Source organism: Patella vulgata, chromosome 4 (assembly GCF_932274485.2).
Source record: "Patella vulgata chromosome 4, xgPatVulg1.2, whole genome shotgun sequence".
Lineage (NCBI taxonomy): Eukaryota > Metazoa > Mollusca > Gastropoda > Patellidae > Patella > Patella vulgata.
This window is the reverse complement of record NC_065882.2, coordinates 1755349-1896433: the sequence shown is the minus strand read 5'-3', so window position 1 is coordinate 1896433 and position 141085 is coordinate 1755349. Positions and strand designations below refer to the sequence as shown.

Genomic DNA, 141085 nt, shown 5'->3' with positions numbered 1-141085 from the left:
AGTAAATATCGCAGGCTAGCGATGCCATCAAGAGTTGATTATGGTCTGGATAGGTTAATTAATGTCTAATTAATAATTTAGAAAACATTTCAGACCTAAAGAAAGACCTGTAATAGGCAGATTTAGCTCTTGCATAATGTATGTTTAATATGATTATTACAATGACATCATTATTAATGTGACGTCATAATGTATATTTAAATCAATATGTCCATAATATATATATTGGACGTTAAATTTGTATTAAACAACAACATCAACAACAGTTGAAGAGACGCAGGCGACATACGAGCGGTACAAAACACGTACGGTTTTATCATTCTACGTTCATAAAACTACCAGTTACATCTCCCTGTAGTGCGATATATTTTTATACTTGTATATCGTTAAAATTGGTTGCCTAGTTTCAAAAGGTTTTCATTGATTTCGAGTTTCGTTTCGTTTTATTTTTTTGGGTATATTTTGAGTTTATTCTTGATCATGCTGGAAAATCATCATGAATTGTCCTGTACTCATTGATTAATTGTTCGGGATCACAAATTTTGATTTACCGGCCAAGAAAAACAATGATTTATGTTTTAAATTAAATCATGACGGATGAGATGTTTTTTACAGATGTCAAATATTTCTAAGGTAGGGATCTGATATTTATCTCCCATTCATTTAAAGCGAATAAAATATCTTAAAAAAAAGAAAAAATCAAAAATATGATCAATTGTGATGGATCTAATTTTTGAAACAGTTCTAGAGCCACAATATATCTGTTAACATTGCGGCACAAAGATTCTGTCATGCGGTAGCATCATGTCGCAGGGGTGGGGGTGGGGGGCGTCCGCGCCCATCGGTTTAGAGTTTTTGGACCCCCTTTGCTATGTTTTCATTGCGGTTGGCAAGTGTATTTTGATTCTAGTCACCGATCGGATTCAAATCTGTTTAAAATCGAGAGTTGACTATGGTCTTGTCATGTTAATAAATGTCTAATTAATAGTTTATATAACATTTCAGGCCTAAAGAAAGACCTGCAATAGGCAGATTTAGCTCTTGCATAATGCCTTTTAATACACCGTAAGTGTGTTCCATAGAATTAATTGTGTATTAATTGTTGAAACTGTTTTTTGATGACGGTACAGTAGGTCTATATATCCATTAGTATTCGCCGCTGAAAACTCCAACAATATCTACCTGGTTTTGATATATTTTGTGATAGGTATCTTTATTTGTTAAAATCCACCTGATGAAGTATTTAAAGCCAGACACCTTAGATACCATTAAGATTACAGGGTTAATAAAACTTGTTTAAAGTAACGAAGTTCTTCTGGCATTTGTTGCTAAAATATCAAACTACTCACGGCTTAATCCATGCTAATTGATTTAATATTAGGAAAGCGAAATAAAAATACCAACGCCAGAATTGTGAATTCACTCTGATTTATTTTAAAAATAAGCCTGTCATTTCGTTTTTGTTCGCCTACAACAAAATGAAATGAAATGGTGTTTAACGTCCTACTGTTCTGCTCCAACTGGCCTGTGTTGCACCACTGACGAAGGGCAATACAACAACAACAAAATAGGGAGGAGCAGGGTGGGGGGGGGGTACTCGGTGAAATGAATTAAAGTTTAACTGGACTAATGAAGGCGGTCATATGCCAAACAGTGTGCTATGAGGGAAATTTTGCCCGGACAGCAGCGCTACTGCCTACTCTTATCTTGAATTCAAACTGTCAAAGATTCTATAACCTGCTCGTCAACGCGAACTTTGCTGGTCCCATCCGAAAAGCTATACCACGCAGTGTGGTATGGGAAGAATTTGGTCAGGACAGTGGCATTCTATACGGCAGATTCTTAGGGTGAATTCCAACTGTCAATGATTTTTATTACCTGCACACCAACATATACAAGATGCCACGGTTACCATGACCACGATTTCCCATTTTCTCCACGCAAACGTATACACGGTGCCCGGTTTATCTGCACGCAAACGTATACGAGGGTACTGGTTTACCTGCACACCGACGTACACACGGGTACTCGTTTACCTGCACGCAAACGTACACACGGGATCTTATTATTGTCCCATTCGAATGGCTAGGTTTTAAATCATCGAGTCGACATCACGGTTACGTTGAACGATTTGACACACAGTAATATTTTGAAGGTCGTAAGTTGCATGTTTTGAGTTAATATCTAAAATAGTAATCAAAACTAGGGTTTAAATGTGATTGCTTTTTAGAGATGGTCGAAGATATTGTCAATTTCAACTGCAGTAAAGCTGTCAAAATTGACCTTATCGTTGTATGAAAACTGTTGGAATTCTAACTTCCAGTAATTCTGTGAATATTTACACACGGAAATAATGTTTTACTCGAAAACAATTTGAGCTTAGCATTTGATCCATTGATACCACAATCGGAGATCAGGTCACAACAATCGGGGCATGCAGGGCTCAATATATTTGTTCAGGCCAGCTCAATTTTTGTCAAGGTCGCTGAGCTGTAAATGATTTTAGGGCACGTGATTGTTGGCCAGATTGTAGGTGAGGGTTAGGGTAAGCATTGGGGCTAGGTCAAGGGTTAGGGTTAGGGTTGGAATTAGCGCTAGCCCTATTTACATCTCGTGAACTGTGAGACGAAAAATTGAGCTAGCCTTATCATTTAACTCATTTATGATCTTACTTGCGAAGGAGTAGGGTCGCCTGTCCAACTTCGTGGGTTTTCTCCGGGTACCCCGGTTTCCTCCCACTGCTAAAGATCCCTACGCGCAAGCGAATTAAGGAAATAAAATTGAACCATGTGTTAGTCCCGAAATGACCTGGTTTGTGTCGAGTGGACGTTAAACCCCATTTCTCTCTATTACTTGCGCGTTTCTATTCTCACCCCTTTGATGGGCGGGGCGATTTCATGGTTAAGAGCGGTATAAAGAGATGTTAATTTACATGAATTTTAGGAGGAAAGATAACAGAGTTAAGAGGTTGGTAACATTGAAAAGTAGGGCGGATGTGGTACATATTCAGTAGTAGTGCACAAGGCACGGCAAGCTTACTACTACAAGACGACTTCCTACCACTTCCCATACCATAGTTAAACATATTATAGATCACATGGTACCACTTCACAATGTTAACAGTCTCATAGACCACCTGATACCACTTCCTCTAGCTAACAGTCTTATAGACCACCTGATATCACTTCCTGTAGCTAACAGTCTTATAGACCACCTGATACCACTTCTAAATTGTCTTAATTTCTGCATTTATTATGTTCGTTTTCAAAGTAGGTTTTCATGTATTATGTTCGGTTTCAAAGTTCCAGAGTGAAGTAGGTTTAAAGTTATTATGTTCGGTTTCAAAGTTCCAAAATCGAGTAGGTTAGCCTTTATTATGTTCGGTTTCAATGTTCTAGGATGAAGTTTGTTTGAAGTTATTATGTTCGGTTTCCAGAATGAAGTAGGTTTGCATTTATTATGTTCCGTTTTAACGTTTCAAAATAAAGTAGGTTTGAAATTTACTATCTTCCAAAATAGAGCACGTTTGGCTTTACAATTATAGTTGTAATGTGTTCCGATGCAAAGTATATTTGCATTTATCATCAGTTCGGTTTGACCTAACTCTTGTTTGAAATGTTTCTTGGTTTTATAAAACAAACTACATCTACTAGGTCTAGATACAACATACAAACATTTCTTTACCTGGTAAATGGGATAACTTGTAAAAATCCACTGCACTTAGCGATGCATTGTCTTGTGCACATCAATTCGTTTGATCATCTGTTGACCTTTGTTTTATATTGGCTTGTATTAATGGAACATTTTCCTTGAATAAACAGCCATGGCGGTGTTATTCTTATAATAACCATAAAGATGATGGAACATATTGTTTATACGTCAATAATCAGCTTTAGTAACAATGTTTTATTTAAGGTCTAACGCGTATGGTATAGGTCGTTTGGTCTGTCATAGAGTTAAGTCGGCCGCTTGTAGGTGACAAGATCGCAGAACACGAGTTAAATAACAACTCTTCCAGATCCAAGTGTAGTAAAGACAAGTAAAATGAACTATAAAAACGAAAGTGTAGATAGTGTATTAGATATGGCGATTAGTGTCAAGTAGGACCTTTACTCTAGTTTGTAGTTGACGGTCTTAAGAGGAAATGTGTTTTTATAGCTAGGGTGTAGATAGTGGATTATATCAGAGATGGTGATTAGTGTCAAGTAGAACCTTTACTCTAGTTTGTAGTTGACGGTCTTAAGAGGAAATGTGTTTTTATAGCTAGGGTGTAGATAGTGGATTATATTAGAGATGGCGATTAGTGTACGTGTTAGTTGTTCCAACACGTATTTTAAGTTCCCTCAACCCTATTATTTTCAGTGATTAGATCTGCGTTTACAGATTATAAAGGGCCAATTATCCAGAATTCTCAGACATCGCCGGCGCTGAAATTATATAAGACAGGCAATTATACTTGTCGGGGAAATTGGAAATGAAAATAAAAATTGTAATCTGTGAGATTTATGTTGTAATATAGCGAATAAAAGACCAACTTTCGCCATTTCTCATTTCATAGAAATAGAAAATCGAGTCAATAAAATATAATTATAGTTTCTGAATTTTATGATTTTATGAAAAATGACAACGATTAGTCGAATGTAATTCGTCCAGTGCCGGATTATGGTTATACGAGGCTCTTGATTGTAAATAAAACACAAGCCCTACCATTACAATGATTACCAACAATATGGCGTCTTGTAATTTTACCGATACATATGAAGAGTCCAGGGGAAGAACGATCTAAGTCACATTTGGACGAGAATGCTTGACGCGAACAGAACAACGAGTGGGTTTTTAATTACAACTTCAAAATGATGTTTAATACGAATCATAATTACCAGTACAACAACTTAAGGTCAAATAAAGGGTGCGATGGACGTATGTGTCCGGGAGGCCATTTCAGAAGGGCCTTGGTTCGATGTGACTCCGATCGTTTTTACTTGAAATTGACTGTTCCACAGAAAGCTTATACAATTTGCTACCAGATGGCGCTATTAACTGGGGTTAGTTGAAAAAGTGACTTAGATCGTTCTTTCCCGGGGCTCTTCATATTATACTGTGATATTATCCGCTCAGCGTCAAACTCCATTCCATTTCAGGAGAAAGAGAGAAATGGGGTTTAACGTCCACTGGACACAAACTAGGTCATTTCGGGACTAAAATAAGGTTCAATTTTATTTTAATAATTCGCTTGCGCGTAGGGGCCTTTAGCTGTGGGAGGAGACCGGAGGACCCCAAGAAAACCCAAAAAGTTGGACAGGTGTCCCTACTCCTTGTCATATACAAGTGGGGAATCAAAACTACGCCAGTTGACTCAATGACAGACCTTAAGATACAACACGCACGCACTAACCATTCGGCGCCCCCACCCCCCGCCCCCTCATTCCTTTTAATAGAAAAAAATATATTTTCCTTAAATACTGAATCATGGCACGTGTTCCTGTTCTATATAATACTATATCATGGTACGTGTTCCTTTTCTATATAATACTATATCATATTACTTGTTCTAGGAAGGTGGGGGCAGTTATACCACTGGATATGGGCAAAATCAGTACAAATATATAATGTACACATATATACATGTATAAGATTATAGATTGGATGTGACCCAAGACGTTTAAGATTCCACGGGATGACATCTCCAGTCATCTTTGATAGATGACGATATCAGATCGTTTATATTAAATGTGGAAAAGAAGACAAGGTATTTTCTATAAATATTTAAACCGTCATTTATCAAATTATTCATTTGGTGGAAATTATTGTCTGATTGTGGGTTCAGTTTCGACCACTATCGGAATAATATAGAACATGTTTCATTATAAAACTGGAAGAAGCTACGCACTATGATGATTAAGGCGAATATTTATCATCGGATTTGTTTATAGTATCAGATGTTAAATATATCAGAATTGTATATAAATTTCCAATTGTCAACAATTAATAATTTTGTAATGAATCGCACCTTTTAAAATATAATTGTATATTATATCATGTTTTAGCGTTTGCTCTTTGACCTATCTTACTAATAAAGTTATTCTATTCCATTCCATTCAATTCTCTATTGTATTCTATTGTATTCTATTCTGTCCTTTCGTTCCGTTCCGTTCCGTTCCGTTCCGATCCAATCCATTTCATTCTATTTTATATATCATATGTTTAATCACGAAACTGGAAGATACAATGACGATTTATAGCCCTGTCATCCTTACCTAATTGCTACGGCGACGGAAAATGGTGTCAGAGCGCGTGAAGTTTTCCAAGAGAGTGGTAAAAGCGCCAGATATTGTGCTGTGGTCTCTATGGTCGACAATGATCTCCAAATCATGGCGCTTGGTTTGAGCATGTTCAAAACAAATACCAAGGTTCTGCGATCTGATCTGGGAATCTGTGAGAAGGTCGCGAGATAAGCTTGGTAACATCTCTATGAACATAGTACACGTGCGGTACAAACGTGGCAAGCAGGCTGCGAAAATTGTAACATTTGCAAGGGCGACTTCATGGCGTCTTCACCGCGACGCTCGCGTATCTGACACTACACCACCAAGCATTCAGAGTCCTTATGGCCTTGTCATAGCGACGTTACGATGATTTCACCACTGATGCACGATTGCACCACACCCTGGTGAGGCTCTCAGTACGCCTATGGCGATCTTATGTATGGAAGACCAAATAGTTCTTTTTTCAGCGTTCTTAGTCTTTATTTCTTAATTCATCGTCCTAAAATTCTTATTTCTTCATTTTGTTGTCGTATTTCGACATTTGTACACTAAAAGTAATATTTGTATCTTAAAATCAATATTTGTTTTACAAATCAGACATTTGTCATATCAGATTTGTAAAATGTATTTTAAATGTATTTTAATATAAAGATACAATTTATTTTAGAAAATCAAAAATTAGCCTACACTTACATTTCATCAGAGAAATACAACGAAAAAACAAATCTGGAAAAACATATTTCAAAATACAAATCTCGAAATACAAATCTTGCAAAACATTTCTGCAAAAACATTTTGTCAATAGCATTGCTCAAAAATATTTTTTCGAAATCCATCAAGCCGGATTATTATGACGACATGAGCGGAAGTGCGACAACAAATGACGAAATACGATTTAAGGACTATGAATTATGAACTAAGAATTATGAACACTGAATAAAGAGCTGTTTGGTCTTCCATCTTTATGGGGTTCCCACTGCGTTTATGGAGTTCTTAATACGACCATGGCGCGGTTACCAAGCTTGCGTTAAGCTCCTTTGGCGACCATGCTTTTTATGTGCGACTTGCTATAAAAATAGTTCATACATCAGTATCTATGTCGTGTTCATCATCCTCGCAGAATATATCCAGAACTTGCTAATACTATAACAGCTGATTATTGTGTAGCAACAGCAGACAATGATCATCAATAGTAGAGGACCGATGGTTTGGCTACTCGTTCGGGTGGGACGCGAACAGACGCCCCGTTGGCGATCACATAAAGGAACTCTTGACAGTTGGAATTTATGATTAGTAGGCGGAAACATCACAATGCAATTAATGTTCCACATAGCGCATGGCGTGGCGCATGCTAATCTTCGTCAGCTTTAAGAGATACATATTTTATTCACTAAAAATGAATAAAAGATCGGAGAACAGGCTGAGTTGGTACAGGAAAGTTTGGATGTAAATCAACATTGTCAGCATGTTCCTGAAGCAAAGACTGAGTTTTACAACGTCTGGACGTTGCTAGATTGTGCTTTACAATTCCCGAACTTATAGTTACGTTATCTACAGACACATGAACAGTAGCGTCCAATCAGAGATTGTGACACGGATACGCCCAAATCCAATATAGCAACCTCCATGGAAACATTGACATTGAACAAGCCTTGACCTTTGAAACTCAATTATCACAGACAGACAATTTGGCTGGAAAGCGCGAGACTTTGTATTCGCGATGACCAAGGAATCTGATAGGCTGTCAAGCTGGGTGAATACCCAATCGAAATTAGTGCCGAAATATCCAGCGTATAAAGTGAAGGCCTTGATAAGATGTACGGAGTTAACGCGAGATCAAGCCTTCTATTGAAGATGCATTGTCAGCTGCTATTCGTAAGAGGGGAGTTGGGTGGCTGAATGGTTAGCAGGTGCGCGCTGTACCATAAAGTCTGTCATTGAGTCAACTGGCGTGGTTTCGAATCCCCGGTTGTACGTGGCAAGGAGTAGGGTCGGCTGTCCAACCTCGTGGGTTTTCTCCGGGTCCTCCGGTTTCCTCCCACTGCTAAAGACCCCTACGCGCAAGCGAATTATTGAAATAAAATTAAACCATGTGTTAGTCCCGAAATGACCTAGATTTTGTCGAGTGGACGTTAAACCCCATTTCTCTCTCTCTCTCTCTCTCTCTCTCTCACTATTCGTAAGATCAAGACTCCTTTCACATGACTCGAGTAAGTGGATGCCTACTTGACCAGTGAGAGAGAGAGAGGGGCTGTGTTGGGATGTTATACGTCATTTATCTCCACTGGTAATCAACGTTGACAGATGTCATTCATTAGATCAAGATTCATTTCACAAGACCCGAGTAGGTGGATGTCAATCAGTCTTGTAATTACAGATAACTCTTCCCAAGATTTGGTCCCGAGGAATTAATTGGCGAATAGGAATAACATTTACTATGGCGTAAATAGATGATAATAGAACGCTACTATACGGAAACGACAATAAGCGTGTCCCACAGGGTCCACTTACCGTCTCTTGATTGATGATACTTACTCAGTTTACATTTGGGGGGTTGAATGAACGATTGGTAAGCACGTGCGCGCTGTATCATAAGACCTGTCATTGAGTCAACTGGCGTGGTTTCGAATCCCCGGTTGTACGTGACAAGGAGGAGGGTCGCCTGTCCAACCTAGTGGGTTTTCTCCGGGTCCCCCGGTTTCCCCCCACTGCTGAATACCCCTACACGCAAGCGAATTATTGAAATAAAATTAAACCATATGTTAGTCCCGAAATGACCTAGTTTGTGTCGAGTGGACGTTACCCCCCCCCCTCTCTCTCTCTCTCTCTTTCTCATTTTACTTTTAGAAGGTTCTTAAAACAATTGTTGAGTTGCCTAACATGCGTGTTTCTAAATTCAATTTCTGTTATGTTTCGTACAAAAAGTAGTCTTGATTTTCCCGGCCTGTCATTCAGACGTCGAATAGTCGGTAGACTGGTTAAGCGAGTTCCATGGTTCTATCATGTCAGTGATGCCGGGGATATATGTAGAATATTGTGTTTGATGCGACATCCGGAGATATGTGTAATTTTTAACGATATTTATGTTGATATCACCTTAATGGGAGATGAAGTGATTCCGTCACAGACTAGACGTTTGACCTAGAACTGTAATTATGGTGAATAAAAGAAGTAAATTAAGCGTATATTGTGCCTGACTTTGATCTATTTTATTAAGATGACTTTTAGATCGTTCAATTAACAACCTTTATCACATTTAATATAAACAGACCATTACCGTTGAGATCAATGGCTTTTATTATAACCACGACTTAAAAACCCATGAGAGAGAGGGGGGAGAGAGGGAAAGAGAGGGGAGAGAGAGATGGAGGGAGAGAAGAGGGAGAGCGCGAGAGAGAGGGAGAGAGAGGGGAGAGAGGGGGGAGGAGAGACGCAGAGGCACACAGAGAGAAAGACAGAGGGAGAGGGGAGAGATAGATGGAGGGGAGAGGGAAAGAGAGGGGAGAGAGAGATGGAGGGAGAGAAGAGGGAGAGCGCGAGAGAGAGAGGGAGAGAGGGGGGAGGAGAGACGCAGAGGCACACAGAGAGAAAGACAGAGGGAGAGGGGAGAGATAGATGGAGGGGAGAGGGAGAGAGAGGGGGAGAGGGAGAGAGAGGGGAGAGAGAGATGGAGGGAGAAAGAAAAGAGCGAGGGAGAGAGAGGGGGCAGAGAGAGAGAGAAGAGAGAGGGAGAGAGAGAGAGAGAGAGGGGAGAGAGAGGGCAGAGAGAGAGAGAGAGAGAGAGAGGCGGGGTAACGATGTGTGATTTGCATTTTTAGGAATATATTAGATTATTATTACATTTTAATATATATGATAAACACGCTTGTTGTTTATTACTTCCAATGTCCGTGTAATTATATAATATGTATGTCTTGCCCGCATGGTTGTCATTTTGGGACTAACATATAGTTCCATTATATTTAAATAATTTGCTTGCGCGTAGGGGTCTTTAGCAGTGGGGGGAAACCGGAGGACCTGGAGAAACCCACGAGGTTGGACAGGCGATGCTACTCCTTGTCACGTACAACCAGGGAATCGAAACCACGCCAGTCGACTCAATGAGAGACCTTATGATACGCGCTAACCATTCGCCCCCTCCCCCCGCACTCGATCTTGTGTGAAAGCGAATCTCTGTAAGGAACATGAGAAGGGAACAACAAACTCTTATCAATTGAACATGTTGACCCGTTTGACATGCTCTGTAGACAGAGGGACAATCTCAGTTGAGAGGGCTGGGAGGGGGGTGAAACTATTTGCCCGAGTTTACACAATTATTTTTCTATGATAATATATGGTTTCATTCTCTGATGTTTGTACCCGACAAATGGACGGTTCTGCACTTACCGGGCTCATACAGACGGGCATGCACCATGCGCTGGGTTATGAGAGACTTCATGTCCGATCACCAAATTGAATTTCACCTGTCATGGTTTTTTTTTACTTGGAAGACAACAAGTACAAGGGACCTCGGTGTTTCTTCTTATTCAAACGACTAGCCGCTGTGTCTTTGCCAGGCCATCCGTCCTGTGTCGCTGACAATGGGAACCACGCTGAAAAATACCAAGAAGCCGGGATCGAAACCATGGACAGCGTCCTACTCACAGGGGATATGGTTCTCTGTTGTCGGAAGACCAATCAGATTCAAATACAGGGTCCGTATTCAAAGAATATCTTAAATCTAAGATAGTCACTTAACTACTAGATTTTACTTAAAGATACATTATGGGAGATAAGATAAAGAGATGGCAGTCCTCGCTATAATAGTTAAAAACTAGATAGTGTAAAGGTAATTTGCTGAAAATTTCAGTCAAATTGATCCACTATGAGCCGAGAAAGAAGCGGGTGAAATTTTTGCATACTCTCGGTCATCATTACTAAAATAATGAATATAAACAGCATAGTCTCGATTATCCACTTTTTTCTGATTTAATTATCAACGGTCGTTAGCGGCATATAGGAATCTAATCCAGCCAACATCGAAGGCTAGCCTTGACATCGAGACTTTATTATGGTCTGAATAAGTTAATTAATGCCTAATTGATAATTTAGATAACATTTCAGGCCTAAAGAAAGACTTGTAATAGGCAGATTTTGCTCTTGCATAATGCATGTTTAAATATACGCAACTTTCTGTAAGTTAAGAGTAAGTGGTATTCAAAGGCAATGTTAAGTATCAAATTTTCCCTTATAAGGGTTTAGTCTTTTAGTGGTATTCAAATGCCAGTTTAAGTGAGAAAAATCTAGTTAACTTTAATTACCCTAGGAAGGTACCTTAAATTTAAATGAGATTAGTAGCAGGCCCGTAATGGCGATTTTAAGAGTTAGGGAATTGAGATTGAAACAAAGACAGTGTCGTTGAGCGTAGCTGGCATCAGCTTTGATTTTGTAGAGCCATAATAGTGTATAAGGTTACTACTACCGAAATGGTCAAGGTTTTTTTTCGATCATCATTCATGTTCGTATTGCTTAATCAATCATATTTGCCTCGACTGTATAATAAAGTTTGATGTTTTAACATTGCGAGAAGCAAGGCATTGTTTAATTTTTTTTTACAATTCATTCCCATATACATATTTGAAGTTTTGTTTGCTATACGTTCTTGTCTTCGTTTGTATAAATTTATGATGATGACTGCTGACCGAAGCGTGCCACCAATGATTTACAAGAACTGACACAATTTCTATGCATTTTCCAAATTATAGATTGATAAACAACACCGAAGAATTGTTCAGTTTGCTAATATGTTGTTTTCTATTCGTTATACATTGTTAAAATAATAAAGTTTACAATATCCATCATTATACTACCACTATTCGATAACTGCTATTGAAATCTATTGTTTTTGAAAAATATTTATACGAAAACAGCTGTTCCGGTAACGGATGCGTACCATCATAATTTATCATAAATTATAGTCATACTATAATATTCTTGCGTTATAATATAATATTTTGAGAAACATTTGTCTAGTAATGACAACTAAGATTTTAATAGAGTATAGTGGTGCTCTTAAGGAGGCATAACTTGCGTCCGACGTGAGTAATTCGTGATTTTTGGCAGTAGAGTGTATTCCATAGTAACAAATTCATGCTTTTTGGCTAATGTGGATATTCCATATTTTAAGTGGGCAGTTAAGTTTTTTGCATAGCCAAGAATATGTAAAATAGAGCCTTTGAATATCGATTTAAAGGCTCAATACCACTCTTGTTGTAACTGAATAATATGTCCCAATCTTTATTCTAGTCAACAAATTGCACTATTTTACAATATTCCAATTAATTGATGATACAAATTTCATCTTAACACACCTAATTTAAAAGATTGGAAAAATTCAACTAAATGATTTGAAAAGCCTGACGTAAAGCTTTTCAAATGTGACATGGATTTAAAAATATTTTTGAACCCTTTGTACAAGTAAAATATGATTTAATGGATAATTTACACAACAGGTAGGACACTAACACATCTAGTGCTTAGAATAAGGCTATTTTTTATTTTCTGGGACTATGAAGCCAGCAAGGGTGTTATTGTCCCTTTAAGGTAAGGCACTTGGTTAAGTGGAAAAATTAAATATTTTTACTTAACTTTAAGACCACCTTTAAATACGGACCCAGATCTAGTGTAGTAAAGACAAGCAAAACGAAATTTTGAATTATAAAAAACGAAACGAAGTAGGATCTGTGTTATAATCTTATTGTTATAAAGACTAGAATAGCAGCTAAAGTCTGCAAATGTATCTGAAATCCCCACGATCCTCATCGGCTTTGTAACGCCATATTTATATCAATATAGCTAGATGAAAGCTTACACGGCAATGTTTCTACTAACATTGTTGAATGGCGTGTATATATTTACTCACGGAGTTATGTCATTTACCCATCAGCTTACTGCATGAGCTTATATCTAAATGTGTAACGATGGAATTAATTTTTTGATTCAATGAAATATTAATAGTCCCTAACGTCCCACGTTCCTGCATCTACCCGGCTAATGAGAGAGAGAAAGGGGGTTTAACGTCCACTCGACACAAATTAGGTCATTTCGGGACTAACATATGGTTTAATTTTATTTCAATAATCCGCTTGCGCGTAGGGGTCTTTAGCAGTGGGAGGAAACGAGGTTGGACAGGCGACCCTACGCCTTGGGATTCGACAACACGCCAGTTGACTCAATGACAGGCCTTACAATACAGCGCGCATGTGCTAACCATTCGGCTATTCACCCCCCCCCCCCCGGCTAATGAAGAGTGATATAGGTGGGCGAGGGAGAGATTTACACTCACAGCGACATCTACTCATATTTCAATTTACGACGGGCATCTGAAAAAGTAAATGCCTTTTACTGCCAGCCCCAGGAATTGGCGACACCACGGTAGAAAATCCCGGACATAACCTTGATCGAAACTACCTGCAGAGGTAGTGGAGTATAGGGGATGTGTAGTTACGATAAAGCCGCCCTGGCACCTAACCACTAAACCCACAAAGATGACATCTACCAATCCAAAGAAGAGACGCATATATTTCCGCATACATACTATCTCGATAGATCATTCACCAAACGTTGTTTTAATATTACCTACCCAACCACTCCATGTCCCAAGCCAAGGCCGTAAATAGAAAGATTGAAAAATCCTATTCTAAATAAACAGGAAGAACCTTCGACTCTCCTATGTCTTGTGTGCGATATCACTTTAGTTGAAGCAGACGTTAATAAACCAGGCTCGTGTTGGTAGTTGATCGAACCTAGACCACCTGGTCACACTGATCCGCACTGATACGGATGACATCGATGCGACTTAATGAGCCCTAAATATTAACTTTTTTCCTCCGACAAATTAAATTATAAAACATTTCTTTTAATGTATTAGAAAAATTAATAATAACGTTTGAAGTATTTGTACGTGCAAATGGGTATTAAAATGAGTAAAAGGCACCATTCCGCCCGGACCAGTAGCGTCTTATGTAAACAATGCACGCGCCATTGAGTCAATGATTGACGCCGCGTGATGTGACGTACGTGTTGAAGGTAGTCATCTTTTACAGAGATATTAGACGACTTTCGTAATACTCTGTAAAACAGATTGCCTCCTGGTTAGTACAGTGTTGAGATATCTCTGGTGTGTTTCTTCCTAGCTACGATTAGTTTCATCTTGTAAACCTTTCCAATAACATTTTGTAACATAAAATCAAAGGATCTAATGATAATGGCGGGGTTGGATGACCGAATGGTTAGCGTGTATGTAGAAACACAATTCTTCTACATAACTTCATATTTATTTCTTTTCTTTCCTATCTTTGTGGTGGTGTGTGTGAATGGCCGAATGTTTGCTTTCCTATCAGTTCTTGTATAAGATTTACTGTTTAGCGTATCTTTGCTTTAGTGTGTTACGTTTAATTTGATCGGGAGACGTGTTCGTCGACGTCAACGTCAATCGACAACACTTCAAGAATTGGCCGTGACACTGCAAGATGAGTGGGTTAGATTGCCCCAAATCGTGATTGGACGGTTGATCAGGAGCATGCCACGAAGAATTGCTGAATGTCTGAGGATTGGTGGAGCAATTACTCATTATTAAGACAAAAATCAAAAACGTCTATTTTCACTTTTGACAGTGTGTCTCTTTCCGGGTGAAATGGGGCCGCCAGATAAGCCGCCAATATGAACTGTTTACGTTCATGTGTAGGCAATTGATCTGTTATTAACATACACTGGTTACCTCTAACAAAAACAGAAGTGCATTTCCGCAGTTTTGTATTGTTTCTGAATATCCCCTACTTTTTTTGAAGAGTATATATTAATAGCCTTCAATTAACAGAAAATCATATAATATTATGTAATTATATTGACGTGGTCTCTTACTAATTAACGTAATTAATAGATGTGTGATACACCTGCCATTACCACTGTCTTACCATCTTTACAATAAGATAATGTTATACTATTACCACTACTTTAACATACTCAGCTAACAATAGAGACACAGCTTTAGCTTTACTGCACTAAATATAGGGGAATCACGGTGGCGAAGTGGGCAAGACGCTGGATCGCTAGCCTGGAGGTCGGGTGTTCGGGTGTTCGATCCCTGCATTGGCTGAGAAAGTTCATTCAGATTTTCCGACGTGGTTCTCCCTTGTATGTGATGCAGGATGGAGGGACTGACAAGGACAGCTGTCTAGTCGTTCGGATGGGACGAAAAACCGAGGTCCCGTGTACAAATTGGCGTGCACGTAAAAGATCCCTTGACAGGCCGTAATGCTGCTGTCCGGGCAACATTGCAGGCATAGTACACTGTATGGCGTATGCCCGCCTCCTTAGCCCAGTTCGGAGCAAAACCCTAGGGCGTTAAACCCCATTTCATTTCATTATCATTTCACAAATTATGGGTTACATTAACCAAGCTGCGTTTTTCGCTGACTTTTAACATTTCATTAATACTAATTTCAATGAAAATAAAATTAAATGGGGTTTAACGTCCTACTGTTCTGCTCCGATTGGGTCCATGAAGACGGGCATACGTCATACAGTGTGCTATGAAGGAATTTGTGCAAGGATAGTATCGGTATGTCTTACTCTTATTTCGAATTCCAACTGTCAAGGGTTATTTTACGTGCATGGAACCTCGTTTTTGGTCCCACCCGAACGACTGACTATACGTTCTCCCTTTGGTGTAGAACGGAGGGCTGACAAGGACAGCTGTCTAATCCTTCGGATGAGAGGAAAAACCGAGGTCCCGTTTATACATTGGAATGCACGTAAAAGATCCCTTGGCAGTTGGAATTCGATATAAGAGTAGGCGATAGTGCCGCTGCCCGGGCAAGATTCCCCTCATAGCACACTGTATGGCGTATGCCCGTCTTCATTAGCCCAGTATAGGAGCAGAACAGTAGGACGTTAAACTCCATTTCATTTCATTTCATTTACGTTCTCCCTTGGCAGGCCCTCCGTTCTGCACCGTTGACAAGGGAGAACCACGCCGGAAAGTCCCGATGGTCTTTCTCGGCCAATGCTGGGATCTAACATGGCACCTCCAGGTCATACCCACTGGGTCACCGTGGTTCCCTAGTTAGAATGTATTGCGCATGCGCGCAGCTGTGATTCATAGTGGGGAGCTATTAGGTTGAACTCTTCTTCATTTGGAGACACGTTTATATCTACCGTGTCCCGGATCCATTTGGAGACATGTTTATATCTACCGTGTCCCGGATCCATTTGGAGACATGTTTATATCTACCGTGTCCCGGATCCATTTGGAGACATGTTTATATCTACCGTGTCCCGGATCCATTTGGAGACACGTGTATATCTACGATGTCTCGGATCCATTTGGAGACACGTTTACATCTACCGTGTCCCGGATCCATTTGGAGACACGTTTATATCTACCGTGTCCCGGATCCATTTGATATGTTGTTTATCAGTCTCATTAAAATACAGATCAATATTTCGTTTCGTTTTTTTTTTATATTTCGATGGCCTCTACTACATTAAGATCTGACCGGTTGTAGCGGATATTTGGTTAACCATTCAGCGTTGATGTTTCTAGTGGGTTACCAACAGTTCCGTGCCCCTCACGCCAAAACTCCCCGTAACAGACTGTTTCATTGGCTAATCCCTCACATCATTGCGGGTTATATAACAACTTTTCCAGATCCTAGTGTAGTAAAGACTTAAGTAAAATGAAATTTTGAACTATAAAAAAGAGAAACGAAATAGGATCTGTGTTTCAATCAGACTAGTTGTGTAGTTTGTCTTTGTCCGCATGTTTTTTTTAGGCTGTTTGCGTGTAGTGGGTCCCCATGCACTTAGTATAAGATAAATGCACAAACCATACGATGTGACACTATCCATTTATTGAAGCTCTTTCGCCGTGTTAAAAAAAAAATATCAAAACATTTCTGCCGACAGAATCAATTTAACTGAAAAATGAACGCAAATTGCACTTCGCCGTTTCTGCACGAAACCTTACTTGTTTTTTGTTTATTTTCAGTATGTAAATATAATGTTACGGTGATATGACACAGCACGCAATTTTCATACTTTAAATTAGAGGACTATAGCTGTTCTTTGTGCTTGCTGTCAGATAATTGGCTTTCAACGTCTGACAGGCCTCCATTTTCATAATATCCCCATGACTCTAGAAGTTTACTAAGCTAATATTAAACTCTTACCAAGCTTTGTTTGCATTAACAAAAAGCTAAAAGAAAAACCTGGACATGAAATTGTGTTCATCTTTAACTCCAGTAGAGTCTGTAAGTTTAAAGCGACAAAACGTCGATACAAGCCACAGAGAGAGAGAGAGAGAGAGAAAGAGAGAGAGAGAGATTGGGTTTAACGTCCACTCGACACAAACTAGGTAATTTCTGGACTAACATATGGATCAGTTTTATTTCAATAATTCGCATGGGCGTAGGGGTCTTTAGCAATGGGAGGAAACCAGAGGACCCGGAAAACCCGGAGAAAACCCATGAGGCTGAACGTACAACCGGGGAATCGAAACCACGCCAGCTGACTCAATGACATCTTATGACGCAACGCGCATGCGCTAACCATTCGGCTATCCCCATCCCGCATACAAGCCAAAGCAATTGTTAAATATGAATATTGATTTAGAAATCCTCAAAGTTTCAGCTTCGCCACTTGATAATATTATTCTAGAACCAGAATAGCTCAAGTGGCACCGAATGAGAGTACCTGTTATTAATTTTCTGGTTGTTTTTGTTAAAGATTTCCATTTTATGTGAATAAACATTAAATTGGACTTGACCTTTATGATTATATGGTCGACAATATATTCTCCTGTGAGTTTATTGTTAATATGCAGACCACGATATTTGACATTGCTTCTTTCTAGTATGACATGCTGATTATAAGATACATCCACTGGTAATCTCATACCGCTGACTTACCATCCTGGATCTTTTAGTGATGACATTTTTTGTCATTAAATCATATAAGTGGTCATTATTCTAAACTAATGGGCGAGTGGGGGTGGATGGCCGTATGGTTAGCACGTGCGCGCTGTATCATAAGGCCTGTCATTGAGTCAACTGGCGTGGTTTCGAATCCCCGGTTGTACGTGACAACATCCACCCGACACAAATCAGATCATTTAGGGCATAACATATGGTTCAGTTTTATTTCAATAATTTTCTTGCGCGTAGGGGTCTTTATCAGTGGGAGGAAACCGGAGGACCCGGAGAATACCCACGAGGTTGGACAGGTGACCCTACTCCTTGTCAAATTGACTAATAAACATTCAGTATATAAAATGACGACCTTGGTCTGTCTCTGGCAAATATGTGCGGTTTATTAAGTACGAGGGACAATAAGTAATATATTGAAACCACACGAGGGACCTTAGTCCCGAGTTGTTGTTTCAAGATGTTACGCAAGGTCTTAAACGCGAGACCATTAAACAACTTAAAATGCAGACACTCGCACGTGCTTTGCAATGACGTACGTTACGCGAGTCCAATATTAAATAATGAACGTTTGGCACATTGTCCGTACGATCATTTGAATTAATGGTACACCAACATCAACGGATGACGTCACATCTGTATTTTAATTTCATTTATAAAAGTGTTAAATGTTAAAGACATGATGTAGTAGATCCAACCACCAGTCTGTGTACAAGACTTTACAGCTTTAGTGAGATTTGAGAATATCATGATTCGTTATGTGAATGGTAAATGTCACTGTCATCAGCATAGAATACATAACAAAGGAGCACCAACAATCTAGAATACTAACCCGAGGGACACCGCAAGTTACTATTCGATCCTTAAGCTTCACATTGCCTCCACTTCCGTGACTAAAACTATAATTACACTTCAGGTTTGTTTCTATCTTGTATTGTTTAAAACTCGTAGAATTAGTCACACATCTTCCTCGTTCTCAAATAAGTAAATGGCTGATATGACAGGCCGTTTGAGTTCTGCCGAATGTTTGGTGTTGTTCTTAGTGTTTAACGTCCGCTTCCACCGAAGGTGATATCGCAGACAAGTTTTCTTATTTTCATTAACTTAGCGCACGCGCAGGTGTCTTTCCTGTGGGAGGAAACCGGGGTACCCGGAGTAAACCCAAGAGGTTGAGAAGGCGCCCCTATCTCCAAGTCACATACGCTCACAACAGGGATCGAATCCCAGCCACAAGCCAGAGGTGACCTGCCAGCTAGAGGTCGAAGCGCGACACTCTAGACCACTAGGCCATCTCAACCCCCCTTTGCCGAATGCTGTCCCCCCACTCGCTTTTATCGTGCCCACACCCTAATTGGTTTGCGTCATAGACTGACCACAGACCTAGATTCGAAATATGGAATAGACATACCCCATACCTTGCACTCTGTTAGAGACGTTTTACTAAATTTGGTCAAGACACATTCTATGAAGATGGCACATGACAATTGTATTCATTAACCTTTAGTTCAATTCATGTATCATAAAAACCCAGATTTTTCTTGTTTCAGGCGACATTTTGCTTGTTTATAAATCTACAAATAAAAATTGCTCACGACAAGTTACATTTAACGAATAGGAAAGTGTTTGGCCTACCTTTTCAATTTGAGCCTAGTCCGATAGGTCTGACCTGTAAAAATTCCTTTAACATTTTAATCCTTTACGTGGTCTAATGATTTTTTTTTTAAAAAAAAAAACGTTTCTGTTGGGTACAGCATCCAAGACCCCTGATTGATGTCCATAGAGCCAATTATTTTTTTTAAACATATTTTTAATCTGTATTTATATCTTTACAGTGTTATTGAACTCAGGGCGTTGTTGGCTCAGTAAAACGTTGGCTCGTTAATCTGGAGGTCCCGTGTTTGTTTCTGATGTTGGCCAATCTGTATTGATATCTTTACAGTGTTATTGAACTCAGGGCGTTGTTGGATCAGTAAGACGCTGGCTCGCTAATCTGGAGGTCCCGTGTTTGTTTCTGATGTTGGCCAACAACGTCCCCGAGATTTTCCCACGTGGTTTCCCTTGTCAGTAGAGCATGTCGGAGGGCGTGGCAAGCACAGGAGTCTGGTCGTTCGGGTGGGTAGAAAAGCCAAGGTCCCACGTAAACGTAAACTAACCCATGGAAGTTAGAATTCAAAATTCCCCCATGGCACACTGTATGGCGTTTACCTCTCTTCATTATCGCAGTCGGTGTACAGCAGTAGGACGCTAAACCCCATTTCATTTCATGTTTTAACTCCGTACCAGGACAGGGCGTTGTTGTTGTCTTTAACTATCGGCTTCAATAGAGTTGTTGAATGGGATCACATTCAGTGCGATAAATCTCTGATTATCGGATTTAAATAAAAAAAGTCGATCCATGCATTGGCCGAGATAGTTCATCCAGATTTTCCGGCGTGGTTCCTCTTTGTCAGTGATACAAGACGTAGGGTCTGACATGAAAAAGCTGTCTAGTCGTTCGGATGGGACGAAAAACCGAGGTCCCGTGTACACATTGGCGTGCACGTAAAAGATCCCTTGACAGTTGGAATTCGATATGAGAGTAGGACGTAGTACCGCTGTCCTCATAGCACACTGTATGGCGCATGTCCGTCTTCATTAACCTAGTAGGAGCAGAACAGTAGGGCGTTAAACCTCATTTAATTTCATTTAATTTAAATCAAAAATTTATTATCGGTAAACCAATACACCCCCCCCCCCCCCAAAAAAAAAAATAAATAAATAAAATAAAATATCTAGCTGCATTCGATTGTCCCAGGTCGAGCCACAAAATCAACACATTCAGGTTGAATTATTTCAATGGCATTTAGTAATTGAACTGGAATATGCAGGTCACAATTCTATAAATATAATTACTGCTTATTACTGAGCGACGTTTCTACTAGGCTTCTCTAGTCATTATCAAATTACTGATTATTATTGAGCGACGTTTCCACTAGGCTTCTCTAGTCATTATCAAATTACTGCTTATTACTGAGCGACGTTTCCACTAGGATTCTCTAGTCATTATCAAATTACTGCTTATTACTGAGCGACGTTTCCACTAGGATTCTCTAGTCATTATCAAATTACTGCTTATTACTGAGCGACGTTTCGACTAGGCTTCTCTAGTCATTATCAAATTACTGCTAATTACTAAGTGACGTTTCATCTAGGCTTCTCCAGTCATTATTAAATTACTGCTTATTATTGAGCGACGTTTCCACTAGGCTTCTCCAGTCATTATCAAATTACTGCTTATTACTGAGCGACGCTTCGCCTAGGCTTCTCTAGTCATTATCAAATTACTGCTTATTACTGAGCGACGTTGCGACTAGGCCTTTCTAGAGAAACCTATTCGAAACGTCGCTCAGTAATATACAGTAACTGTATTCCATAGAATTGTGACTTGTTTACATTCAGGTTCGTTGATAGGAGATTCACGCATTTTGAGACCTTATATTTTATTTTATTTCTTTGTGTTATTCTGTTTATAGGTGGATTCACAGTTTTCGAACTATGTGAATGGTTCAACTTTCCAACCGTATAATGTAATTATATAATACTATAGGGGTTATTTTAGTTCTAGGAAAGGTGCTCTGTTTAATCTATTGAAGTGGTTAAACAAATGGGTGACAACAGGAAATAGGCTAAGAAGGTATTTTGCAAGATTCAAGTTTCTTAAACTAACTCACAGACATTTTCTGCCACCATCAATTGCTGAAATTAGATTATCTATCGCCCAGGCATCTGGTGTACAGATTAGGACAATTAAATAGAATAATGTTGATGTAAAACGGTGCCCATACGAAATTGTCCCGCCCTAATAGCTGACGCGTCTATATTTCTATATAAGAAAGAGCGAGGTTAAATTTCCCTTATTTATACATCATCGGGCGTTCCTAGCCGTACGACTAGCCGCCTCGGCTTAGAGGCCAGGGTACCGACATCATGTAGTGTTCGTAGAAGAAATAGAGACAATACATAGTGTTTCAGCCGTTAGGTCGGAGTTCTAGGCTTCTTAAACACAGACTGGAGATATTATAATTACTCCTAATGTTGTAGTTTCCTGTATTTGATATAAAAACATAGTTAATCTACAAAGTGTTTCAGAGCCAATTGATCATTGGAAATAGTTTATACACAACGTGAAGTCCAGAATCAATTCATCTATAAAAAACACCATAGCGCCACAATTAAATGAAGTTGTCGATCATGGAGCTGTGCCGTTGCTGCTAATGACGGTAATAACCAGTTGCTGACAGTCATAATGGCTCTTAACATGAGCGTCGCATTATCGCCAAGTATGAATTTATTGATTAAAGTAAATAAGATATAAGTTTGGTATAGTATTTTACACAAGCGGTGATCTTAAGTGAAATGAAATGGGGTTTAACGTCCAACTATTCTGGTCCAACTGGGCGAATGAAGACGGTGGGGGGGGGGATCTTAAAGGTGGACGTGATAATCAGCTGGGTATAGCGACAGATGGACGATGTCACGATATGGTTGGGCGCTCTAAAGTTACGTATCCCATTTGAGCAGTGTTGGCCATTATTTCCAACGACTCAATATTTTGAACTGAACTTTTCAGACAGACAAGATGACAATGTTGCTGTCCACCATTATTACATGATAGAGCTGGTTAAACACATTCTAAATGTAAGTTTAACACCGAGATTTTTGCGTAACGAAGGTTTGAAGAAACGGGAAGTGACGCAAAAAAGAAAAAAACCCGAGTTATTCGGTTAGATCTATTTCTTAAGGCTACCCTAAACCTAACCCTGGACCTAGCCCTAACCCTTACGTAAACCCTAATCCACAATCTCGTCAACAATCACATGTCCTAACCTTATTTACATCTCAACGACCTTGACAAAACCTGGAGTTGACCTTAAGGAATATATCTAGCCCGAGTTATCCTTAAAGGCTAAAGTAGAGAGCGATAACAGATACAAAGTCGAGTTTCAGCTCACTGATAATTCTTCTGAAGACAAAATGTTGTTATGTGAGACCGTGAGATGATATCTGTCATAAAAAGAATTAGTCAGAAGATAACGGAAACAAGTCCGTACATTCTCTGTTCTATCCCATATGCAATATTGGTGCACACAAAATCTGTCTTTTTATCAGGTGATGTCTTAATAATTTAGCATTTCGTTTGCGTATCTACACGAACTTTATTTCTGATACCCAGTGAAACTGGCACTGTTCCTTTAAAAATAGGGTCTGCTGCTTCTTGACAGACCTGGCGTTTCAAGGCGGATTGTACGCTTACCTAATAAAACTGATTAGTAACCAGTTAAAGATACCTTCCCATGAATACCTTTCCATGCGATGGACTTAAACATATTCAAACGAATTTACATATCACAAGTATGCTTTGAATGTCTCCCAAACAGGGGAGCCGCTGGGGCTAAGCGAGAAAGACGCTGGGCAGAGCTGGTGCCATTACATTGGAAATGTAATTAATTACATTACCATTACTTTTTGAAAGTAATCATTAGAATTACTTTCTCATTTTTAGCAATGTAATTAATTACCATTACCCATTACATTGAAAGTAATTTATTACCATTAACCATTACTTTACCCCCCCCCCCCCCATCCATCTAGAGGTGCCTGGTTCGCTGAGACAGATCCTCGGATTTTTCCGGCGTGGTGTACCATTGTCATTGGTTCAGAACGGAGGATGGGACGAAAAGCCAAGATCTCGCATACCCATTGATGTCTGCGAAAACGAGCCCTTGACAATTCGAATTCGAAATTAGAGTAGGCCTACACTGTGGGCCTATGGCGCATACCAGTCTCATTAGATCAGTAGGCACAAAACAGCAGGATGTTAAACCCCATTTGACTTTATTTAGCCCTCAAGCATGTTATCCGGAAGATAATTAACTCCAATCTGTTTCACAGAGATTTTTTAATATCTCTGTTACAGATGACTGTTTCGACACGTGACGTCACATCACGCGGCGTCCATCATTGGCTCAATAGCGCGTGCATTGTTTACATAAGACGTCACGGATTCGGGCTAAATAGTGAATTTTACTTATTTTAATACCCATTTACACTAAATAGGAAATGATTTTTACCTACAAACAATTCAAACGACTTTATTTATTTTTCTAATAAATGAAAAAAATGTTTCAGAATTTAGTTTGTCGAAAGAAAAAAGTTAATATTTTGTAGTCATTAAGTCATCCTTATCAGTGATTGTAGTGGCCAATCGAATATTCACTGCGGATCAGTGTGAATTAACTCATGTCGCAAGAATCTAATTTAAGTCGGCCTAGTTAGTCCCGAAATGACCTAGTTTGTGTCGAGTTGACGTTAACACCCCCTTTCTCTCTCTCTCTCCCTCTCCACATATACCCGATTTGCATAACTAATCCGATAAGTGGGAAATTTTTTTTAAAGGAGCTAAGTCTCTAACTCAATATCATCCAAAATCTTCAACATTTAAACACGAATTATTTGTCAATTTAAATCAACATTGATGCTGTGATCTTACCGGAAAAGGGTGGGCTTCTGATATCCAATATTTAAGACAAAATACATATTTTACCATTGGTACACGAATCGTGTACCATTATGCGTTTCAGCCCCAGTTCTAGCAAGAGACTAGAGGAACAAGGCTAGACATATTGCACCAAACCAAACGGCTTATGTAGACTGGAATAACCAGACGCTAGGAATTTGCACTCGATTGAGACTGCTGGCTTATTTCACGGAACATAACTGATTTGAAATTAGAGTAAAAACGGGAACGATTGAATGTAAATCAGTTTATATACATTCATATTACGGTATTATATGAGTTGCGACCCACTTGTGTCAATTTCTAGGTCCCAAATATTAGCGATTTAGCTCCTTTAAGTGTCAAACTGTAATTATATAATATCATCCTTCCAAATAGAAATCACCAAAAAATCGCGTAAAATGGTTGATTTTAACTCTAATAATTTTCGCCTGACAAGTAACCCCTAATGTATAAAACTTTAATTGGACGATATCAGCTGTATTTTACAGAGCTCATCCCTTCAGACCGAATACAACAAAAAACACATTGCCTTCATTATTGAAATTCAAAGATTGCTATACACAAAGGTATTGAAACAACTGACTGATATATTTGTAAGGAATACTAATAAGAATGCGACATCCCTGTCCGTTCGCTCTATATTGTTTTTATACACTAAACAATTTATGCAGTTTGTGGAAGCAATTTGTATTCTCTATCACCCTTATTTAGCTTGAATATGCCTGGGGGGATTTGGATGGCCGAATGGTTAGCGCGTGCGAGATGTATCATAAGGTCCGACATTGAGTTAACTGGCGTGGTTTCGATTCCCGGGTTGTACGTGACAAGGAGTAGGTTCGCCTATCCATCCCAGTAGGTTTTCTCCGGGTTCTCCGGTTTCCTCCCACTGCTAGAGACCTCTAAGCGAATTATTGATATAAAAATGAACCTAGTTTGTGTCGAGTGGACGTTAAACCCCACTTCTCTCTCTATCTCCCTTATTTACCTTAAATATGACGTCATTTCAAGTATGGACATTTATATAACGAGGGTGAGCGCTCTCTGTGTGAATCAAGAATCGAGAATGAAGTCATCTCCGCCATTTTGGAAATATGACGGTTTTCTCCGGGTCCTCTGTTTCCTCCCACTGCTTAAGACCCCTAAGCGCTAGCAAATTGTAACATATGTTGGTCCCGAAATGACATAGATTGTGTCTAGTTAAACCCCCCTCTCTCTCTCTCACTCGCTCTCTCTCTCTCTCTCTCTCTTCGGTTCCACTCTTGCTCACCAAGATAAAAGGTACTAGGTGCGATCACGTTGTTGGTCGAGAACGTTCCTAGGGAATTTCAAGCCCGACTCTCCTTGTTAGTGGTGCAGGAAACCGCGTCAGATGGAATGAAAAAAAAACGAGTTCGCGCACATATATGTTTGTGTGCGCGTAAAAGAGTTCCTGAGAGTTGACATGCTGCACAATCTGGCTAATGAAGAAGGACCTCTCTCTCTCTCCCTCTTGCTCTCTCTCTCCCCCTCTCTCCCTTTCTCTCTCTCCCTCTTTCTTTCTCCCTCTTTCTCTCTCTCTTGCTCTCTCTCTCCCCCTCTCTCTCTCTCTCCCCCTCTCTCTCTCTCTCTCTCTCTTCCTTTCTCTCTCTATCTTCCTCTCTCTCTTTCTTTCTCTCTCTATCTTCCTCTCTCTCTCCCCCCTCTCCAACTCTCTCTCTCCCTTTCTCTCTCTTCTCTTCTCTCTCTCTCTCGCTCTCTCTCTCTCTCCCTTTCTCTGAGAGTTGACATGCTGCATAATCTGGCTAAAGAGGAATGACACGCGCCTCTCTCTCTCTCCCCCCCCTCTCTCTCCCTCTCCACCCATGGCTCCCACTCACCGTCTGATATTTCTGCATTTAACAGTTGGCGCAAAGAACTCCCAGAAACACTTTTTAATCATCAACATAGAAAATGAAAATCTAATGAGTAATAACATTTATCAACATGAATGAATATATATATATATATATATATATATCATGGTTAACAATAAATATAAAGACATCATCTCTTTTATTAATTCATAAATAGACAGAATATGTGAGGTGCTCCCACAAAACCGGGCTCTTGGTCATTTTTATAAAAATAGAGCTGGCAGCATATTTGAATAGTCGACAGCCTAAGATTTCCAAATATGCAATTCTTTTTAAATTTGTCGTATCATCTGGAGTTGAGTTTGGCTCATTCACAGCAACAAGAAGGCATACAGTTTATGCTTTTCTGCCCGTAGTACAAAATGAAGTTGTGCGACTGGTTTTGTGGGAGTGGGTCACATATAACCATAAACAACAGAAAAATAAAACGTCTATAGGCTATCTTACAGTCATATTATAAACATAGTGTAATAGCTTCGTCGTATCTGGGGGGTTTGGGTAGGAGAATGGTTAGCACGTACGCGTTAAATCATAAGGTCTATCATTGAGTCAGCAAGTGTGGTTTCGATTCCCCGGTTGTACGTGACAAGGAGTAGAGTCGCCTGTCCAACCTCGTGGATTTTCTCCGGGTCCTCCGGTTTCCTGCCACTGCTAAAGACCCCAAACGCGCAAGCGAATTATTGAAATAAAATTGAACCATGTATTTGTCCCGCAATAACCTAGTTTGTGTCGAGTGGACGTTAAACCCCATTTCAGGCGTACACAAAAATATTCTAAAAACGTTTCCACGAAAATGTCAGATTTCTAGCTTGAAATATTTACACACAAAAATAATTTACTAGAAATTACAAATTATATACATACATGTACATAGATGTTTGTTGTACCGCAAAATAAACAACACGATAAGTCGCATGCCTTTCCAAATAAGGTCTGTCTCCAGTAAGAGCCGGGATAAAACTACAAGGTTCGGGTCAACACCTATAAAACAGTAATAACCAAAACGGCCCCTAATTATATGGTGGAAATGTTTAATGTTTACACTAATCTTCGTCCCTCACTTTCAGCGCCAGGTAGGCGAGTTTTCATTTTCCATAAGGGGTGCCAAACTTTGGAATGAATTACCCAGAGACATCAGAGAGTGTACTCAACTACCTCTGTTTAAATCTGAACTAAAGACTCGTCTGTTTAGAGAATCATATAAATAGAATTATACGTGTAACATTGTGTAAATATGGCTGTACTACGCTTAGACATAACAATTGTTATAATTAATGTAGCGCTTTAAAAATGAAATTATAATATTAGTAATAATAATACATGCAAATGGGAAAATTAATTTAAAATCGTGTTTTAAATCCAAAAATCTACACTAGTCGGCTTCTATTGATGAGCATCAGAATAAAACTAGACCTATTTTACAGCTATGACGGGTTTCAAATTATAGTATCAGTTAAAACCTAGGCCTGTGTTGCAGATATGACGGGTTTCAAATCACAATATCAGTTTAAAACTAGGTCTGTGATGCAACTATCGCGGGTTTCACATCACATTACCAATTTATAATGAATGAAGTCCATTATATTCAACAGGCCAGGCAAATTTAATTCCACGTTTACCTTTACATAAGATCATCTTAAGTCAAACACGACAAAAAATATCGTAATTGCGAGTTCATTTTAAAGATAATGTCCAAATGGCGCAATTCCTTTAGCAAATTCTGTTATCTACACATATATCCCAGCACAGCGATCAGCTATAGTGTCAATGACGTAATTCAAGCTATAGAGTCAATGACGTAATGCAAGCACTGTTCATGGCGTAATTCAAACACTGTCCATCTGGTCTAATGATTGGTTATTTATAGTTTCTTCCATCTCCGCGGTAACGCCGTGGTATTTACTAGTAACAAACGTACCGCCAGTATAATATCGCGAACGACTGGCTGACTTGCAGGAAAAGACACATTTGAACTCTGCTCGGAACTTCACTGAAAATATAAATATATAATTACATACTATAACTACTACCATTAAATTTGGCGGGCTGTTGAGTTTTCTTTGTATAGGCCTACCGTGATATATAGCTCAGTAATCCCTGCGTCAAACAGAATCTCCCCATTATCCCATTATACACTGTAACCCGGGTATCATTTAATCTTGTGGATCTAGCACTAATTTCTTTTACATTCGCTTAATATCAAATCTTAGTTTAAAAATTCACAAAATTTATTTAATATCACCAAAATCATCTAATTTGTATTTGTGTCTAGTTTAAAACTTACAAATATTTTATTTCCTGACTATACTGTTCAAAAATTAATCATTTTATATCAATAATCAATTGGGTTGTTTATTTTTTAACAGTGATCGAGAAATTAAACTCTTGTAAATTGGACACCCATTATTAAAACTGAATGGTCAGCTTTAAACTGGACACAAGTACAAATCAGATGATTTTAAATGATTTTTATGAATTTTTAAACAAAGATTTGATATTGAATGGATGTTAAAGAAATTAGTGCTAGATCCACAATGATACCTGGATTACAGTAATATAGGATTAATTGTAATAATACTCCACTTCCTGTAAATGTTCCAATTCATGGCACAACTGTTGTTAATCAAGGCAATCTCCTCCGAACATGGTCACCAATTATTATGCGCAGCGAAAATCCGGATTGTGATATTAGGCTTGAATAAAAATAAAGAGCTAGCCATTCTTTATTTTATGACAAAACGGCGAAAATATCCACCGAGAACTGGTTTTCCCCTTTCCTGTTAGCCAGACAAGGAAAATCGTTTAGCCGTACGGAAACGCCGCGGGCCGGACAATGGTTTCATCGTACCACACTGCATGACGTATCTTCATCTTCGTTATACGGGTGGGTGCTTTTACCGTAAGACGTTTAACACCTATTTCATTTCATTTACGCCAAGAACTGTCATCACCATGGGAATTACATTTAATACACGTATATGTTATTTACATGCAATACAACAATAGAATGCATGTCGTCTTTCCATCACATCCGTATAATTCTGAGAATTCACTCGGTTTTTGTCATGCAAACAATCATCTTGCCATCAACATCTGCATTATAGACAACTATCTGCATCAGGGATCGAAAAACGCCATTATGGCACCAAAATCACAATTTGAAATAAATAAAAAAGGATTGACTTCTTTTATGATGATTTTATCCCCTAAAGCGATACTAAAATGAAGTTATAAAGTAATGGATTTCTAAAGGATAAAAGATAAAGTTGGCAATGCGGGTTGTTTGTAGATAAACCCATCTAATAAAGATGATAGGTTGTATGGCCCCATGACAATAACCATTCACCTAGAGCAATAATGTAAAGGGGTTCCGCATTAATACAAGTGATATATGGCGATAGTACTTTTAATATGACAATAAAGAATACTCACTACTCATGAAATTATAGATAACGGGATTAATAGCACTGTTGAAATAACACAGCCAGTGAGCTATTAGGTACATCATGGGTATTATAGGAGAGTTGTTGCCCATTAGACTCAGCCATCCAGTTGACCTGAAATAGAGAAGTATATTAATGATGCCCATAACTCATACAAACAACATGTCGGATCGTTACGTGCTACGTATCTCAAGAATTTCCATGGTGAACCCCATGCCTTCTTTTGAGCAAGAGGTTGCCACATGTTGTTTCATCTACGGTTGAAAGCGTTCAATCCACTGAACTTTTGGAAAAATGCTATAACCGGTTAAACCGACGAGAGAGAGAGAGAGAGAGAGAGAGAGAGAGAGCGAGTGTTTAACGTCCACTCAACACAAACTAGGTCATTTCGGGACTAACATATGCTCAATTTTAGTTCAACAATTCGCTTGCGCGTAGAGGGTCTTTAGCAGTTGGAGGAAACCGGAGAAAACACACAAAGTTGGACAGGCAACCCTACTTCTTGTCACGTACAACCGGGGAATCGAAACCACGCCAGTTGACTCAATGACAGACCTTATGACACAGCGCGCACATGCTAACCATTCGGTCATCCACCTCAGCTAAACCGACAAGAATTAACATTAGAGTGATTGGTGAAATCAATAGCGTACTTTGGTCAGATCAAGCCATTACACATTAAAGCAGGGGCTCATTTATCCAGCTCATCTCTAAATTGCGTATTAAAGGACAATATTGGTGTCAGTCATTATCACATATGTGATAGAATTGGTCAAACACGTTCCAAATATAATTTTAACACAGAGATCATTGCTACGATAGATGCGTAACTGACTGAAGTGACGAGTGATAAGTGAAGGAATTATTAGTGAGCAGAAATTCGCCCGTGTATCTGATATCACTCTCCACTTCAGTCAGTAATATAGAGGGATAACTCGTGTTTTCATTTTCTTTTACGTTCGTCACTTCCGATTGTTGAAATTATATTTGGAACGTGTTTAACGAGTTCTATCACACATGTGATAATGACTGACACCAATATTGTCCTTTAAATGATACAATAAATCATACAGACATAGAAATGAACTTGTTTATAATGTAGCCATTCACACATGAGTATTGATATGAAATATTATAAGAGGTTTTATCTGATTTGTTATTATCCCATTTATTACAACTATTGACTTATTCACCGATTTCTGTTCTCCCAAATTATCTGATGCCTCGTTTACTTATATGGGTAGCTAACAGACAGCAATCTTTATAAATAATCCATTTGTCTATACCGAGTGCCCGAATCCCCTGTCTAATTGCTTCATTTTCAAGAGTATTACCTCTATGGGTCACGCCAGATAGCAATCTTAATAAATTTGCAAGAGAATTAGTTCTGTTTTACAGATAACAGGTCAATTATGTATTCTTTATACAATACTCCGTGAACCTAACCCAGTTTATTTTCCCTCTTGTCATTGTTGCAATCTGGCACGGAATACAGTTTATCACCCAATAATACATTCTACAGTAGATATCTATTGAGATACATAAACTTAATTGGTCAATCAAAAAGGAACTACTTTTTTTGTTTTCAAAGAACAGTTCATTTTTTTTTAATTAAAAGTAACTTCTTTCTTATTTAATTGGCATTGATGGAAACACACGGTCAGTATAAAAGACTTTGCAATGGTTGAGTTGCTGTCAACTTTTACTTTATCGACTTGTGTCAATATTTTTTGATATCAAAAAAGATTCGTAGGAGATTCTCTATGTAGTCGTTGGGCTGGTACGGAAAACTAAGGGCTCGGTACACGTTGTCGTACACGTAAAAGATCCCTTAGCATTTGGAATTCTATGAATAGTAGAAGGGAATGCTGCTCTCCGGGGTATACATTTCGTGATCAGCCCTGTACAGGATTTCAACTCGCATGTGTTACGAAATGTCGTTATTTAATAACAGTGCAGTAGTTATATTGTGTTTTGATATTCTTATATTTCAACTGTCAAGGCCTCTTTTACACGTTAGCCTACATGTATACGGTGGTCCTCCTCCGCTACAGGAGTGTTGGATGTCCAAATGGTTATCGCGTGCTAATACCATAATACCAAACCCCACGATAAATAAATAATAAAAATAAAATAAATAGATATTCCGACCGACCCGCCGACATGAATTATTTATCTAGGTCTAATAGCAATTATAAGCATCTTAATAATTGATCATTTTAATTGCGGGTCGGGGTGGCTAATTGGGTAAGACGCTGGCTCTCTGGCCGGGAGGTCGTGTGTTCGATCCCTGCATTGGCCGAGAAAGTTCATTGGGATTTTCCCACGTAGTTTTTTCTTGTCAGTGGTACAGGACAGATGGTCTGACAAGGACAGTTGTCTAGTCGTTCGGGTGGGACGAAAAACCGAGGTCCCGTGTATACATCGGCATGCACGTAAAAGATCCCTTGGCAGCTTAAATTCGTTATAAGAGTAGGCGATAGTGCCGCTGCCCGGGCAAAAATTCACCCATAGCACACTGAATGACGTATGCCCGTCTACATTAGCCCAGTCGGAGCAGAACAGTAGTACGTTAAACCCCATTTCATTTCATTTTCAGTGTGGTTACAAATCGTCATTGCTTTGCTTCTCACAGAAAAATAAATAATACAATTATCGAGGAGAAGAAGTCTTGAGGTGTTCGAGATTTCGCTATAATTGATACAATTTATTCCCCGTTTAAGTGGAACCGCTTCCTGTTTTTGCCAATTTGTAATACAGGCGATGTTACTAGAGTGATGTCATTTAAAAAAAAACCCAGCTAGCTATAGAAAAAATAAAATGACATATCCGTCTTGATTTATACAATCGGTAGAACTTAATGTAATGGAAAGGAATTTAATGTCTCGTCATTATGTATAACATAATTAAGGTTTGCGGCCATATAGGAGTCTAAAATAACATGAATATTATGATATCTGCCGGACCTTAAAAGCTGTCTGTTAGGATACAATGGGTTTTTTTTTTTTTGGGGGGGGGGTGCAAATTTGATTTGAAATTGCGATTTATATTTCACAATCAGGATGTTTTTCAGATGCATCGTAAATAAAATATCATCTAGATTCAAGGTCGGTTGCGGGGTTGGATGGCCGAATAGTTAGCACGTGCGCATTGCATCATAATAAGGTGGTTTCGATTTCCCGGTTGTACGTAACAAGGAGTAGGGTCGTCTGTCCAAACTCCTGGGTTTCTCCGGCTCTTCGGGTTTCCTCCCACTGCTAAAGAACCCGGCGCGCAAGCGAATTGTTGAAATAAAATTGAACCGTGTGTTAGTCCCGAAATGACCTAGTTTGTGTCGAGTAGACGTTAAACCCCATTTCTCCCTCTCTCTCTCTCTCTAGGACCGTTGCCGATCCATAAAATATTTTAGACGCACTTTTCAATTCTTGTTTACGTAGTCCATATTTTGTGACCAATGTTATTAAAATACAGATCTATATATCGTATCGTTTTTTTATACTTTCAATGGTCAGCACTACATGTAGATCTGGCCGGGTGTAGTGAAAGGTCGTGTCAGGGGTCATACGAACGACTTTTGACCCTATGACGTCAAACATGTGATTAACCAATCAGCGTTGATGTTTCTAGTAATGAATGACTTACCTGAGTTTGCACAGGTAAATAACATGAATGACTTACCTGAAGAGAAATAGGGTATGAACAGGTAAATAACAGACAGCGAATAGTACTACAATGGCAATCAGCATCTTGGCTACTTTACGTCGTGATATCAACTGCGTCTCGGCATGATTGAAATGTTTTTTACATTTTGAAACTGAAAAAAAAATAGACAATTAAAAGCCTCATATGACATTATATCATTTTGTTAGATTCATATATAACTTTTTGTCTGACAAATGTTCAAGCTGCAGGTTGGTGTCGGATTTAAATTCGTGTTTTTGCTAGTAAAAGAAGAAGAAGAAGAAGGAGTGTTTTTACATTTTGAAACTGAAAAAAAGACAATTCAAAGTTTCACATGAGATTATCATTTTATTTCATTCATAAAACCTATAATTTTGTATTATTATAAATAATCTGATCAAAACAATATCCTATTTCGTTTCGTTTTTTATAGTTCAAAACTTCATTTTACTTGCCTTTACTACATTAGAATCTGAAAGAGTTGTTACATTGCCAACGCTGATTGATTAATCAATGTCTGACGTCATAGGGTCAAAAGCCGCTCGTACAACCCCTGACCCGACCTTTCAGTACAACTGGTCAGATCTTCATGTAGTGTAGGCCATCGAAAATATAACAAGAATAAACGAAACGAAATATATAGATCTGTATTTGAATCAGATTGTTTTATATATACTTTTTTTTCTGACACGTGCTCGGAGTTAAATTCGAGTAACACGTTTTAATTTATTTTTTTTTGCTGATATAACAAGGCAAAGAGGAAGCAATGTTTATTAAAATGCCACGCGGTGTACATTTACAAATTATATTTCAGTTAACATAGTTAAAGATACATTATGGGAGATAAGATAAAGAGATGGCAGTTCTCGCTATAATAGTTAAAAACTAGATAGTGTAAAGGTAATTTGCTGAAAATTTCAGTCAAATTGATCCACTTTGAGCCGAGAAAGAAGCGGGTGAAATTTTTGCATAGTCTCGGTCATCATTACTAAAATCATTAATATAAACAGCATAGTCTCGATTATCCACTTTTATTGATTTAATTATCAATAGCCGTTAGCGGCATATAGGAATCTAATCCAGCCAACATCGAAGGCTAGCCTTGACATCGAGAGTTTAATATGGTCTGGATAAGTTAATTAATGTCTAATTGATAATTTAGATAACATTTCAGGCCTAAAGAAAGACTTGTAATAAGCAGATTTTGCTCTTGCATAATGCATGTTTAATAAAAAATAACACGTATTGAACACTGGATATATGTTTTATAAACCTATAACTGTAAATCTCTTTGGGGTATATTCTATATATGCCCATAATAACTTGCAGTCTGAAAGTCGGGGGGCGGCTTTGGATATATATAGGCGAATTAGGGGTATTCTTCGGAAAGTTTTTCTTTAAACCTGTAACGGCTTTTTCTTCCAAGGGTTTTTTTTCCATAAGAAAACATGATATAAGGTTTTTCTTACTGGAGTTCTGGGATATTCTCATTTTACGTACATGTAAACCTAGACGGTTTATAAGCAAGATAAAGTATTCGACTTTGAGAGAGAGAGAGAGAGAGAGAGAGAGAGAGAGAGTTTAACGTCCACTCGAAACAAAATAAACTAGGTCATTTCGGGACTAACAAATGGTTTTTAATTTTATTTCAATAATTCGCTTGCGCGTAGGTGTCTTTAGCAGTGAGAGGAAACCGGAGGACCCGGGGAAAACCCATGAGGTTGGACAGGCGACCTTCGGGGAAGAAAGATTTCGGGTTATTTTCTTCAGTCTTTCTTTCCCCAGCATAACCTCAGTCTCGTGCTTTATCCTACACAGACAATTCAACAAACATTTACAAGAAAGAGAGAGAGATCCAATCCGTTCTAAATCATAGTTCATTTGACATACAGTTCTACAAAATATATAATAGACAATTATGACACATTGACAACTATAAAATATTGCTTCTAAGTTGAAATGTAAAACAATAGTTATAATTCTTATACTGACACATGTTCAAGCTGAAGTTCAGTATCAGAATTCAATTATACTTTTGTCAAGTTTCCATATAGCTCCGACTGAAGAGATACACGATTTTACGTACTATAATATCGTTTGCTGGTAGAAATTCAGATAATTGAACTATGAAATTAGTTTAATGTTTACATGTTTATTGTGAATAGATGAAATGAAATGGGGTTTTAAAGTCTTGCTGTTCTGCTCCGACTGGGCTAATGAAGACGGGCATACGCCATACAGCGTGCTATGAAGGAAATTTTGCCTGGAGAGCGGCACTATAGCCTACTCTTATACCGAATTCAAACTGAAAAGGGATCTTTTACGTGCACGGCAATGTATACACGGGACCTCGCTTTTTCGTCCCATCCGAACGACTAGACAGCTGTCCATGTCAGGCCCCCGTCCTGCACCACTAATAATACATGCTCAAAGGAGAAACCAAGTAGGAAATTATGCATAGATATTCGTGGGGGGGGGGGGATGGTCGAATGGTATCATACAGCCTGTCATTGAGTCAACTGGCGGGGTTTCGATTCCCTGGTTGTACGTGACAAGGAGTAGGCTCGCCTGTCCAACCTCGTGGGTTTTCTCCGGGTCCTCCGGTTTCCTCCCACTGCTAAAGACCCCTACGCGCAAGCGAATGAATAAAATAAAATTGAACCAATTGTTAGTCCCGAAATGACCTAGTTTGTGTCGAGTGGACGTTAAACCCCATTTCTCTCTCTCTAGATATTCGATTGCAATACCTGATTCCACCCAGACAGACCACTGCAAGCGTATGCTCTAATTCTTTCGTAATATATATATATCATTATTTTAAATATCATAACACGTAGCATTTGGTTATAAACAGATTATACAAAACATTGATCCCTGTATCTCTACGGGTAGCCGTATGTAATTGAGATATTACCAACTCTCGCACCTGTTCTTGATAACTGAACAGTAGATATTACATATTGCTGTGTATGTACAGTATGTAACAGTTATACATAACACGGTAATTGATTGATTGGCTTCTTCAGTTAAGACATTTCAGCTTCTCTTCACAATTCCAACGATTTTTATGAATTAACCAGGCCCATGATCACTTCATATCGCTGACTTAGCAAAAAAAAATACCTTTTATTAATGAACATATTTGCCACAAACAGATCAGAGTTGCCATTTGATATGCATAATGTTTAGTAGTCAATTAACCGTTTTATTATTCAGGTAGTAAGTAGGTGTTAAACTGTGACTATTGAATGATATACACCACTATTCACCAGGTTTGTGTATTCAATAGTGATGGGTGTTATAATTAGTCAGCTTTTACACAAGTAGTAACATCTCGCTAATTTAAGACTACTGTATAATTTCTAACCACTTTCTATACACTTGTACGATTTAATGACATTAAATTAAAGATACATTATGGCTTTAATAGTTAAAAACTAGATATTGTAAAGGGAATTTGCTGAAAATTTCTGTCAAATTGCTCCACTCTGAACCGAGAATTTAGCGATTGAATTTTGGGCCTAGCCTCGATCATCATTACTAAAATCGGTACAATAAAAAAAACATAGTCTCGATTATCCATTTTTTGATTTAATCAGAAGCAGCAGACCGGGTTCTAATCCAGTAAATATCGAAGGCTAGCGATGCCATCGAGAGTTGATTATGGTCTTGTTTTGTTAATAAATGTCTTATTATAAGTTTATATAACATTTAAGGCCTAAAGAAAGACCTGCAATTGGATGATTTACCTCTTGCATAATATAATGTTTAACGTAAATTTCAATGCCAACGATTTTACAGCTTAAAACACATTTAAAGATTTCAGTTGTAAGATTCTTGTTTAAAAACAACAATATCAGTAGAGTTTTTAACGTGACCAGGTGATTCATTCACCTTTTTTTTCCATTCATCAGTTTTAATGGTGCAAGACGGATGACCTGGCAAAGGACAGCATCTTGTCGTGGGAGTTACGGTGGCTAAGTGGGTAAGAAGCTGGCTCCCTAGCCTGGAGGTCCATCCCTGCTTTGGCCGAGAAAATTCATCGGAATATTCCGGCATGGTTTTCATATTGTCAGTGGTGCAGGACGGAGGGCTTGACAAGGACAGCTGTCTAGTCGTTCGGATGGGACGAAAAACCGAGGCCCCCGTGTATACATTGACATGCACGTAAAAGATCCCTTGGCAGTTGGAATTCGATATAAGAGTAGGTCATAGTGCCGGTGTCCGGGCAAAATTTCCCTCATAGCACAGTGTATAGCGTATGCTCGTCTTCAATAACCCAGTCGGAGCAGAACAGTAGGACGTTAAACCTCATTTCATTTCACTTTTGCATCTTGTCACGGAACAGAACCACTGACAATCCAATGAAAGGTGGGCGGAAACGTGACTGCTCGGCACATTTTAGCTATAGCACATCGTTTTCCTTCGACTGGTTGATGATACTTGAAAGTAGGACGTTCAACCCCATTTCAGTTTCTTCAATCTCAGACAATAATCCATAGATGGAATAAAATAAAAACGACGGGAAATGGAAATTTCGGCTATAACAGAATTATTGCAATAAAAGGCAAGGGATTAGAAAACTGTGTTGAATTGTTCGTTTTCCTGACATTGAATGCCAATAATAATGCTACATGGCTTTATTTGGCATGAAATAGACGAGGAACGCACTAAGTGACAGCAGAGAGGTACTTCAGACTTGACTGAGTTAAAAGGTAAAATTCGATTTCTACATTCGATTGGCCAAATCAAAGTTAATCAATGTCTTGAATAGTTAATTACTGTCTTGTTTTCTATTGAACGCACCGGTCAGTTATAACCTAATATTACTCAACAATCATACGAATTAAATACGAACGACTTATATTTAATTCGATCAGGTTGGCCGTGTTCATCCCTTTATATAACCTTCGCTCCTCATTAAAGCTGATATCATGTTTAAAAGAGAGAGAGAGATAGAGAGGGGGAGAGGGGGCGACAAACTAGGTCATTTCGGGACTAACACGTGGTTCAATTTTATTTCTATTATTCGATTGCGCGAAGGGATCATGTCGCATTTCGAGACAAACATAATTCTGATTCAATTTTACTTTAATATTTCGCATATGAGTAGGAGTCTTTAGAAGTGGGAGAAAACCGACGGTCCTAGACATCGTCCACCTCGACATAAACCATGTCATTTCAAGACTAACATATGGTTTAATTATATTTTAATAATTCGCTTGCACGTAGGGGGTCTTTAGCAGTGGGAGGAAATCGGAGGACCCGGAGAAAACCCACGAGGTTGTCACGTACAAGAGTTGGGTCGAACCGATGCTGTTTGACTCCATGGTAGGTCTTATGATATAAAACCGACACGTCGACACCCAAGTCCTTTGCATGTGGAGGAAACCTGGGACCTAGAAAAAAAACCCACGAGTTTGAAAAAAGGGGACCACGATACGTATCACGTACAAGCTGGTAATCCATACCTCGGCACGTGACTCAATGATAGACAGGGGAGTTGGATGGACGAATGGTTAGCACATGCGCGCTGTATCATACGGTATGTCATTTAGTCAACCGGCGGGGTTTCGATTGACAAGGAGTAGGGTCGCCTGTCCAAACTTGTGGGTTTTCTCCGGGTACTCCGGTTTCCTCCCACTGCTTAAGACTCCTACGCGCAAGCGAATTATTAAAATAAAATTGAACCATATGTTAGTCCCGAAATGAACTAGAGTTTGTGTCGAGAGGACGTTAACCCCCCCCCCCCGTCTCTCTCCCTCTCTTTCTCCATATAGTCTAATAAAGAGCACTTGTTAGACCATATGACCTATAGACCATTAGGCCATTCAACCCCTATATTTTAAGATAATCACAGAAGATATACTCGCTCATTGGCGTCATCGATATACGCCATGTTCTAGCCTGTCATTGAAATTCTGATCTCGAATCATCGATATCATAAAAGGAATACAAGTGTAGGAAATAAATTGAAGATATGATATGCCAATAGAATATTAAACGGCTCTTCTAACGAGGAAATTGTCATTAATGATAGATCTGTAGAAAGGGTTAAATGAATTGAAAACCATGCTTAGCTGTGAACCGTTAAACGAGTGCTGACTTCAAAGAGATAATTTAACTAATAGATAACAGATATTGCCCAGTGTGTGTGTTAGCAAAGCAAATACTGAGAAAAAAACCCTTTTTTTACGTAGATGATAGATGGTAGTCTTTTATAGCTAATGGAAATCTGTTCATATTTGAACTGTGTAATTTTAATTTTGACGAAATGGGTATTAATTTTAACTATTTTCTTTAGTTGCCCAAAGCAAATAATTTCGTGAAACATTTTGTAATGGTTTCTTTCAAATTCTTAATTCTAGCACCGTAAGCGACCTAATCCCCGCTCTCGTTCGAATTTTCTTCTCTCCTCTTGTGGACAGGCCGATAGTGGATTAAGCTAGACCAAAAGGGTCTTAATATTGACTGTTTTTATTTATTTACCTGTCGCAAATAGTTCGAGAAAACATTTCTAATGCTTTCTTTTAAATTCTTAATGTGAACACCATTATGTGGTCTGATCGGCACTTGGATTCTTTTCTCTCTTCTCTTCACTATTCTGGACAGTTCGTTTGTGACCATAACTTAACGAAGTTCAGTGGAAATCTCGAATTTGTTCCTGACAGGTTCATTCTTGTTTTAATAGTTTTCCACAAAAAGACGTGGTTTGGTATACGGGCCAAAATACAAAAAAAAAAAAAAAAATATGGGAGACGTTTTTAAATGTTAATAATTAATAAAGTCAAAATATCGAATCTTTGGCTAGAAAAACTCTACATTTCCGATAGAAAACAATTAGACTACAGAACCGTGTTATCCACGCAATGATTAGTCTACCACCGTTTTATTTTTAAAAAATTTAAATCCTTGATAACGATGTATGTAGGTTTTATATTATTTAAACTTTCCTTATGTTCATTTTTATTATTATCTACTAATATAGCAAGAACGACTATCTCTGTATCTATTCTTACCAAATCTTATATAATACATCTTTTAATTAAGACATTATTATCAAATTAATACTACTGCACGTTTACATATTGTAAGACAGCTTGATAAGAAAAGTTTATTATCGGACATTTATATGATAGTCTGTTATTATAAGGCATTCTGATTAAAATACAGATCTATATTTCGTTTCGTTTTTTTAAACTTTCGATGGTTTCTACTACATGAAAATCTGGCCAGTGGTAGTAGGAGCTCTCGTCAGGGGCCATACGAGCGACTTTTGACCCTATATCGCCAGACATTGATTAAATAAACAGCGTTGATGTTTCTATTTGGATACCAACAGTTCCGTGCATCGCACTCCAAGAACTCGCCGTAACAGACCGTTTCGTTGACTAATTCCTCACATCAAGCAGAACGCCTGTTATATAACAACTCTTCTAGATCCTAGTGTAGTAAAAACAAGTAAAACGAAACGAAATAGGATCTGTGTTTTAATTAGATTGATCACAAGACAAAGCATATTTTGTTTTAGAAAATAATAATATTGTGTTGAATTAAGGAATTACGTTATTTCAACTTCTCTAAGTTTCTCCGTTTTTTGTAATGGCATATTAGAATTTTAGTCCTGCATAATACATGTAGTGTCTGTAAAATGTAGTTTATGCTTTGTTGATCTACATTTTATTTATTTAAAATTGTGAATAATCATTATTAGTGTTTATTTTTATTGAATTTGATATAGCGTTCATTATTATATCGTTGAACAATACTGAGAGAGAGAGAGAGAGAGAGAGAGAGAGAGAGAGAGAGATGGGGTTTAACGTCCACTCGACACAAACTAGGTCATTTCGGGACTATGAACAATACTGGGGGCAGTCTCACAAGGGTAAGTTTATTGGAATAGTGTTTATGTCTTTATGTTTATATTTATTGAATTTGAAATAGCGTTCATTATTATATCGTTACATGAACAATATATATATAAATACGCACACACAAACACTCGGGATATAATTCAAACCGGGAATATAATCCAAGCCGGGATATTATCCAAGCCGTTTATATCTATATTTATCCGATGCCGTGTATTGATTTTAGAACAATTTATAACATAATGTTGTTTATTGATTTTAGAACAATTTATAACATAAAGTTGTTTATTGATTTTAGAACAATTTATAACACACTGCTATGTATTTAGTTTATAATCTCTTATTGCATAATGCCGTGTATTGATTTTATACATGTAATCTCTTTATAACATAATGCCGTGTATTGATTTCAGAAGGATTTATAACATTAATATGAGAACTTGTTATAGCGGCCACCCTTCTATAAAGACCACCCATTGATGACATAATGTTGCTTACTCATTTCAGAACCTTTATGAAGAAATCCGGATTACATACGATTTGTGTAAATTTACACACAAATTACAATTTCATTCGACCGTTCTCATATTAACCAACATGTCTACGTATGACGGAAGGGCGCGCGGACTACTGACAAATATTTCGACACAACCCCCCCCCACCCCCGCCCGACTAAAAACTGCAGACGCACCAAGCAACTCAGAGATGACGATAGATGGTTTATAGTTATAATAATACCATCAATAAGTCTATGCCTTACACGGTTTTCGTATGGCGGAAGGACGCGCGGACTACTGACAAAAATATCGACATCAGCCCTCTAGACTAAAAACTTCAGGGATGAAGATAACAGGCTTATAGTTCTAATAATATCATCAATAAGTCTACGTTACCACGGGTACCATTTCATCCATAATTCCCGACATTATGACTGTTTCAAGTCTTCTCGAGTTATAATTACTACATACATATTATCCTTACGGTGATTATCAAACAGGAAATTTAATTTCCATCTGAAGACTTCTGGTAATTATCAAAGTATGGTATCTTTTAATTAATCAGAAAAATTTTGCTTTGCAGGAAAGTAGATTTTTTATTTATAAAAGAGATGTTTACCTCGTGGTCCCTGCGTCATAGAGCGTTCGTGTCTCTTTGTTTTCTTCTCTTCTTCCTTTTAAAAAGGAAAACGGAGTTTCTGATTGTGATTTGCATATTTGGAAAAATATTATATTTTTCACTGCTTAAACATACTCAGATTGATTATTGTACATTTACTTTTAAAAAAAATGAAATGAAATGGGGTTAAGCGTCCTACTGTTCTGTTGACGGGCATACGCCATACAGTGTGCTATGAGGTAAATGTTGCCAGGACAGCGGAGCTACGGCCTACTCTTATAAGGAATTGGAACTACCAAGGGATCTTTTACGTGCACGCCAATGCTTACACCAGACCTTGGTTTTTCGGTCCATCCGATGTCAGGCACTCCGTCCTGCACCAGGGGAAACCACGCTGGAAAATATGGATAAACTTTTTTAGCCAACACCGAAAGAAATAAAGAAAAGAAAATCAAACTATCCAGTTTATATATTATTCCAGCTAACACCTAATCAGATTAAGGGTGGGGGGGAGGCGACACATACAAGACAAATTCTATGGACAGAACACAATATACTAACACAACAAAAATAGGATCAACTGAATGGATTCGGGGTCTAGCCGTATACATCCACTGCGCTGTACAGTACCAGGCCTGTAGTGATACAGACTTCACTCAAAAATGAACTAACAATAAGGGAATATTTTTCAAAGATCTTTTAATACTAATACTAGTGTGGGTTTCGGTTGGCTATGTAGACTAAGACTAGTAATTATTTCCCCTTATTTCATGAATGTAGTGCGAGTTATAAATAGACATTTTTTCTCTTAAATTCCCCCCCCCACCCTATTGCTGCATTTTTTGGTTGACTTATTGGTGTAGATTTGGAGAAAAGTGGCCAGATTTGCGTAATAATGATGATATTACAGCGGAGGGATAGATGGTGTGAAGTGTCTTTCTTCAGAGCAATCAGTGCGTCGGAAGTGCGATTTTGATCCCAGTCAACATCAAATCCCCGTAGCAAAAAATCTAAACAGTCAACCTCCTACAAAATTATGATGAGGAGATTACCAAATTCGGTCCCCTACGGAATGTTGAGCAAAAAGCTATAGCCTGTGATGTTACAGCCATTTGACATTGACGTCAATGGGCAAATGATTGCTAGCCTGAGACCATGTGCTAAATGAAGGTGTCGTTGGCTTTAAACCACATCCGGTTTATATCTTGTACAGTGGATTCCGAATGTTGACAAATTTTAAATTGGTCTTATCTTTATAAATACTGACATTCCATTCGAAGTTCGATCAACTCTCATAATATCGTGAGTTGGTTGGATGGCCGAATGGTTAGCACATGGACGCTGTATCATACGGTCTGTCATTGAGTCAGCTGACGTGGTTTTGATTCCCCGGTTTTACGTGACAAGGAGTAGGGTCACCTGTCCAATCTCCGGTTTCCTCCAACTGCTAGAGACCCCTACGCGCAAGCGAATTATTGAAAAATATTGAAGCATATGTTAGTCCCGAAATGACCGAGTTTGTATTGAGTTGACGTTAAACCACATTTCTCATTGTTTACAACTAGATAACGTAAATATAATAGTTAAAAACTAGATAATGTAAAAGGAATATGCTGAAAATATCATTCAGATTGCTCAACTCTGAAACGAGATATTAGCTTTTGATTTTTAGGCTAGCCTCGATCATCATTTCTAAAGTCGGTGCGATAAAAAACAAAGTCTCGATTATCTATTTTACGTTTAATCATCCTTTACAAAATATATGCCAATCCGTTAAATATCGCAGTCTAGCGATGGCATCGAGAATGGATCATGTTCTGGATAAGTTAATAAATGTCTAATCAATAATTTAAATAGCATTTCAGGCCTAAAAGAGACCTGCAATAGACAGATTTAGCTCTTGCATAATGTATGTTTAACCAGTCAGTAATAAACATTTTATTTTATTTTATTCAAGTGCCATTTTAGCTTGCAAGAGATCCTCGCATCATGCAATTAGCGTAAAGAGGCTTTAATTTTTGTTTTAACAAGCCAGAAATAAAGATTTTATTGCAAATAACAGATAACACACTGAAGTATCGTCAAGTGTTCATATTTATTAAAGCAATTGAAGATGAATAAACTTTTAATTATTTGAAATATGTTTTTTTTAATTGCAGGTTTTTACAGAATGTTTTTATTTATAGTCTCTCATGTGAGTATGGCACTTTCAGAATGATTTTATTATAGTCTGTATGTATATGAGTGGCGCACGTGCTCGCTAATCAAGATGCCTGCTTAGCGAAATAATCGAATTATAAAGCCCTAGTGTTTTCAGTGGGTATTTAATTTTAAGCACATTTCTGACTATTATTGTAATTAAAATACACTGATGATACTCTCTCTCTCTCATCTGGAGATATACAGGAGACGCTAGACACAATTCTATTGAATACAGTTCTGATCGACGTATCGATTAGGATTCTCTAATCGACATTGAAGCAAATGGCCAATGTTGTCGTGTATTTTTGGCTGGAATTTGATAATTTATTTAACCCTACTGCGGATTTAAGGGATCTCCACACCCATATCCTTAATATTTGTGGGGAACTGGCTCATAATTGTCTAGCAAGAATTTTATACATTGTCAAATACTTAACGTTGGGTATAATGCTACAAATAAAACGGAAGTGACGCAGTAGCGACGTTCACCATTTGATAAGAAACTAAAAGTATTACATTATCGGAAACATCAAACCCATATTAAACAGGCAATTGCCCGTTTCCAGCCCAAAACATTTCCGTATCGCTCCATGATGCCACAGGAAATTATCCGGTTTTTAGTATTTACGAGATGAGATGAAATAAAACTTGGTTTTAACGTCCTATTTTACTGCATCTTCCGGGTTTCACTTACTTATCGTCGAATTCCAACTGCCAGGGGATCTTTTACGGACACGCGGAAGTGTACAGAGGACCTGGGGTTTTCGTCCCATACTACCTTTACATTTACATGTTAATAATGATTTATTTGCTGATGATACTACTGTCTATATCTCATCGTCTGATGTTACTTCATTAATTACCACACTGAAAAATGAAACTTATATTATTCAAAATTGGTGTTCCACAAATGACATGGTAATTAATGAAACTAAAACAATGAGTATTACACCTTCTTCAAGGCGTAAATTACTTTCAACAAAATTTCAAATTCACATAAATAATTCACCTTTAGAAAATGTCTCTACATTTAAACTTTTAGGCATCATTTTTGATGAAAAATTCACTTGGTCTCCTCATGTTGATCATTTATCTAAATTTCTTCGACAGAAAAATTTTCAATTACGCAAATTAAAACAGTTGCTTCCTACTGAAGTACTTAAATTGTTCTATTTTGCTCATATTCAATCTCATATAAATTAATGCTCCACTATTTGGGACTCTTGTTCAATTACATCTATATCTAAACTTGAGAGACTTCAAAAATTATCCTTTAAATCAATTTACAATAGACCGATCTCTGATCATTCCTTCTCATCTAATTATCAATTTTTATCTTCATCCTTAAATCTTCAAACTATTTATCAAAGACTTTTAATTAACAAATATATTTTTGTTTATAAAATTATCCATAAACTTTGTCCATCATATTTATATAATATTTTTCATTATAACACCACTCCATGTTCATCTCTCAATAATAGACTTTCTATCTGTAGACCTAATAATGAAATATTTAAATGTAGTTTACAATATAGAGGCACAGTGCTTTGGAATTCTCTCCCATATTCACTTAAAAATATTAAAAATCTTCATTTATTTAAGAAAAATATCACTAGGCATGTTATTTCTTCTTCTTAACCTGTAGCCTATATTTAATATATCAACTACTTACATTATCTATCATATAACTTTTAGTTTTGAAGTTAAACTATTTAGCTTATCAATATATATTTGAATGTTTTGTGTGTGAGTATTTGTTAAGTGTCTTGTTCTGTTACTGTCTTTTTCATTTCTTTGTTATAAAGGGCAAAATTGTAAACAGGCTCTAAGCCTAATTTTTCACCTTTGAAAATAAAGATATTATTATTATTATTATTATTATAACGATTAGACTCTTTCCCTTATTAATGCCAAAAACAAGTGGAATTGTGTCGGCAACAGGGGCTAAGTGAAAGGGACGCAATGACGAGCTTTGCGTCATGGTTTTGAGTTTTTGCGCCCCCTCTGTGTTTTTGCGCATCCTTGAGTTTTTGTGCCCCCTCGCAAATGACAAAAAATCACGTGGTTCCAATGCGGTTTTCAACATTATAATCATAATTATAATGCTCAACCAGTATCAAACATATACCATGGGTCAGATATACTACAAATACCGTGGGTCAGATATACTACAAATACCGTGGATCAGATATACTACAAATCGACTCTAGCATGTTCCACACAGTCCAATATACCGTGGGTCAGAAATACTACAAATCGACTCTAGCATGTTTCACACAGTCCAATATACCGTGGGTCAGAAATACTACAAATCGACTCTAGCATGTTCCACACAGCCCAATATTGTTTTTGTTTTTGGTGGGGGGGGGGGCTGGACAGAGTCTTGTTGCTCATGCAAAATCCTTGGTTACGACACCCCTGTTCGGCAAGCACCGTATTCGATCCCTGGACCTTCCGGTATGTGAATCAACATTTACACATTCAGCAACCCGTGGGTCCCCTATATAATAGAACTCCAGCAATTATTGGATCTACTGGCGGGGTTTCGATTCCCCGGTTGTACGTGACAAGGAGTAGGGTCGCCTGTCCAACCTCGTGGGTTTTCTTCGGGTCCTCCGGTTTCCTCCCAATGCTAAAGATCCTACGCGCAAGCGAATTATTGAAATAAAATTAAACCATATTTTAGTCCCGAAATGACCTAGTTTGTGTCAAGTGGATGTTAAACCTCATTTCTCTCCCTCTCTCTACTTCTTGGATCCGCGCTGATAGAGTCCGGATAAAGTGAGAGGGCCCCACGATAAACCAAATGGCATCGGAAGAATTTACTTTATAAACTTCATCGATATCCCCATCAGTACATTTAATGCCTCTATGATAATAACCATTCGCCCTGAAGTTACCGACTACCCCCGTGGCTTTAAGTCTTGATAATCACGAAGGCTTAGCAAACATGTGGGCTTTCAGATAATTATTCAGATTGGGGAACTACTTGGGGTTAATGGATGTTATGAATTTATGACAAATTAACTGTCCGATTGATTCACGATTATACATTATGATGCGGGGCTTTATTAGCTCGCAATGCTAATAAGTTGGTTAGCTGTCAAATGTGTCACAGTATAGCATGGGTGATTGAGTTATCCAAAAATGGACATTCATCTGGAATATATAATCCCTTGTTTGTTATTGACTAAGAAGTTTTGGTATAAATGGTTAACATACGATTATTGTGACTTTTGCGACGTTTTCGTAGATTATAGAGGCAGATATTGGGTTTAAAGTCCACACAACACAACCTATGTCCATTCAGGACTAACACAAAAAAACCGTTGAAATTTAGAAAGGAAAATATAGTGGGCCAAATCTGAGGAGTTTTCAGAATGTCTAGGGGGATCTTGGGTGGGGTACATGATTCATAAAAAGAAGTCTGGGTTGGGTTAAGTTGGGGTTACATCCCTACCCCTGTTCAGCAACATAAAAATCCAGCGGCTGCCAGGCAGGATACGCCCACATTTTTCAAGAGATGGATAGAGAACAAGCTACCCAAAAAGCGATTTTTTTATATACAATCAAGGGCCATAATTCAGGAAGTTATGATCAAATATCGACAGCAACCAAGATCTTTGGGTTTTAAACAAGCATTTCAAGTTTCATCAAAATTGGATCAAAATTGAGAGCTCTAGAGGGTTCACAACCTTGATATACCATATTTTTTACACTGTTTGCGTTCGAGGGGCGGTCATTTGGTCCGGCAGTTTTGGTCCGATTTTCACGAAATTCGAACTCAACCGCCATGTTAAAAGGTGTAACGGTGATATATTCAAACGTTTTTGTTTTAAATCGGAATAAAATTGTGACCTCTGGAGGGACCTGAAGCTAAAAACACGATTTTTTGTACAATCAGGGGCCATAATTCAGGAAGTTACAATCATATATGCGCGAATATCGACAGTATCCAAGATCTATGGGTTATAAACTTACATTTCAAGTTTCATCAAACTTTGTGACCTCTAGCGGGTCCATAACATTGATATACCATATTTTTACGCTATTTAAGTAGGAAGGGCGGCCATTTTGTCTGTCAGTTTCGGTCTGATTTTTACGAAATTCGAACACAACCATCCTTAGCGTGTAATGGTGATATATTCAAACGTTTTTGTTTTTAAATCGGATAAAAAATTATGACCTCTACAATCATGGGCCATAATTCAGGAAGTTACGGTCCGATATGCGCGAATATCGACCGGAACCGCGATCTTTAGATTATAAACTTACATTTCAAGTTTCAACAAAATCGGATAAAAATTGTGACCTCTATAGGGTCCACAAGCTAATACGTTATTTTACGTACAATCAGGGGCCATAATCCATGAGGTTACGTTCCGATACATGCCAATATCGAAAGGAACCGAAATCTAAAATCATGACTCATGTTGGCATTGCACAATGGTTTCTTTGGGTTGTATTCCTGATTGTTTTCAAATTTGAGTGAAGTCTGTGTCACTACAGACCCGGGAATGTACAGCGCAGTGGACGCTTACGACTAGTCCCCAGATCCATGTGGGCGTATACAAATTGTAAATCAACACTATTTTTATGAGAAAAGTGCTACGGTTGTGTGCTTTATCTTTTATCATTAGATGGTGGGATGGGAAAGCGCGAGAAAATGATATGTGATATCACAATTAATGCTTTGCATCAATGAAATTGAATCACAATATGATCCTATTAATTCATAATAAAAACTGACATCAAACGGGATGTTGGATTTCTCTCTTTAAGAAGCTCGGTGTGTATATATGCCTACGTAATATGGAGACGCTGATGGCATTGTCAGCTGTCAAATCTCCTTAACGGTAACCTTGCCAATTCCTTCCTGCAAAAATGCCTGGACCCGCCCCTATTAGGATGAGGTTTTTTTTTTTATTTTTTAGGCGAAACGACGCATCGATTTACCTTTTCCTTTAGAAATATTCTCAGATGTGCTAGAAAACGGACCTTCGATTTTATCAGTCTACAAATTTAATCAAGGGCGGGGGAGAGACTCCTTCATTTTTGTGCCACTTCGGCCCTCGCCATGCCCCTAACCGTTCCATAAACATGAATTAATGTTTCATTTTTCAGGTCAGACATCTTCCCGATCTTATTCGCCTAATGTCTAATTTGTTATTTAGTTCCAGTGGGCTGTGGTGCCATGAAAGGTGTCCTGCACGAATCAAGGATTGTACATGACGTTTTCGTTCTCTGATGCCACCTGTTTACACAACGAACAAATTATTATTTCTTTACATAAACCTCTCGAGACGGCGGGGTTTTATCAGCCACTAGCGACATTGCCCTATGACCGCTATGACAGATAGGCCGTGGGCCGAAACCTGTAAGGCCTCTATAAAATGGCAAAGGGTGCAAGTTTTTGGTGACTACATAAACTATATATCAAATTAATCTGCAGAATGTGCTTGTTTCAAAACTGCAATGTTTTCCCACAAATGTTTGTTCGTTATGAAATGCCAATACTTTGAAAACAAGGTATAGAATCCTGTATTGTGGACAATTGTTTGGTCTGTTCACGTACATATCAGATGTATATATGCAACTATTGGATACATATCCTGAAATTTAACAGATATGAGATGGCATGATTGTTTAATTATATCCTGAGAAACCACTGTAATCAAAATACATTAATTTATGACCATATGAGGGAGGTCATTTTGGTATTTGTACTGATGAAACTGGTAAATCTGTCCTCAAATCCGGCACATTACATGTAGTATAAGTATGTTTGGAGAGATTAACGGCAGTATGTACAGAACGTTCATACAAGCAGTCATTTTCATTTTAAGATATGTTTTGATTAGAAAACATGAACAGGTTCAGAGTTCGGAAAGAGGTGGGGGGGGGGGGTTGGATGGCTGGGTGGTTAGCGCGTGCGCGTTCTATCATAAGGTGTATCATTGAGTCTATCATTGGTTTCCTGTCCCCGGTTGTACGTGACAAAGAGTAGGTTCGCTTGTCCAACCCCGTAGGTGTTTTGGGGGGTTCTTCCGTTTTCCTCCCACAAGCGAATTATTAAAATAAAATTGGATCATATATATACTATTCAAAAAAAGTAGGGGATATTTGATTTTTAAGTGTTATTAAAGTCACCTAATGAAACTGACGAAGAAACAAATGACAAAATGAAATGAAGTTCACATTCATCGATTTATTCCAAATGATCGTTAGACTAAGTAAGGCACAGACTGACCATTATAAGGGTAAAATGATACCCGGGGTCAAACAGCAAAGTTACCACAGCATCACAACCAAGTCAGTAACGGGTAAATCCTCCTCTGTTTGCCAAACAAGCATTGATCCGACGTGGCATACTCCTAATGAGACGTCTAAGGTCATTTTGGTCCAGATTGTCCCATTCCTGTTGCAACGCAGCAGCAAGTTCTTGGACATTGGCAGGACGTTGTTGACGTTGACGTAACCTCTGTCCAAGCATGTCCCAGACATGCTCGATGGGGGAGAGGTCGGGACTCAGTGCTGGCCAAGGTAATGTGGTGATGTTCTGTTGTTGGAGGTAACCTGTAACGATCCTGGCCCTGTGACATCTTGCGTTGTCATCCTGGAAGATGAAACGGCGGCCATGACGTCGTGCGAACGGCACAACATGGACTGCCAAGATGTTGTCCCGGTAGTACTGGCCTGTAACACGCCCTGCAACAACATGTAAAGCCGTTCTTCCAGCAACAGTGATGCCTCCCCACACCATAACAGAACCACCCCCAAATCGATCATGTCTGATGACGTTAACGTCTTGGAAGCGCTCGTTTCGACGACGCCACACCCTCCTACGTCTGTCCAAAAAATCAACAGTGAACCTTGACTCATCTGAAAACATCACATTGCCCCAGCGTCGATTATCCCAGTGTTGACGATCCCTACACCAACGACGTCTTGCCTGAATGTGATGATCTCTCAAACAAGGGATCACGCGAGGACGTCGGACGCGAAGGTGACCCCTATGCAGTCGATTCCGAATCGTCTGGCCACTCACTCTCACACCAGTGTCTGTTTGAAGACGAGCGCTGATCTGATTTGCTGTGATGACACGATTTCTCAAGGCCAAGGTACGGATAAATCGATCCTGGGCTTGAGTTGTCGCCCTTGGTCGACCTGAGCGTGGTCTGTCCTGTACAGATTGTGTATCACGGTATCTGGACCATAGCCTGCTTATGACAGACTGAGAAACATTCATCGTCCGCGCCAGAACCGCCTGTGTTGTGCCGATCTGTAGCATGCCAAGGGCACGTAACCTTTCATTTTGGGTAAGCCGACGCATATCAAAATTTGTTTTCAGGTTACTAAAACAATTAAACTGATGTTTCCACCCTGGAATTCAATGCCACAATGACTGTAACATTCAAAGTCAGAGTCGTGCAAATCTTGGGTTGGACCCCCATGATGATCCCAAGCATCACCTGCATTCCATGCGGTAGCTATTGGTGCGTTTGGGCGTCACATGTAACTGGAAATGTTTCTTCTGTTAGGTTCTATAGTGACTTTTTTCGTAGTCATTTGCATATTTTAGTATTATGCCCCCAAAATCAAATATCCCCTACTTTTTTTGAATAGTATAATAGTCCCGAAATGACTTAGTTTGTGTCGAGTGGTCGTTAAACTCTCTCTCTCCCGAGTTCACAAAGCATCCGTGGACATAAAAGTTTACTCAATATTATTCGCCTTATTTTAACTAAATTATAGCCTTTTATAAACTTTTGTTGTTTTAATGCAGCAAATACATCAATAGGAAACTCTGTGTGTTTCGGGATTAAAGATATTTCTCATAAACAGTGATTGAAAGTTGAGTTTGAGAATGCTTTGTGGACTCGTGCCTTGTTCTGGGGCCTGTTTTACGAAATTTTAACTGAGATAAAATCCAAATTTTAGTAATTTGATTGGATAATATTAGATTGATTTTATGGCTTAGCCAATCAGAATTGAAGTATCTACTAAAATTTGGATTTTTATCTTTAGTTAAGATTTCGAGAAACAGGGCCCAAATCCAATTGTGCTAATAAAGACATATATAGGCCTACACCATGCGGTGTGCTAAGGGATTAAAGTTACACGTTCATATTTTCTAAGAAAGTCAAAACATAATTATTTTTATGTCTTTTGCTCAATAGGTTGGTAACTCACTATTATACGATCTTTCTCACACTTAAAAATCTTAACACCGGAAATAGAAAACACAATTACCTCCGAATTACCTCCCTTGTTTTCTATTCCCCGCCATAGAATAGCTATCTTTAAACGTTTGAATTTGAAGTTGAAAATGATATTTTTGCCAATTTCTCAACTAGCAATAGTGAATTATAGGATTAATAGGATTATTCTTTAACAAAGTAGGACTGTTTATAGATACCATCTATTTTAAGGCTTTATTTTAATACATCTTAAAAATATAACTTAAAAATAGGAAATTGTACTTTTAATGTTGCTCAGAAAACAGCGTTTCCGCCTACTCGTCATCGAATACGACCTATCAAGGATTCTTTTACGTGCACACCAACATGTACACAGCAACTTAGATTTTCGTCAATTTTGAAGGGCTAGACTCTTTCCTTGTCATCATCTCCGCCCTGGTCATGAATCATTGATAAGGGGAAACCACTGCCAAATCTCGAGGAACTTTGTCAGCCAACACCGGGATAGAATTGGGGACCTGCTTACTGAGCCCGTGCCTTGCCCACCCAGCCACCGTGACTCCCGCATGGAAAATCGACGGAATTCTTTAAACATCGTATAATATATTGAGAGTTGATCGACGTCATACATTATTAGAAAGGCGCCATATCGGCGATAAATCCAGAAAGATGTACTGAGTTTTAACACATCATATAGCGTTCTTACTAGAACAAAAAAACACAATACATTTGCCCTAAAAAAACGTTTAATACAAATTTTAGAAGCATTTTGTAAGTAGAATATGTGTCTTTATAACTAGAAAAGATTTTGGATGTCGACAAATCTATGGGGAAAATATTGATTTCACCAAAATATAATGCGTCGTTACTCAACGAAAAACATATCGGAATTATCACAAAATATGACAAAACTTAATGGAATCGTCAAAGAAATAATTTCATCTTAAAAAAAACGTTTAATACAAGTTTTAGAAGCATCTTTTAATAAGTAGGTGGGTTAAGGGGTCGTTTGGTTCGTCTCAAGAGAGATGTCGGATGATTGTATGGAAATACGATGTAATTGGATTAAACCTCTGGGACGTGTGCTTGAGGAATATACACAATAACGGTGTGGACATGATGATAATGTGTATGGAGATGACAATACAACGTAATTAAGAAATTGTTTGTGGTATTTATATATTCAACAATAACGACTCTAGTCGTCAAGATCCTTGGGTGGCCTCTCCCGAGGGCAGAGGTGATTGACTTGGTGTGCGATGTAATTAAGAATAGTTTCCTTTCGTCCGTTACGCAAACTTACGAATAAGCAGCGGAAATGAAATGAAATGAAATGGGGTTTAAAGTCCTGCTGTTTTGCTCAGAACTAGGCTAATAAAGACGGGCATACGCCATACAGACGGGCATACGCCATGAGGGAAATTCTGCCCGGACAGCGGCACTACGGCCTACTCTTATATCGAATTCCAACTTTCAAGGGATCTTTTATGTGCACGCCAATGTGTAAACGGAACCTCGGTTTTTCGTCCCTTCCGCACGACTAGACAGCTGTCCTTGTTAGGCCCTCCATCCTGCAACCATAGCAGTGGAAATGAAATGAAATAAAATGAGGTTTAACGTCCTATTGTTCTACTCCTATTTAGCTAATGAAGACGGGCACACGCCATACAGTGTACTATGAGGGGAATTTTGCCCGGGCAGCGGCACTATTTCCGACACTTATATCGAATTCCAAACTTTAGATTTGTCTGTTGTAAAGAGGTCATCCATTCACGCAAATTTAAGTTTAAGCGGTTTTATAGAGACCATTCTTTCACGCAAATTTAAGGTTAAGCGGTCTTTATAAAGGGATCAAACATTCACGCAAATTTAAGAATAAGCGGTCTTTATAAAGAAGTTATATATTTACGCAAATTTAAGATTAAGCAATTTTAAAGCAGCCATTCGTTCACGCTAATTTAAGAATAAGCGGTCTTTAGAAAAATGTTATCCATTCACGCCAACGTAAGATTAAGCTGTAAAGGGACCGTCCACCAAGCAAATTTTACATTAAGTCGATCTTAAAGGGACCTTCTATTCATATACGTTTACTTCGTGATCCCACCAACTCCAGTCATGAATATCCACTACAAATGTAAATTCAAACACCTTTCTTCAATTCCACACCAAACAGTAAATTCGAATGTTCTTCATTTAGACCAAAATGTCAATTCGAAACCGAGACATTCTAGTCCCGAGGCCCGCCCCTATCCCTTGACTACCAGAGCCCATAGAGTAGACGGGTGTGCTAATAGTCGATTCTTTTAGTACGGTGTTTAAAACTTGCGGAGAGGTATCAAAATAAATAATAAAAACAGATCCCCTTGAGCCCCATATACATACCCATTAAATTAGCCAAAATATCCGAAGGAATCAGATGTTGACAAACTTTTGAAAAGTGATATGACAGAGAAGTACAAGCAAAGGCGTATGTATATAGAAGTAAGATATGCTCTAGATACAGCCTTATTAATACCGGGGGGGGGGGGGCTGAATGGTTAGCACGTGCTAAGGTAAGGGTCAGCATCATAAAGTCTGTCATTGAGTCAACTTGCGTGGTTTCGATTCCCCGGTTGTACATGACAAGGAGTAGGGTCGCCTGTCCAACCTCATTGGTTTTCTCCGGGTCCCCCGGTTTCTCCTCCCACTCCTAAAGACCCCTACGCGCAAGCGAATTATGGAAATAAAATTGAACCATATGTTAGTCCCGAAATGACCTAGTTTGTGTAGAGTTGACGTTAAACCCCATTTCTTTCTTATCATTACCTAAACAAAGTGACATTTTCCGTTTATTAAAGGACTATAAAAAAAGTTGCCAGCATCTGTTTAGGGGGCCAATTTGAAGGCCTACCTGAGCAATCAAATGTAAAGATAAGTGATTTGAATCCAGTCCGAGATAGCTTAACTTTGCCAAAATAATGATATTATATATGTAATCATATTCGAATTGTTAGTGGTTTCTTTTTTGTTCGAAAACACCACAAATTCGGATTCCACGCCGTCGAAAACAGTATTCGACATATTACATCACTTTGTTGGGTCGAAAAGGAAAAATACATAATTGAGGCTCTTTTTTGGCCGCCATATTGGAATTCCGACATACTGGATTGTCGCGGATCATTTTCAATGCCATATTCAGGCTCGCAGTCCACGAAAACCTACATTTGAGCTCGTGAAAGTCACTCTCATAACAAACTTGTTAGTGGTGAAATGACAGAAAAGCTGATATATTGGCTAATTTGGGCGTTCCTCCATTTTTAAGGGGGGGGGGGGTACATGGAGTTCAGTGGGGTCGTTTTTTTTTGTATTACATATTTTAAGCACCGTACCGCTTTGCTCCCAGAATAATTGTTCAATAACACACCCCGCTACTTAGAGAACTAAGCGATTTCTGGTAATTATTATCTGAATAATTGAACATGTTATACGAGTTTTATCAAATCAACTGACAATATAATCAGTATTTAGAATGCCGAACTGTGGGAGTTAATGTGAATGAACTAATAATAAAATGATTATTTAGATTGCTGAACTACGGGAGTTTATGCGGATCAGCTAATAATACAAACATTACTTAGATTGCTAAACTACGAAGTTCAATGTTACGACTTTACGACAAACTGCCATTATTGCAGGGTAATAAACTCTCCGATAAAATCCCTTTCGTACATGTTGATCCGCTACTTGATTAGCGCTTAATGTTTATAGGTTTGATGGCCATCAAATATGCCAAGAATATTCAGTTATGGTTTCAATAGCATTTAGTAATTGAACTAGAATATACAGGTCACAATTCTATGGAATACGGTTACTGTTTATTGTTATTACTAGGCGACGTTTCCAGTCTGTAGTCTTTATAAAATGAAACGAGACAATATATCCATGTAGCAAAACAATATTATAACCAGCTAACTATTTAATAATTTAACGTTAAAATGGGTAACCGAAGCGTGATTCTCTTGTCAAAACTTCAAACAAAGAAAAGTAATTTTACTTAGACATTCAATGTATTTTGAACTACATGTATAATAGTGATATAGCATAGATATTTTTGTTGTTTAAAATAATTGTTTTAAATTTAGCATGACAGTAGCAAATCACCTCTCATCGTCATCATTATCTTCCAACTTGACCACAGTTCAGTATGTCATATTATTTTAAATATATGGTACACAATTTTTTAAACACTACTCACGAGATATTAGCTTAACCTATTAGGATGTTTAAATGGTCTTGTGACTATCTCTTATTCAAAGGATTAATCTTTTAAAATTTATCTATAATCTCCTTGACATATTTAATTTAGTTCCAAGTAAGGTTTGCTTTATATACGACAGAAGACACACGGTCAGCATTCTTACTGTGCCAGTCTTTAATAAACGTTTGAACCTTCATCAGCGTATCTAATTTATTTGGAACTCGATATTATTTTTAGATCCCCCAGAAAATACTGTGAGAACGTTAAAGATGCCCGAACTAATAGTACATGTATACTGAGCTACACCACAAAGTCCTAACTACTAACAAGTATTTAGCAAATGGATATACATTCTCAATAGCAAGAACGACCAATCCTTTTATCTAAATCGTACATAATATATCTTTAACATGAATATTACAAATCAATATGTAGTTATTTCACACTGTATTGCTATATATCAATTAAAATAGATACATATGTTTTAAACATATGAATGAGTAAACAAATGTATCTGGGAGCAGGTGCGTGTTCAACAAATGGACGGAATGTAATATGATATGATTTGAAACTTATTATTAAACGACTTTTTTGTTATTGTGAATAACAATGATCTCACATATTGACTATGAATTATAGTGAAATAATTATTTATTGAACAATAAAACTTGTATTAATTACATTTAGTACCAGCATGGACTGAATAGTGTTATTTAGATAGCTGTAAATAAATAGAGAGATAGAGGTAGAGGGAGAGAGAGAGAGAGAGAGGGGGGAGAGAGCAGGGGAATATAGAGAGGTTGGAGGTGAGAGAGATAGAGAGAGAGAGGGAGTGAGAGAGAGAGAGAGAGAGAGAGAGAGAGGAAGGTGGGATTTAACGTCCACTCGACACAAACCATGTTCTGTTTTCTTTGAATAATTCGCTAGCGTGTAGGGGTCTTTAGCATTTGGGGGTAGGGGGGGGAGGGGATACCAGAGGACGCAGAGAAAACATACGATTTCCTCCCACGTCCTGAAATGATGTAGTTTGTGTTGAGTGGACGTTAAGACCCCCCCCACCCCAGGGCGGTTCCAGTTTCTTTTGCAGGCGGATGTTTCCTATGGAAGGGTATCACTGCCAGTTGTAAATGATCTGCTAAAATGTCTTTTCGATTGATAATATGTAAAAAGTACAATATACAAAGTTCAAATACCGGTAATGATACAGTCAAAATACCTATAAGGCCACAGTTAAATGTATAACGTCAAATGTGATGTGTCAAATAAATGGTGTATTGGGAAATGCTGTTTTTTGACGTATCTACAGTTTACATTTCTCTCATTACATTTTACATTAAATGTAAAATGTAATTTTGAGCTCTGCCGCATCTCATTCTTGTCCTTCACCCTTTCTACATTTTTGTCCTTCACGCTTTCTACATAGCATCTTACGCAGAGCGATATGCAAATGTAGGATATCATGAGACTTTTTAACATACACTGAAATGAGGCCGAGATCAACGTGGCACACTATAAGCCAGCACACTTTTAGCAGAGCATTTAATATTGGCAGCGATATCCTTCCATAGTTTGCCAGGTTCCTGTTAAGGATATCTGACGGTTGACAATGCATGATGCCATCATTTTCTCCAAATTACGTAGGCATACAGCTCAACACCGCGTGTAACCTCAATTTTTATTATGAATTAATAGGATCATATTGTGATTCAAATTCATTGATGCAAAGCATTAATTGCGATATAACACATGTCTATATCATTATCTCGTGCTGTGAATGCCCATCCCATCCCACCATATGATGATAAAGGATAAAGCAACACAACCGTTGTCAATGTAGCTGTGCAGGGGGGGGGGGGGGGGGTGCGGTTGGGGTCCCAAAGCCCCCACCCCCTCTCGATTCGCCCCTCTCCGGTTTCCTCTCACTGATAAAGACCCCTGAAATGTATTTTCTGCTTTTCGTGCTTTACGTTTATAATTCTTCTGCCGAAATATATTCATAGCATTCGTCTCTCTCTCTCTCTCTCTCTCTCTCTGTCTCTCTCTCCCTCTCCTTGTTATGTTAACCCGCAGTGTAAACATACAATGAAACACGACAATCTGAACTAAACGAAAAGTCAATAAATGAAATGAAACTTATTAACTTTCTATAGACAGATTGGGACCCCCTTGAGGCTAGAACGAGTTTTGATGACTGGCATTCAGATATTGTTGGAATTCTTCCGTCTTTAAGATTGGAATCACGTTTGATCTGACAGTATATATATAAAAGGAAATGGAACAAGGATGAATTAAAATAAAAATCATACAAAGCGCTTTACAATTTCATCCGTTCTATCCCCTGGGAATGGAGAGAGAGAGAGAGAGAGAGAGAGAGAGAGATGGGGTGGGGTGATTTAACGTCCACTCGACAGAAACCAGGTCATTTCGGGACTAACGTATGGTTCAATTTTATGTCAATAATTCGCTTGAGCGTAGGGGTCTTAAGCAGTAGAAGGAAACCGTAGGACCCGGAGAAAACCCACGAGGTTTGACAGGCGACCCTACTCGACACACAAACTAGGTCATTTCGGAACTAACATATGGTTCTGTTTTATTTCAATAGCAGTGAGAGGAAACCGAAAGACCCGAAGAAAACCCACGTGGTTGGACAGGCGACCCTCCTCCATGTCACGTACAACAGGGGAATCGAAATCACGCCAGTTGATTCAATGACAGGCCTTATGATACAATGCGCACGCGCTAACCATTCGGCCATTTAACCCCTCCCAACCCCTGGGAATGGAATTATAAACACAGGTCTGTGTAATAAAAATGTTGTTTTTTTCTGACAATTAAACCTGTGTTGTCACTTGGGCAAAGTTTGGAACAGCAGCTGGTAGTGAGGCTTTCTGGGGGGAACCGGATACAAGAACCGCGAACATGCTTGGCGTATCACGTTGTCAGTAATATTGTGTAAAGAGCCGCTGTGGTAGGCCTATGCTAGGGTGTTCAACACATCCAAAATTTGCTCTATTAAAAGTTGTAACATGGATGGGAAATCTTTCTTTTGTTCTTTTCGTTGAATAAGCAGATTGTTTTCCCTCTAGTAAATTGGGTGGAGCTTAACCGTGCAATAACCCTTACATGTTCAATGTTAGTGCATACTTTTGCTGGTTTACACTAGTTTTAGTAGAAATCATATAGAGAAGAGGGGTGGGTTTTCTGTGCAATAACAACAAGCATGTTGAGTAGTTGTCAATGTTACAAGTCATTTATAGCACGCTTCATTCGTTAACAGGTTTAACCTACGATTCCACTCTTATATAATTTTTTCGGGCATGATTCCACTCTTAAATAATTATTTCGTTTAAACGAAATATTAATTCGTTATAACGAAATACTAATTCGTTTAAAAGAAATAATTAATTCGTTTAAACGAAATATTAATTCGTTATAACGAAATACCAATTCGTTATAACGAAATACTAATTCGTTATAACGAAATACTAATTCGTTATAACGAAATACTAATTCGTTATAACGAAATACTAATTCGTTTAAAAGAAATAATTAATTCGTTTAAACGAAATAATTTTTTCGTTTATACGAACACTGAAAAATCGATAGAGTTCATACTCTTATGAAATGAAATGAAATAGGGTTTAACGTCCTACTCTTCTGCTTTGACTGAGCTATTGAAGACAGAGCTGCTTCATAGAGTCTCCACCTCTCACATGGTCCCCATTACGAAAACCTTGTGAACACGAGGTCTGTCATTGAGTCAAGTGGCGTTGTTTCAATTGACGCCTTCTACATGACAAGGAGCAGGGTAGCTGGTCCAACCTCGTGGGTTCTCTCGCGGCCCACCTGCCCACCCCCACTGCTAAATACCCTACGCACAAGCGAAGTATTGAATTAAACTTGAACCATGTGTTAATCCCAAAGTAACGATAGAGATCACGAATGTTTTTTTTTAACAAATTTGTATTCTTCAAATTGGGTGTTTGAAACATTGGGGTCATTAGTCGACGTGTTAAATCGCAAATCAATTAATTCGATTATTCGAAATAATTATTTCGTTATAACGATTTAATATTTCGTTATAACGAATTAATATTTCGTTATAACCAATTAATATTTCGAATAATCGAATTAATTGATTTGCGATTGTATATATTATTTCGTTAATACGAAATATTAATTCGTTATAACGAAATAACCAATTCGTTTAAACGAAATAACTAATTCGTTTAAACGAAATAACTAATTCGTTTAAACGAAATAACTAATTCGTTTAAACGAAATAATTAATTCGTTATAACGAAATAATATTTCGTATTAACGAAATAATATATACAATCTATTGTTAACGATTCTGAAGAACAATAATATTTAGCTGATTTAGAAAACTAAGTTCGTTTTGTTTTTTTAATTTGCTATATTATGAACTATACCATTAGGAACGGCATCGTTTGGTATAGTAAAATTAATATCTCCGAAGCTCCTTCGTTAGGCAAGAATAGCATAATATTAGTATTACCCGTTTGTTTTTACAGGGATCTCAAAACAATCGTTGAGTTGCCTGTGTGTTTCTCAATCAGATTTACTGATCTAGCTTTCTGTAACGTTTCGTAGAAAATAGTCTTGATTATCCCAGACTGTTGGTAGACTGGTTAAGCGGGACCAATTGCATATTAAGCTTTTTTGGACTGAAGAATGTCCGGATTTAAAGGCTCAATACCACTCTTGTTGTAACTGAATAATACGTCCCAATCTTTATTCTGGTCAACAAATTGTACTATTTTACATAATTCCAATTAATTGATGACACACATTTCATCTTAACACACCTAATTTAAAAAAATTGGAAAAATGATTTGAAAAGCCTTACGTAAAGCTTTTCATGTGACTTGGATTTAAAAATATTTTTGAACCCTTAGGACAAGTAAAATAGGATTTAATGGATAATTTTACACAACAGGTGGGGCACTAACACATCTGGTACTTAGAATAAGGCTCCACGAATTGTATATAGATGTTTTTGGAGAGTACCGTTTAGAATCTTGCCTGATCACGTCAAACTGTTTCACAGCCTTCTTTAACCACTGTACAACATGTCCGACCTCTAAAGGACTATAATGGACATATCTTCCGGTTTTGGCATTGTTTCCGTTCTGTTGTTTCTCGAGATCATTGTTGTAGTTCTTACGGCGTTGTGTGTGGGTGGAGAATAATGGGTATTGTTCACAATGATCTGTAAGTCTACTTCACGTTTGTTAAGAATGAGTGGGTGATGATGATGCTGATGACTCGGGGATACCGCATACAACAGAATGAATGGATAATGAGGACAACTTGTTTTGGTTGTTTTTGTTCTTAGTAGAACAACTTGGTGTTAGCGGTCGCTTTTACCTAGAAGACAACGCAGACAACCGAATGAATAAGCGAGGGGTATTTTTTGTAATAGAAAATTATTTTTCAAGTTCTATTGTTGACGTACGTCAGAACACGAAGAGATGCGTCTAGTGGTTAAAAAAATATCATCAGAATCGGAAATTGATCTGAAAACACAACCGACAAGGAAGCAAGACCACTAATTACTTTCATATAAAATCTTTGGCGTTTCCGCAATAATTCCAAACGCAGACCTCTCAAAAATGACCCTGACGACTTTGAGTAAACAAAATGTGTGTTCGTAACACAGGATAAAATAGGATTGTAGTCTGTGGCGGATCGAAAAATAATAATCGGCGGGGTCAAATACAAACATGGATGTAATAATTCTGTTTTTAAATAATACTACAATCTAAATAAGAAGAATTTTGTTAACACCGAATGGAAATATTGTCTGTCACAGATTACTCGTTTAAGTTGTCTTTTCGGCTTAGTGTGAGTAATCTTTGGAAGCGTCCTAGGTTTAAAATATTTATTGAGAAATGGGGTTTAACGTCCACTCGACACGAACTAGGTCATTTCGGGACTAACATATGACTCAATTTTATTTTAATAATTCGCTTGTGCGTAGGGGTCTTTAGCAGTGGAAGGAAAGCGGGGGACCCGAAGAAAACGCACGAGGTTGGACAGGCGACCATACTCCTTTTCACGTACAACCGGGGAATCGAAACCACGCCAGTTGACTCAATGACAAACCTTATGATACAGCGAGCACGTGCTAATCTTTCGGCCACCCAACCCCCATTTTGAAGTGTAACTATTTATAATTGCCGAACTGAAACCTAATAAATTATTTAAAGCCTGTAAGTAACGCAGTCTCACAATTAGTATTCGGCCATTCGAAATAAATAGTAAGGATCACCACCAATCTGATTACAACACAGATCCTATTTCGTTTCGTTTTTATAGTTCAAAATTTCGTTTTACTTGTCTTTACTTCACTGGGATCTGGGAGAGTTGTTATCATTGACGTGTTCTGAATGGTGTGAGGGATTAGCCAATGAAACGGTCTGTTACGGCGAACTTTAGCCGTGTTTTTCACGGAACTGTGGGTAATCCACTAGTAACATCAATGCTGATTGGTTAATCAAATGTCTGACGTCATAGGGTCAAAAGCCACTCGTATGACCTCTGATGCGACTTTCCACTACAACCGGTCAGATCTTCATGTAGTAGAGGCCATCGAAAGCATAAAAAAAACGAAACGAAATATAAATGTGTATTTTATTTAGATTGGATCACCACGTGGCGAAAGTTGAAAGAGCCTTTGAACCAAGTGCCGAAGCCATATTAGAGCAGCTATATAACCCTTATGACGAGCCCTTACTGCTCAATTACTTATTCCTATAAGAAACTAGCGGAGATAGATCAAATTTAATTTGTGCTGAATATTCGAATATCATACTAGTATTCGAATATCCGAATAAACGAGTTCACCGATCGAATAATCGAATACTCCGGCCGAACATTACAAAAAGTCATTCGGTTAAAACTACTAAATTTTGGCTAAATCCAATCAGACGTAAATACATCCAATATATTTCGTTATTATGGCGTTAAACACCAATAACTGAGTACGTGTAATTATTCATATATTGGTAACTCTTAACGTTGATCACATCTAAAAATAAATATAAAATATTCCCCGTGCTGTTTCCAACGTGTTGATAAAAGAACGTCTTGTGTTTGTGCATAACAAACTACAATAATCTTTGACTTTTAGCTGCCATTTAGATTAAAGACTTTGCACTGGGCTAATAGAAAAGATTGTTAGAATCACGTCATATATATTAGGTCGTGATCAAGTTATTAAGAGGGTTAGTACCATGGGATGATAGTAATTACTGAATGGAAGCAGGATATTGCCATAAATGTTTCATTCACAGTCGACTGTGCTGATGTTGCCAATAAGCTGAGAGGTTCTATCATGAACGCAGAGAAAATCTTTTTCAAGCAGTTTGATTTCCTGAGTGGGGGCTAGAGGGTTGTATAGGCGTGATCGCGTATGATATAAGATATCCCATCGTTTTCTAATCTATCATGGACACCATCGGCATCAACATTGAAATCAATGAAACCAGGGTTAATGTTCTTCTCTCCCGCCTACTCTATTGAATTTCGACTTTCTTTAGCGATTGTAGTTGTTTTCATTTCGAGTGTAATTTTCACACAAAAATTCCCAGTTGCTCACGGATATAGAAAATTCAATCTGAGTAAAACACAGATCCTATTTCGTTTCGTTTATTATAGTTTAAAATTTCGTTTTACTTGTCCTCACAACACTAGTATCTGGAAGAGTTGTTATATAACAGGCGTTCTAGTTTATGTGAGGAATTGGTCAATGAAACGATCTGTTACGGCGAGTTCTTGGGTGTGCTCTGCACGGAATTGTGGGTAAACTCCTAGAAACGTCAACGCTGGTTGATTAATCAATGTTGGGCATCATAGGGTTAAAGGCCGCTCGTATGGCCCCTGACGCGACCTCCGAGTACAACTGTTCAGATCGTCATGTAGTGCAGGCCATCGAAAGTAAAATAAAACGAAAAGAAATATAGATCTGTATTTTAATCAAACTGTAGAGGAAAACGGAAGACCCGGAGAAAACCCACGAGGTTGGACAGGCGACCCTACTCCTTGTCACGTACAACCGGGGAATCGAAACCACGCCAGTTGACTTAATGGCAGGCTGTATGATACAACGCGCATGCGTTAACCATTCGGCCATCCAACCCCAACGAGAGAAAGAGAGGGAGCGGGCAAACAATACATACCGGTAGAAAAAATACATTGGAAATAATTGTTAGTCTTAGTCCAAACTGATTAATCCGAGTGGATTGTATTCCATCTAGTTTCGTCATGAGTAAAACAGATCAGATAGCTGAGCAATGATACACATGATACTGGGTTCAACCCCCATCATTTTTTGTCAGCATCAACAGGGCTAATGAAGATGGACATTGACATTATAAGTAAATGGTCTTTAGAACCAGCGTAACGATACAAGGTAAAAAGTTCAATTATTACCACAGCCATTAATGTCCGTCCGTATTTTTATTAAGGCATTGTAATAAGATGGCGATTGAGCCTATAGCTAATGAAGATGACGATATTCCGGTTGACACCCACTTCAACACAATCAGGCTCTGTATTTAGAAGCCACCTAAAGGGTGTTCAATATATTTCCGATGGTATCACTATAATAGGATCTATGGTGATGACATGCCAGACGGGATTAACTCGGGTTCCAATAGATGGATGAATAACTCAGCTCGTTAACGGAAAGTTATAAGAACATTTTAGTAATGAAGCCTTTTATTTCGTCTCTCCGCCATTATCATCATCTACAACAGCGTCATCATCGTTAACTCTATAATATTCTTAATTACAATCATTCAGATAAAGGTCGTAATGTCGGTGGCAATGAAAATTGGCAATAAGGACCGTATTATGCTTGTCTCGATGATCCAGCCTGCTCCGACTGTCCGTGGTAATGCATAGCCGTTATGTATACGGATATTCTCGATAATCCAGCTTACTCGCGCTGTTATTGGTAATGTATAATTACGGTCTCGATCATCCAGCTTGTTCGCGCATTGTATGGCCGACATGTTCAAGGATGGTCTTGATAATCGAGATCTCAGCGAGAGTCATTGGTAATAAAAAAAAGAAAAAAAAAACTTGTCTGCGATATAACTTCGGTGGAAGCGGACGTTAAATAAAGCTATTTCACACACTAGGAAATAAAATGTCGATATGAAAAATGGCGGTATCAGTAGTGGTAGAAACGCGGGCCAGACTGTGCATGCACGCGATTTTTTTAGGGATTAGTAGGCAACCAGCTGCAACGCCTTTGGCTGGAACCTGAATACGGTGATTACCACCACTTGGAACGCTGTAACCCAAATTAACAATATGAAAGCGGTTTTAATCGCGTTCCCATCTCCAAACCCAGCAGGACGAGCGAGTGGTTAGAGCGTGTGCGTTGTATCATCTGACCTGCAATTGAGTCAACTGGCGTGGTTTCGATTCCCCGGTTGTACGTGACAAAGAGTAGGGTCGCCTGTCCAACCGCGTGGGCTTCATCCGGTTTCCTCCCACTGCTAAAGACCCCTACGAGCAAGTGAATAATTGAATTAAAAATTCAACCATATGTTAGACCCAAAATGACCTGGTGTGTGTCGAGTGGGCGTTAAACTCTCTCTCTCTCTCTCTCTCTCTCTCTCTCTTTGTTGATGCATGATCAAATTTGTGTTTAAATTACGTCTGCGACTTCAACTGGCTAATCAACAGCCTGTTTGATCATTGGGGGCGGTAAAGGTGGGTGGGGGCATTGTCTGGACCAATGGCTGTATCTGAATAATAGCGGTTGTAGGCCTAGCAATTATATGTGTTCACAGAAATTGCTTCATTATCGGTATATAATTTACACTTTATCCCGTTTTACCGGACTACTGGTGTAGGAGGTAAGTACTGTCTGAGCGAGGCTAATTTTAGAGATCAATGAAATTGGGTTTAACATCCTACTGTTCTACTCTGACTGGGCTAATGAAGACGGGCATATACCATACAATGTGCTATGAGGGACATTTTGCCCGAATGCCAGGTGCTCTATGGCCTACTCATATTCCGAATTCCAACTGTCAAGGGTTATTTTACGTGCACGCCAATTTGTACACAGAACTTCTGGTTTTCGTCCCATCCGAACGACTATACGTTGTCCCTTGCCAGGCCCTCCGTCCTGACAAGGGGGAACCACCGAGGAAAATGGCGATGAACTTTCTCGGCATGACGGCGATCGAACACGGGATCTTTTAGCGATAAGGAGACTAGTTGAGTGAGACTAATATTGAAAAATAGTAGACTTGTTTAACGAGGCTAATGTATATAATTTAAATATTCTCGAGTCTTACTAAAGTAAGTAGGTTAGACAAGTTGGGCGAGACTAGTTTTATAGAGGTAAATTAGACTAGTTGAGCAAGACTAGTTTTATAGAGGTAAGTAGACAAGTTGGGCGAGGCTAGTTTTATAGAGGTAAGTAGACAAGTTGAGCGAGGCTAGTTTTATAGAGGTAAGTAGACAAGTTGAGCGAGGCTAGTTTTATAGAGGTAAAGTAGACAAGTTGAGCGAGGCTAGTTTTATAGAGGTAAAGTAGACTAGTTGAGCGAGACTAGTTTTATAGAGGTAAGTAGACAAGTTGAGCGAGGCTAGTTTTATAGAGGTAAAGTAGACTAGTTGAGCGAGACTAGTTTTATAGAGGTAAAGTAGACTAGTTGAGCGAGACTAGTTTTATAGACGTAAAGTAGACAAGTTGAGCGAGGCTAGTTTTATAGAGGTAAGTAGACAAGTTGAGCGAGGCTAGTTTTATAGAGGTAAGTAGACAAGTTGGGCGAGGCTAGTTTTATAGAGGTAAGTAGACAAGTTGAGCGAGGCTAGTTTTATAGAGGTAAAGTAGACTAGTTGAGCGAGACTAGTTTTATAGAGGTAAGTAGACAAGTTGAGCGAGGCTAGTTTTATAGAGGTAAAGTAGACAAGTTGAGCGAGACTAGTTTTATAGAGGTAAAGTAGATTAGTTGATCGAGATTAAAATAAAGATTAGACTACTAACCTGGAACTGAGGCTCCTGGGATAGCTAACACCCACAGATGTCTGGATATGATAGAATAAAAGATGCCGATGACTAATATAGGTATAAGATATAGTCCTATCACAAGAAAAGCTTTATATATAAGATCAGTTTCACTTGACCAGCTCATCTGGCAATACGTCAAATATTCCGGTATATCCTGATACGTTCGCTCTAGGAACATGTACAGTAAATTGGGCAGGGAAACCAAGGCAGCGATTATCCATATTGACACGATGGTGACTATAACTTTCCTAAATGATATTCTGGACTTGAGAGGGTGACATATGGCGTAGTAGCGTTCCACACTGATTGCACACAGGGTCAGGACTGAACAGGATACGGACATCGTCTGAAAATATACAAAAAACAAATATACATAATAATCACACTTGAGAGAGGGAGAGAGAGAGAGAGAGAGAGAGAGAGTACGGTAGCATCCAGACTTAAAAACTGAAAATCGTAAATTTAAAGGAGTTAAATCGCTAATATTTGCGATATGTAATATGAATATGAATGTAATATGAATGTATATAAACTGATTTACATTCAATCGTTTCTGTTTTTACTGTAATTTCTAATCGGTTATGCTCGGCGAAATACGACAGAAGTCTCAATCGAATGGCAACCTCTAGCGTCAGGTTATACCAGTCTACAAAGGGAGTATTTCATGCACATGTTCTACGGGTAAGAATATGGCACCACCGTTCGTCATGACTTCTCTTCCCGGTAAGATCACAACATCAATGTTAATTTAAATTGACAAATAATTCGTGTTTTCAATTAAATGATACTTAGCTACTATAACCCGTCGATTTCAATCGTGTGTTTTAGGGACACTATCTAATATTTCATGACTGTAAGACGATCGGGGCCAGGAACCGAGCATGGCGTTCACATCCCCATCGTGGAATTATGACGTCATATCCACCATCGATGCGCAATTGTCCAAGGAACAGTCATACCAAATTATACTCGAATTGACAGAGCCTTCGACCTTTTTTTCCGAGAACGTCGTTCCCAAACGGAAGGAAGAATAAAAAGATCGGTAGTGCTCGGGGCCAAGTTCTGGGTTCAAAAAAAGGCGGTTAGCTTTTAAATAGAGCTTTTATTTATAGGGTCGGGTTAAGCTTGCAAGGGACCCTAGCTGAAAATGTCACTTGGGGCCAATGCATCATCAGTGAATAGGTTACACGTCCTGGTCATTGTCGGTCATACTCATATAAAATGCAATTTGTAAGCCTATGTCAGAATGTCCGCCTTGTTAAACTCTACCGTAAAATATTTGTTTATAAGGTACACATTTTGAATTTAAAACTAATTTGGGCGCCCCTTTAATATTGGGGTCCATGGCTGCATCCCGGTCAGACCCCGCCCTCTCACCCCGGAACATACACACACCTTTAATCCGGTCCTGTATATTTACAATGGAACAAAGATGACAGAAAGGCTGACTAGTCTTCGTTCATTGTGGATATATACTGATCGATTTCTGATGCCATGATTTACAACAGCTATCACACATACAGAATTTATTATAGTTCTCTTAAGACGACTGGATCTTCTATTGTACGGTCTATTTAACATCATATATATCACTCTGTTATTACAGCTCAATCAAATTCATTATTTAAGGAAAATAGATTGTTTCTATTAAAGAGATGGGGGAGAGGGGGAGGGGGGTCTGAATGGTTAGCGTGTGCCTATTGTATCATAAGATCTGTCATTGAGTCAACTGGCGTGGTTTCGATCCCCGGTTGTAAGTGACAAGGAATAGGGTCGGCTGTTCAACCTCGTGGGTTTACTCTGGGTCCTCGGGTTTCAGACCCCAAATCTCTCTGTCTCTCTCCCTCTCTCTGACTTTAAATATAATACAATTATTTTTTTTTCAAGCTTTATTTTTTGTTATTATTATTTGTGTATATGTGTACGATTTACAAGCATGGGTATATTTATAATTAAATAACATGCATTTCCGTATAAAAGTCTTACTAACAAGGCTTCCAACAGTACACAGATATAAAAACAAAGGTGGGTAATATTTAACATACATTATACAAGAGCCAAATCTGCCTATTGCAGGTCTTTCTTTAGGCCTCGATCAAATGTTATCTAAATTATTAGACATTTATTAACTTATTGAAACCATAATTAACTCGCGATGTCATCGTTAGCCTATGATATTTACTTTATTTGAATATATTTTGTGATATATAATTGAATTTAAAATAGATAATCGAAACTTTGTTTATTATCATACAAACGTTAGTAATGACGATCGAGGCTAGCCTCAAATTGAATCCCTAATATCGCGGTTCAGAGTGATGCAAGTTGACTGAAAATTTCAGCATATTCTGTTTTCATTATCTATTTTATACTTATTATAACGAGACCTTTCGGTTCTTTATCTAATCGTACCTAATACCCCTTTAGATTTATATCCATCAATGGGGAATGGGTATACAATAAGTTCTAGGAATTTATTAATTCTTTAAAGGATATTGTCATTTATTTCTATATTGTTCCGGGGATATTTCTATCCGTTTATTCGTTTATTAATTAGTTAGCAGTTTTCCTTTGTAACAAATGCTAGAGCATTTTTTTTAAAACAAATTTGGTGCGAAGTATTGAGCCAATGTTTGCTTCACAACGTGGAGACACTATAAGGTTTCATATGAACTCGGGATCCCGAGAACATTTACATAGGATGTCAATATCTCGAGAACATTAACTCGAATTCTCGAGATCGTTAACTCAGGATGGAACTATCACGGGAAAATTATCAGGGGATTTCGAGAACATTAAATTGAGATCTCGAGATTTCGAGAAAGTATCACAGGATCGCAGGATCTCGAGACGTTCTACAGAATTTTGCATGACCCCTATACGCTTCCCTAGTTCTCGACGTCTAACATCATTTCAAGACAAATCTTTCGTTTACTCACTAGAAATCATAGCAACATTTCTTAATATCAATTTTCCATTTTGCGCTGTTTAAGAAAATAAGTGTCGTGGTTTTGTGAATGTTCTTTGTTTGTAATCTAATGTTTTTATTTGCCGTCGTCATATATAAAATGTCTGGAATTACAAAGCATTCGATTTTAAATTTAAGAGCACTTCATTTTCTTATCTCTTTACGCCCATGCTCCTTTATTAGCACATCGGTACAGACAAGTAGGACATTAACACCATTTCGTGTTCCTCCCTTTCGTGTGTGCTTGAGTGGCCGGTTTATCTTTAAGAGTATATTCAGATAAGATTTAATTTGAACTTAGGGTATACTTATATATTGATTTTAATAGGATTGGGTAATATTCTTTTCTTGTGATCTATCACAGACGTTTTATTTCATCTTGACTGCGTGATTTATTAAATCCATTTCCCACCATTTTCTTTCCGTTATTGTTGAAGGACCGACGTGCTTAAACTTTATATTAGATAAAAATTAATGTTATCTCTGATTTTACATAGCTTATGTAATGACGTTTTACATTTATTTTAAATATGTAATATTCTTGTTTTTTTATGATCTGAAACAAAAGTTTTATTTTATGCCGTCTGCGTGTTGTTTTGTCGTGTAAAGAAATCAGTTTCTTTGAATAAAAGTTTTTGGACCTAAAAAAAGTTTTATGTAGAATGATTTCCATCGCTATAAGTACATTAACAGTTCAGAATTAATCTACTCGGCACCGATCTAATTATGAATTGGGTTCTTATTTCGTTTCGTGTTTGTAATTCGATTTTTGCACGACACTGGTAACATATAAAATACGGAATATAAAACGAAAAACGCGTAATAATTACATAAAGCCAGATTGAATCGACACTTTGGTTTTTAAACCACATTAAAGCAGTCTCGTCCATTCAGATCGGCAGAGCAACAGTTTGGTTTAACAATTGATTTATAAAAATAGTGTTGCGGTGATATTTGCTACTAAGAGTTATGTATTTTGCTACACAAAAAAAATATTTATAAAAATATATCACTACAGTTGCTTTTATTCACAAATCTAATTTCACAGGTATTAATGCGAACAGAGATGTTCTTGGACTGATTATTTAATATTTAATAATATTGAATCAAGTGGCGTGGTGCCGATTTGCCGCTTAGACGTGATAGGGAGTAAGCACGCCTGTCCAACTTCGCGGGTTTACTCCGCATCCTTCGATTTCCTTCCATATCTCATGAGGGATTTCATCTTCCGTCGGGGGGGGGGGGGGAATGGTTAGCGCGTGCGCGTTGTATGATTAGGTCTGTCATTAAGTCAACTGGCATGGTTTCGATCCCCCGGTTGTACGTGACTAGGAGTAGGGTCGCCTGTCCAACCTCGTGGGTTTACTTCGCATCCTCCTATTTCCTCCCATAGGTAAAGACCCCTACCTACAAGAGAATTATTGAAATATATTTGAATCATATGTTAGTCCTGAAATGACATAGTTTGTGTCAAATGGACGTTTAAATCCATTTCTGTGTTTTTATTGATACTTTCATCAGGTTGATGACCTGTATCTTTCAAACAACAACAACAGGTATAAAACTATAAAAAGTTATTCTATTTCCGTAATAATAATAAAATCCAATTATAATGTTTATCTTATGTAAATGGTCAATCATAAAGAAAATAGGGCCAAAAATAGATTGTAATGAATTTATCTATAATAGATATTGAAAGACAATACTAATTTATAACAAGTTAAATAACTTACTGAATATTGGACGATATAAGATACGGTTGTTGATAATGGTTTTGTCTCTAAAAGGAAAGTTTAATAATAGACCTTACTGTTTTTAATCACGAATTATAACGCCCAGTTACTGTTTAAACAATAATGATGAGGCATGTTTATTTTCGTTTTGTTAATGGCTTGTTTTTTTTATCGTTTAAAACGCCTATCTCAGACATGGCTACGTGGTCAATCCTCGGGGAATTCCACACTCCTTGCAGTGTTTTGTTTGATTAGACCTAACCCCACTCAAACACTGCTGTAATGAAAACAAATCTCTGTTCGAAATTATGACTGGTAAATAGTCCGATTAACAACCAATACCCAACTGCGTAACAATATCATTCGGGTTTAAACAGAGCTCCAGATATGTTTACATAACGTTACGTCATGACTCACGAAATTTATTACGCCCAATTTACCAGTGCATAGTAGACTATTGCAGAAAAAAACTAATTGCGTGATAAACGAGGCTATCAAAACAGCTACAATGTAAACAATACTTTTATGCCTTAAATTGCTGTGCAAAATTTTAGGGAAGACCCCAGATTAAACGAAGGGCTGTCATGTTGCTGTACTTAGGGGAGATTTGATTCGACGAGAAGAATAGACACACTCCCTCAAATGCTCAAGTATCAGAAGTCAATCCAGCAAAAGCAAACTTACATGATCAATCCGCGAGGAAGATATAAAAGTAAATGGGGTTTAACGTCCTATATATCAGTACCGTCTTGGGTAGTAATGACGATGTGTATCCGAACGACTAGACACTGTTAATTGCAGGGCCTTCTGTCCACCACCACCCGCAAGAGAAAACCACGTAGGAAAATCCCGCGGAATTTTCTCGACCAAAACCTGGAGTGAATCCGGACGTTCTGATTAGATGGCCAACATTTTACTTACTTAGTCACCAGGGACAATCGGATTACAACACAGATCCTATTTCGTTTCGTTTTTGTAGTTCAAAATTTCGTTTTACTAGTCTTTACTACACTAGGATCTGGAGGAGTTGTTATCATTGACGTGTTCTGAATGGTGTGAGGGATTAACCAATGGAACGGTCTGTTACAACGAGTTTTAGGCGTGTTTTGCACGGAACTGTGGGTGAAATGAAAAATAAAACAAACTTAATTTTCTGAAGTTGTCTCAACCGACTATATAACTTTAATTCAGCCTGGTTAACATCAGATTGTTCAGGCCATTATTATTGATAGATGTATAGAGAATGACATGTGTATTTCTATTTATAAACGAATACAAGCTTCTGCTGATAATACAAAATGCTGTTGTGTCATGTTATAACTTTAAGATATGATTGTCATTTGAAATTGAACATTCACTGAAGTATTAGTTCAACTGGGGCACATTGATGGTAAGTGTTCTTGTAAGAATGTTCCAAGATTTCGACATTGAATCAAATGTTTAATTTAATTATAGATATAAAGGTCATAAAAACAGTGAATATAAAATTGATGGCTGTTTAAACAGTAAAGATACTCATATATTAACAGGATCTGAAAATGGTTTAGTTTGTATTTGGGATCTTGTAGATGTAAGTATCATTGCTTTGGGGTTTTTTTTTTCAATGGTTATGTTTGTTAAGTATTAGGTAATGAGATGCAGAATAAAGTTTATATCGACTTATCAATGCTGATTGGTTAATCAAATGTCTGACGTCATAGGGCCAAAAGCCGCTTGTATGGCCTCTGACGCGACCTTCCACTACAACCGGCCAGATTTTCATGTAGTGTAGGCCATCGAAAGTATAAAAAAAACGAAACGAAATATAGATCTGTGTTTGAATAAGACTGTCACCAGGGAACAACCCTCTAACCATCTTATGTATCTTAATGTATTGATTTTATTAAAAGTACCAAAAGGTTTTGATTCGTTTTTACATATTGTTGTATAATATCAAATAATTGTTTCAACTATATTTCGTATATATCATTTCCATATGAAACTGTATATATGTTCGGTTTTACAATTTATTATATTTAATCTTATTTTTATGTATATGTTATATTTATCGTTTTTTATTTTCTGTATCCCTGGGAAAGAACTTATATAGGCTTTGCCTGTTGTTCAATCCTTTTCAAATGAATAAAATATTGTTTAAACTAAACTAATGTATTGATATCGTTTTAGCAAAATGTCTGAAATAAATCGATCTTTATGTCATATTCACTTTATAGTACTATCGGATTTCTTTCCTTGTGTTTGTTTTCTTCGTAATCGTAATATATAACACTACAGAATAAATGGTTCTTAAAACTTGATTGTTAAGCTGGAATGGCTTCGAAGGTTCCTCGTTCTCAATAAATAATAGCTGCTCGGAATACCTCGGTAAGCTCTGCCCAGTCTAACTCAACAAACTCTTTTATAACCCCCTAATTTCTGCACGTCTTAGATTAGCCTTGACGTTAATTTCCATCCCAAATATGGAATAAAACTCTTTATTTCACAAGACCAGAGAAGGAAACATTACCTTATTTTGTCTACCAACCATAGGTCAATAAACAGATAGAATTTGATGGATATTTTGACAATGGTTATGATTGTACCAAAATATCACTGTTTTTTATGTATAAATATATATTCCCGTTCCTTAAGTACGTGTGATTTGACTCTGTAGAAAGAGTGAAGCAACAATTTTTCAAAGAACCAATATTGTCTTAAGGACCAAAGTTCTACAACTTTTCTAGGCATATACCGTTTACTATACAGGATTCCGTGTGGTCGAGTGGACTTCGATTGTGTTTTTAAGTTTCAGCGTTTCGATCGCACGCTTGTACGTAACAACATGTAAGGTCGCCAGCCTAACCTTGTCTGTTTCCTCTGGGTTCATCTTATTTTAGCATGTTTCTGTCCATCGTTAAAACGCAACACACGAAAACGAGTTAGTGAAATCAACACTTGACAATGTCTAAGAGCCGCTATACATCTCTCAGATGAACACTTCGATTCAACTCATAAATATCTCATGAGGTATTTTATCATCCGTTGTGGGGGGTGGATGGCCGAATGGTTAGCGCATGTGCGTTGTATCATAAGGTCTGTCATTGAGTCAACTGGCGTGGTTTCGGTTCCCCGGTTGTACTGATCGGCGGTGACCAGTCAGCACCATAGCTTAGTTCCACACTCGAAAGAAGTTCTTCAAAATGAAAGAGGCGGGTTAGATGGCCAAATGGTTAGCGCCTGCGGGTTGTATCATAAGGTCTGTCATTGAGTCAACTGGCGTGGTTTCGGTTCCCCGGTTGTACTGATCGGTGACCAATCAACCACATAGCCTAGTTTCACACTCGAAAGAAGTTCAAAATGAAAGAGATGGTTTGGATAGCTGAATGGTTCGCGCCTGCGAGTTGTATCATAAGGTCTGTCATTTAGTCAACTGGCGCGGTTTCGATTCCCCGGTTGTACGTGACAAGGAGTAGGGTCGACTGTCCAACGTCGTAAGTTTTCTTCGTGTCCTCCGGTTTCCCCCTTCTACTAAAGACCCCTACGCGCAAGCGAATTATTGAAATAACATTGAAGCATGTGTTTGTCTCGAAATGACCCAGTTTGAGTCAAGTAGACGTTAAACTCTCTCTCTCTCTCTCTCTCTCTCTCTCCCTCTTGATGTTTATGACATATTGGTACTATGTAACAAAAGAAACCAAATTCACATCATTTGGAGAACCACTGTATTGGCTCAATGTTATATTCAATTTTAATTGGTTCTATATAATCTATCAGAATGATTATTCAATATATTACATTATGTTTGCGTCTAGACAACAACTAGATCACATTTCCAGGGAAATAAATAAAAGTTTGCCGCAAGCTAGTGTTCAACTGTCTGAAACACTTATGTGTTGTGGTATAATATTATCCTTTAAGGAAAACACGGTAGGACAAGGTTCGGGTCACACTAGGCGACTTATCGTAAGGTTTCGTATCCTTAGGAAAAATCGTTTCATAAGAATTTGACAATTGGTGACTAATATAATTCAGAACTTCCATTGGTCAAGAGCCTATAGTTGTACTAAAATTTTAACTCCCAACCAATTATATAATATAGCTTCCTTTTAAAATATTTTAGTTTAAGTTTTCGTAAAAGAGAGAGAGATTGGCGTTTAATGGCCACTAGACACAAACTAGGTCATGTCGCATTTCGGGACAAACATAATTATGATTCAATTTTACTTTAATATTTCGCATATGAGTAGGTGTCTTTAGAAGTGGGAGACAACCTGGTTTCCTGTAGAAAACCCACGAGACTATGCTGTACAGTCGGTCAGACGCATTGTCACGTAACCTACAACCTGGGAATCGTGGCTAGATGACAAACCTTACGACCTACAGTGCACGCGTTTGACACCCTGCCCCCCCCCCCCCACTCCCGCCCACTGTTCCTTTAAAGGTACAATCTACCATGCCTTAAGGAAGAGTACAAGTTTCTAATTGATCTACAACGCACGCTTTAGACCCCACCACACCATGCCTTAAGGAAAAGTACAAGTCTCTAACAGGAGCTATCCAGCAGTGTGACCATACCTTAAGGAAAAGTACAAGTCTCTAATTGTATTATGTTGTATAAAATACTGAATACAATTCAACCTTAAACCATGACTGTGTTAGACTAATTTTCCTTCCAGACGGTAAAAATCCGTCTAGAATCGCCTTAACCGACAGAGAGTTAATTACTTTATACGCATATATTTCACGAATTTGAAATATTCCTCTAGCCTTTGAAGAGAATATACACGTTAGTTGGTCGTGGAAGGGTTTCGATAGTGAAAAAGATGAATATATATCCAGGCTAGTTTATATACTAAGCAGCAAAAGAAACGTCAGGTTGGTATGTTACTCTGAATAGACGCATTGCATAAAACTTGCCAATTGTTTTTATTGTATATTTGTGACCATATCTCCAACTTTACCTGAGCAATAAGGCTCCTTCCGAAACACAGAATTGAACCCAGGAAATGTTCTCAAAGACGCCACCTGACTTCCGAGATGGTAATGTGTTCTCCATTATTTTCATGTAACTCATGCTGCACGTGCTGTTCACCGGGATCAACCCTATAAAATGCACCTCCTACCTGGTTAAATCATTCACACTACAACGTCAGCAGCATGCCACGATTCACGACAGCTCAGAGGAACCAGGCGCTTGGGGGACTCGACACTGGCCATGCACACTGCCGAAGCCGTTGCCAATCACTTCCAGGTCAATGTTCGGACCATCTACAGGCTTCAACAACGCTTTCGGGCCACCAACACCACGGATGATCGCCCCCCAACTGGTAGACCAAGGATTACCACAAGGCGACAAGACCGCCATGTTGTGCGACAGCACGTGCAGAATCCCTTCACACAGACATCTGAGACAACACGTCAGACAGTGGAAACACACAGAAGACCAATCAGTACCGATCAATGTGCCATGGAACGAGACTGATAGGGAGGTCCAAGTATAATGGTTTTGGTGGAATCGGCCTGAATCAGAGAGTGCGTCCTGTGGTGTTCCAAAATCTTGGTCCAGGGAGAGGAGGCGGCATCACATCGACCAAGCTCTCAGACCCGCGTCATACCACATTTCGCACGTCATCGAAACAACGTTCCCAGCATGATAACGCCCGTGCCCAAAGCGCCAGAGTTACTGGGGACTTTCTACATCAGAACGGTGTCAACGTTATGCACTGGCAGGCCCATAGTCCGGACTTAAACCCGATTAAACATCTTTGGGGTGAAATTCAGTGGAGACATAATAACTTCGTACCGAGACCAAACACAGCCGATGGATTGTGCCAGGCTTTTCTGAGAGTGTGGTTCCAGGTGCCAATGGCGTTCATCAATCGTCTGGTTCACTCCATGTATAGACGCTGCGCCGCTGTTATTGACACTCGCGGTGGATACACAAGATACTGGTGTATAGACTGTGTACTGACTATTAACCTTCTCGTAATGTCTTGGAATTGTGATGAATTAATCACTAATGTGTCAACATATATGTTGATCTATATGGATAGTTTTTGTCTCACGCCAGATCCAACCCACCCCCACCCCCGAACTTTCTGCACCACGGACAAGACGGAAGCACGCCAGAAAATCTAGATGAACTATCTCGGCCAACGCCGTGGTCAATCCCGGGATCGATGATCCAGTGACACAGTCATCACACCCCCGCAACCCGTACCCCCGTTCTTCTCCAAATTCAACCGTCTTTAGGATAGCTTGTACAAGGAACTAGACACCAGTCGCTGCTCAGCTTGTAGTTGTTCTTGGGGTCGCCATCTACCAAAGACTTCACCAAAGACCGAAATGTAACTTGCAAGCTTGTACTTTGACCAATAACGCATCGCATTTATTAGATATGACGTCATAATTCTATGATGGCGGCGACGACGTCAAGCTTGGTTCCCTCGTACTCGATGTTTTTGTTAATACTGATATAAAAATCATGCTTAAGTGTTATGCTATAGAGAGCAGAACAACCTTATACGATGATTAATACACTTCTCTTTATCGTGACAGTTAAAAACGGAAGCAGATCTTTTATCGCTATTTATGATTAAGAAAATGGATAATGGAAGGAAAGGGAATAAACTGGATTATACAAAAAATGAAAATCATTCCATATTGACTTTCATACTTCCTTAGAAAATAATCCTACAGTGACGTAACTTTCAGCTACAGGATATAAAAAATGTATATTTATCTAAAGAAACATTATGTAAGATTTAGATAAAAAATAAATCCCGGCTGTTTCTGTTATAATAGTCTAAAAATATATTATACGACATGAATGTAATACACTTATATAACATTTGATGCCAGAAAAATAAATCCGTAATATGGATATTTAACTCTTATTTAATGCCTATTTAAGGTTACATTATAGTTTTATAAAGAGTTGCCCATTCTTGCTATAATAATTCAAAAATAGATGGTAAAAAAAGAAAATGTTGAAAATGTCAGTCAAATTACTTTGTTTTGAACGGAATTGTCATTGTTTGAAGTTTGGACTAGAATTGGTATCAATTGTGTCTGCGCCGTCTATAAGAATTATCAAGTAACATGCTCAATGTCTATGGTAGCCTCGCTTGGCAGGCCTTTCATCACCAGTTTCCGGTAGTGACATCAGCGACTAACGGTAAAGGTCTAATTAATAATTTCTATAACATCTGAAGCCTAAATAAAGACTTGCAATAGGCAGATTTAGCTCTTGCATAATGTATGTTTAAGAAAAGACGAAAATAGAATTAAAGGAAACCGCCCCCTCTCTCTCTCTCTCTCTCTCTCTCTCTTACAATTTTCACTACATTCATATTTCATAGGTCATCTCTATTTGAACATCTTACATAATGCATCTTTAAGAAATTAAATGAAATGAAATGGGGTTTAACGTCCTACTGTTCTGCTCCTAACCTGGGCTAATGAAGACGGGCATACGCCATACAGTGTGCTATGAGGGAAATTTTGCCCGGGCAGCGGCACTATCGCCTACTCTTTTATCGAATTCCAACTGCCAAGGGATCTTTTACGTGCATTCCAATATATACACGGGACCTCGGTTTTTCGTCTCATCGGAAAGACTAGACAGTTGTCCTTGACAGGCCCTCTGTCCTGCATCACTGACAAGGGGGAACCACGCCGGAAAATCTGGATGAACTTTCTCGGCAAATGCAGGGATCGAACACCCGACTTCCAGGCTAGCGCATCTTTAAGAAAATGAGAACAAGAATTAGTGAATTACACTTAAAGATACATTATGTAAGATTTAGATAAAGAGCTAGCCATTCCTGCTATAATAGTTCGAAAATAGATAATGTAAAATGAATAATTTGAAAAGTTCATTCAAAGTACTCTATTGCGAGCAAAGATATTAGCATTTGAAGGTTTCACAAGACGTGTGCACTAATTTCAACCACCGTATTGGTTGTTCGAAGCTAAGTCTCGCTCCTCCATTTTTAGCTTAAATCGAAATATGGCTGAACTGTTCTAATCTATTTAATATCGGAGAAATCCGACGCCATCGAGAGTTGATTATGGCCTGGATGTGTTAATTAATGTCTAATGAATAATTTAGATAACATTTCAGGCCTAAAGAAAGACCTGCAATAGTAGGGTGCCCCATTTGCCGAAAATTTTCCCTACTAAAAGTGATACTTGTCAGGTGAATGTGCGCGCTTCAGTGGCTTGTTTCGAGGTGATTTCTGCCTAGTCACGCACTCTCTTCGAGTTTATAAAAAATAGAAATCGCACGTGAAATTCCAAACACAACTATCAACTATCGTAACAAATCAATTGTTGACGATTCTCAATAGCAGTAATATTTAGCTTTTTGGTTATTACAGCAGCTTTTGAAATTACGTTCGTTTTATTTTTTAAATTGCTTTATCATAAACTATACCGTTAGGAGCGGCATCTTTTGGTTTAGTACAAATAATATCTCTGTAAAACTCGGGTTAGACAGGAACATGATACTAGCAGTAGTTTCAATTAACCTTTATAAGGTTCTTAAAACATTTGTTGAGTTGCCTACCGTGCGTGTTAGAAAAAAAACCCACAGAATGTAAGACCCCGTCATATACTGTAAATTAATAAATAGTGATAGAAATAAAAAAAAAAAGGAAAATATGAAATGAAATGAAATGGCGTTTAACGTCCTAATTTTCTTCTCTAACTGGGCTAATAAAGACGGACTTACTCCAAACAGGGTGTTATGAGGGAAAATCTACCCAGCCAGCTTTAATACGGCCCTGGGCCCTGTTTCTCGAAATCTTAACTAAAGATAAAATCCAAATTTTAGTAGATACTTCAATTTTGATTGGCTAAGGATTAAAATCAATCTAATATTATCCAATCAAATTACTAAACCTTGGATTTTATCTTAGTTAAAATTTCGTGAAACAGGGGGCGGGAAGTTTTAGCATAGGTGCTGTAAAATTGACGGACAATGTATATCTATTGTTTTAAGGTCGTCGACAATTTTTTCACAGAGGGCACGAAACTTTGCCCGACCCCCCTATTTACGGCCTGCTACGGCCTACTCATATTTCAAATAACAATTGTCAAAGGGTCTTTTACGTGCACGCCAATGTGTGTGCACGGGACTTCGGTTTTTCTTCCAAACCGAACGACTATATGCTGATCCTTGTCAGGCCCGCTATTATGCATCACTGAGTAAATCATTACATATTTCCTTGGAAGCCAAGGTGGCTAAGCGAGTAAGACGTTAGCTCGCTAACCTGGGGGTCTCGTGTTCAATCCCTGCGTTAGCCGAGAAAGTACATCGGGGTTTTTCGGCATGGTTCCACCTTGTTAGTGGTAGTGGACAGAATTGCATGGCAAGGGGCAGTTTATAGCCGTTCGGATGGGACGAAAAGCTGAGATCCGGTGGACAGAGGGCCTGGCAAGGGACAACTTACAGTCGTTCGGATGGGATGAAAAACCGAGATGCCGTATACACATTGGCGTACACTTAAAAGATCCCTCATAGCACACTGTATGGTGTATTCCCGTGTTCATTAGCCCAGTCAGAGCAGAACAGTAGAATGTTAAACCTTATTTCATTTCATTTCATTTTTTAACCCTGTACGCCCGTCTTCATTAGCCCAGTCGGGGCAGAACAGTAGGATGTTAAACCTTATTACATTTCATTTCATTTTTTTAACCCTATAAATTAATTGCTCACACACGATGGTGTCAACATATGATATTGTATAAATCAACATTGTACAGGAAATAAAAAAAATACCTTACACCCTCGGTTTTATTTATGGAAATTTCATTTGGAAAAGTAAATAATTAAAACGCCTCTAGCAAAAGAAACCTTTGATCTATTGACAATTCAATTTTAAAAGTAAACAATTAAATCCCTATGACGATCAGAAACCTTTTAGTGTTTGTTTACTTGCATGATGACGCATTTAGAGTTTAAATAATTAATAGACATAAGCGAATATTTAACTTGGGTTTATACACTCGGCAAACCTCGGCAGATTCCATCCAGTACCCTAAATCTAGCCTCGGCTGGATGACGAATTCCGCCATTGGAACTACTTTCAAGTTCCCGGATTACAAATGGCGTCGCCCATGAATATGCCTGTGAAGAGTGTTTTATCATACAAAGCTTTCAATGTCTGAAAATGTTTTTCTTACAAGTTTCTCCGGTTGCCTTTACACAAGAACAACTTTACAATGAAAACATTGCACATTCTTCGAACGACGCAATTTTCCGACTTCTTTGTGAAAGCGACAACTTTTCCTGTTAAGTAAACCGGTCGCCGCATCCCAATGGTTAAGTGTAGGCACATACCACGTATCGTCATAAAGCCGTGGGGGTTGGATGGCTGAATGGTTAGCGCGTGCGCGCTGTATCATAAAGTCTGACATTGAGTCAACTGGCGTGGTTGTACGTGACAAGGAGTAGGGTCGGCTGTCCAACCTCGTGGGTTTTCTCCGGGTCGTCCGGTTTCCTCCCACTGCTAAAGACCCCTACGCGCAAGCGAATTATTGAAATAAAATTAAAACATATGTTAGTACCGAAATGACCTAGTTTGTATCAATTGGACGTTAAACCCCATTTCTCTCTCTCTCTCTCTCTCTCATATACAACTGAGAAGATGTATGGTATCGGAGTCTGCCGAGGTTTGCCGAGTGGGGTTTATACTGACAATTTGATCACAGCTCTAATGACAATCTACTACTACTACCACAGAAGTGATATCGCAGACAATAGAGTCACGATTCCGTTAAGTATGTAAAAGCTATGACAAATTAAAAGTCCGCCGATCTATGTGCTATATGTTCCCACTATCACGATTCGAGCTTCGATTGAAGTGGATTAATCGTGATGATCATTTCAGATCTTACCATATACTGTGGCCAATCGTAGCAATCGTGTTGATTTTATCGAGATGTATCAGAACGTACCAAATCGTGGACACAATAGGGAAAATCCTATCGCACGACAGTGGGAATCTAGCGTAACAGCCACGCCGCCATCTTTATTTGCTGTGAACCAAATTGATGAGCCTGTTTTAAATGTGACTGAATCCAAGTTAGGAGACTAACTAGCGTTTTGATTTTTTGTTCTTAATTAAATGTTAAAGTTGCAATTTCATATTTTTAAGTTATATTTTTAAAATTTATTAAAATAAAGCCCTAAAATAGATGGTATCTACCTTGTTAAAGAATAAATAATCCTATTAATCCTATAATTCACTATTGCCAGTTGAGAAATTGGCAAAAATATCATTTTCATCTTCAAATTCCAACGTTTGAAGATAACTACTCCATGGTGGAGAATAGAAAACAAGGGGGGTAATTGGGAGGTAATTGCGTTATTATTTCCGGTGAAAATGAGTTTTAAGTGTGAGAATGACACCCATGATCGTATAATAGTGAGTCGACAACCTATTGAGCAAACGACATAGAAATATTTATGTTTTGACTTTCTTAAAAAATATGAAATTGTAACTTTTAAATTATCAATAAGGGATAGGTACATTACGGCTTGCCTAATTTTATATTTTTCAAAACATGCAAATCTCGCTTTGTTATTTTAAGGTATCCCTTTGAATAATTACTACTCGGTTACATCGATAGACATCATTATGTATAATGGTATATTAAATTATTATTAATACGTCACTCATGAATATAATCACGGTGTTCATCTTTATCTGGCATGGATATATAATCTTTAATTACTGTCTTAATTAGCACCTATATCAATATACACTCTAATTATAACCCAGTAATTAACACGTATAATACACTCTAATAATAGTAAAGCCCAGTAATTAACATATATTACACAGTAAGAAAGTATTATTGTTATAAGACATGGTTTCTCGGAGTTATTCAGGAGGGTTTATCAATATACACTCTAATTATAACACGTATAATACACTCTAAATAACCCAGTAATGAACACTTATTACACAGTAAGACATTACTGATGATTTTAAGACATGATTTCTCTGAGTTATTCAGGAGGGTTTATTCCCACGAAGGCGCAGTTATTGACCGTAATGGATTAAAGGCGGTCGTTTTCGACGCCTTCGTGGGAATGTATACACGGGACCTCGGTTTTTCGTCTCCATTTCACCATCAGTAATTATTAATAAATATATAGATGTTGGTAGACCTGAAGTTATTTATGATTACCATCGTTACTTGGACCGGAAGTTATTCAGGATTACACGTGGTTTCGATTCCCCAGTTGGACGTGACAAGGAGTAGGGTTGCCCGTCCAACCTACACAGTTAAAAATAATACGGTAGTTTACACCAAGTCGGGTGGAAACTAGTTGCCACTTAAATAGAGGTATCTCCTAGCCTTTAGTGGTGTAAACAGATAACACCCAACTAGTGTAGAACATTACACCAATTCAGATGGAAACTAGTTGCCACTTCCAGTAGTGTAACCTGTCTGATGTATTCAGGCAGTGTAATGTTACACTTAAATAGTTTACACCCATGGGTGTAGATTAAGCATTACCCCTCAAAGATGGTTTTGTAAATTACACTTCCATTTTAATTATTACACCAACGCGGGTGTAATTTGTTTTGTTGGATATTTTTTTCAAGCCAACGACTTCTAAGTTTAGAAAACTTGAAATTGGCTATCGGTCTCTATGATAATTAGTAAAGGGCGTTTAGCCCGACCCAGTTTACATATAGACCGTCGGCTACTTCGCTTCATTTTACACCGAGATTAAATCGACATATACCCAACAGACTGATTCCAAATTCAATTGCTGTTGGGCAATTAGACAATCTGTATCAATTTACAATGAATATAAATCATGAGGAAAAATCAATACACATCTTTACAACTTAGCCGAATAATGTGGTTTATTTATATATGCACCTCACCTGAATTAAGGCATTGTACTTGGTAATATGTTAGAACATTTACACGTCTTTAAGTGTATACAAGCTAACATAATCTATGCTTTACTCGTTATGAGTAAACACTCTAAAATGAGTTTTAGTTGTGTTACTAGTGCAATTAACGCCATATTTTACAAAAACACTCGAATTGGAGTACTCAAATACTTTTGTAACGTACATTATCTTATTATTCCTGTATGGTACAGAAAAGTAGGACGTAACCCCCAGTTTATTTTCGTATTCCCAAAGCACATTGCATTATGTATGTCGTTTCATTATCCCGGTGTGATCCACAAGAATAGATCGTCAAACCCCATTTTATTTTTGTATTCCCAAAGCACATTGCATGAATATGCCGGTCTTCATTAGCCCCTTAAAAAAGAGGACGTTAAACGCATGCCCGTTTTCTTAGCCCTTTAAAAAAGTAATACTTTAAACCCCATTCTATTTCATTTTGATATTGATAAATGTATAATCATTTTATTCTATTATATTAATATAATAAAATAAATGTTGCTCTAGCGGAACTGTATAGCATTCTTTATATCTCTCTATTTCAAGCGGTTATGTGTTTTTTTGTCCACATTAACTCGGCCTGATCCTGGTTTTAGTAGATAAAGTATATATTAAATCAATATAGCACCTGTTACACAATTAAATTACATGTAATAGATATAATAGCATGGCTACTGGGACTCCAAACAGAAATTAAACAAAATATAGTTTAAACTCGAGTTTTCGTCTCAGCCGAAAGTGTTTCTTGCTAGGCCCCCGTCGTCGTGTGCCCCCGAACAATCTCAGCCAACATCGAGATCAAACCGTAAGCTCACCGAGCCACCTCCACACACTTTCTGGACATTGGCGGAGCTTTGTGGTGGTTCTGTGGTTTGTAGCCCTCTCCGCGAAAAACATAAAACAATACACATCAAACACGTTTATATTCCCACGAAAGTATTTATTGGGTAGTTACTTTCAATAAACGTATGGTAACTTTTGTATATATGGAAATGAAATGAAATGGGGTTTAACGTCCTACTGTTCTGCTCCTATACTGGGCTAATGAAGACGGACATACGCCATACATTGTACTATGAGGGAAATTTTGCCCGGGCAGCGGCGCTATGGCCTACTCTTATATCGAATTCCAACTGCCAAGGGATCTTTTACGTTCACGCCAATGTGTACACGGGACCTCGGTTTGTCGTCCCATCCGAACGACTAGACAGCTGTTCTTGTCAGGCCCTCCGTCCTGCATCACTGACAAGGGGGAACCACGCCGGAAAATCTGGATGAATTTTCTCGGCCAATGCAGGGATCGAAAACCCGACCTCCAGGCTAGCGAGCCAGCGTCTTACCCAATTAGCCAAGTGATACCCATCCAGAGAGGTATAGAGTTTACACAAGTAGTGGGAGAACGCTAGATCGGGGACGGTCCTGCACATATGACGTCATATGTGGATTGTGGGTTAGGGTAAGTGCTAGTCCTGTTTACATCTTAAGACTTTGACGAAATCTAGAGGTCCTAACCCTAACCCACAATCCACATATGACATTATATGTGCTAAAATGGGCAGGACTTTCAGCGATCCAGCGTTATCCTAAGGAAAGGGCCTATATATGGTCAAGCCTCGCAAGTTCCAGTTGAAAAATTGTGCCGCCATTACATGATTTGTGAATTCATCTACATAGTAAAAATAAAATCCAGAAGAGCTTATCTACCATAACACATTAAATATAGGCAGGCATTAAACCCGACCAACCAACCAATCAACCAATGTGCAGAATGTTTTTTTTATCAAATGTTACAAATCTAAATCATCTATTTTAGTGGATTCAACAATGAAAAACAATTACATGGGGGATTCGTTGGTGAATGATCGATAAAGCCACAGGGGGACTAAGCAAGTCAAAAAGAATTGACAAACCTATTTCTTTAGAATGCAATGCCACGATATAAAGCGCCATGGTATTAAACGGAAATCCTAAATGACGGGGCCATTAAAAAAACATGCAAAAGAACAAGTAGCTATCTGGTCTACAGATAGCCATCGAGCTGACATTAAACCGGGTGATTGGATTGGCGGTTCTGATTACCGAACAATTCCAGAATCGTGAAAACAGAACGATTACAGCACGTAATACGAGTGATTATTCAATGACGCCATTACTCGCTACTAAATAAGAACACGCCAATTAACTTGGTCTTGGAATTGACTCGAAAAGCGGTTTACAATGACGTCTTATCACTTCTAGAACGGCTGCTAAACAACTCGAGACACTACCTCTGAACCTCGCAGATATTTCACTGATTTAAGATCGAATTTATCTTTTGTGAAAATACGAGCGAACACAGCAGCATCATTAGAAACGGTAAATCAAATCGCTCAGACTAAATCTCATGTATCAAGAAAACAGATTTATTTTTCCAAGTGATAAATTACTTTTGTTATCGGCCGTGTAATAAATGAGTAGGGGAGATATTCTTTAACAAGCATGACTTCACATGGAAATAGCATATCTTTCAGGTCCAGATTTATTTCATACATGTCGCTGATGGAGCCATTTCGGCTTTAAGTGTATCGTGTTAGGTTTACAAGTACAATAAAACATGATTATATCAATATTATCCGTTACTTAGCGAACAGGGAAGATTCCTGGGTATGTATAAATGGCGGGGCGTGAATCAACAGTGATAATATTTATAAAATAAATAACGGTGTATTGATATGCCAAATTGAATTAATTTGTTGGATAGATTATCAATACAATATTAAATACACGGTCACACCAAAGAATACAAATATTTTTCATAATATCAACATGGTTGACATTAAACGTGAGGCCTCTAGGCATTTCATTTTTTTTGCAATGTACTACTTTTAAATTAGAACCCGTTGTGGTTTCCTCTTGGCAGTGGCGCAGGATGGAGGGTCTGCCAAGGACAGCTGTGTAGTCGTTCGGATAGGACTAAAAACCGAGGTCCCGTGTAGACATTGGCGTGCACGTAAAAGATCCACTGACAGTTGGAATTTATCCGGGCACAATTTCCCTCATAGCACAATGTATAGGGCATGCCCGTCTTCATTAGCCCAGTAGGAGCGGAAAAGTAAGGCGTTAAACCCCATTTCATTTCGTCGTCCTTGTCAAATGTTTCTTTGGGGGCACGGTGACTCGGTGAGTAAGTTGCTGGATCCCGGATTCGATCCTGGTGTTGGTCGGAAGAACTGAAAAGGTACAGCGTCTGGTCGTTACGGTGGGAAGAAAGACCGAAATCCTCACAGGGAACAGAGTCTAGTTTGACAAAAAAAAACGAGATCTTGCCTAGTGTTCATTTCTAACACTTCCAAAGACACTTTCCGTGAAACCGAGATCTCGTGTACCCAACTCAACCACTGTGGCGCCTTCTGGTTGAAGCAATGGCTTCAGAAGGATCGCAAGCCGGAGTAATGCCCTCCTACCGAAATTAAACGAACAGGGCCCTGTTTCACGAAATTTTAACTAAGATAAAATCCAAATTTTAGTAATTCCATTGGATAATATTAGATTGATTTTAGTGCTTAGCCAATCAAAATTGAAGTATCTACTAAAATTTGGATTTTATCTTTAGTTAAGATTTCGAGAAACAGGGCCATGAAGAGAAGTTTAACGTCCTACTGGGAATGGGTTAATGAAGACGCAAAGACGAAAGGCGTTCTGTTTCCCGATTGGATAATCTGCAGAAATAATATTTCCTCTTTATACTCGAGTTTTTCTAGCCACCTCCTGCCGGTGACTATTATTCCATATAACAAAAGAACAAAAAGGCGAGTGTTTATTTTAGAAATAGAAAAAAAAATCACTGACTACTATTATAACCAACACATTTGAAAACATAGAACAATCGATATGTGAATGGTCTTCCGTCCATACAAATACTAATCTGAAGTAGGAGCTAACACAAATAACTTTTCTTTCTAACCAAAAAGACAAAAAAACATTATTATATTCATTGTTTGAAGTATTTTTTTATCGGAATTATTTATATATGTTTATCAGAGAGAGGATGAAACGGGAGTAACAACAAAGATCCCACACTGTTTAGTAGTTACCAGAATAAGTCTTACACGAAAAGGGCGTTCGTTCGTTTATTGTTTTAAGTCTGTAAGCGACAAAGAGCATATTTGTGAGATGAAATAATTCATTTACTACAATAACTGTTTAGCCATAAACTAATAAATAATTATAAAACTATAATGGTAAACCTCTTTGGTCTTTGTGGTCTGAAAGTCGGGGGCGGCTTTGAATATATACAGGGAAATTTGGGGTTATTATTCTGAAATATTTTCTTTAAACCTGTAAGGGGTTAATGGTCCAAGATAGGTTTTTATTTTCCATAAGAAAACATGATATAAAGATTTCCTCATTTTCCGTACATGTAAACATAGAAAATAAAACCACGGCCTGTCGACCTCGGTTTTTCTTTTTCTCGGGATATTTTCTTCAGTCTTTCTTTCTCCAACATAACCTCAGTGTCGCGCTTTTATCCTACACAGAAAAGGTTTGTTAGCTTTAAGAATAGCTCACAACCCCACGGATCGTAGGGTTTAGTAGATTGTAGCCCAGCCGCAAGAAACCTGGTGCAAATTTGGTATGTTTAGGACCAACAGTCTCTACGGCCAGATTGTGATCTTGTACGGTGTCGAACACACGCAGGCGACGAGAAAAAATCTCACTAAAGGGTTTACTAAAAGTTACCCGGTAGACTGCCCGTAGTATCACGTACGGCGGTTTGTGAGTTATAGGTGTAAAGTAGTAGCATTATTATAGGAGGCAGACCCCATTTAATTGCACCATCTCGGTACGAAACCATTTCACCAGTATACCGTCCCGCAACTGTTTCTGGACTTCCATTAAACATCCATTATGTAATAGCTAAATCTGCATATTGCAGCTCTTTATTTTGGCTTCAAATGTCTAATTAATAATTTACATAACATTTCAAGCCTACAGAAAGAAAGACCTGCAATAGGCAGATTCAGCTTTTGCATATTGTATGTTTAAAGGACATTATTGGTGCCAGTCATTATCACATATGTGATAGAACTGGTTATACACGTTCCAAATATTATTTTATCACAGAGATCATTGCTACGATAGATGCGTAATCAATGCTTGAACATTCGGAAGTGACGAACGCAAAAGGAAAACACGAGTTATCCCTCTATATAGCTGACTGAAGTGACGAGTGATAACAGATATATGGGCGGATTTCTGCTCACTAATAATTCTTTCGAAGACCAAAAGTTGTTATATCAGACTGTAAGAGTATATCTGACAATTCAAAAAGGTAACGGAATGTAATTAGATAAGAGAACACGAGAAAAATAGAAACAGTCCGTACATTCACGTGTGTTTATTCATTCTATACTGATAAAAACATGGTAATGCACGGACTTTTTCTATTTTTCTTTCATGTTCTCTTATCTAGTGGCAGTCAATTTTTTTTATGAATTGTTAGATAGCCTTTCACAGTCTCACACAACAACTTTTGGTCTTCGAAGGAATTTATAGTGAGCAGAAATTCGCCCATGTATCTGTTATCACCCGTCACTTCAGCCAGTTATATAGAGGGATAACTCATGTTTTTCTTTTGCGTTCGTCACTTCCGATTGTTGAAACATTGATTATGCATCTATCGTAGCAATGATCTCTGTGATAAAATAATATTTGGAACGTGTTTAACCACTTCTATCAAATATGTGATAATGACTGGCACCAATATTGTCCTTTAAATAGACATTATATAAGAGCCAAATCTGCCTATTGCAGGACTCTATTTTGACTTCAAATGTAATATAAACTATTATAACTCCGGGGCCATTCACTCCGAATGTAAGTAGAATATAACATTTCGGTCATTTAATGATTTTATTTAAACAAATCTCGAATAACAAGTACCGCTGTTACGATAATAAACAACCGAACAGTGATAACTTCGCCAGGAAAAAATTTTACATTCATTTTTCATTATTTATTTTTGAACTATTATAAAAAGAACGACCAGCTCTTTATCTAAATCTTACATAATGTATCTTTAAACTATTATATGGTCTTGGTTGTCAAGGGCCGTTACTACAATAATAAACGATCTAGCCATTATCTTCGCCCAGAATAAAATAATTTTAAGGAAATTTTCAATATATTCATTTTTCATTATCTATTTGTAATTTAAACCATAGCCAGAACAGTCAGCTCTTTATCTAAATCTGACATAATGTATCCTTAACGTCGAATACTCTATTCCCACATCATCCTTCTGTCACAAAGCCGGATAAATTCGTCTGTCAGCATTCATTCCCTAGACGAATACAACGCCATGACATTCGTCAGATAAAACAAGCGACACGAGATAGAATACTGCTTATTCTTTATTCAAGATTCTACCGATAATGTCTTAAAGGTTCAGTATTGTAAGAGTTGAATCTATCTATTGTATTACGTTTCTGTCATGGGCATCGGTAGATATTTATAAAACAAAAGTTAAATTTGCTGGATCGTCAGTTTAGATGAAATACTGGTTGTGGGCAGGAGAGAGAGAGGGGGAGAGCGAGAGAGAGAGAGTGTGTGAGAGAGAGAGAGAGTAACGTCCACTCGACACAAACTAGGTCATTCCGGGACTAACATATGGTCCAGTTTTATTTGAATAATTCGCCTTTAATAGTGGGAGGCAACAGGAGGACCGGCGAAAACCCAAGAAGCAGGACAGGCGACCCTACTCCTTGTTACGTACAAGTAGGTAATCGAAACCACACCACTTGACTAAATGACAGACCTTATGAATCAGCGCGCTAACCTAACCATTCGGCCATCATACTAAGGATGCATCATATGTAAGAGCTAAATCTGTCTATTGCGGGTGTTTATTTTTGCTTCAAATGTTGTAAAAATTATTAATTAGGCATTTAATACATCACAAGTCCATAATCAACTCTCTTGATTATCAGACGGCTGCGATTGAAAGTAGATTAGAACTCCACATGCATCCTGCATGGCGTATGCCCGTCTTCAATGGCCCAGTCGGTGCAAACAAGTGGGACCCCATTTTATTTCATTTTATTTATATCAAGAGCGGACATATTTTTTATATAATCCTTGCATACTGCATCTTTAAGATTGCCTTCACAATGTAATGATAATAGTTACAAGTTGACTATTCCAATTAACATAGCATCATAAGCAAGTCTGGTGTACAGGTCTCTGTGGATTAGACTTTACACTTCATCTAAACAGACATGAAATCAAAAGAAATTTAGCGTCTTAACTTTCTACACAGACGGATCTAAAGAAAATGAGCATAGACTCTAATGCATTGGATAATAAGGTACAGCTGACTCCGAAGTTGGCGCTATAGACCAATTGTTACTCCGCTTTCCATCTGTCATGGGATATTTAACGATATACGCAGGTCCAGAAGGGATTCACCAACATTATTTTCCTTTTATTCAGACAATCAAACAGTATGTTGATGTCTGTACATGTGTGGACCAAGTTGTCTCGTGTTGGAGTCAGTCAGGTTGACGCCAATCTCATTAAAACACAGATCCTATTTCGTTTCGTTTCGTTTTTCATAGTTCAAAATTTCGTTTTACTTGTCTTTACTACACTAGGATCTGGAAGAATTGTTATAATTGACGTGTTCTGGATGATGTGAGGGTTTAGCTAATGAAATGGTCTGTTACGGGGAGATTTTGGCGTGTGGTACACAGAACTGTGGGTAATCCACTAGAGCTGCCCGTATGACTTCTGAAGCGAGAGAGAGTGAAATGGGGTTTAACGTCCACTTGACACAAACTAGGTCATTTCGGGACTAACATATGGTTTTTAATTTTATTTCAATAATTCGCTTGCGCGTAGGGGTCTTAGGAGGGGGAGGAAACCGGAGGACCCAGAGAAAACCCACGAGGTTGGACAGGCGACCCTACTCCTTGTAACGTACAACCGGGGACTCTTCTGAAGCGATCTATCACTAAAATCGGTTAGATCTTCATGTAATGTAGGCCATTGAAAGTATAAAAATAACGAAACGAAATATAGATCTGTATTATAATCAGATTATCATGACGCCGTCTCTCTAACCAGAAGGTCTTGTACAGGCTAGTTTCCCCGATGTTAGTGGTACCAGAAGGTCGTTTACAGCCTAGTTTCCCGATGTCAGTGGTACCAGAAAGTCGTTTACAGCCTAGTTTCCCGATGTCAGTTGTACCAGAAGGTCTTGTACAACCTAGTTTCCCGATGTCAGGGGTACCAGAAGGGTTTGTACAGCCTAGTTTCCCGATGTCAGTGGTACCAGAAGGTCTTGTACAGGCTAGATTCCCCGATGTTAGTGGTACCTGGAGGTCGTTTACAGCCTAGTTTCCCGATGTCAGTGGTACCAGAAGGTCGTGTACAGCCTAGTTTCCCGATGTCAGTGGTACCAGAAGGTCTTGTACAGCCTAGTTTCCCGATGTCAGTGGTACCAGAAGGAGAGCGTGACAAGGGAATCGTGTCTATTCGTTAAAAAGGGATGTAATAAACGATGTTGTACGGCGTGTACGTCAAAGATCCACGACAGTTGGAATTCAAAATTCTTCGTTCTAACATCGCACAAGTAACCACATAAAAGAGAGGGAGAGAGAGAGAGAGAGAGAGAGAGAAATATGGGGTTTAACGTCCACTCGACACAAACTAGGTCATTTCGGGACTAACACATGGTTGAATTTTATTTCAATTGGGTTCTTCAGCAGTGGGAGGAAACAGGAGGACCCGGAGAACATCCACGAGGTTGGACAGGCGAACCTACTCCTTGTCCCGTGCATAGGGAATCGAAATCAATCTAGTTTACTCAATGACAGATTTTACTATACACCCCCCCCCCCCCCGTAACCATAGCAATGGAAGTTGACCATAACTTCCACAAAACCCGATAACACTTATTTTATAGAAAGTTCAAATGGCTACTAGGTACTGTATTCTAATGGAAATGTATTCGATCACCCTGCATTGGTTCGCTAACTTGCTCACCTCTGAATTGATTTGACCCTACCATAACGGACATCTAAGTTTCAAAGAACAATCTGATTCCTTCTCGTTGAAACATGGTATCTGTGTTTTAAAACGCTATTCCTAAGAAAGTGAGCTCCGTGAAGAACACTCGGATCGACCGTATGCTACCAACAGCCTCATTAAGATACGGTGAACCCTCGTTGACCACAAATACTAACCTTTCTCTAAGAAATGTCTTAACTTCGTTATAAAAACTCACGGGAATATTGTTTATACAACATTGACATAAGGATCTTTATGCTAAACATTTTATCCGGAATTCTTTAAGGCGGATCTGTTTCATCAGCAAGATTATAATCACAGGGGTATTAAACAATACATAATCATGTTGTATAGTATTTTCGATTTAAAGAGGAGCTCTCACTTTGACGGAGAGAGAGAGAAGAGCGAGGGAGAGAGAAGGAGAGAGAGAGAGGGGGGGATTTAATGTTGACTCGACACAAACTAGGTCATTTCGGGACTAACATATGGTCCGATTTTATTTCAATAAATCGCTTGCGCGTACGGGTCTTTAGCAGTTGGAGGAGAGACAGAGATGGAGGAGAGAGAGACAAACTAGGTCATTTGGGGACTAACATATGGTTCAATTCTATTTCAATAATTCGCTTGTGCGTAGGGGTCTGTAGCAGTGAGAAGAAACCTGAGAACCCATAGAAAACCCACGAGGTTGGACAGGCAACCCTACTCCTTGTCACGTACAACCAGGGAATCGAAACCGCGCCAGTTGACTCAATGACAGACCTTATGATGCTGGGCGCACACGTTAACCATTAGGTCGTTCAACCCCACATTGACGGGGAGCAACGGTTGTGGTCCAGTAGGTATGACATTGATTCTCGCTATTAAAGAGGTATCGAGTTCTACGGAGGCAGACCACCATTTATTTCTCCATTGACTTCAATGTTAATTCTGGCCTCTTTGCCCACCTCCAACTTTTTCCCAAATTTTCGTTGGGCTGAATGCTTTCCACTACAGACAGAGGAACAAATGGCCATGCCTTTGCACTAACATTTGTATGAGGTTGACCACCAAAGTTTTGAGACACACAAACTTGAAGAAGCATACTAAAAACATGTAACTAGTTGCCGTACATATCACCGTAGCCAACCTCATAACCCCGTTATCCTTCCGCCTCAAAATCATGAATATTTACCAAAACCTGGCAGAAAATGTTAATTCAAACCCTCTTCGTCCATTCTAGACCAAAAAATTAACCAAAATGGGCATGCAAAAGGGCAGAAAAGAGACAGAGAGAGAATTGCTATAATTAGACGAACTACAATTTGTACCGAGATGGTGAAATTTAATGGTGGTCTGCCTTCCTATTGCGGAGTTGGTCGAGATAGGTACTCGTAAGGTATGTGTAGGTCTGTAATTATCAATCAGATCAAAATACACATCTTTATTTCGTTTCGTTTTTTTTTTTATTCTTTCGATGGCTAACACTACACGAAGATCTGACTGGTTGTAGTAAAAGGTCGCGTTAGATGTCATACGAGTGACTTTTGACCATATGTCGTCAGACATTGATTAATCAATCAGCGTTGACGTTTCTAGTGGTTTACCCAAAGTTCCGTGCATCGCATGCCAAGAAGTCGCCGTAACAGATGGTTTCATTGGCTAATCCACCACACCATCCATAACGCAGGTTATATAACAAGCCTTCCAGATCCTAGTGTAGTACAGACAAAGAAAAAGGAAATTTTGAACTATAAAAAACGAAACGAAATATGATTTGTGTTTTAATCAGATTGTCTTATTATTTGAGATCAGTATTAACCGGACTACTGAAGATGGGTGTACACTATACACAGTGCTGTGTTATTCCAGAATTATACAGTTTCTCTCAAGGAGACGTTATAAACTCTTTATTCTCTCTCCAAGAGAATACGATCTTGCTCAAAATCAGTTCCTTACTGAAAGCGATGATATCCCTTTAAAGATCAATTCAATAGCATCAGATTAATTTATTATTCCTCGAATATTACCCCAGCTCAAGACGATGTTAAATCCATTCCTACAATCTCGTATATTTATCAATGTCCAGAGGAAATGATGTCCTGTTCCGGGATATTCTGATTACGATTATTACAAGACCTGTGATTTTATTTCAATACCATCTTTGCCTGGGGCCAAGGTAGCTGACCTATCAAGGGACTGGCCTCTTTGACAGGAAAGTTCAGGGTTCGAATCATGGCACTGACCAAAGGGAACGATGGATGGTGGGGGGGGGGTCATGTTGCCTGAAGCCGAGGAAGTCGACAGGTCAGGGAATTGGACTCTTGACTGGGAAGTTGAGGGATCGTATCCTTGCATTCACCAAAGAGAACGAGGAGGTTTTTCAAGTCTTGTTCCTAGATCGTAAATATGACCAGGTAAGCTTGCGGCTGTAGTTGATCGTGAAAGGGGGGGGGGCTGTATTCTCGACTTGAATTCCCTTTTTCGAATTCTGGATTTGGCCAATGAGACTCTTGGGATTATTTTTAACCCTTGTTCCCACTTTCCAGTTCCAACGTTTGTAGGGGTGACCAGAAATGGTTGCTGCGGTAGTGGAGCGTGAAGGGAACTGGACTCTCGACTGGAATCTGGGCATGCACCGAGAATAAATCTTGTAAACTATTGGTTTATGTTCCCACTTGTCTGTCTGTCATTGAGTCAACTGGTGTCGTTTCGATTCCCCGGATGTACGTGACACGGAGTTTAGTCGCCTGTCCAACCTCATGGGTTTTCTCCGAGTTCTCCAGTTTCCTCCCACTGATAAAGACCCCTACGCGCAAGCGAATTATTGAAATAAAGATATACCATATGTTAGTCCCGAAAAGACCTAGTTTGTGTCGGGTGGACGTTAAACCCCACCCTCTCTCTCTCTCTCTCTCTCTCTCTCGGATTGGCATTTGGAATTTGATGAAGAGTTCGCGAAAACGCGATAATAACAACTATATTAATAACTGTTTTAAAACATTAACATATTTATTAATACCTGTTTGAAAACAATAACAACTTTATTAACAAATGTTTGAAGACAATAACAACTTTATTAACAAATGTTTGAAGACAATAACGTTTTATTAATACCCATTTGAAGATAAATTGAATGTAAAAACATATAAAGGTAATTCTTCATCGAATGAGTTATTTCTTCCGCCTGCACGAACATATTTCATCGAAACAGTAACAAACATAAATAATTGTACTGTATTTAAAATCAGAATAATGGACTCTCTCATTATTGAATAAATGCCATCATAATTAGCTTAGTTATTGGAAAATCCATTTTTTTCTAAGATTAATTATAGATATGATCATTAATTGTCGATTCCATCATTAAATACAGTGTCAAATACTAAATAAATACGATCATTAAAACGGCATTATGTGAGATTAGATAGACGGTCCTCGCTATAATAGTTAAAATAGATAGCGTAAATAGAATGTTGAAAATTTCAGTCAAATTGCTCCAATCTGAACCGAGGTATGAGCTTTTTAATTTTAAGCCTATAGCCTCCATCATCATTACTAAAAAGAAACATAGTCTCGGTTATCCATTTTTGGATTTAATCATAAATGAGCTTTAAGCAGCAGATCGGATTCAAATCCAGTGAAAATCTGACACATAAGATGGCATTGAGAGTTGATTATGGTTTGGATACGTTAATTAATGTTTAATTAATAGTTTATATAACATTTCAGGCCTAAAGAAAGGTCAGAAAGTTAGGCACTTGCATAATGTATGTTTAATTGTCGATTCCATCATTAAATACTGCGTCAAATACAAAATAAATCACACCATTAGATTACTCGTAAAAGGTGGTTATTATAGCTTTATTATGAAGTTAGTAAATAATTTAACGGTTTCTTACAGCCGGTAATCAAACAAACTTATATTTATTATTTATATACTCCACTTATTAGTCAATAAGTAAAAATGGTTCATTAATTTTCAGGTTTTCTGTTAGTTACCTACTATGTAACCACAGCGAACTATAACCAGAGACAGTTAAAACCACGATGGTTCTATGTGAAGCGGAATGAACTGTTGTCAGTAGTGTTGTCAGGGCCTAACACGGACAGTGTCGTGCACATAAAAGAGAGAGAAAGATAAAGAGAGAGAGAGAGAGAGAGAGAGGGAGAGAGAGAGAGAGAAAGGGGGGAAGTATTTAGCAGTGGGAGGAAACCGGAGAACCCGGAGAAAACCCATGAGGTTTGAAAGGCGACTCTACTCCTTGTCACGTACAACCGGGAAATCAAAACCACGCCAGTTAACTCAATGACATACCTTATGTGATACAACGCACACGCAGCTAAACATTCGCACACCCACCCACCCCACCCCCACCCCCCGCTGTAGATAAAAGAACCTTTGACAACTGGAATCCACACTGTATGGCATATGGCCGTCTTCATTAGCCTAATCGGTGCAGAAAAGTAGGACATTAAACCCCATTTCATTTCATTTCTCATCCAATATAAAAAATTCCATTCATCCTCAAATGACCATGTTTGGATCACTTGTGTATAACTTCAAAGACATAAACAAGTCTCAAACTATTTCAGCTTTTTTATGTTACGTTTAAAGGAGAATAATGGGAGATTAGATAAAGAGCTGACAGTTCTCGCTGTAATAGTTAACAAAATAGATAACGTAAATAGAATATGCTGAAAATGTTAGTCAAATTGCTCCATTCTGAACCGAGATATTAGCGATTGAATTTTAGGCCTGGCCTCTATCATCATTTACTATAGTCGGTACGATTAAAAAAATCCCCAAAGACTCCATTATTTATTTTGACGTTAAATCATCCATCACAAAATGTATTCAAATCTAGTAAAAATCGGAGGCTAGCGATGGCATCGAGAGTTGATTGTGGTCTGGATAAGTTCATTAATGGCTAATAGTAATTTAGATAAAATTTCAGGCCTAAAGAAAGAACCCAATAGACAGATTTAGATCTTGCATAATGTTTTTTTAAGCGATTAAATTTTGGTAATGACACAGTCATCAGTCAATCGTGGTCTTGTGGGAGCGACAATACCTTAAAACATCTTGGGAGTTTTACAAGCTCCGACAAATAATCACTCTCAAACCTCGTCCGTCTATTTTTGATAAACTCGCAACGCGTTTCAATCTATTTTCATTTAGCGTTTCAAATTACACCGTTCAATTCTTATTTCCCCTTCAGATAAAGACTTCAAGAAACTCTGGGTTTTCTCAGCGGACTCTTATTGGTTTTCAGTGTCACGTGATTTATAGTCTTGCCTGGGAAAATAACATTTAATTTTTATCTTTTCTACTTTCACGTTGACTTTTTTTAAGCCAAAAAATCTGCAAATTTCTCTATTATTACAAACTTTAATCTTTTGAAAGTTACGCTGTTTACTTCTTATAAGAAATTAATTGAAAGCTTCAAGAATTCGTTTATGTATTTCATTTAAAAAATGAAGTCGTGTTTTTAACTTGGTCTTTAAGATGTCAAACAGTAATGCGATTTTAAGAAGAAATAGAAAACAAAAAGTAGGATTATATCAAAGCGAAGAATATATCTTTAACAGGGGATCTATAAAGAAAGGAATCGAAGCAGCTCCGAGTTAGTACTGACATCATACATTATTTCTTATGAAATGAATAGGGATTTAACGATTTACCTTGAATGGCCGAATGGTTATCACGTGCGCGTTGTATCATAAGGTCTGTCATTGAGTCAAATGGTGTGGTTTCGATTACCCTGTTGTACGTGACAAGGAGTAGGATCGCCTGACCAACCTCGTGGGTTTTTTCCGGGTCCTCAGCGGTTTCCTCCCATTACTAAAGACCCCTACGCGCAAGCAAATTATTGAAATATAATTAAACCATATTTATGTCCCGAAATGACCTTATTTGTGTCGAGTGGGCGTTAAACACGCACTCTCTCTCTCTCTCTCTCTCTCTCTTCTCGATAATTATAACATTGCCTTAAATAACTACCAATTGCATGGACTAATATGTCTGGCACGGTAAATTCACAATATTTAAACATCGCTCTTCCGGCAATTAATTGCGGTACGTTCAAATTTAATTACCATTTTTGTGAATTCATTTTGTGCATGTCAGTCATTTTTATCGGATTCGTGGCAATTTAATAGAATATCTGTAGAGAAAATTATTGTGCGTAGGGGTCTTTAGCAGTGGGAGGAAACCGGAGGACCCGGAGAAAACCCACGAGGTTGGACAGGCGACCCTACTCCTTGTCACGTACAGCCGGGGATTCGAAACCACGACAGTCGACTCAATGACAGACTTTATGATACAGCGCGCGCACGCTTACCATTCAGCCATCCAACCCCCCCGATAAAAGTTAAAGGAGCCAAGTCTCTAATTTATAAACCAATAGTTTCCATAATATTCGAAATTAAAAACCCGTATTAGAATTCAATATTGATTAATTTCAATCATGTTGTTATCTTGCAGTGAAACTAAAGGATCCTAATATCCAATATTTAAGACACAATTATTAACCCTATGGCTTCGGGTGCCATTTTGTAAAGAACAAATAAAAATATATCCCACAACACAATGTGAAAATTTTTTTTTGTAAAGGCTGATTCACAAACGACAAAATAATAATTTTAAAAAACGTGTAGAATGAACTGTTCACGTATTTCTCCGAACATAATTGGTAAAAAATTACATTTTTTTTTTTCAAATATTGAATATAAATCACTTTACATACATCCATATTACATTAATATGTGCTTTTAGCACCAAGGTTCCAAACAATAGAGTCATACGCCCTTTAATTTAAATGCACAGATCGGAATATGAAAAAGAGGTGAAGAATAGAACGGGGGTGGCTATTAGATTTGCCTAAGGGGTAAAAACACATCTTCGTGGATATCCGGACCGGAACATTAGGATTTTAAACCCCGTTTCATTTCCGGCGTAGTTTCCCCTTGTCAATGGTGCAGAACGGAGGACCTGACAAGGACAGCTGTCTAGTCGTTCGGATGGAACGATAAACCGATGTCCAGTGTACATATTGGCTAATCGTTCGAGTGGGACGCGAAACATACAAACCTTTTTGGTTTATTTATGACCGGCTTTAAAAGGCAAACAAAGAATGGGTAATCATATCACAACATGAGGAAACACCAAACCAGGCTAAGGTTGCCAAATTAAGAAATTGTTTCTAAATGATACCTGAGAGTCCCTATCGTTCATAATTTTATAATTATAGGTAATTTGCTGGAATGTTACCCGATAAAAACATATTAAATAACTAATTACATATAATCAATTAACGATTCTTCAATTACACTTGGTTAGCTGCCAAACTCATCAACGAAAAATAAAACTACCTTGCTCGTTTTCAGTCCATCCCTGAAAAGCGAGAGAGAGAGAGGGGGGGGGGGAGTAACGTCTACTCGACACGAACTAGGTCATTTCGGGACTAACACACGGTTCAATTTTATTTCAATAATTCGCTTTAGCAGTGAGAGTAAACCCACGAGATTGGACAGACGACCGTACTGCTTGTCACGTACAACCGGGGAATCGAAACCACTCCAGTTGACTCAATAACAGACCTTATGATACAGCTCGCACGCGCTAACCATTCGGCCATCCAAGCACTGTTGCAAATTTCCATATTACTTGATTACTTTAATAATCAGTAAAAATACGCCATATAAAATTCGTATATTATTTTACAGTTATAAAAATATGTTTCCGTTTTATCCAGTGAATAATTTATTGTTAGTTTGTGCAGAAAGATATGGTGTTAAAACGTGTTAAGGTAGACTTTAAATTATCATATAAATTAACAACTGATATACTGGTCGAATATTTTACAGCTACAAAAAAGTTTATGTTTAGTCAAAAATTCCAATAAACAATTTATTTTTAGTTTGAGGGGAAAGTGCTACAAGTGGTAGACCATATTTAAATGTTGTTTAAATGTGTATTTTCACAAACATTCGTCTTTGTAAGAGTGTGGGGGGGGCGAATGGTTAGCGTGTGCGCGGTATGATAACGTCTGTCATTGAGTCAACGGGCGTGGTTGCGATTCCCCGGTCGTAGGTGACAAGGATTAGGGTCGCCTGTCCAACCTCGTGGGTTTTCTCCGGGTCTTCCGTTTTCCCCCCGCACTGCTAAAGACCCCTACGCACAAGCGAATTATGTAAATAAAATTAAACCATATGTTAGTCCCGCAATGACCTAGTTTGTGTCGAGTAGACGTTAAACCCCATCTCTCTCTCTCTCTCTCTCTCTCTCTCTCTCTCTCTCTCTCTCTGTTGTATTCTTTTGTTTATTTGTATATACATACATGTATAATCATATATACATTGTAAAGCACCACAGAGCAGTCAGACTGACTGAATGTTCAGTGCTCTAGAAATGATTATTTTTATTTGTACAATAACCATTCTTTATATTATAATATGTTAGTCACTCTAGGGTGCATATCATAATTTATCAAGCGGTTATTTAAACATACATTATGCAAGGGCTAAATCTGCCTATTTCAGCTTTTTTGTTAGGCCTGAAATGTTATCTAAATTATTAATTAGACATTAATTAACTTATCCAGACCATAATCAACTCTCGATATCAACTCTAGTCTGCGATGTTTACTGGATTAGGACATCATTTGCTCCTCCACTTCTCCACTTCTATTCATGAAATGGATAATCGAGACAGTGTATTTTATCGTACCGACTCTAGTAATGATGATCGAGGTTAGGCTGAAAATTCAATCGCTTAAATCTCGGTTCAGAGTGGATCAATTTGACTAAAATTTTCAGCAAATTTCCTTTACATTATCTAGTTTTTAACTATTATACGTGATAGAACTGGTTAAACACATTCCAAATATAATTTTAACACCGAGATCATTGCTACGATAGATGCGCAATGAAGCGTTCAAGAAGGGGAAGTGACGAACACAAAAGGAAAACACGAGCTATCCCTCTATATAACTGACTGAAGTGACAAGTGATAAGAGATACACGGGCAAATTTCTGATCACTTATAATTCCTTCGAAGACCAAAAGTTGTTATATGAGACTGTGGGAGGATATATTAAAATTATATTTGGAATGTGTTTAACCAGTTCTGTGATAATGACTGACACCAGTATTGTCCTTTAATCAGATGGGGGGTTGGATGGCTGAATGGTAGCACGTGCGCGCTATATCATAAAGTCTGTCATTGAGCCAACTGGCGTGGTTTCGAATCCCCGGTTGTACGTGACAAGGAGTAGGGTCGCCTGTCCAACCTCGTGGGTTTTCTCCGGGTCCTCCGGTTTCCTCCCACTCCTAAAGACCCCTATGCGCAAGCAAATTATGGAAAAAAATTAAATCATATGTTAGTCCCGAAATGACCTAGTTTGTGTCGAGTGGACGTTAAACCCCATTTCTCTCTCTCTTTAATCAGAATGACTTTTCGCAATACCTCTATGAAACAGAATGGGCCATTATATTCTATACCTAATCGAAATGGATGAGGTATAATCTTGTATTATATAATAAATCTAAATGTGATCCTATAGTTTCATAATTTACATCGTCTCTGATTGATCAAGATTATATCCTCATTATCTCGCGACTAGATCTCGCATAACCAATTTTCTCACGGATAATTATGGGTTGTAATGGATACGTAATTGGAAAATCGAAAATTGGCCAAAGTAAGAATTACAGGTCCTGCTTGGTCGGGTGATTATACGTCTCAAACGGACAATTTGTTAGACGTCAGCAACGTATATTTAATTTCATTTATACATGGGCGGAGCGATCGCTGATTACGCAAAATGAACAAGATCCCATGGGAGCACTAACCCTTGGTCTTGGAGCACTAACCCTCGGTCTTTATAATGGGGATCGGCTGGCGACTCGGGGTGACGTCTCCTCCTCTAGCGTGGAGACCATTTGGACTGTACGGGACATACTACTGTCGATGTATACGGTGGCGGAAGCACTCCTCAGCTCAGCGACATAAGAAACTAACAACTCTTTTTTTTATGAGAAACATGTCACGGACGTGTGCTTTATTCTTTATCATCAGATGGTGAGATGGGATGGGCATTCAAAGCGCAAAATAATGATATAGGTGTGTGTGATATCACAATTAATGCTTTGCATCAATGAAATTGAATTACAATATGATCCTATTAATTCATAATAAAAATTGACATCACACGGGGTGTTGGATATCTCTCTTTACAAACCTAATTGTGTATGTATGCCTACGCAATTTGGAGACGATGATGGCATCATGTATTGTCAACTATCAAATGTCCTCAACCAGGCAAACCTCCTCTTGCAAAAAGGTTAGCCCGAGCATCGATTCCCTGGTTGTATGTGTCAAAGAGTAAGGTCGCCTGTCCAACCTCGTGGGTTTTCTCCTGGTCCTCCAGTCCCCCTCCCCCACACTGCTAAAGACCCCTACGCGCAAGCGAATTATTGAAATAAAAATATTGAACCATGTGTTAGTCGCGAAATGGCCTAGTTTTTGTCGAGTGGACGTTAAACCCTATTTCTGTGGGTTACCAGAATAAATTTGGTTTTGCCCTGATTATACGTACACGACAGTTCCTGTTCCATGAAGAAAATACCTTACATCTGTTAAACAGATTCATATATCACCCGTTACAATGATAATATGCTACGTCATCCAATTTTTGTCCAATTCGAGCTTTTTTTTTCTTCTTCTTATGGGCAGCTCAGTTGTCAGCGCAATCTACCGTTCATGGCCGTAACATGACGAAGCTCTCTAGAAAACACGAGTTTGTTCTGGATGTAGTCGAACTTGCTTACTTTCATTTCATGATTCGTAGCGGTTTCAGGGGAGTTACCGAACTTTCCTGAACATAACCCTAAGTAAGTCATTACCTCCATTTTCTAAAAGTGGGCGAGTCGTTGCGTTAATTTTGATATATTATTCATCTTTTTTTTCATTTCTTGATCGGAGTGGGCGAGTCGTTGCGTTAATTTTGATATATTATTCATCTTTTTTTTTTCATTTGATCGGAGTGATAATAATGCTTAAATCAATCATGAAAATATGTTTCTGTCATGGGCATCGATAGATAGTTATAAAACAAAAGTTAAATTTGCTGGATCGTCAGGTTTAGATGCAATACTGGTGTGAGCCAACGTGATATAGCTACCCACGTATCACGATCGCAAACTAGGGGTGACCGCCTAGCTAGACACAAACTAGGTCATTTCGGGACTAACATATGGTTCAATTTTTATTTTAATAATACGATTGCGAGCAGTTGGAAGAAACCAGAGGACCCGGAGAAAACCCACGATTTTGGTCAGGCGATCCTACTCCTTGTCACGTACAACCAATGAATCGAAACCACGCCAGTTGACTCAATGACAGACCTTATGATACAACGCACACGCGCTAACCATTCAGCCATTCACCCTCCCCGCCACCCCGCCTAGCTCGAGGCGCGACACTCTTGACCACTAGGACATCCCGAAATCTAAGTCTATCATCAGTTAATTAATGTTGTCGCCATTGTAATTTCAGAAATGTATGATTGATTGCAGAAAATTTAACTCCAAATAGAACTGATCGGTGACCAGTCAACCCCCTAGCCTAGTTCCACACCCGAAAGAGGGGGTGTTGGGTGGCCGAATGGTTAACGAGTACGCGTTGTATCGTAAGATCTGTCATTGAGTCAACTGACGTTGTTTCGATTCCCCGGTTGTACGTGACAATGAGTAAGGTGGCCTGTCTAACCTCCTGGGTTTTCTCCGGGTCCCCCGGCTTCCTTCCACTGCTGACGACTCCGACGCACAAGCGAATTATTGAAATAAAATTGAAGCATGTGTTAGTCTCGAATTATTGAAATAAAAAGACTGAACCATATGTTAGTCCCGAAATGACCTAGCTTGTGTCTAGTTGACGTTAAACCCATCTCTCTCTCTCTCAAAATAAAAGAGCCCAAAATCTCTTTTCCAGAAATTGATCTAAAGCCCTCCGATCATCCAACCCCCTCTTATGTTAAAAAAATTCTTACCTGAAAAAATATGGCTACTTTACACATCATTTCACCAAAGAACCAGTTTTCGGTAATTTCCTGTAGAACGGTCGGCGGTTGACAGAACATAACAACCAAAAAATCAGCTACGGCTAAATTAACTATGAACAAGTTGGTCACCGTCTGCATGTGCTTGCTTCTCCACACGACAAAACACACCAAAAAGTTTCCAATTGTTCCAATAAAGAAGACCACAACGTGAAGAATAATCACGATCCATTCTTCCGGGGACGGGAACATAAACTCTCGGATCTTTTCAATGAAACCATCTCTGGTGCCGCAGTATTCGGGTGGGAGATTCCAACACGAGTAATTCACGTTGGCTTTCGAGGTATTCAATGTGGAATTCTCCATGGCAGTTACACGAATCAACAGCTACTTGAATTAAAATCGTTTTAGTCAAATTTTAAGTAGATCTAGAAGCCATATTGAAAAATGATATGCATCGGAAAAGAATGCTGTTATGCCTGTTCGTGGTTTATAACAGTATTTGATATGCGCAACGACACCAAATGAAGATTACTCCAGCGACAACAGTTAACGTTTAGACTGAATCAAGCCACTGTTCGCATCCTGGTTTATCGACCCACCGGAACAACTTATACGATGATTAGAATGTAACTACCTCAGCACATAACTTATAAACTATTCCCAACTCCTCTGTGGGGGTTGCTTTTTACGACGTTGTCTTGTCACATGCCTAAATATCGAATTGACAAAAGTTTATAAGTTACTCAGTCTCCAATAAAAGTTTTAAAATTGAGTCTTCCAAGTATTTTGTGATTTTTTTTGTTTTTATATAATCCTTTATCAAGAATAAAAAGTTATTATTTCGTCGGTAATGATTCACGGAAATATGACATACGGTCTAAGAAACACTGAAGCAAATCTAGCAATCCTCCTGTGTGATAAACACGTCAGTCAATAATTTGCACCAGCGTGCTTAGAGTGCGTTGATTGGTCGACGCGAAGCATGTAAGCTCCTCCCCTCGCTGAATATCGACAAAACTGGCGAGGTGAAGAATAGCTTAATGAATAGTTTGTTAGATATAGACAGCTCTATTCTATTCATATATTGATTAACCCGAGTTACAGATAATTTAATCAGAACTACAAACAAATCTGAATTATGTTCCTAAATGTTCTTTATACATACATTGTTCATCTTGTTTGCTAGAGGGGATCACCACGGTGGCTAAGTTGGTATGATGCTGGCTCGCTAGCCTCGAGGTCGGGTGTTCGATCCCTGCATTGGCCGAGAAAGTTCATGCGTGATTCCCCGTTGTCAGTGATGCAGGACGGAGGGCCTGACAAGGATAGCTGTCTAGTCGTTCGGATGAGACGAAAAACCGAGGTCCTGTGTACACATTGGCGTGCACGTAAAAGATCCCTTGACATTTGGAATTCGATATAAGAGTAGACCGTAGTGCCACTGTAAGGACAAAATTTCCTTCATAGCAAACTGTATGGCGTATGCCCGTCTTCATTAGCCCAGTTCGGAGATGAACAGTAGGACGATAAACTCCGTTTCATTTGTTTGCTAGAAATCTAGCGATTCACATGATTTATACCAACGACCACAAGTATTCGTTAGTGCGTAAAAATCTTTGATCATTATCATCCTGTACACTATAAATTATTATTTCTTGTGGAGGAAAACATATTGTAACAATTACGTTACACATGTTTGTAGAACAAAGGGAATATTTCCATAAATAATACATTTGTAAGAAGCTTAAACTACCATAAAGGGGAATTATAGGAGATTAGATAAAGAGCTGGAAGATCTCACTATAATAGTTAAAAACTTATATGCCTTATAACGATACCTGTTTTATTAACATGCTACGTTTCAATACACATACAGGTATCGTTCTCAAGCAAAACCATACCTGTATAAATATGATATTTGTATTTGTTTATACAGGTATCGTTATTAAGCACCTGTGTATGTATTGTAACGTAGCATGTTAATAAAATTCAGAAGTACTATATCCATATAAGTGTGTTAATTTTAGTGAAATATATTTCTATATGTCTTAAGTGCAGGGGGACTGTACCACACAAAATTTACACAATAACAAATACACGGACAAGACATCAAACTCAGGAAAACACAGACAGACAGACAGACAGACAGACAATTCAAAAAAATTGAATGGATCCGGGGGCTAGCCGTAAGCGTCCACTGCGCTGTACAGTCCCGGGTCTGTAGTGACACAGACTTCACTCAAATTTGAAAACAATCAGGAATACAACCCAAAGAAACCATTGTGCAATGCCAGCATGAGTCATGATCTGCTATATGCTATACGAAATACGAATGTAAGCATATGTAGTAAAATTCAACTATACAAGTAACCATATCGGTGAAATGTATAAAAAAAAAAGTAGTCTAAACCTAAATGCTCTATTAGTTAAAAAAAATTAGATAATATAAAGGGAATGTGTTGAAAATTTCATTGCTCCACTCTGAACATAGATAGTAGACGTTGAATTTTAGGGCTAGTCTCGATCATCATTACTAAAGTGGGTACTTTAGCCTCGAGCAGCAGATCGGATTTAAATCCAGTGAAAATCCGACACATAAGATGGCACGGAGAGTTTATTAAGGTCTTTTCATGTTAATTAATGTCTAATTAATAATTTAGAAAACATTTCAGGCCTAAAGAAAGACCTGCAATAGGCAGATTTAGCTCTTGCATAATGTATGTTTAATATTATGATTATTACAATGACGTCATTATTAATGTGACATCATTATTAATGTGACGTCATTAAGTATTTTGCCTCTGACACTATGATTAGTGTTTTTATACCATAAGAAAGAGAGAGGTGGGTTTTAACGTCCAATTTTATTTCAATAATTCACTTGCGCTTGGGGGTCTTTAGCAGTGGGGGAAACCCATGGGGTTTGACAGACGATCCTAATCTTTGTCACATACAAGAAGCGAATGGAAACCGCGCCATTTGACTCAATAACAGACCTTGCGGTCTAAAGCGTACCCACCCACCCCAGTCATGTCTTATAATATAATCCAAACAGTGTTGAGAGAGAGAGAGATAGAGAGAGAGAGAGAGATGGGGTTTAACGTCCACTCGACACAAACTAGGTCATTTCGGGACTAACACATGGTTCAATTTTATTTCAATAATGCGTTTGCGCGTAGGGGTCTTTAGCAGTGGGAGGAAACCGGAGTACCCGGAGGAAACCCACGAGGTTGGACAGGCGACCCTACTCCTTGTCACGTACAACCGGGGATTCGAAACCACACCAGTCGTTGAGATTTGAAGGTATTTTGTAAATACATAAACTCGAAAGCGCCACTTCCACTTTGAAATGAAATGAAATGGGGGTTTAAAGTCCTACTGTTCTGCTCCCACTGGGCTAATCAAGATAAGCATACGCCATACAGTGTGCTATGAGGGAAATTTTGTCTGGATAGCGGCGCTACGGCCTACTCTTATATCGAATTCCAACTGCCAAGCGAACTTTTACGTACACGCCAATGTGTACACGTGACCTCGGATTTTCGTCCCTACAACACTGGCAAGAGGAAACCACGCAGGAAAACCTCGATGAACAATTCCCCGAATGACGTCTTCTGCATGTTTTATTTTCTGACTGATTGATCGTAGCTGCCAAGATTTGGCATATATGATATAGCACGGGGAAAACGCGTCTGGCGAAGTGGGTAAGAAGCTGGCTCGGTAGCCTGGAGGTCGCGTGTTCGATCCCTGCAATGGTCGGGAAAGTACATCCAGATTTTTCGGCGTGTTTCCCACCTTGTCAGTGATGCGGAACAAACTAAGTAAGTTGTTCTTAGTGTTTAACGTCTGCTTCCATCGAAGGTAATATCGCAGACAAGTTGTCTTATTTTCATTTGTATTATCTTAGCGCACGCGTAGGTGTTTTTCCTGTGGGAGGAAACCCACGAGGATGAGAAAGCGCCCCATCTCTAAGTCACATACGCTCACACGTATGGATCGAAACCACAATCGCAAGCTAGAGGTGACCCCCCCCCCCCCCAAACAAATTAAGAATAGGGGAGACAACAAATTATGGCAGTAATATATAAATTAAAATATACATCAACTGGTTTGGTTGACACAAGCTTTAAAGATGCAATATGTAAGAGCTAACTATGTATTTTGCTGGTCTTTCTTCAGTCTTCAAATGATTAAACATACTTTATGACGTCACATTAATAATGACGTCATTGTAATAATCATATTAAACATACATTATACAAGAGCTAAATTTGTCTATTGCACGGCTTTCTGTAGACCTGAAATGTCATCTAAATTATTAATTAGATATTTATTAACTTATCCAGAACATAATCAACTATCGATGCCATCGCTCGTCTAAGATATTTAGCGGATTGGAATGCATTTTGTGTACGATAATTAAACGTAAAAATGGATGATCGAGGGTTTCAGGCTAGCCTAACATTCAAGTTAATATCTCGGTTCAGAAATTTTCAGCATATTTTATCTACGTTATCTATTATTTAACTATTATAGCGAGAACTCTCGGCTCTTTATCTAATCTCCAATAATGCGTCCTTTAACCTTTGTCGGTGCACGTGGGGTCTCCATGGAGCCCATGCACATGTTTTATAGTGTTTGGTAATAACTACTGGGCACTGCTTTCTGCAATTTAGTGACTTTGTCTCCTATACATTTTTACACGTAGTGAAGAGATGGGTATTCATCTGCTTCCCACATGCAGGGAAACATTGCATGCAAATCAGACCCAACGCTTGACAGGAACCGATCGGACCCCTAACTGATAACTCACAGTAGTGATTTTACTAATGTGTTTGCTGCCTGATACCATATTGCGTATGCCAGAGTATTCTCTCTTTTCGCATCTGCATGTTACAAATACCAAACATTAAATGATGAATTCCAAATATTCAATGTTTCTTGTATCAAACGTGAATGGTCATTGAACCGCTTTATCACATAGTACACATATGGAGCCCATGATACCTGCTATGTGCACCCATTAAACGTTTATTAACATGGCAACTCTCTTGGCCATTGGATTGCTCTGATTCTCAGTAGATTAGAACACCACGGTCATTAAAATGCTTAACGATAACATAGATAATCGAGACTTCTTGTTGCTAAGATAATAGACAATCTTAATTAACTTCACTCAGAATAAAGTAATTTGTTTTAAATTCCCAATAATATTCATTTTTTATTATCTATTTTTGTAAGTTATCATAAAGGTCGTCTGTTTATCTACGGGGGGTCGGCCGAATAATTGACGCATAATAAGGTCTGTCATTGAGTCAGCAGGCGTGGTTTCAAATCCCCGGTTGTACGTGACAATGAGTAGGGTCGCCTGTCTAATCTCGTGGGTTTTCACCGGCTGTTCCGATTACCTCACTCTGCTAAAGACCCCTACCCACAAGTGAATTAGTGAAATAAAAGTGAACAATATGTTAGTCCCGAAATGATCTAGTTCGTGTCGAGTGGACTTTAAACTCTCGAGAGAGAGTAAGACGTTGGTCTCGTATCCGCTCCCGGTTATGACCGAAAAGTACCTCGGGATTTTCCAGCGCTGTTTCCTCTTGTCGTGCAGGACGGAGCACCTGGCAAGGACAGATGTTCTGTGTACACGTTGGCGTGCACATAAAAAAAACATTAGCAATTGGAATACGATATAAGAGTGGGCCATAGTGCAATAGGGCAATATTTCCGTTATACCACACTGTATGGCCAACGTCCGTTTTCATTAGCATAGTCGAAGTAGGAAGTTAAGCCCCATTTCATTTCATTTCATTTTATATGTGTTATCCGGCTTTTACATGATATTAATCTCAATAAACAACGAAAATATACAACATTCTATTGAGAATGTCGTGATTGTTATAAATTATATATTTTTTTTTTTTAAAAGTTAATCAGAACTCTGCATGGTTATTATTTACAGGAGAATGTCAGAAAGAAACAGGTCATTAATAACATAAGAACAGATTGATTGCACATCTATCATGTCTGTCACGATAAACATGCATTATACACAAATGGAATAAAATGATGTAGGCCGTTAACGCCATAAATTAAGAGATTGATAAAATAATATTTGGAGCGTGTTTAACCAGTTCTATAACATATGTGATAATGACTGGCACCAATATTGTCCTTTAAAGGGACTATCCCAATTTGAACAGAGTCTCAAAAATGAAAGTCCGAGTAGTATGAAATTTAAGCGCCAAAATATAGAGGAATGGTGTATTTACCGTGTCTCGAAATGTCAGCTCAAAATATTGAGTCGTTTGGACGTGAAAATCAAAAATGCTTATCCGGACACGTCATCCGGTGACCTGATAATCAATCGATTGCCGTTCCTTTAGAGGTCTATACAGTAAATGACCCATGTGCTGTACTTGATAACGAAAGGTAAATTTAACCTACACATTATTTTTATAAAAATAATTTAGTGTTAAATGGTTTTAAATTCAGAGTTAAGTCTAGACGTAATATTATCATATACTGGGAATGTTGTAAAAAAGACTGTACAGCTAGGGTATTAATTTGTATATTATTAAAATTCTGGAAATTGTATAACATAAGAATCCATATTATATGTATTTTTTACATGTAATCATCTTCACTAAATATTGTTTAAATCATTTTGTTGAAGTGTCACAAACTTGTTACAGACTATTCTTTAAACCCCCTTTGTTGATTAATTAATTAGTCATGGTCTGGTGGACCCAAACTTTAAACAATAGATGTGGGGAAAGTGAGGTGTCCCCAGCGTAGGACCTTCACGCCCCAAAAACAATTAATACTAATTAGCATCATAAGTATCAACCTGTAACGGTAAATTTCTTTGATCTGTCCACGTCTTCGGTTAGGTTACATCTCACTGTGCCCACTTTTGATTAATCCAATTAAGGTCTAATTAGGATTAGTGTATTAAGCGGATTAGGATTAGGTGTTATAGGTAATTAGATGGAAAAAAACAAATATTGAAAGTGACTAAATATTCAGTCTTATAATTGGTGAGATGAACTCACTGTAATCGTTAAAGTGCTGAATTTTATTCAAAAAATGACACTTGAATATAATATGAATTATGCTCAGTAAGCCTACACATTACACGGTCTTTATAAGGAAACACAGAAGTCAGTCTGTCATATTTCATCATGGCAAACGTTCAAGTAAACATCCAGTACATCCCCAATGCTCAAGGTGGAGAAAACTTAGTCCATGAAGAATACAAATTCCGAGTGAAGAATAGGAAGGCAGAACGAGTATACTGGAGATGTTGTATAAAAGGTTGTCCAGCAACCCTGAACACCCACCAAGGCTTTATTACCAAATATTCCAGAAACCACAACCATGTTGCTAACCCACACAAGGTGGCAGTCGACAAATTTCTCGTTGCCATGAAAACCAAGGTGCAAGAGGAAACCAAACCAGTCTGTGCCATCTATCAAGAAAAAGTATCAGGTATGTATTTATCTCTAATGTTGTGTGCCGTTGATTTAAATGATTCAACGTTAAAGCATACTGAACATGTTCTTCCGTAACAAACCAATCGAGTGTCTGGTCGAGTATTAATGATATAATAATATGTATATATATTTTTATTACATATTTTATATATAAAACATCGAAAATTGTTATATTTTCATTAAATTATAAAGTGCTAATGTGATGTATGATATATCCATGTATGTTATATTTTTATTAAATATTTTATATATAAAACATCGAAAATTGTTATATTTTCATTAAATTATAAAGTGCTAATGTGATGTATGATATATCCATGTATGTTATATTTTTATTAAATATATATAAAACATCGAAAAATAAAAAAAAAATTACATAAAATATTTGGTTTTTTTTCTCCATCTAATTACCTATAACACCTAATCCTAATCCGCTTAATCCACTAATCCTAATTAGACCTTAATCGGATTAATCAAAAGTGGGCACAGTGAGGACACACCTTCGGTTATGCTGGTGAAGAAAGATTTTAAAAAAAAACAACCTCGGCCTTGGTTTTCTTTTTCTAGGGATATTTTCTTCAGTCTTTCTTTCCCCAGTCAGCATAACCCCAGTCACGTGCTTTATCCTACATTTATAAATCTGTAACGGTAAATCTCTTTGATCTTTGGGTTATATTATATGCCCGGAATAACCGGAGGTCTGGAAGTCGGGGCGGTTTTGCATATATATAGGGGAATTTGGGGTATTCGCTGGAAGTTTTTCTTTAAACCTGTAACAGGTTATTCTTCCAGGGCAGGGTTTTTTTTCCTTAAAAACATGATGTTAGATTTTTCTTACGGGAATTCTAGGATATTCACATCTTGCGTACATGAAAACATAGACGGTTTATAAGCCTAGCGGCCTCGGTTTTTCTTTTTCTCGGGTTATTTTCTTCAGTCTTTCTTTGCCCAGCATAACCCTAGTCTAGTGCTTTATTCACACAGAGTAGATTATTCAGTATTCGACTATTTCTGAAGTATTTATCTACACAAAGTAGATTATTCAGTATTCTACTATTATATTTGTGAAGTATTTATCACTTAATTGGTTTCCTTTACCACCTGTTTATGTTGCTATAGTGTTGATGGACAGGCGGTTTTACGCTGAGGCGGGGGTTGGTGGTGGATGGTCGAATGGGGTTTAACGCGTGCGCTTTAGATCATAAGGTCTGCCATTGAGTCAAGTGGCATAGTTCCGCTTCCGTACGCGAGTACTGTCGCCTATCCAACATCGTGGGTTTTCTCCGGGTCCTCCGATTTCCTCCCACTGCAAAAGACCCCTACGCGTAAGCGAATTGTTGAAATAAAATTAAACCATATGTTAGTCCCGAAATGACCTAGTTTGTGTCGAGTGGATATCATTAAAAAAGTGGAATAATGATAAAACAACCATTAAAATATATATAAAAACAATCACTTTTATTTTTGGGAAAATTGCAAATGATTAAAACACAAACCCTATTTCGTTTCGTTTTTTATAGTCCAAAATTTCGTTTTTCTTTTCTTCACAACACTAGGATCTAGAAGAGTTGTTATATAACCAGCGTTCTGATTGAAGTGAGGGATTAGCCAATCAAACGGTCTGTTACGGCGAGTTCTTGTCGTTCGATGCACGGAACTGTGGAAGGGGAGGGGATGCTCGATTCACCGTCCAGAACGTCCCGAATTGACAGAATTGTAATCGAGTGACGCGGAATTCTGTCAGTCCCGATTACTGAGGTGGTGCGAGTCAAAGCCGTATATAGATAGATACGGGACTTTGGTGTGAGTAGAATCTAATAAACAGACAGTTTTATGGATAACATGTGCTAGGTTTTAACTGCAACGTTTCAATGAGGATACTCTCACCGTTATCAAGCAAATGATACAATCAAACATTCGTTCGTTCGTTTCTGGAGTTTTACGTCCACTTCCAACTAAGGTGATATCGTAGACAAGACAATCAAACATGTTACAGAAGGTTATATACAAGTGGATATTGTTAAATATCCTTTACACCTTGATTATTTCTATTACTGTTATTCTTACCTTGCTGATGGTTTCTTATTAATTTCATATAAAATATATTGTCCACAAGTTTACTAAATTGTCATTTGTGCTTGATAACGATAAGAGGATACTTGTCGAAACGTCGTGCTTTTAGAATAAACTAGTGATTGTATCCCATAAAAACTGTGTTCTGTTAAGTGTTTTTCAGCTAGAAATAAATCATTAATACCATATAGAAAAACAAATTTAAGTATTTCGTGGTGATGGGATAAATATTCAAATCTGCCCACTTGATTCCCCGGGAGAGAGAGAGAGAGAGAGAGAGGGGGGGGGGGGGTTAACGTCCACTCGAAACAAACCAGGTCATTTCGGACTAACGCATGGTTCAATTTTTTTTCAATAATTCGCTTGCGCGTAGGGGTCTTTAGTAGTGGGAAGAAATCGCGGGACCCGGAGAAACCCCACGAGGTTGGACAAGCGACCCTACTCCTTGTCACGTACAACAAAGAATCGAAACCACACCAGTTGACTCAATGACAGACCTTACCATGCGCACGTGCTAACCATTTGCCCCCCCCTCCGGATTCAATGTTCTTAATTCCTAGTTCTTAATTCCTAGTCCTTCATTCTTATTCTTCATTTGTTGTCGTATTCCGACATTTGTACACTAAAAGTAACATTTAATTTTGGTTATATAAAGATAAAATTTATCTGATACCAGTTCCTTAACATGTTAGTCTATATCATAAGGTCTGTCATTGAGTTAACTGGCGTGGTTTCGATTCCTCGGCTGTACGTGGCAAGGAGTGGGGTAGCCTGTCCAACTTCGTTGCTTTTTTCCGGGTCATCCGGGTTCATCCCACAGCTAAAGATCCCTACGCGCCAGCGAATTATGGTAATAAAATTGTACCATTTTTGTTAGTCCCGAAATGAACTAGTTTATGTCGAGTTGACATTAAACTCTCTCCCTCTCATGTTGACATCAAAATAAGGAACAATCATGACGTGATTTAGAGTCGGTTATCCAGTCCACTGCTAATTATTATATGACTACTCCAAAAGACTAACAACGTTGAAAACGAGTGAGCTGATTTCTTCAAATAGAAACAGATATGAATCAAAGTATTTTTGTAATGTACTAGAGATCACAACAAACGTTCTTACCTTTTAATTTATGAAAGCCAGGCGCATATTGATTGAAATAAACACTAATTAGAAACAGGTTTGTTTATCTAACGTCATATAGAATCGGTTATCCAGTCTACCAGTAATCATTACGCTAAAAAACTAGCGTTGAACACGAGTGGGCTGATTTCTTCAAATAGAAACCAACTGCACATCAATCGAAGTATTTCTCTAAAGTACTAGAGATCACAGCGAACGTTCTTTATTCCACTTGGTTGATACATATCGACACTACACCAGTCTCAAGAGATAGAATAGACATCTTAGAATTTTCCTTCACAATGTACTAGTTGTTCGTGGATTTACAGAATAGTCGTAAAGTCCAGGAACATGCCGGCAAATGACGTCCAGTTTCTAAAATGGGTTATTAAAACCAGCAAGAACGTTCTATGGACTAGGCACCGAGTATGTCGTCAACGTGGCCATATTGGAACAGTGACGTCATATGCGCTTTTTTCCAAGGAACCAGGAAGTCAAGTTTTATGTCGATAGTACTTGAATTATCGTCACCAAGAGGAGGAACAACAATAAAAACAAAAACAACATGATGGGTAGTGATTGGGGTCGAGTTCCTTGTCGAAATGGGGGGTGTTGGATAGCTGAATGGTTAGCACGTGCGCGCTGTATCATAAGGTTTGTCATCGAGTCAACTGGCGTGGTTTCGAATCACCGGTTTTACATGGCAAGGAGTAGGTTCGTCTGTTCAACCTCGTGGGTTTTCTCTGGTTTATTGAAATTATTGAAATGAAATTGAACCACATGTTAGTCCCGCTTCGGGCATAGTTCTTAGGCCTGCGTGGTTTTATCGACCATTGATTAGCCAGAGTGATTTGCATTCAATTAAATTTTCATCTTTAACGTCCATTCAATTCAAATCGATTACCCTAATCAACGAATTTATCAACACCGATTTCCGAACCGATTACCACAGATCACCTCTAGGTGCGATGTTTTTTTTTTTCCAATAATGCCCAGCCACAAGAGTGGTTTACGGCTAATCGGTGCATTTGACTAACTCGTCAAAGTACTTTGAAATCGACTATACTGTTACATGACATCTCCACAAAATACAAATCGATAAAAATGCCTATATATTACTTTTTCATAAGTTGCCAGGAGAGCCGTGCGCACACTGATTCAATACACAATATAGGGAAAACATAATAGTGTAGCTACTGTTTAGTTAAACCATAAATAATCCTGTGTGTTTATCATTATTCAAACAAGAAAATGAAATGAAATGAAATAGGGTTTAACGTCCTACTGTTTTGCTACTAAACTGGGCTAATGAAGACGGGCATACGCCATACAGTGTGCTATGAGGGAAATTTTGCCCGGGCAGCGGCACTACGGCCTACTCTTATATCGAATTCCAACTGTCAAGGGATCTTTTACGTGCACGCCAATGTGTACACGGGACCGCGGTTTTTCGTTTCATCCAAATGACTAGGCAGCTGTCCTTGTCAGGCCCTCCTTCCTGCATCAGTGACAAGGGGGAACCCCGCCGGAACAAATTGGGGGAACTTTCTCGGCTTATTCAGGGATCGAACACCCAACCTCCAGGCTAGCGAGCCATTGGCTTACCCACTTAGCCACCGTGACCCCCACTCAAACAAGAGACCAGCTCCCTTATCATAGGAAATTCAAAATGTTGACTCCCATCGAGATGAATTCGAAGATATATTGATATTTGGATAGAGAGGGTTGGGGTGGAGTCGTTACTTTTATGACATTAAAAGAACTAAGGCAGTTTACTTACGACGCCATAATTATTTAAACATGTAAATTTTCTTTGATTTTATTGCCCGGTCGTGGTTTCGATTCCCCGGTAGTGGGTGACAAGGAGTAGGGTCGACTAACCAACCTCGTAGGAGTTTTCTCCGGGTACTCCTACTGCTAAAGACCCCTACGCGCAAGCGAATTATTGAAATAAAATTGAACCATATGTTAGTCCCAAAATGACCTAGTTTGTGGAAGTTAAACCATATGTTAGTCCCAAAATGACCTAGTTTGTGGACGTTAAACCATATTTCTCTCTCTCTCTCTCTCTCTCTCTCTCTCCCTCTCTATAATTTGGCTATGCGAGCAGTGTTTAATAAATAAGAAACGTTAGCTAAACAAGTCTGTTTTAAATTTATCGATTATTTAAATCAATGTGCATTCGGCTTTCTGGAAACAAGGCTATTAAATAAAAACCTGATATTTTTAAAGGGCGAGGTAATTCATATAACCACATTGCAAATAAAAATCTCCTCGTAAATACATTATTTATAAATTAGGATCATCTCGTAAATACTGTATTTATGGATACCGATCACCCTGTAAATACTGTATTTATGAATTAGGACCGGGTCGTAAATATGGTATTTTTTAAATACGATTATCTCGTAAATACTGTATTTATGAATTATGACCGATTCGTAAATACAGTATTTATGGATTATGATCACCCCGTAAATACAGTATTTATGAATTATGATCACCTCGTAAATACTATGTTTATGAATTATATACCTTTTTTCATCACTGTTCTTAGTTTTATTTCCTAATAACTACAGTATTTATGAATTATGATTACCACGATCGTAAATATTTAAGATTTACGTTTAGACCTTCCTCGTAAACACTTTTAAAGCGCTGATTAAGCATTGTAATAGAATGGCAATTATTGAACAAAACAGAGCCAAAACAAACCCTAACCAGTGTCCAAAAAAACTTGTCCTAATTCCACCCCTAGAACTAATTTTTTCCACGGTAAGCGCTGAAATGATAAATTGTACGCCTATACAAGTTAGTTTCAACACTGGTTTTATAACATTTTAACATGTTAAAGTATTTTTTCGCTGATCAGAACTAACGTTATAAAGATGGACAAAATACAACAATACATATTTACATAGCAACACTGTGTATTTACAGATGAGTAACTAACAGAGAAAATGTATATGCACGCGTGTTTATCTGTTGTATAAGGTTATAGGGCTTGTATACTGTGTATTAAATTGGGTTTATATACATTTTTTTACGTCCAGTTTACTTCTTGATACATAGGCGTACGGTCTCGATGAATGTTAGGTGTGGGGCGGGGGGGGGGGTCCAGCAGAACCTAAAATGCCCCAAAATTTCGGGTTGAAGACGGCGGTGCCGCTCATCTGCGAGAGACGATGGAGCGGAGCAAAATTTGACGGCCACACACGCGTTTTCCTGGCGCGAATCATGATAGTAAGAAGGGACACAGGCCTAATTTACTACCCTTTCGAAATAAACTGATTATTATTATCTCTATGGAATGAAGAAATCTAGGCCTTTAAAGGGTCTCAATTGTTAGATGATAGGGGTTTTTCTTTTGATAGACTTTAGCCTATTGATAATGATAATGACCGATAATGAACATTTATTTTTCTTTCTACCGAGAAGTGTACTTGTATAGTAGTCATTTGTAAAACGATCTTTGCAAACACGACCGTGCTCCCCTTGCTTGAATTAATTTCCCAGTCTATTGGTCATTCCGTTTTATGGCAACCACTTATCTCTTCCGCAGTACTAGATCTTTCAGAAAAAATGTGCTCACCTTTTGCGTTTGGCACGCAGCAATAATGCTCCATTGTGCGTCCTTGGAGACGACAGGGAGTGACAGGTGGCGTTTACATCACAGATCGTATGTTTCAAAAGGCCGTAAACTATAACCCAATATTCACGAGCGCCACCTGGCGAGCTCCGGGTCGTCGAACCCCATTTTGATATAACGAAATCATAGTGACTAAATTAGATAAAACGTTGCTCTCGTTCAAATTGACTAGTTTATCGACTGTTTTTTTTATAAAGGGAGGTCCCAATAGAATTGCTAAGTGTTTTCTCCGTACTTTTAAATGATTTTGAGCGGTGACTAGGTTCGAAATAAATTACATATAAATGTCCATTCGTGTGATCGTGTAACGTACTGATGCGGTTGCTACGCCGATTTGAAAACTGTAAAATCTTGGACGGTGTAATTTTTTTCTTCGCCATGAAAAAACTGTGTTTAAAAATTGGTCTCTGTCCTTAATCACGTCAATATCAACCCGTCTTGTATTTTTTTTAGAATATATCACCGCCAGGTAGGAGTTCAATCAGTTGTAGTACTTCTATTCATTTATTAAAAATCTTCCAACTTGACCAGATAGATTATGACAGAATGGACATCGCATAGCACCCATGTTATTGTCAGGCCAGCATTGAAATGAAATTTACATATTATCTTTCAAATACACTCACTAATTTTGTATTTTCGTTTTTCGGGTGTGTGTATAAGCCAATGGTTGAATTTCATTGTTGATGACGTACAAGTAAATTTCATGAAGATTTCCTAGAATAAAGTTTTGAGGTTGCATTTCGGAGAGTGGGGGGGGGGAATGGGGTTTAACGTACACTTGACACAAACTAGGTCATTTCGGGACTAACACATGGTTCAATTTTATTTCAATATTTCGCTTGCGCGAAAGGGTCTTTAGTAATCGGAGGACCCGGAGAAAACCAACGAGGTTTGACAGGCGACCCAACTCCTTGTCACGTACAACCGGGGAATATTAAGTGAGAATATTAAGTTTTTAGTTTTATTTGGGTTAAATTTTATTTGCCGTTTATTTGCCCACGTTGATATTAAATTCAGATCGCTATTAATTGAATTAGCAGTTTCCAAAATAAGAATCGACCGCACATAATCGTACATTGTTGTTTAGATTGACTGAAATATCGTGTATAGATTGAAAATAGAAAAGGACCCAGTATTGCTCCCTGGGGAATCTCGGAGTCAACTGATAAATATTGTAAGCGAAAGCCTTCAAGGACAAAACATTGTTAAAAGTTGTATATGCAATCACATAATTTTGGACTAATGCCATACTCTCGCTTGTCGTATGAGTAAAATTACCTCATTTCTAATTTTAGAGAACTTCAGCCAATGGCTTGAGTTTTTTTTTTACTTTTTAGCACGCCAATGAGCTCTAGTTACTTTGCCGAATGCTTAGGCGGATGCACTTGTCCATAAAAGTTTTATCATTGGGTTTAATTATGACTACTTTAGTAGGAATGTATATTGAAGTGTTTTTGTTAAGGACATTTTTAAATAAAAAGAAATGAAATTGGGTTTAACGGGACATTTTTACATTTATTATATAATTTGTTTATATCTTTACTACATATTTCGATTCCCCAGTTGTGTGTGACAACGGGTAGGGTCGCCTGTACAACCTCGTGGGGGTTTTCGCCGAGTCCTCCGGTTTCCTCCGACTGCTAAAGACCCCTACGTGCAAGTGAATTATTGAAATAAAATTGTACCCCGTGTTAGTCCCGAAATGACCTAGTTTGTGTCGAGTGGACGTTGACACCCCTCCCCCTCTCTCTCTCTCTCTCTCCTCTATCTCTCTCTTTGTGCCAGGTCTGCAACTTGCCAAAATGATATTGATTGCCTCTGCAGACAAACCTTGTTTTCTACACTGTCACCGGAAACATGACAAACCATCACCACCAGCGATTTTCCCAAAGGATCCATTTCCCCAACAACGGAAGAATCAGTGGTATCTCCACGAATATTGTCATTAGATTTGTAAACCATGGCTGTTGGCCAAATGGGGAGAAGCAGAATTGCCTTTCCTTTGTCTTCCTGAATCTTCTGTATGCATCTGCAAATCAGACTGAAATGTGTAAAGATATTGACATAAAAATAATTTCAATTCAAAGTGAATGCATCAATATACATAACCGAAGTGTCTGGACCCCCCACCCCACCCCAAGAACAACCGTTGCGTTCAATCTTGATGCAAATAAGTCGATATTGACAATATCCTGACAAATAGCCTTGTCAAGACCCCACTCAATTTCATCATCAGAAATCATTCTCGATGGTTTATCAGCTATACAGGAATATGACTGTGAGTCAACTAAATGTCCAAAGATCTACACCACAGCCAAATATCTTTAGCAAGTTGATCACATGGTGTTGATTGTAAGCCACCCATATTATTAATATAATACACAACTGTTGTATTATCTTTTAGAAGTTTTACATGTTGAGATTTTAATCCTTTGCATGATTTGAAAGCAAACCCCACAAGCTATCATTTCTAAGTAATTTATATGATGCAGAAGTGACAGGGATCCGTTCGTACTTGACACGTAATGGGTGGAACTTGGTAGAGAGAGAGAGAGAGAGAGAGAGAGAGAGAAATGGGGTTTAACGTCCACTCGACACAAACTAGGTCATTTCGGGATTTACATATGGTTCAATTTTATTTCAATAATTCGCTTGCGCGTAGGGGTCTTTAGGAGTGGAAGGGACCCGAAGAAAACCCACGAGGTTGGACAGGCGACCCTACGACTTGTCACGTACAACCGGGGAATCGAAACCACGCCAGTTGACTCAATGACAAACCTTATGATGCAACGCACACGCGCTAACCATTCGCCCCCCTCCCCCGCCCTGTAAAGAATCATCAGTTTTACCATGATATATTGCTCGTGACTGGGCACTTACATTGTTAATCCACCAGATTAAATCTTGTTTTCATATTGTCAGTAATTGAACTATCAAAATTGTGTTTTAGCTAACTTTAATGCAGAAATCTCTTCTCTCTCTAAATTTATATAAACCATGTGACCTAACTCCACTGCTAAAAAGAACTAGCCACCATAACTCTAGCACCATGCCGAATTGAATCATATGATTTGTTATATAATTTGGTACATTCTGTAAAACAGATTTGTCATTATCTATATTAATATTTGTGACTGTCGTTTGTCTGTCTGTCTGTTTGTCTGTCTGTCTGTTCGGGGTTGGCTGCTACACTAGGTCTGCCCCGAGTCTGAAATTTGGGGTATAGGGGTAGCTCGGACCGGGAAGTAACATATGCCAGGTGGCGTTAGTCTACCACTTCCGGTTTCGGGGTTCATTACCCCGAAGCGAAGCCGGGCATTCTTCTAGTGTACAATAAAACCCAATTTTTCAACCATTGCAATTGTTGATTGCACATTTGTCTTACAATAACCAGATGTATTCCCAAATAATAAGGAATCATCAATATATCCTAAATTAGAGAACACTAATCTGATTAAAACACAGATCCTATTTCGTTTCGTTTTTTATAGTTCAAAATTTCGTTTTACTTGTCTTTACTACACTAGGATCTGGAAGAGTTGTTATTTTAGCGGCATTTTGGTTGAAGTGTGGGATAAGCCAATGAAACGGTCTGTTATGACGACGTTTTGACGTGCCATGCACGGAACTGTGGGTCAACCACTAGAAACGTCAACGCTGATTGATTAATCAATGTCTTGCGTCATAGGGTAAAAAGCCGCTCGTACGACCCCTGACACGACCTCCGAGTACAACTTGTCAGATGTTCATGTAGTGTAGGCCATCGAAAGTACTAATAAAAAGAAACGAAATATAAATCTGTATTTTAATCATATTGGAAGAACACGTGTCTACTCAAGGTAAAATAAATCGGCTTTAATAATTTGGTAAAAGTTCTGGGTGAACTAGCCAAAGCTCGAGGTAGAGACAAATATTGAAGTATTCTATATCTCCATTGAAATTGCAAATACGTTCTGGTGCTCAGTCGCAATAGGCACTGAATAATAAGTATGTCTTAAATCTACTGATTTGAGAGCGAGTTCAAATGTATCCATCTTAAAATGATGAGAAACAATACTTTTTATTTAATTGTTTTAAACTCATTAACAGTCGAATTTCACCATTTGTTTAGGTCTAACAAAAAATGGAGAAACCAAATATCTTTCATTGACATTAATTTCTTTTATCACTCATTTTCAGAGATTTCTCAATCTTTGCATCAGTAGCCAGTTGTTCAATCTTATTAAACTTGAATTGATAGGGAAGAGTGGATCGAGATGGATAGATATTGTTGATAAACTTCATCAGAAGTTAAACCTCCCAACTTGAGATAAATTGTTTCTGTCTACCTGTCATAAAAGACTTACGACTGCGCATTATTTATTTTGACGAGGGGCGCCCCATACCCCTCCGAATGAAGTTATTTGAATCACCACTAGTTATAATACTGCCTCAACCACGTATAAATCCACAATTCCGTTGAATTACAGGGGAGTTAGATGGTCGAATGGTTAGCACGTGCGCGCTGTATCATAAGGCCCCTCATTGTGTCAGCGGACGTGGTTTCGAATCCCCGGTTGTACGTGACAAGGAGTAGGTCGCCTGTCAAACCTCGGCGGTTTTCTTCGGGTCCCCCGGTTTCCCCCAACTGCTAAAGCCCCCCACGCGCAAGCGAATTATTGAAATAAAATTAAACCATATGTTGATCCCGAAGTGACCTAGTTTGTGTCGGGTGGACGCTAAACCCAAATTCTCTCTATTGAATACAATTACTGCTTATTACTGAGCGTCGTTTCAGCTAGACTATCTCTACGCTTGATAAAGAACCTAGTGGAAGCGTCGCTCAGTAATAAGCAGTAATTGTATTCCATAGAATATTGGCCAGTTTGAAACGGTATCTAGTTCCTCATGGAAAATCAATTATAATCAAATGGATTGTCGTCGTGAATTTAATCAGAAATGCAATATAGAAATTAATTAGCTCGAACTCGACGAGACATCTTTAACAAAATGGTAATTGGCTAACTAAAAACAATTGATTTCAGTTGGAAACTGGTGTTTTGTGATTGGTATAACATGTCTGCACGTCAGCTAATTTTAAGCCGATCATTCACTTTATGCTGAGATCAAAGTTGAAAAAGTTACTTGGGCGGCATCCTTAAAAGAATAAGATGATGGAAGGGTGGGGGTGGGGGTAACGTCCTACTGTTCTAATGTATGGCGTTAAATGAAATGAAATGGAGTTTAACGTCCTACTTTTCTGCTCCTAATCTGGGCTAATGAAGACGGGCATACGCCATACAGTGTGCTATGAGGGAAATTTTGCCCGGACAGCGGCACTACGACCTACTCTTATATCGAATTCCAACTGCCAAGGGATCTTTTACGTGCACACCAATGTGTACACGGGACCTCGGTTTTTCGTCCCATCCGAACGATTAGACAGCTTTCCTTGTCAGCCCTTCCGTCCTGCATCACTGACAAGGGAGAACCACGCCGGAAAATCTGGATGAACTTTCTCGGCCAATGCAGGGATCGAACACCCGACCTCCAGGCTAGCGAGCTAGCGTCTTACCCACTTAGCCACGTCATCCCCTGTATGTGTACACGGGACCGCGAGTTTTCGTCCTAACCGAACGACCGTAGATTGTCCCTCGCCAGGCCCTCCGTCCTGCACCACTGACAATTGGGAACCACACCGGAAAATTCCAATGAGAGAGGGAGAGAGAGAGAGAGAGAAATGGGGTTTAACGTCCACTCGACACAAACTAGGTCATTTCGGGACTAACATATGGTTAAATTTTATTTCAATAAATCGCTTGCGCGTATGGGTCTTTTAGCAGTAGGAGGAAACCGGAGGACCCGGAGAAAACCCACTAGGTTGGACAGGCGACCCTACTCCTTGTCACGTACAACCGGGGATTCGAAACCACGCCAGTTGACTCAATGACAGGCATTATGATACAGTGCGCTCATGCTAACCACTCGGCCACCATCCAATCCCCCAAATTCCAGTGAACTTTTATCGGCCAACGCAGGGATTGAACACCGGGGCCTCCGGGTTAGCCAGCCAACATGGCTCCCATGATTTGAAATGTGCTAAGCGTATGAAATTTTTCCTTTGTTGATGTATTTGTGACTGTTGTGTGTCTGTTTGTCATTGGCATGCACCTAATGGAACCCTTGCCAGTTAGAATTCGATATTTGGTCCAGAAATTTGAGATCTCCATATTTAAGTGATGTATTGACAATCCTCGATCGCTGGAGATCCCACCCCTGAAGATGCTATTTCCGGCATCGGACCACATAAATTGAGCCTAAGAAAGGCGCTGGTGGGATGGACGGGGTAACCCCCTCTGTTAATATAGATATATATTTTTGACACTCGGAAAAACAATTAATAACATATTAACGTAGGCATGTGTTTGTTAATTAATGTATTGTCAATATCGTGATGGTCATCATTGTAATTACTAGAGACAGGAAAACACAGTCTGCCATTAACAAAAGGTTTGCATTTTACTTAGATAGTAATTAATTGATTGCCATAATCAAACTATTATCGATCTTGGGCCCCACGATAAAATAACTACCTAGAAAAATGTATCGATAATTGTGCCGTTATATACAATTTATTTATATTTGAAAATATTAACATAACTGTAAAGCTGTATTACTACTTAAAAGTTACACGACACAAACTGATTTCAACACTGGTTTAATAACGTTTTAATGTTATAAATTATTGCTCGTCAGAAATAATATAAAGATGGGAACAATGTAACACTGTGATTTAATTGTTTATATTAAAATATACATAACGAGTCTTAACTTAGTCGTCCCCATTTATCACCACAAAATAAACTTTATATCCACGTAGTCAGTCCACTAACTTGCCATTAACACGTGCTCTGATTACCAATTAGTCCCGATAAACCAGCCTACTAACTGTTCTGCAGTTTATTAATAGGTCTGGATTAACGAGACTAGTTTCTACGAAACATTACAAAATCGTGTTTTCAAACTCTTCGATTCTTCCCTAAAAACCAAAGGGGGAGAAATGGGGTTTAACGTCCACTCGACACAAACTAGGTCATTTCGGGACTAACATATGGTTCAATTTTATTTCAATAATTCGCTTGCGCGTAAGGGTCTTAAGCAGTGAGAGGAAACCGGAGGACCCGGAGAAAACCCATGAGGTTGGACAGACGACCCTACTCCTTGTCACGTACAACCGGAGAACCGAAGCCACGCCGGTTGACTCAATGACAGACCTTATGATACAACGCACACGTGCTAACCATTCGGCCATCCAACCCCCTTCAGAGAAAGATGGCCGCCCGTTTAATACATTAAAATATGTCGTCATTGTAAACAGACGACCTCAAGACTCAGATAGGTTCACAAAAGCCAGACCTGCCATTTCAAACAGTGGGAAACAATCGACGAAACAAATGTAATTTTCATACGGAATACTTGATGGATCTGTTTGAAACGTGATCTGAAAATAAAATGAAATAGGATATTCAGTAGCCAAAGTCTAAAAACAGAAGTTTTATTTTATGTCTCCACTTCATGAAAATTCCACCCACGGTGTTACTGTATTAGAGTTATCTACACGCAGCTAATTTTCACGAAACGGGGTTTTAATTGCTCGTTGCTAGCCCAATACGACAAGAACAGTAGGACGACAAACCTAATTTCATTTCATTTCATTTCTTCTCTTCCCGTGGGCAGTTCCTTTGTAACCCGAATCCACGCTCATAACCGCAACTTTAAGAATCTCGCTGGAAACCAACGGTTGTTGTAGACGGAGTCGGACTTGTTCTATCAGATTAAAAATGAACAAACCCGGCGAAACCGAGTCCGGTCTTCTGTCCGGTGTCAGACGTTAAGTCTATTCAGTCATTTTACAAAGGGAAGCGGTTTTTTGTACAGAGGGTAGTTATAGCCTAGGGGTAATGTTAGAGCAACTCTTTGTATTGGTATATAATAAACAAGCACAAGGATTAGTTTACTTCAATAATAGTCAATCCTTACAATGCTTCGTCACTGCTTCAAATCTATTAACGAGGTGATCGTAAATCATAAATACAGTATTTACAAGTTGATCCTAATTCATAAAAACAAAATTTACGAGGTGATCGCAATTCATAAATACAGTATTTACGAAGTGATCGTAAACCATTAATAAAGGGTAACACTAATTCATAAATACAGTATTTACGAGGTGATCGTAAACCATTAATAAAGTATTCACGAGGTAACACTAATTCATAAATACATTATTTACGAGGTGATCCTAATTCATAAATACCGGATTTTTACGAGGTGATCCTAATTCATAAATACAGAATTTTTACGAGGTGATCCTAATTCATAAATACCTATTCATAAATACCGGATTTTTACGAGGTGATCGCAATTCATAAATACAGTATTTACGAGGTAAATGCTATTCATAAATACAATATTTACGAGGTGATCGTAATTCATCAATACCGAATTTACAGTGTGATCCTAATTCATAAACACAGCATTTACAGGGTGATCGGTATCCATAAATACAGTATTTAAGATATGATCCTAATTCATGAATTAAGTATTTAAGAGGCGATCTTTATATGTAAACAGCATGGCTATCACCCACCTCTTAATTTATGAAAGCCACTAATTAGAAACAGGTTTGTTTAGCTAACGTCATATCGAGTCGGTTATCCAGTCTACCAGTAATCATTACACTAAAATACTAGCGTTGAAAACGAGTGGGCAAATTTCTTCAAATAGAAACTGATTGGGATATCAAGCGAAGTATTTCTCTAAAGTACTAGAGATCACAGCGAACGTTCTTTATTCCACTTGGTTGATATATATCGACACTACACCAGTCTCAAGAGATAGAACAGACATGTTAGAATTGTCCTTCACAATATACTAGTTGTTCGTGGCTTTACAGAATAGTCGTACAGTTCAGGAACATGCCGCTAAATGACGTCTAGTTTCTAAACTGGGTTATTAAAATAAGCAAGAGCGTTCCTTGGATCAGGCACCGTGTATGTCGTCAACTTGGCCATATTGGAATAGTGACGTCATATCAAAATTCAACCAATGCGCTGTTTTAAAAGAGGAACAAGAAAGTCAAGTTTTATGTCTATAGTACTTGAATTATCGTCGTCACCAAGAAGAGGAACAACAATAAAAACCAAAACAACACGATGGGTAGTGCTTGGGATCCAGTTCCTCGTCGATAGGGGGGTTGGATAGCTGAATAGTTAGCACGTGCGCGCTGTATCATAAGGTCTGTCATTGAGTCAACTGGCGTGGTTTCCATTCACCGGTTGTACGTGACAAGGAGTAGGGTCGCCTGTCCAACCTCTTGTGTTTTCTCCCGGTCCTCCGGCTTCCTCACACTGCTAAAGACCCCTACTCGTAAGCGAATTATTGAAATAAAATTGAGCCATGTGTTAGTCCCATAATGACCTAGTTTGTGTCGAGTGGACGTTAAACCCCATCTCTCTCTCTTACTCGTCGACCACCTTCCTCTCGTCTACCGGAAACTGCAGACAGAACAGTGAAATACGTCATCAAAATCCGAGCACACATTTTATACAATATTATCTGGCACAGCTATAAATAACTCCACTCGGCAAACCTCAACAGATTCCAGTACACTACATCTAATCTCGGCTGTATAACAAAGTCCGCCATTAGAACTAAATTCAAGTTCCCGGATTACAATGGCGTTGTCCATGACGACCAATGACGTCATTGATGACGACGTATTTGAAGAATGTTTTATCTTACAAAATTTTCAAAGTTTGAAGCTGTTTTTCTTTCAAGTTTATCCGATTTTCTTTAGACAAGGACAAATTTGCACTGAAAATTGTACACACTCTTCCAACGACGCAATTGAGGATCCCAATACTAACTTACCTAAATACTGTGGTTCATATATGTACAACATATCCTAGCGCTTTCACTTTTTATAACAACAATAAATTTATATATGTTCTGTACGTTTTAGTCTGGACTTCCGCGATAAATAAAAAAAATTCGCAAAAGGGTATTCCAAGGACGTTGCTAGTGTAAGAGCATGTTGCCGTGGTCGAAGCATTTTTGTTTTCAAAGATGAAGACTTTGCAATAACTCTTTATGGCATGACTTTTATGGCATGACTCTACTTTTAGTACATGGCCAACGCCACTTGGCATGCTTTGGTGGTCTGACTGATTGATATCATACCCCTTTCTCGCATCCCTGTGCTTTCCGATAAGCACGGCACGAGAATATACATTGAAGCTAAGTCTACCTTACTTACGTGTACAACTCGTGAACCACAGGAACAACTTTACGAAGCCAGACTAACTGTTGTATAAAACTGGGACATTAATGTGCAATTCGATAACATACTTATGTCAATACTTCTTTTTATCTGACGCTATACAACTATAATGAAATGTGTAAACGAATGAAAATTGGTCAGTTTTTCAGAACATCTGTATTGTCTACAAGCAGATCAAATTGTTGTACAGATTACCTACATAAGACATATGTAACTACAACTATTTCTTTAATGATTTAAATATTATTTAATAACAGGTACCGTGAATATACGTGACTTAATTACATTTAGACCAAGATTCTTTATATCATCAAACAAAACAACACCTGACAGAGGAGGCGTAATGGGGTTTAACGTCTCATCAATAAAATTTGTTTTATCACGAATGCAATGTATGATAAGAGTAAGGGAGGTAAGGGGGGGGGGGAGGCGTACAGTGGCATTTCTGCATATTCTTCATAGACTTATAGTTGTCCACTCATGACCAGGGAGTCGTCAAAAGGGGATAATCGTTGTTTTGGGTTGTTTTTTTTTTAATTTTTCTATGATGATTTTATTGAATTGTATTCGTTTCTTGCAGTTTCTAAAATATATACTCGTCACCACAACATGTCGTGCTAAACTAGAAATTTAAATTAATAACAAAAATTCTTATTTTAATTTTACTCTCGTATATTCAATGGGAGACGCGGTGGCTAAGTGGGTAAGGCGCTGGTTCGCTAGCTTGGAGGTCTGGTGTTCGATCCCTGCATTGGCCGAGAAAGTTCACCGGGATTTTCCGAAGTGATTTACCCTTGTCAGTGGCGCAGGACGGAGGACCTGACAAGGACAGCTGTCTAGTCGTTTGGATGGGACGAAAAACCGAGATCCCGTATATACATTGGCATGCACGTTAATTATCCCTTGGAATTTGATACAAGAATAAGGGATTTCCATTATTCTCTGTTCGGCATCCCGGGTTGAGCGGCCCAAAATGTCAAACTGTAGCCCTGTAGCTCCGCGTACCCAGTTAGCTGAGTGGGGTTCCAAGTTCTTGGAAGTGGTTTTCCCGGAAACTTCAGACAGGACAGTGAAATACGTCATCAAAATCCGAGCACACATCTTATAAAATATTATCTGGCAGAGCTATAAATAACTCAAGATGGAGACGTTTTTGACCTGAACTATTTCGAACAGGAGCGTAACTCTTTAAATGTTTTGCGTAATGGAATCACCATCTTTCTGGAGAAACTTCAAGCATTATTCACACATCGCTCCTATAGTCCACTGGCAGTAAGAATCGTGTATTCACATTCATGTCTGGTACTTCGTGCAGCAGACTGAACGCGACGACCATGATGGTATGTAACAACAAACGACCCATACAATTCAACACCTGATAGTTTTCCTTATTGTTTATAACAGATGGATCTTTCCCATCAAATAGATTCTGGAATATATTTAAGACAAATAAAACAAGATTGAAACGATATTATTTAATGTCATTTTATACGAGCTAACGTGAATATACGTGACTTAACTACCTTTAGACCGGGGATCTGTTCATTATTAAATTACCAAGCATCTGGCAGAGAAGGCGTACCAATAGTATATAAGAGATACCGCTGGTCGTTTAAACATTACATAACTAATTCATCAACATGAAGATAGCAGTTGTATGTTTCTTGGTTGTACTAGCTGTGGCCTATGCCCAGCAGGAAGGCGGTCGACGAGAGGAAGGCGGTCGACGAGAGGAAGGCTCAGAAGGCGGTAGACGAGAGGAAGGAGGTCGACGAGAAGAAGGTGGTAGACGAGAAGAAGGCGGTAGACGAGAGGAAGGTGGTCGACGAGAAGAAGGCGGTAGACGAGAGGAAGGTGGTAGACGAGAAGAAGGAGGTAGACGAGAGGAAGGTGGCAGACGAGAAGAAGGTGGTAGACGAGAGGAAGGAGGTCGACGAGAGGAAGGTCAACGAGAGGAAGGTGGTCGACGAGAGGAAGGTCAACGAGAGGAAGGAGGTAGACGAGAGGAAGGTCAACGAGAGGAAGGAGGTAGACGAGAGGAAGGAGGTCGACGAGAGGAAGGTCAACGAGAAGAAGGTGGTAGACGAGAGGAAGGAGGTAGACGAGAGGAAGGAGGTAGACGAGAGGAAGGTCAACGAGAGGAAGGAGGTAGACGAGAGGAAGGAGGTAGACGAGAGGAAGGTCAACGAGAGGAAGGAGGTAGACGAGAGGAAGGTGGTAGACGAGAGGAAGGTGGTCGACGTCAATAAATGTAAATGTCTACATACACCCCCAAAAGAACATTTTATAATGCTATTAAATAAATTGATCTGAATTTTATGATATTTGTAGTTAGTTATAATCGACAGATATGAATGCTAAGGCCGGTTAGTGGGGAAACATTATTTGTTTGTCTGCGCTAAGTAGAAAAGAGGGATTTGACGGTTTGTTTTCATTTGTGTTTCGCTTTTGGCCAGATGGACGGATTGCTTAATACAGATCTACATCCCGAGTGGATGGTCACATTTGCTCTTTGTGAACGTCAGAAATACATGCAACAAACCACGCCAGTTGACTCAATGGCAGGCTTTATGATACAGCACGCACGTGCTAACCATTCGGCCATCCAACTTTGTAGAATCTAGTGTCGAACTTCATTAAGCCCCTGTCACACCAAACTAGTTCTCACTACGCTCTGGAAAAGGCCCTAGAAAACGGGTTGTTGTCGAGGTACAATCTGTAAATAATATCTATAATACGATCCAAGTGCGTTCATAAACAGTCCTCAATATCATCTAGATGGGTGTATTTGTCCAGTTTGTGTAGCATCATCTAGATGGGTGTATTTGTCCAGTTTGTGTAGTATCATCTAGATAGATGTATTTGTCCAGTGTGTGTTATATGCATACATTAACTAAATAAATAAATAAATACATTTTATAGTATACATATTTATAAACAGTTTGATAAACATGACATTTCACAGTCCAATAAAATTCATAACAGTGTTGAGGTATTCAATTGGAGGTCTTGGTACCAGTTATTAATAAATTCTTCTCTTTTACGACTCTCTCATCAAGGCGGCGTTACTTTCTTCTTTTGGGAGCAAGTCTGCCCCCGGATTATGTCAGCATAATTATATTTTCCACCATGTATGCATCACCATGGATGTATATTCTTCTTCATGTCGGCATAATTATATTTTCCACCATGTATGCATCACCATGTATGCATATATTCTTCATCATGTCAGCATATATTTCGTATGCTCTGCTTTGTCGAGGTATGGTAAATGGATAATTTCACCATTCTCAAGCTCACTGCGGCTTGTGGCTTTTAGTCGTCATCATCTTCTTCAATACTTTATACTCAGTATCGTCACCTTCTGTATATTTATTGGCCGCTATTATTCTTGTCGTTAGTCTTTTCCTTTTATTTAATTTTTGAATAAGATACAACAGATGAAAGGTCATATTTCTTAATACTAGAAAATGGTTGAGCTAATTGAGTTACTACATAATGTTTAAGCCTTGAAGACAAACCGCTTATTTCGCCAGTTAAATTATTAAACATAACACTAATCATTACCCGTGGCCAAAATTTGGATCAGAAAATAACTTACCTTTTAATAAAATTCTTTTATCTTCTAGTGGTTAGGACGTCGAAAACGTTGGTCTGGTCTACGGCGCCACTTAAGAGTATGTCTCCAAATCAATCTGGATATATCATAACCACAGGTTCGTCGGACACGGTACCACTTAAGAGTATGTGATAGAATATATAACTCTTATTTATTAAAAAGATATTTTAATACTGGATAACATATTTACAGGTACATATGAACATCATTTGGTTGGGTAAAGTTACGTCTAGCTATAGCTGCTTCTCCTCGGCCTCACAGGACCCCTCTCTCCGGGGTCGAGGGCAGACCCTCTCCCGAGGTCCGGGAGACCTCTCAGCCTCTACGGGTCTCTCTCTGCCCTCTTCTGTACTTCCCTAGCTTGTAAACTAGGCTTTTTATATCGGTCAAGGCACGCCATAGTTAATACCATTAGTAATCAGAACAATGAAAGGTAATTATTAAGATTCACACATCTTATCTCTAGACAATATGTGTTAATGCTTGTTACCTAAACCTTATATCATAATATACTTGTCTAAGACAAGCCGGCTATACATTGTTTGAGTAATCCATTATATCTTACATAATACTATGAAATAACCCTCACACACCTGATGCAGATTACATTTTACAATTAATCTGTCACATGTCCAAAATGAGTTACAAATGAAAAATATAATTTAAAATATGAATTCAAAATACAATAATAAAATTTAGATCCCAAATGATATTGTATTACATTGGTGAACACTTCCCACTATCAGTAGATTGGGCAAATTAGTGAAATCAGTTTACTAATAAATATACATTTTGAGCTTTTTTGATGTAATAATTAATTTGAAATAAAAACAAATAAACTACTGATATTTAATCACAGCTTATCAGTTGATATATATATATATATATAGCTCCTCTGAATCGCAAATGGTCATTCCAAATTGGCGAACGCTCTGGTTAACATTAAATACATTCCTAATACTACGGTTTTATGCCATAGAAGATCCCCGAATCAACCAGTTTGCCGACAATTTTACAGAGCAGTGGATCGTAACAGAGAAATCTGGAACCATTTCGCCACTGTGGGGCCAAAAACAACTAATCATTTGGCAGGTTGGCACTGTAAACTGAAGAAGTTTGGTCCGGGCCATCCAAATATATACAAGTTTCTAGACTTGAATAAGACCGAACAGGAAGGTGTAGAACTAACCAGCAGACAAATATAATCCGGGGGCAGACTTGCACCCAAATGAAGAAAGTACCCCCGCCTTGATGAGAGAATCGTAAAAGAGAAGAATTTATTAATAACTGGTACCAAGACCTCCCATTGAATACCTCAACACTGTTATGAATTTTATTGGACTGTGAAATGTCATGTTTATCAAACTGTTTATAAATATGTATACTATAAAATGTATTTATTTATTTATTTAGTTAATATATGCATATAACACACACTGGACAAATACATCTATCTAGATGATACTACAGACCCTGGACAAATACATCCATCTGGAATATATAACAGACCCTGGACAAATACACCCATCTAGATGATATATCACACTGACTGTGTGGACGAGGTACGAGATAGACGTATTGAGGACTGTTTATGAACGCACTTGGATCGTATTATAGATATTATTTACAGATTGTACCTCGACAACAACCCGTTTTCTAGGGCCTTTTCCAGAGCGTAGTGAGAACTAGTTTGGTGTGATTTTCTAGGGCCTTTTCCAGAGCGTAGTGAGAACTAGTTTGGTGTGACAGGGGCTTAATGAAGTTCGACACTAGATTCTACAAAGTTGGATGGCCGAATGGTTAGCACGTGCGTGCTGTATCATAAAGCATGCCATTGAGTCAACTGGCGTGGTTTAGAATTCCCGGTTGTACGTGACAAAGTTTTCTCCGGGTCCTCCGGTTTCCTCCCACTGCTAAAGACCCCTACGCGCAAGTGAATTATTGAAATAAAAAAATAAACCGTATGTTAGTCCCGAAATGACCTAGTTTGTGTCGAGTGGACGTTAAATCCCATTTCTCTCTCTCTCTCTCGATCTACTAAGTTCCATCCATTACGTGTCAAGTACGAACGGATCGCTCTCACTTCTTCCTTTTGTAGGCTGGGTATATCTGGGTTAACAGGCCGAGACCTGCGCACCGGGATTTTAAATGAGTTCAGGCTACTTAGCAAGTCATTTAGAATATTGAAAGTTGATCGTTTTTGATTGCATATCTACAATAGTGTCTGCTTTGTTGCATGTATTTCTGACGTTCACAAAGAGCAAATGTGACCATCCACTCGGGATGTAGATCTGTATTAAGCAATCCGTCCATCTGGCCAAAAGCGAAACACAAATGAAAACAAACCGTCAAATCCCTCTTTTCTACTTAGCGCAGACAAACAAATAATGTTTCCCCACTAACCGGCCTTAGCATTCATATCTGTCGATTATAACTAACTACAAATATCATAAAATTCAGATCAATTTATTTAATAGCATTATAAAATGTTCTTTTGGGGGTGTATGTAGACATTTACATTTATTGACGTCGACCACCTTCCTCTCGTCTACCACCTTCCTCTCGTCTACCTCCTTCCTCTCGTTGACCTTCCTCTCGTCTACCTCCTTCCTCTCGTCTACCACCTTCTTCTCGTTGACCTTCCTCTCGTCTACCACCTTCCTCTCGTCGACCTCCTTCCTCTCGTCTACCTCCTTCCTCTCGTTGACCTTCCTCTCGTCGACCTCCTTCCTCTCGTTGACCTTCCTCTCGTCGACCTCCTTCCTCTCGTTGACCTTCCTCTCGTCGACCTCCTTCCTCTCGTCGACCTCCTTCTTCTCGTCTACCACCTTCCTCTCGTTGACCTTCCTCTCGTCGACCTCCTTCTTCTCGTCTACCACCTTCCTCTCGTTGACCTTCCTCTCGTCGACCTCCTTCTTCTCGTCTACCACCTTCCTCTCGTTGACCTTCCTCTCGTCGACCTCCTTCCTCTCGTTGACCTTCCTCTCGTCTACCTCCTTCCTCTCGTCTACCACCTTCTTCTCGTCTGCCACCTTCCTCTCGTCTACCTCCTTCTTCTCGTCTACCACCTTCCTCTCGTCTACCGCCTTCCTCTCGTCGACCGCCTTCCTGCTGGGCATAGGCCACAGCTAGTACAACCAAGAAACATACAACTGCTATCTTCATGTTGATGAATTAGTTATGTAATGTTTAAACGACCAGCGGTATCTCTTATATACTATTGGTACGCCTTCTCTGCCAGATGCTTGGTAATTTAATAATGAACAGATTCCCGATCTAAAGGTAGTTAAGTCACGTATATTCACGTCAACTCGTATAAAATGACATTATATAATATCCTTTCAATCTTGTTTTATTTGTCTTAAATATATTCCAGATTCTATTTGATGGGAAAGACCCATCTGTTATAAACAATAAGGAAAACTATCAGGTGTTGAATTGTATGGGTTGTTTGTTGTTACATATCATCATGGTCGTCGCGTTCAGTCTGCTGCACGAAGTACCAGACATGAATGTGAACACTCGATTCTTAGTTCCTGTGGACTATAGGAGCGATGTGTGAATAATGCTTGAAGTTTCTCCAGAAAGATGGTGATTCCAGTACGCAAAACATTTAAAGAGTTACGCTCCTGTTCGAAATAGTTCAGATCAAAAACCTCTCCATCTAGAGTTATTTATAGCTCTGCCAGATAATATTTTATAAGATGTGTGCTCGGATTTTGATGACGTATTTCACTGTCCTGTCTGCAGTTTCCGGGGAAATCACTCCCAAGAACTTGGAACCCTAACCCAGCTAAATGGGGCTACAGGCCTGCCATTTGACATTTTGGGCCGCTCACCCCGGGATCCCGAACAGAGAATAATAGAAATCCCTTACTCTTGTATCGAATTCCAACTGCAAAGGGTGAATTAACGTGCATGCCAATGTATATACGGGATCTCGGTTTTTCGTCCCATACGAACGACTAGGTAGCTGTCTTTGTCAGGCCCTTCGTCTTGCGCCACTGACAAGGATAAATCACGTCGGAAAATCCCGGTGAACTTTCTCCGCCAATGCAAGGATCAAACACCCGACCTCCAGGCTGGCGAGCCAGCGCCTTACCCACTTAGCCACCGCGGCTCCCATTTAATATACGAGAGTAAAACCAAAATAAGAATTTTTGTTATTAATTTAAATTTGTAGTTTAGTCCCGACATGTTGTGGTGACGAGTATAGATTCAGAAACTGCAAGACACGAATACAATTCAAAAAAATCAACAAAGAAGAATTTAAAAAAAGAACAAAAAAAACAACGATTATCCCCTTTTTGACGACTCCCTGGTCGAGAATGGACAACTATAAGTCTATGAAGAATATGCAGAAATGCCACTGTACGGGCAAGATCCTCCCTCCCTTACCCTTATCATACATTGCATTCGTGATCACACAAATTGTGTTGACGAGACGTTAAACCCCATTAAGCCTCCTCTGTCTGGTGTTGTTCTGTTTGATGATATAAAGAATCTTGGTCTAAATGTAGTTAAGTCACGTATATTCACGGTACCTGGTATTAAATAACATTATATTATATGTAAATATGAAATCATCGGTTACTATAGAAATACGTGTATATACATATGTCTTAGGTAGGTAATCTGTACAATAATTTGATCTGCTTGTAAACAGGACAGATGTTCATGCGTTTACACATTTTATTACAGTTGTATGGCGTCAAATAAGAAGAAGTGTTGACATACATTTGGTAAACTTTTAGTATGTTATACAGTACACTAAACCCTGCCAGAATAAGTTGAGAAACCTTTAGTAGCAATTGTTTGGGGGTTAACATTATAAACCTCAGTTCGGCATTTTTGTCCAAACGTGGCAAAAACGTATTAAAATTTTTGCCACAATTTTGCCACGTTGTAACGTGGTAAACTAAATGCCACGTTTGTCTGGAGTTCCAAAACGTAGTTTTTGAAATTGCCATGTTTTTGGAACGAGGTATTTTGTCCAGAACGAGGCTGGGTAAAAATGCCTCCTTTACTAAATGTAGTTTTCTTCAAGATAATTATAAGCGGTATTTGCTATCAACAAATAGAGCCACACAAATTGGATTATTTATTGGGTCATGATATGATTCATTATTATGATTTCTTGCACTGGAGGTCTATCGTGTATAATAAACGCTTTCCGAGCGAAACAAAACATAACAATGTCACGTGACAATATAACATATGGTGGATAAAGGCGTTCTTTGATTACATGTTTGTTTTGATTATTAAAATCCGCCTGTACCATTTACAAGGACAAAAACAATAGTTAAATAATACGGCAATCTGTATTTATGGAAAAAAGAGAATTAATTTTCCCAAATCCAAAAATAGATGACTGGAATATTTATTGAATGGAAAGTGATTTTTTTATGAGCAATGATCTTCGGATTTGTAGTTTTCTAGCTTGGGTGGATTTGTGATTTGAATCCATGTAACGAGGACAGTAAACAATTCGATTACGGTACACAATGTTAAACTTTTATAGAATATTAAGTTACATATAGGCTCTATTCATATTAGCTTCTGGTCACATATCTGTATTATGATACTGCTTGTGAACTAT

The 141085-nt window shown here is 38.5% G+C and overlaps 2 protein-coding genes and 1 long non-coding RNA gene across 3 annotated transcripts in view; 1 reads left to right on the top strand and 2 right to left on the bottom strand.

The window, feature by feature from the left end:
- Positions 1-26764: 26764 nt before the first annotated feature.
- On the bottom strand, positions 26765-108111 carry LOC126817353 (orexin receptor type 2). Its single transcript, XM_050544240.2, has 5 exons — positions 107198-108111; positions 68473-68842; positions 33802-33937; positions 30113-30237; positions 26765-28670 (listed from the first exon to the last, which is right to left on the bottom strand). The coding sequence occupies exons 1-5, from the start codon at positions 107570-107572 to the stop codon at positions 28507-28509; spliced, it is 1170 nt and encodes a 389-aa protein (XP_050400197.1). The 5' UTR covers positions 107573-108111; the 3' UTR covers positions 26765-28506.
- Positions 108112-133507: 25396 nt separating this feature from the next.
- LOC126818180 (uncharacterized) overlaps positions 133508-141085 on the top strand; it is a 19554-nt gene continuing 11976 nt past the window's right edge. Inside the window, exon 1 of the mRNA XM_056100148.1 lies at positions 133508-134099. Within this exon, the coding sequence (XP_055956123.1) occupies positions 133508-134099 (592 nt within the window). The remainder of the gene's footprint in view (positions 134100-141085) is intronic.
- On the bottom strand, positions 137937-138647 carry LOC126818182 (uncharacterized). The gene is made up of 2 exons (XR_008787920.1): positions 138210-138647; positions 137937-138158 (listed from the first exon to the last, which is right to left on the bottom strand). It is a non-coding gene; the product is annotated as an uncharacterized LOC126818182 (long non-coding RNA).

Excerpts from the sequence above, each read along its gene's own strand:
- LOC126817353 (XM_050544240.2), bottom strand. The coding sequence starts at position 107,572 with ATGGAGAATTCCACATTGAATACCTCGAAAGCCAACGTGAATTACTCG. Across the intron at positions 68,843-107,197 it reads AAGTAGCCATATTTTTTCAG|ACGATGTCCGTATCCTGTTC; the intron begins GTAAGAATTTTT and ends GTATATTTTCAG. Across the intron at positions 30,238-33,801 it reads CATACCCTATTTCTCTTCAG|GTCAACTGGATGGCTGAGTC; the intron begins GTAAGTCATTCA and ends TCTCTATTTCAG.